Source organism: Equus caballus, chromosome X (genome assembly GCF_041296265.1).
Source record: "Equus caballus isolate H_3958 breed thoroughbred chromosome X, TB-T2T, whole genome shotgun sequence".
Lineage (NCBI taxonomy): Eukaryota > Metazoa > Chordata > Mammalia > Perissodactyla > Equidae > Equus > Equus caballus.
The window spans coordinates 99136179-99258074 of record NC_091715.1 but is presented as its reverse complement, the minus strand read 5'-3'; the positions used below and the strand labels follow the sequence as shown (position 1 = coordinate 99258074).

The window sequence follows — 121896 nt, the reverse complement described above, 5'->3', positions numbered from 1 at the left end:
TTTCAGAGAAGGAATAATGAGAATACATAAGAGACAAGAGGAATAAAAAGATACTCCTATTCAGAAAACTAATCTTTAAAACTGTACATTTGAATTACCTGTGTAAATGATGTTTATCTGATAGCTGTAATGTAAAATATAAGGTTTTAAGAAAATAAGTAGGAGGTGCTTTTAAATTGTATGATAGGCACTTAGCCAAAGGTAATTGAAGGGATTCTAGAAAAGGTATTAGAAAATGAAAATAGTAAGGTCATTATGTGAATAAGAGATAAGATATATTCTGAGTGAAATGGTTGATATCTTTTTACTGGTTCCTAAGACAGGGAATAGTAATGTCCCAAGACATTATCCAGGGGCTCAACTTAATTTCTCTGTTCTATGACAATGTAATACTGGGATGGCTTAAACATTTGGTTTTTTATTTAATTTAATTAATCAAACCTTGAGTCACTACTAAGTAGTTAGCTTCAGAGACCAGCTATGACCAGCGAGCTCAACAGGGATTGGCTGAGCACCAAATGAGCTCATCAATTGAGCATTGTGTCCTAGGGTATTCAGGAGAGTATAAAAGGGGGTGCAGGAGCCCTGCCAACTAGCTCTTCAGTAGTTTCTGAACATGTAGACAGCAGGACATAGACAGGTAAGTAGAGAAGAAAGCAGGTACCGTAGTAATTGACTAAGGGTCTGAGTTAATGTGACTGGTTAGAGTATGAGCACTGACGTTAGAGAAAGAGGTGTGTGCGTGGTGGGTGCGGGGGTGGGGGGTGAGGACGCTCTCATTGAGTTGGGGTTGAACTGAACCTTAAGGAGGGGCCAGGAATTTTGAGTGAGGGTGGAGAGTGGGAAGGGAGTAGGGAACAGATCTTGTTTATTGGGAAGATAATCATACTGGCCTATTGTGGAACAGAACATTCATGTTGGAAAAGCAGTAGGAAATAAGTTGGTATCATATTTGCTGGGGGAAGTACAGTTTAAATGCTAAAGAAAAACATTTAAACCTGATCTTGAAGGGTATAGGAAGTTAATAGGGAAGGGACAGAAATCCCTACGAAATAGTGAATGTAGAACAAGCAGTAGTGATACTTAAGGAAAGTATTTTCCTTTTTTTCTGCATTTTCAGCATCGAACGTGTGTTTTCATGCTCAGAAAGAGAGAGAAATTAAGGGGTTGAACCAGACAAAGTATTGAACTCTCTACCTTGCCACTCTGGGATGGGCAAGGTTACTTCCTAGATCTACTTCCTAAATGGAGTGAAGGGAAAAGTAAAACTCAACAAAAACCCCCAAGTACAAGGCAGAACTGGGGAAATTGAGGTTCTTGTGCTTTAGGGGGTCCGAAGAGCTCTTGCTTGTGGCTAACTGTCTGAGTACCCCAGTCTTTGCTCAGGTTATTCCCAGGGGAGAGAGACAGCTGTTTGTACAATGGCAGTCACGTCTCATCACGGAGTGGGCCCCATTTCTGATGAGGGAAACAGAATTTGGCAGGGCTTAGTCCTAAGCAAGTTACTGAGCCTCTCTGAACCTGTTTCCTCGTCTGTAAAATGTGGGTGGTAGTAGTCTCGACCTCACAATAAGGGCTTTTGTGATGTATGCATGAGGTAACATGTCTAGTGCTTAGCAACAGTCGTTGGTAAATAGTCAATACTCAATCTTACAGGCATTATTAATACTTTAAAGAATAAATTTATCTTATTACCTAGAGAATTACTTCTTACATTGCTGTAGATGGGATTAGGTGCCCCTTTCGTCTGGGTTTGGACCCAGACCCAGGCCTAAATTTGAACTAAACTGAAGTTCTGGGTTTGGTGGCATGGCAAGGGGGTAAGGGAGGTGGAGCAGGGTGGGAGCAGTGGTGCAAGGTGTTGTGGCCATAGGAATATTAAATTCCATGTCAGCTTCTGGTTTAATTTGGCACTGAATGCTGTTCGAACAAAGCAGCGTTGTGAGTGGCAGAGGAAGGGAGAGGAGGAAAATCAACACATTCTTGGAAATAAGATGTAGCTTTTGCTTTGACTACTTTTTTACCTTCAGCCACAGAAATATTTATTTGCTTTCAGGCTCACAATGAAAGTCCCTTACAGGGTATGGTAGAAACCTAAGCTTCAGAGGAAACTTCCATTTACAGATGACAAGGAGTTAACAAGACTTCCCTTGATACTTGCTTGTTTTTAATCCTAGAACCCCTAAGATAGTGTTACTGAGCCTAGGGAGAAAGCTTTGCATATACTTAGAGCCCTCCTCAGCCTCATTTCCTGTATCTATGGCATATGTGGTACATGAAAAGTTGATGTCTGCTATATTTCCTGACGGCCTTGCCTCAGTGTTTATAGGTGTATAGATGTCTCATTTACCCATTCACTCTATGTATTTATGTGTTAGGCTTTTCTAGTTTTAGGATGAAATTTTAGTATAAAGCCTGGCAGTGCAATAATTCATTCCCTAGTAGTTGCTTCTCTTGGACCTCAGACACCTGGCATGATGCTATAGGAGCTGGTCCTAGGTCAATATTTGAAGCACAGGGAAGCTCTGTGTGACCAAGTCAATGGAACTTTCCTGTTTTCTGGTTCTGTGGTATATGTTTAAAGCACGATTTCAAGCAAAAATGTTTGGGCATCCACCTCTCCTTCACTATGCAGGACTTTTTCAACAGCAGTACAGTAAATGCCCCTTTGTGATGTTAAGCTTGTGTCAGTGATGATGTGATGGGTTGGAGGGGGAGCTGATATTGTCCTATAATCCCATCCCTCTAGAAATAACACACACTCGACACTCAGTGTCCGCCCTCAAAGAACTTACGCTTTAGTTGAGAAACCAGATCTTAATACATACTCTGTGCTGTAACAATATAGACCAAACTGTTCACGATACACAACATGGAAACATGGAGCTACCTACATACATGATTTAATAGGAAAAAATACACTTCCATACTTTAAATGCCATCTATAATTTACTAGGAATGTCCAATTATAAACTCTCCTTAGAAAACACTGTCTTGGGTTCTAGGAGGATATAAGCAGCTGGGAGAATTTCCTGGGGATGGGCAGATACCCCTCACAACCAAATACCATATGCAGCTTGTATAGCAGAGGAGGGGGTTGGAAAGCACAGTAATCTCTAGCTTTGGCTTTGCTATTAGCTGTGTGATCTTAGATTTCAGCCTTTGTGATCAGCTGGTTCTTGATCTGAAGAACCAGGGGGCTGGAATATACAGTGCCTTTCAGTTTTAACATTTAAAAGGGGGTCACATTTGCCTGGCATTCTCCGTAGCACCTTCCCTTTCAAAAAGTTTGTAGCTAACTGAACTTAATTTCAGCCTTTATTATTTTGAAACACTTTTCCTCAACTTTCCAGTTACTTAGAGGATAAGGGAGGAGCAGGATGATTGAGGTTTGCAAACTCCTATAGGGAAATTCTAAAATTCATTATCAACCTTTCATACTTGGAATTCTTTCAACAAGTGATTATTTCCCACAATCCATTCATTCTTATACCCCCTCCTCGCCATAGAAAACAATGTTCAAAAACTGAAAATCACAAAACAAGTTGAAAAAAAATCAGCCTAATTCCACCACTCAGGTAAATTTCACTTTTCAGTTTTTGTTTAAAAACATGTAACTGTACGTATCGTTTTGCAATCTGCTTTGTTTCTCTTTGCAAGTATATTTCTTGTGCGTCTTTGCCATGTAATAAAATAGTCTTAGTTCACTTTTAACCTCTTTTCATTCCTTTCCTTCTCTCTAGGGTACCAGGGGCCGGAGTGGCCGAATCTCACAGCGCTGCTGGCGCTGCTGGTGATAGAAACAATATGATAAAGTAATAAGGGAGGGGGAGGGGTGGGGGGGCAGGAAAGATTCTTTGAGAGAAAACATGAAAAAAGCTCCACTTGAAGATCTAAGAAATTTCCGACACTAGAACCTTTGTATATAGTTTTCGGTAACCCTCGGCAGGGGGCGCTCGGAAATTGTCGTCACTTTCCGGACGGCCTCCCAGACTTTACCCTCTAGAAAATTGTCCAGTGTTTCCGGCTCTTCTCAGTTGTATCCGCTCGTAAGTTTTCGGCAGTTTCCGGGGAGACGCGGGGCCTCCACGTCTCGCTCGCTCGGTTCCGATCGCCTGGTGCGGCGGGGCAGGGTCTGGGCTAGTCATGGCGTCCCCGTCTCGGAGGCTGCAGACTAAACCAGTCATCACTTGTTTCAAGAGCGTCCTTTTGATCTACACTTTCATCTTCTGGGTGAGAGATGGAGGCCCCCAGGGGCGGGAAGGGATCCCAGGCTGTAGTGAGGGGGTGTGACCCTGAGCCGGGGGAGCTCAGGTCGGGGTTGGGGAGGGAGGCACAGCTGGGTTTTGGGCGGCCGTCGCTGCTGGGACCCCGGCGCTGGCGACAAGTTGCTGGGGCCCGAGCTCGAGCTCGAGCTCAGGCGTTTCGCGCCGCCGGGGTCCGGGTGTTGTACGACGGCAGCCGATAGGCTGAGCTGGGACCCAGATGTGCCTAGCGTTCGAATTCGATGCGGGAGGCGAGGAAGGGAGTTAACCCCCCTGAGCACGCGGGGTGTCCCCAGACGTTGGAGAGGCGAAGCTTGCCGGCCCCTCTGAGGCCTCGCTTGCATAATAGTCTCTTTCTTTTCACTGCTTCATACGAGAGGAGTATTTCTCAGGTAAGTATGGTAGTGGCTCCACTCCCGCCAATCTGTCCTAGGGCTTGCTTTTGTGTACCATTGCCTTTGTACCCTGTGCTCATTCTCAGAACTGGCGGGGGGGGGGGGGGGGGGGGGGGGGGGGGCGAGTTTCTGCAACTCATAGAAATACTTTTTTTCCCCTCCAGGAAGGTTTTCTTCCTAAGGCGCGAGTAAACAGTTAAGGAAGTTTTGATCCTAGGGCAAATATGCCATGGGCTTGTGTTTACACAAAAAACAGATGCAATTTAAGAACTTTGTTAAGATGCCTTCTCTGGCTGTCCCCGAGTTTTGCCCTGGCTCCCTGGGCTACCTAGTGATCCAGCGTGTGGCCTTATCGAGGCTTGTCCTTGTGTGCGGATCCCCTTCCTACCCTCCTTCTACTGCCCTCCCTTGTCTGCCTATCCCAGCCACAGCTCTGTGGCCACAGACTGTTCAATCAGTTCTCACATCTACTGTTTCTTAAATGCTTAGTGGTTTGTGGTTTGAATGTGCTGCTGTATACAGCGTGTAACTTTCTCTTCTGATTTTCCACATAGATCACTGGTGTTATCCTTCTTGCCGTTGGCATTTGGGGCAAGGTGAGCCTGGAGAATTATTTTTCCCTTTTAAATGAGAAGGCCACCAATGTCCCCTTCGTGCTCGTTGGCACTGGCACTGTCATTATTCTTTTGGGCACCTTTGGCTGTTTTGCTACCTGCCGAGCTTCTGCATGGATGCTAAAACTGGTGAGTTATTGTTTTCCTTGGAATTGATTCTTGGTTTTTGAAAAGCCTTATATGTTGTAGGCTTTGTTCTTGGAACCGGCCGTGGCCCTTTACGATTTTTCCTGTGCCATATGAAAACTTACCAAGTAACAGTTCAGCTGCCAATTCCCACTTCTGTTGTGTTTTCCCTGCCCTTTTCAATAAAAACATGCTGAACTGATTGAGCAGACCATTTTTTTCTTTGACTCCCTTTGCAGCTGTGATGTATCTTATTTATGCTGACATGGACTTTCTTTTTATCCCGCAGTATGCAATGTTTCTGACTCTCATTTTTTTGGTTGAACTGGTCGCTGCCATCGTAGGATTTGTTTTCAGACATGAGGTAAGTCTGAGTTTGGGAACTTTAATATGTTAAAATTTAGACTGTAAGAGATAAAAATGGATTAATTTAAGTAACAGAGTTAAAGACAACTTTTACTAGTTTAAAAATCACTTGATAGCTGTGTTTAAGGCTTACTTTTCAACCTGTAGCTGACAATAATGGCTTTCTGCTAAAAATTCTAGCCTACTTTTAATATAAAAGAAAGTTTAGAAAATTGTAAAGACTGACAAGCAACAGAAGAAAATTAAAGGTACCTGTAATTGTATGTATTTCCGGTCTTTTCCTGTGTATAAGTACGTGTTAAAGTGGAGATAGTGCAGTGTATAACTTTACTAATAGGAAAATATTTAAAGCACAAAATTGATACCTTCTCCACTTAATGCCATACATTTTGAAAAGATCAGATATACTTAATGCAAATCATCAAAGCCTTACTATTGAGGAAGAAATGAGGGTTCCATCTGGGGTTAGGAAATCAGTAAGTAGTGAAGGCTCCTCAATGAGAGTGTTTTAAAAGTGGAAGTGCAGTCTCCTAAAGTCAGGTTTTGTAGCTTAAAAATTCCAGAGACATCAAATTCCTACTCAGTTTAAAGTGGGGGAATAGCAGTAGACAGCTGCCACTCGAATAAATACATGTTCCCATGACACCCTGAACTTGTAGTGGGTGTCATCTTTTACTGTAATGTTTTGCTTAGTAGTCCCCTCAGCTAAACTACATCCCTCTGAGGACAAGACTGGACCATAGAAGTTAATTACCATACATGTTGCTGCTGTCAAAGATTAGGACCATTGGTTAGAAGTGGGAATTTCTTCTTTGACCTAGAAACCAAAAGAATCTAGGATCTTTGTTTACCGGCATTGTGTTTCTTTGCTGTAGATAAAGAACAGCTTTAAGAATAATTATGAGAAAGCTTTAAAACAATATAATGCTACGGGAGATTATAGAAGCGATGCAGTAGACAAGATTCAAAATACGGTAAGTGGTCATAGGTGGTGGCTTCTTAAGAGGGGAACACATTCCCTGTCACCTCAGAGAAGAGGATAGGGCCCTGGCTACTAGATGTTGTCCACTTGTATTATATTCTCATTATAATCTTAGATTAGGAGAAAATGGAGATATGTCCCTGGAAAGAAGTGTGGGATGATGCTAGGTGACATATTTCCATTTTCTCGATTAGGATGTACACCTCTTCTCTTCACTCCCCACTTACATCATGGACCAAGTACTGTTAGTACCGACTATAGCAGGAAAGTAAGGCCAGTCCAAAAATGTCACACTTGGTATTGGAAACAAGTGCTAATCTCTTGAATTATAGTGCCAATTGAGGACGGACACTTTAAAATATTAGGATAGAGATCATTGAGTATAATGAGTGTTCTTCTGAGCACAAATTGTAATCTAAGATGGTAAGTTAAATGTTTGACTACAAAGTTGTAATATGAACTATAAATGCTTTTGTTGGTTTTTTTCCAGTTGCACTGTTGTGGTGTCACCAACTTTAGAGATTGGGAGGATACTAGTTATTACTCAGAAAAAGGATTTCCCAAGAGCTGCTGTAAACTCGAAGATTGCTCTCCTCAGAGAGATGCAGATAAAGTCAACAATGAAGTAAGGGGCCTTTGGAATTTATTTGAAAATATTAACTGAATACAGAATGCGCTTAATTTTTAATTTTTACTCACAATACACATAATCCTCAATAGGCAGGGCAGGTGTTATTCTCATTGAATAAATGAGGAGACTGAATCTCAGAAACTTTGTGACTTGAGTTCGTACAACTAGCGGGTAACACCTTTAAAAGCGTAGTCCGAAAGGTGGAACTTCTGTTCCTCAAACTTCTGTTGAGAGCATCGTGCTTCAGAGGAGACAGGATTTGTTATATGAAAGAGCACATTTTAATAAAATGACAGTCAAAGGCTGTGGTAGCCCAAGCTCGTCTTTCTGCAGAGATGTATGATCAAAGTGTTTATTATTGCTTGTGCTGTGCTTAGATGTTTTTTCCCTCCCATTAGGGTTGTTTTATAAAGGTGATGACCATTATAGAGTCAGAAATGGGAGTCGTTGCAGGAATTTCCTTTGGAGTTGCTTGCTTCCAGGTACGTCCTTGTAGTTAGGAAGTGTTTCATCCCTCCTGTAGGTGTCAGCCAGAAGATTTCCACTTTGAAGGCCTCAGGTTTTTGCCTCAGGGACCTGGATAGCGAGGGCATTTTCAGAGAAGTCACATTTTCACCAAACCCTCAGCTGCTCATCACAGTGTAGAAATAGTTTTGTATATGAAACACATGTAGTCAATCGTTTGTGATTGGGTCTTTATTTAGCTTTCTTTCATTTGGGAGGAGGGGATATTTTGCTATTTTCATTCCAATTTTTTGACGACTGCGGAGTTTAAATTTTTATTTCCATCATCCCTGCTCTTTTTGCTATGGCCAATAATGCCTTGAAACTACAAAAAGCAGGGCTTAGAATTAACTCCTAGCACTACATGTCTTTTGAAAGCACTTAATGGTGGAAAGGCCTAGTGCCCTCTTAAGTGTGGCACCTTTCCAACGTCATAGTTCATTAATTAAATAAAATGTGAGATAGATGGGAACCTTGTTTTGCTCTACAGTCAGTCAAGATTCCAAAACATTATTAGGATCTTTCTTTCCTGGGCTGCAACTGCCTGATGAGTTGCATGTAAGTTCCAACCTATTAAAATTTAGAGCGTACAACCCCGCAGTCAATATGTGCCTGTTATTTTGGGTAGATGCTGTGTTGTGGGTCACATATTATTTCCTGAGTTGTGCTGCTTCTCACTGTAGCGTGGAAAATTTGTATTGTGGCTCTAAATTTTTTGTAGGGAATGTGGGGTTTTCCTGTATTAAACGTTGTGGAGATAAGACCAAAAGCATCAACATACTTCATTTTGACCTGTGTAATTGATTTTGGAAGTCTAATCTTAATATATTTCTAAAGCAGCAGGCATGGCTATGTCTGAATCTACACTAATAAAATAGCCACTAGCCACCTTTGAAAGGTTCTAATTAGTAAATAAAATAAAAAATTGGGTTACTCTAGCCCCATCTGAAGTTCTCCAAAGCCACATGTGGCTGGTGGCTATTGTGTCGGACAGCACAGGTATTACACAGCATTTCCATTGTGAAATTCAGGGTCACAGTAGCAGTGCAACTTCACTTATATTTTTGGAAGGTGATCCAGGTGCTGCAGAGTATCAGACATAACTGTCTAGAAAAACCTAAGGAAGGAAATTATTAGTGAATTAGAAGTAAAAGGAGATTGTACTTCCATTCTGAGTTCTTTAAGCTCTTGTGTATGTATTTAATTTTGTCTGTATTTTATTTCCAGCTTATTGGAATCTTTCTAGCCTACTGCCTCTCTCGTGCCATAACAAATAACCAGTATGAGATAGTGTAACCATCAGGTCACGGGCTTACTCCTCTCCAACGTTAAGGTACGTTCATTGTGGTCCTCAGGTCTGTCAGTCCTGGTGTTTCCTCCAGCCTGTGTGTGTGAGAGATGGACTGAGTTTGCCAAGAAGGTCTTATCTAGCAGAGCATTCAAATCTTGTTGGTACTGTGTTAGCCCTGCATGGGCAGATCAGGTCTTTAAATACAAGGCATGGCCAAGAAGGACAGAAGAGGTTTTCTGGGTTTACCTACATATCAGCCTAAAGATCCTAAGTGGTCCCCTTTCTAACAAATTTGGACCTAGAATGAGGAGAAATGAAGAAGCCCAATAGTGACCTTACTTGTGAGGTTCCCTGGCAAGTATACTCTGCTCTTGACCAATACTGGCATTTTCCCTAGTCTTTTCCCGAGTTCTCATTGACCATAGTCCTCTGGTGGACTATTCATAGATCCATAAACTCATCTAGCCTAACCAGGAACCAGATTTTGGGGAAACGTGTTTTAATAACTTTAGTATTTGAATGGTAAAACGTGAAAACTGTTGCTGGCTGAATTAATCCCTAGGGCGCCTTTCACGTTTTAATTGAGCCACTGACTGGGAACACATGAAGGTTCTTCATTAGCAGAATAGATTAGAATGTGTGCAAGCAAATGCAGATACTGAAATTTGGGTTACAAGTAAATTAACTTTTTTTTCTTTAATTTTAGGACATTTACATTACCCCCTGTGAACTACAAGATTGCCTGGATGGAAGACTGCCTAACATTACTTACGGATAGATAAAAAAACTACACCAATAGTCTGATTCAATCAAGACATTTGTTCAATATGTTATAAGTCCACCTTCTGTCCCATTCACGTTAGATCATTGAAACCCCTGTATCACTCTCAAACACTGGAAGAGCTAGTAAATTGTAAATTAAGCAATATTGTGTTCCTTTTGACTTTTATTTCTCTCAATGTGGAGCTTTCAAAAGGCGCTGTGAATTTTCTATTTTGATGTAGTGTTATAAAACGGAAAATTGACCCCTCTGAATGTTGATATAGTGTGATAGAAAATTGACCCCAACCAAGATTATCTGGTTTGATTGTATAATTTGCATCAGGAAGTTAAAATGTTTTGATTAGTCTGTTCTCCTGGTAGGCAGAGTCACATTGTGTAGTTTAATTCTAGCCAGGAGTTGGATGGCCTCATCATTGGAGTTGCCAGATGGTGGTGACCGTCTCTGATCTAAGACACTACCAGTGTTCTGTGACACATCGGGTTGCAGCACACTTACATTTCTTTGCCTTCGAATTAAGTTGTTTATACTGATGTTTCTATTTCCTCTATTGTTTGAAAGGTTCTAGTTATTACTTAATGGTGTCGGAATTATTGTATTTTTCTTAGGAATTTAAAGTAACTCATCTTCATTAGCTTTAGCTGGTATTTCCTTACCAGGTTGATATGACTGACTTGTCAATATTATGGTCAACTTTAGTAGTCTTAGTTTTGGTTTGTGTCTGTGATTAATAACTCTAAATCTTTCATACAATAAATATTGTTTTCCTCTAAAATCGTTGTGTTTAAATTAACTTTTAGAAAATCTAGTAGGATGGTTGTTTTCCACTGAGAAAACTAAGCCCCACATTTCTACTTGGAGTACAGTTTTAAATATGAAATGTAAAACTGAGGTCTTGACTCTTTGTGTCATAAAAAAAGAAAAGTCCCTGTTTACAACAACTAGTCCCTATGAAAGGATTACATTCCTAGTTAGGAAATAGCATATTCTTAGCATTCTCCTAGAGGTCAGATTTGCTTGATTGTATAGTTTACGTTAAGAAGATACATAGAGAGGTAACTTGTACCTTCTGGGTAATAAGGAAATTAATGATTAGTTGAAATTAGGAAATCCTTTCTCTGGTTTTGGATTTCTTTCCACATCCATCAGAACCTAGTTTCTGATTGCCACATATCCACACAGTCCTTGAATTTGATGGTAAGGGGGAGTCAATCACAGTCATAAAGTGAACAAACACTAGTTAAATAAGGTTAATAATGGCTTCTGGGTACGTGTTTTAAAATGCTTGGAGTTACTACAGAAAGGATATTCTCCATTAAAACATTTGACGGGCGATTTTTGACATAAGAAGGTAGAGCGAGGAAACAGTTGAAAAACAGTGCCTTTCCAAGTACAGTAAATCAGATTTTTGGCTATTGGAATTAGTGAAGCTGAAGAAGCAAATATTTAAAGGATAGTCGGAGCAATTTTTAAATAGGTACTTTCCCCTAGGATGGCCTAGAAGAGACTTTCAAAGTTTTCCTTAAGTGGTTTCTAAGTTAAAAGTTTTGCCTCATTAAAAAGAAAAAAAAACACCAGAAGATAAGAAAATTAGAAAGAAAAAACACCACACGTCACCCTTAAGGTGAGCTGTTGTATTTATTTTTAAAGTGGGTTTGTTTTAGGTGGCCAGTTACAAAAGGCCCTTATAGCTAAGATGTGTACGTGTGCCTGGACTGCAGACTCCACCTCCACCTTCGATGTGCCAAAGGTGTCCTGTGGGTTGTCTCCCTTCCAGGCACCAGGTTGCATACTGCAAGGAGGCTCAGAACTGCACTTTGAGAAGCAGAGCTCCATGGGTATATTTTCTGAGAGTGTGGAAAGCTTGGCAGCTTTGGCCTATTCCTGTGGGGGTTGAGTTTGTGTTGTAGGCAACAAACTTTTACAGCAATAAATACTGAATACAAGGTATAAATGCCATTTCTGTTTCTCCTCAGAGCTCACACAGGATTTGAGACTTGATGTTTTTCAACCTCCTGTTAGAATCCAGGTTGGGACATTGCCAGTGATGCAGCCAACCAAACCGATTAAATTATGAGAGGCAAAGCGATGTATGCATTTATTTGTGAAACTGAGGAAACTTTGGTTCCTTCGGACTATTCTGTGTAAACTTTTGTTGGTATTTGTAGAAAAAAATCTCACACAAAGTATAAATACCATTTCTGCTTTTCCTCGCAGCGTACATAAGATACATTGAGATTTGATTTTTTTTAAGTTTGTTGTTCTTTGAGGCTGACGCTTTGCTGTGATGTGGTGACCAAAATTTTAATTCAAAAAGGAAAACACAAGGCTAATATTTCAGAAGAGAATGCATAAACTGAAACAGTTACAGAGAAATGAGACTTTCATTTTGAAGTCATTGGTCTAAAACTCTGCCCAGGTTCCTTGTGAGAGAGAAGCCATTATGATCTAATTATGGCTTTTCTATTAGATACCCATACCCCATGGAGCTTAGAGGAGGTAGGCACTTGTAAGAGCACAGAAAATGCTAATGAATTAAGTGAATGAGTGAGTGAATCTAATTATAACGGTTCTTTAATGTTCTGTGTGAAATAAGTTGATAGAAATATCTCATTCCATATAAGCCACTGTTTATATAATAGCAACCACCTGCCCAGTCAGAAACCAGTTAACCTCAGAAACCACTGCTAACTTCCTCCTGGTTAAATCACGTTCTGCTGCTTCTCTTTTTTGAATTCGTTGCTGTACTTGATGCCCCCGAAGTCTTGTTTTGTTTTCTGTTTTGACTTTGTAATATCCTGCTTTTCTTTCCTTTCACTGCTCTTTCTGGTTTACTTTGCTGCTTTAATTTCCTCCTACTTTTCAAGTGCGGCTGCCCCCAAAGGCTTGCATTTAGCTTTCTGCTCCTAGATTATGCTGACCTCAGAGGGATTAAACGGAGGTGATCATCAGGCCTAACTCCTTGCTCTCTGGTTGGACGCTTGAGTTGTGTGTTGGTCCTAGAAGCTTGCTTATGGCCCCCTCCCCCCTCCAACTCCCAAGAGCTCAGCATTCTGAACAGTTAAAAATTCAAAACTTCTATCATGTAGGCCATGGAGAGTAGGCACTCACTCATTTGATGTTGACTGAACTGGCAGCCTTCACCAGCAATAATGCAGTTTATGGGAATTGGAAGAAATGGACCAGTTGCTCTAAGAGTTCATTATCATTGGCTCTAACACATGCATTTATCAGGTGCACATGAATTCTTTGGGTGAGATTGTCATACTTGGTCTGATGGTGTTCTCATTATCACGCCCTCAAAAGTTTTTATGAAAAAAGGAATTGAAGTGGTGACTTGTAAAGACGACTCTCTTCCAACAAGTTTCTCACCACCTTTGCCAGGAAAACATAAGCCTAGCAGCAAAATCCTCAAAGCAAATCAAACTGGCATGGTGCTTGTGTGGATATAGACAATCGATTCACAAATGGGTGCATACAGCGTCTTAGTAGGTGATAGAACTGTTCAAAATCATCGCTGGAAAGGTAGAGTAGCTACGTTATGTACACAGGGCAACACGCCTGGAGTATAGTACAATAGATTTGGAGAGCTGAGGGACAGCATCCACACATTTTCACTCTGGCGTGTACTTCCTTAGCAGGAAAATGGCATATAAGGGAAGGTAGACCCTTTGCACAAAGGGGTTTTTTTCCTACACAGTTTCTTCTCCCCCACAGGGGTGGCAAGAGAACTAATGTTTATTGAGCGCTTACTAATTGCCAGACATTGTGTAAGGTGCTCCAATCAACTACTCTGTGCAGGGAGGTGGTGCTATCCTCGTTTTTCAGAAAAACCACCAAAAAAGCTAAAGATTGTGTTAAATAACTTGCCCAAGGTCACACAGCTAATAAGCAGCAAATCTAGGATTTGAACTTAAATCTGTCTGACTCTGAAGCCCATGCTTCTTTCATTGAATTTTGCTGCATCTTACTAGCAAAAAGGCTCTGGGGATTATGTGACGCTAGTCCACAGCCAGAGAACAAAGTAAGAAAAAAAAAGATTCTCTTCCAAATATCTTTTAATCAGTCTTTATTGAATATGAAATCTTTCCAAAGGAAACCTTCATGAAAAAGAGTATTCTGTTTTCTCACAACATGCTCTTGTAGGGTGTTAGCATACAATAAGTATATATTAAAAACAAACCTGGTTGTTACTCCCCAACGCCACAACATTATTGAACCAAAGAAATGATTACAAAGAGCCCATCACAGTCTAAACATTAACCCCTCCTATTTTCTTTTAACCATTTTATCACACAGTCGAATGCTCCCTAAAGTTTATAAGCTAATACTTCCTATGTTGGTAAAGATACTCCACAACGCTTAGCTGCTTTCATAACGTATTCCCTCATGAATATCTTTAAACATTAAGTGGAAAAAACACCCAACAAAAACAAACCTCTGCCGCACAGGCATACACATATGCTAGAGGCAGAATCACTCTCCCCCTGTAGGCACAAATCCAAACGTGTGCTCTCGTTAACTGGGTTTGTTTGCGCACGTGCACACACATGCAGATAATCTACCCCCCTCAGGACAGCAGCAATTTCCAAGTCCCCCAGCCCCCTTGGTGCGCCCCAGGACATCGAGGGAGTTCAGAGCTGCGCACCACAGCTCAGTGCAGCCTTGAATCCAGCCCAATCACGGTCTGGCTCAAGCAGGAGAGCAAGCAACACAGGCCCTTCTTTCATCGTCTTCCTCAACCCCCACTCCGACCCCCCTTCGCCTCAACCCCATCCCGGGGTTCTGACACTGGCAGAACGAAATGTAACAGAAAATGTATCATGGTAATAATTTGAGAACTTGGCTCGAAGACGTACCCCGAAGAATTTAGAAAATATCAAAAAGTTTAGGGAAAATTAAAAATGTAAAAATCTGACAAATCAAAGCTAACTGATGTTTTGATTTAAAAATAGATGTTTCTTATCTACAAAACGAATACATGAATTATAAAATGCATTAAAAAATTCAGAGTTCAAAGTGGTATAAAGTAATAAATTCGTCTCCCTCTCCGGCCCACCCTCATTCCCACTTCCCAGAGGGAATTACTGATAAAAGTTCCTTGTGATTCCTTCCACATATTGCCATCTACAAGTACATCTGCAATTTTTTTCTCTTCCACAAGTGGAAGCTGTGGTTAAGATCACAAGTTGTGGAACCAGACTGACTGGGTTTGGTTCCCATCTCTACTAATTACTAGTTGAGTGCTCTTCAGCAAGTTACCTAATCTCTCTGTGCCTCAGTTTCCTAATTTATGAAACAAGGACAGATACTATTACCTACTTCCTAGGGCTGTTATGAGGATTAAATGAGTTGCTACGTGCTAAGCATATGGTAGACGCTACGTGCTATATATACGGTAGCTATAACTTCAAAAATAACTGTATTGAGATATATTTTATGTATCATAAAATTCACCCATTGCAAGTGTACAATTCCATGTTTTAATCAGTTTTAGAACATTTTTATCCCCACGATGAGATCTCTCCTGCCCATTTACAGTTAATCCCTGTTCCCACCCCTAACCCTAGGCAACCATTAATCTACTTTCTGTCTCCATAGATTTGCCTTTTCTAGACATTTCATATAAATGGAATCATACAATATGTGGTCTCTTGTGTCTGGCTTCTTTCTTTTCACAAAATATTTTTGAGGTTCATTCATGACATAGCATGTGTCAGTAGTCCATTCCTTTTTATTGCTGAATAGTATTCCATCATATGGATATACCATAATTGTCTATCCACTTGACAGTTGGTGGACATTTAAATTGTTTCCAATTTTTGGCTATTATGAATAACGCTGCTGTGAATATTTCCATGTGAGTCTTTGTGTGGACATGGGTTTTATCATTTCTTTCAAATAGACCTAGGAGTGGAATTGCTGGATTGTATGGTACTTTTATATATAACGCTTTGACAAACTCCCAAACTGCTGCCAAAGTAGCTGTGCCATTCTACATTCCCATCAGCATCCAATGAGAGTTCCCATTTCTGCATATTCTTGTCAACATTTGGTGTTGTCTGTCTGTCTTACACTCATTTAGTGAGCACAAAATGATATCTCACTGTAGTTTTAATTTACATTTCCCTAATGACTGATGACATTAAGCATCTTTTCATCTGCTTACTAGCCATTTGCCAATCTTCTTTGGTGAAAAGTCTGCTCAAGTTTTTTGTCCATTTAAAAAACTGGGTTATTTGTCTTAACTTGTAAGAGTTCTTTACGCATTCTGGATACATGTCATTTATCAGATATGTGTTTTATAAATATTTTCTCCTAGTTTTTTTTGTCTTTTCATTTTCTTAATGGTGTCTTTTGAAGTACAAAAATTTTGAATTTTGATAAGGTCCAATTTGTTTTTTTTTTTTCCTTTTATGGACCATGTTTTTGGTATCATATCCAAGAAAACTTTGCCTAACCTAAGCTCCCATGAATCCTCTTATGCTTTCTTCTAAAAGTGTAAGATGTCTGTAGCTCTTATATTTAAGTCTGAAAAATTTAAAGTCAATTTTTGTGTAAGGTGTGAGGTAAGGGTCTAAGATCATCTTTTCACACGTGCATAGGCAGTCTTCCCAGCACCATTTGTTGAACATCCTTTCCTCGAATGAATTGCCTTGAGATCTCTGTCAAAAAATCAGTTGACTTTAAATATTAGGATTTGTTTCTGAACTCTTAATTCTGTTCCATTGGTCATTATGTCTATCCTTATGCCAGTACCACACTATCTTTCTTGATAACTATAGCTTTACGGTAACTTTCGAAATTGGGAAGTGAGGGTCCTCCAACTTTTTTTTTTTCAAGACTGTTTTAGCTATTCTGGATCCTTGCATTTCCATATAAACTTTGAGATCTCCTCGTCAATTTCTGCAAAAAGGCCTTCTGGAATTTTGTCAGGGATTGCATTGAATCTATAAATCAATTTGGGGAGAATTACTGTCTTAACAATATTGAGTCTTCCAATCCAAGAATATGGAATGGCTGTCCATTTATTTATATCTTCTTTAACTTCCCTGAGTAACGTTTTGTAATTATTAGTGTACAAGTCTTGTGCTTCGTTTATTTCTAAGTATTTTATTCTTTTGATGCTAGTGTAAATGAAATCGCATACTTAGTTTGATTTTTGGACTGTTTGTTTCTTGTATACAGAATGTAGTTGATTTTCTACATTGATCTAGTGTCCTGTGGCCTTGCTGTACTTCTATTTTTCTGTTGTTTTGTTTTGTGGATTCCTTAGGATTTTCTATACACAAGATTATGTCATATGCAAATAGAAATAGTTGTGCTTCTACCTTTCCAGTCTAGATCTTTTGTCACTTTGTTTCTTTTTCTTGCATAACTTCCCTAGCTAGAACCTCCAGTACAATGTTGAACAAAAGTGATGAGAACAGATATTCTTGTCTGATTCCTGATGTTAGGGGAAAGCTTTCAGTATTTTACAATTAAATATGATGTTACCTGTGGGTTTTTTTTTGGTAAATGCTCTTTATCAGGTTAAGGAAATTTCCTTCTATTCCTAGTTTGTTGAATATTTTTATCATGAAAGGGTGTTGAGTTCTGTCAAATGCTTTTTCTGTGTCTATTGAGGTGATCATGTGGTTTTTGTCTTTTCTTTCAATTGAAATGATATTTGACATTGATTGGTTTTTGCACGTGGAACCAACCTTACATTCCTTGGATAAATCCCACTTGGTCATGGTGTATAAATCTTTTTATACACTGCTGGATTCGGTTTGCTGGTATTTTGTTGAGGATTTTTGTGCTTATATTCATAAAGGATATTGGTCTGTAGTTTTCTTGTAATGTCCTTGTCTGATTTGGGTAATACTGGCCTTGTAGTATTAGTTGTGAGGTGTTCCCTCCTATGAGTTTGTGAAAGATTGGTATTAATTCTTCTTCAAATGTTTAAAGAATTAACCAGTGAAGCCATCTGAACCTGGGCTTTTTCTTTGTGGAAAGTTTATTTGATGACAAATTCAATCTCTTTACTTGTTGTAAATCTATTTAGATTTTCTATTTCTTTTTAAGTCAGTTTTGGTAGTTTGTCTTTCTAGGAATTTGTCTATTTCATGTAGATTACCTAATTTGATGCCATACAATTATTCATAGTATTCCTTTATAACACTTTTATTTCTCTAAAGCTGGTAGTGATATCCACCCTTTCATTCCTGGTTTTAGTAATTTGAATTGTCTCTCTTTTTTCTTAGTCAGTCTAATCTTTCTTCTTTTTTTATTATAGGCGCTTGAACGTATCAATTTCCCTTTAAGCACTACTTTAGCTGCATCCCATAAATTTTGACATGTGTGCTTTTATTTTAATTTAGATCAAAGTACTTTCTAGTTCCCTTGGAATTTCTTCTTTGACCCATAAAGTTTTTAGAAGCGTATTGCTTAATTTCCAAATACTTGTTGATTTTCCTAATTTCTTTCTTTTGTTTATTTCTAATTTAACTACATTTTGGTTACAGAACAGACTTTGCATGATTTCACTCCTTTTTAATTTGTTAATACTTGTTTTGTGACCTAGCATAAGTCTATCCTGGACAATATTCCATGTGCACTTGAAAAAATATGTTTTCTACTGCTGTTAGGTACAGTGTTCTGTAGATTTCTGTCAGGCTTATTGGTAGATAATGTTGTTCATATCTTCTCTATCCTTGTTGGTCTTCTGCCTGTCTTTCTACCCATTATTGAAGGTGTGATAGTAAAGTATTGAACTATTATTGTTGCATTGTCTATTTCTCCCTTCAAGTACGTCAGTTTTAGTTTCATGTATTTTGGCGCTCTTTTGTTAAGTGCATGTAAGTTAAAAATTATTATCTCTTCCTGTTAAGTTGACCTTTTTGTCATAATAAAATATCCCTCTTTGATTCTAATAACAATTTTTGTCTTAAAAACTTTTTTGTCTGCTGTTAATATAGTTATTCCAGTCTTTTTTTGGTTACTGTTTGCATATCTTTTTGCATGTTCTATTTGTATATCTTTTTCTATCTTTTTATGTTTAATCTATTTGGGTCTTTGAATCTAAGGTGTGTCTCTTCTAGATAGTAGACAGTTTGTTTTTATTCATTAATTGGAGAGTTTATTTCATTTACATTTAATTTAATTACTGATAAGGAAGTACTGACTTGTGCCATTTTGCTATTTGTTGTCTGTATATCTTTTCATGCATCTGCTTTGTGTCTTTTTAAATAAATAGGTATTTTCTAGTGTATCATTCAAATTACTTTGTTGTTTCTTTTACTATATATCTTTCAAGTTATTTTCTTAGTGGTAGCCCTGAGAATTACAATTACCATCTTAAAACAATCTAGTCCATATTAATACTAACAATTTCAATACTATACAATATCTTTGCTCCAGTATAGCTCTATTCCCTTTCTATTCCTTTGAGCTATTATTGTCATAGAAACTAATTCTTTATACATTTCTAGTCCACCAACATAGTTTCATAAGTCTTTCTTTATGCAGTTTTACTTTAAATAAGGTAGAAGAGGACAAAAATTACAAAAAATACATTTATACTCTTTTATATTTACCTACATAGTTACATTTATTGGTGCTCTTTCTTTCTTTGTGTGGATTTGAGTTACTGCCTAGTCCTTTCATTTCAGACTGAAAGACTGCCACTAGTCTTTCTTGCATGTCAGGTCCACTAGTAAAAAATTCTTTCAATTTTTGTTCATCTGGAAATTTAACAATTTTTCCTTCATTTTTTTTAAAGATTGGCACCTGAGCTAACATCTGATGCCAATCTTCCTTTTCTTCTTCTTCTTCTTCTTCTCCCCAAAGCCACCCAGCACATAGTTGTACATTCATACATCATAGTTGTAGATCCTTCTGGTTGTGCTATGTGGGATGCTGCCTCAGCATGGCCTGATGAGCAGTGCCACGTCTGCACCCAGGATCTGAACTGGTGAAACCCTGGGCCATGGAAGCGGAGCACACAAACTTAATCACTTGGCCATGGGGTGGACCCTCTTTATTTTCGAGGAGTAGTTTTGTCAAATATAGAATTCTTGGTTGACGATATTTTCCTTTCAATGCTTCAAATATGTCATCCCTCTGCATTCTGGCTTCCACGGTTTCTGATGAGAAATCCACTGTTAATCTTACTGAGGATCACTTGTACATGATGAGTCACTTCCCTCTTGCTGCTTTCAAAAATCTTTGTCTTTGACTTTTGACAGTTTGACTGTGATGTGGCTGGGTGTGTATCTCCTTGGGTTTATCTTTCTTGGAGTTTGTTGAATTTCTTGGATTGGATGTGTAGATTAAAGTTTTTCATGAAATTTAGGGAGTTTTTGGCCATTATTTTTTCAAATATTCTTTCTATCCCCTTCTCTACACCCCCTTTCCTTGTTCTGGAACTCCCATTATGTGTATGTTGGTATGCTTGATGTTCCCAAGGTCTGTGAGGCTATGTCCATTTTTCTTCATTGTTTTTACTTTCTGTTACTCAGACTGGATAATCTTAATTGACCTATCTTTGGGTTCTCTGATTCTTTCTACTGTCAGCTCAAATCTGCTGTTGAACACTTCTAGTGAATTTTTCATTTCAGTTATCGTACTTTTCAACTCCAAAATTTCTATTTGAATCTTTTAAAAAAATCTCTCTTTTCATTGATATTTGGTGAGGCACAATTGTCATACTTTTTCTTTAATTCTTTAGACATGATTTCATTTAGTTCTTTGAGCATATTTATAAAGGCTTCTTTGAAATCTTTGTCTAGTAAGTCCAATGTCTGAGCTTCCTTAGGGAGAGCTTCTATTGACTGCTTTTTTCCCCTGTATATGGGTCATATTTTCCTATTTCTTTATGAGTCTTATAATTCTAGTTGAAAACTGGACATTTTTGGTAACATAATTTGGCAACTCTAAATCACATCGTCCCCCTCCCCAGAGTTTATTGTTGTTACTACTTTGTTCTTTAGTTTGTTTTTGTTGTTCTTTTGTTTAGTGACTGTGTTGGACTAATTCTATTGTATTACCTGTAGTGTATGGCCTCTCATGTAAGTCTCTATTCAGTTCAGTAGTTAGATATTGTTTTATCAGATATTTCCTTAAACGTCTTGAATCAATAAGACTTCCATCCTTTGCCTGGGTCGGGGCGCAGTATAGGGATGGGGCTATGTGCTGTTTGGGTCATGCCTTCAACACTTAGGCAGGTATTTTACAACTCTACCTTAGCCTTCACTTCTGGGTTGTGCAGAGCTTTAAGGTCAGCCAGAGATGAGAGATTGATGTCCTCTCAGGTCTTTCCTGGGCATGTACACAGCCCTGCATATACATTCAACCTTCTAGATCTCCAAGAATCTCAGTGTTCTTTCAATGCCACTATAGGATATCTCATTTGCTAGATCTTTCTTTAAGTTTTTGGCTAGACTTTTGCTTGCCCAAACTAGTATAGTCGCCTCAGGCAGCTGTGATGTTAAACCACTGTTGCTGATTGCTTTCAACAAATGCTCTACAGATAAGGCTTTTCTCATGGAGCAAACTCTGAGTTGGGTCAAATAGTGAAAACACCCTATGAATAGAACTTTCCAGGGAGCTGTGAGACAGGTTAAATAGTGACAATGTTCTGGGGAATGGGACTTCTTGAGGAGCTCCAAATCCAGTCTGCTCCCTCCGGTGGTTGTAATGCTGCTGCTGCTGTTGCTGTTTTCTTTACAGCTACTATGGCTGTAAGTCTGCCTTTTTTCAAGGCTACTGTGGAACTGGGGAGAGGGAAATGGGAGTAGGCCAAGTTAAAATGCCATAAAATGTCCTCACAGAGTTTAAACAGTTTTTCTTGATTAAATGCTCCTCAAATTGCTTCAGGCCTTTGGTTAATTCCAATATTTCTGGAAAAAGTTGGTTTTTATAATTTTGCCAGTATTCTTGTTGTTTTTATGGAAGAGTGGATCTACAGAAGTCTTCACTCTGCCAGTCCAGAAGTCCCCCTGGTTAGCTATTATTTTATTTTATAAGCTGCTCCTTGGCTTATCTTTTTCCCCATTTAACAATGCCTCTTAGAGGTTTCTTTTTTTGAGGAGGAGGAGGATTAGCCCTGAGCTAACATCTGCTGCCAATCCTTCTCTTTTGCTGAGGAAGACTGGCCCTGAGCTAACATTCCTGCCCATCTTCCTCCACTTTATATGTGGGACGCCTGCCACAGCATGGCTTGACAAGCGGTGCCATGTCCGCACCCGGGATCTGAACTGGCGAATCCCGGGCCGCCGAAGCAGAATGTGCAAACTTAACAGCTGTGCCACCGGGCCGGCCCCTCTTAGAGATTTTTTTTTTTTCAGGTCATGCAGATCTTCTGTATTGTTCCAGAGTAGGGGTGCAACATAATTTATTTAACCAGGTCCTATCACTGGACCATTTAGTTTTTTCTTCCCCAGCACAATCAATGCAAGAAATACCGTTTTGGATAATCTTATACGTATATTGCATGTATATCTTTAGGTTAAATTCCCAAGCAAGAAATAGCTAGTCAAAGAGTATGTGCAGTTCTCATTTTGATTGATAGTCCCAAATTGCCCTCAAAATAGCTACACTAATTATACTGTCTCTACTACTATATCAAAGTGCCTTCTTCACATATACTTGCCAACACTGAGAATCTTCTTAATTTTTGCTAATTCAATAGTTCAGAAAATGGTGCCTCATTCCATTAATTCATTTATTTAGTTTTTACTTGGTTTTAATGCTGTAAATATGATTAAGAGCCTAGCATAAGGCCGACTAGTTGTTTACCTCACACACACAGTTTGAAAGGTCCTGTAGACCGAGGCTTTGTTATAATAAGCAAGAGGAGAGGAAAAAGCAGTTGCAGACGTAGGAGCATCACGGAGCATGCCTTATTACCAAAATGGTTTTTTCAATAGTTTGCGAAAGCAGTTTGGGGATAAAGGCATCCATCAAAACCTGCTGTTGCTATTGTTTCATGGATTTGGATAACTTCACACTATTAAGACTCATGGTGATTGTTGGAAAAATGGAGTCCGACACCCTGGAATTTGGCATGATGACTCAGGATAGTGAGTGCAGCTGCCTCTTGTAAATTGCCCTGGGGCCCTGGTAAGCTCTAACTGGAAGTTTTTGCTAGAATATTTCAGCTAGCTACTGGTGATCTTTTCCTTTCACAGTTGCAATTAGAAAGAATTGGACATGCTTGGGGCTCACAAATTGTTTGTAGAGAGCATGAGAAGAATAGGATTGTGTTCAGGCTGCTTTAAAAGTATTTTATGAGAGGGGTATAGAGAAGGAAATAGTGGTGTTTAAAGTGAGGTTAAAAAAGACACGGAAAAAAAATCAAAGGTCTGCCACTGAAGACTTGATATACCTAAATGCCAGGTAAAGTTCAGAGAGAGATTTATTATGACAACTATAAAGGAAACATCTTCCTTATCTAGGCTGATGTCTTCAATTACTTTTATTGTCTTTTAGGCACTAGCATGGTTTCCAAAAGCCACGCCAAGTTTGCTTAATACACAGCTTGTCCTTTTCATTCTCCATGCATGGTCATTCCTAGGCTATGGATACTGGGCTACTCAACTCAGGCCAGTATGGAGAGGAACTGAGTGGGGAGCATGCTGAAATGGAGGGTGGAGAGGAAGATGAGCACCATCAACTCCGTGGTGATCTTGGAAAACTTGCTTAATGTCTCAGTTTTCAAATCTCTTAAGTGAGGCAATGAATTAGCAGGGAACACAGAAAGCATTATAAAAGCATTATGGTGGATATTACCGTGATCATATACTATTCAGGGAAATTGAACTTGATCAAGTAAACCTCTGATAAAGGGCTATATTGTAAATCATTTTTTCTCCTCACAATAATTTTGCACGTTTGTGTTTTAGTGAGTAAAGTAAAAATCATATAATCATAAAGAAAAAAAAGCTAGTACGTTTCCTTTTAAATGTAGACAGTTAGTATAACATAGTGGTTAAGTGGATGGGCTTTGGAGCCAGACTGCCTGCCTTCATATCCTGGCTCTGTCGCTTACAGGGTATGTAACCTTGGGCAATGTCTGGGTTTTGTCATCTGTAAAATAATAATAATAATAATTCCTACCTCTTCGATAGCATTAATATTAGGATTAAATTAGTTAATATAAGAAAAGCACATAGTACTGGGCAAGGAGAAGCACTCAATAAATGTTAGCTATTGTTGTAAATATTATGAATTAAAAATACTCTCCTTTGCCCAGACACATAACAGGAGCCAGGAAGACAGGTAGAGGCAGAGGGCTGGTGTGTGAGTGCAAGGAAACCAGAGGCTCTCCTCCAGTTCCTCCGGGGAGATCGTAGTTCTGATGATGGTGTTGCTGACAAAGATGTCAGTAATTATTGTGACCATACTATCAGGATGTTTTGTAAAGAATACATCAATGTTATTCAAAACAGAATATGAGCTACTTGCATCAGAATCACCAGGGGAAGGAAGAATTTATAAACTTCGGATTCCAGAGCTTCATCCCAAACCTGCAGAATCAGACTGTACATTTTTAACAGGCACCCCAGGAGCTTCTGATGCAGACTAAAGTTGGAGAACCACTGGATTGAGCTATACTTAGATATGGTTTGGTCAGAACACAGAAAGCAGCTAGTAACACTGACGGTAATGCCAAATGGTCTTCGTATAGGAATTCATATTCAACTTGGCCCAGGAGCTGCTCTGACTTCTGCTCTCGGGCTAATGAAAAATCTTTTCTTGTAATTTTTGAATTCAGGTGGCAAGCTATCCTATTTCTGGGCATAGTAAATAAAATTTTAATTCCTAGTTCTATAAGGCTTTTGTCAAATAAATTTTTGATGCGGGTTGTAGCTCTTGATTTTACCAGTAGGGAGCACAGTCTGTCTATTGATCTCAGGCTTTGTATAACAGAGAAGTCTGAGATGGTCTTTTCTCTATTTTAGTACGGAAATCTTTTCCTGGGGGTTGGATAATAAGAGACAAGGACCACTTCTGTGTAGGGTAAGCATGTGACCCTCAGGGTTTTTCAAAGATGAGACAGAATGGAACTCTTAAATCTAAAACTTTTATATCTGAAAAATATGGTTTCCTAGACATGCCCCTCTATAAAATGAAATAGAGCCCTTCTTTCATGAGCAACATGCATTCCATTTGAGCTCTTTGGGATTGGGTGTGAAATGCAGAGAAATGTGTAAGATAAATTATGAGCTGTTGAATTATTCTATTTTTGGAAACAACGTGCTTTGGCATGTGGAATTAGACACCTGGAGGGAAGTACGTGAATGCTTGATGAAAGATAAATTGGAATTTTCTGTGGTTTGAGAGGTTTTTTTCTCAGCTCCTACAGACCATTTAATTATAATCTAAAAGAAAACTGGAAGGGCAAGTGTTTTGGGGCTTTGGGGAAAAGCTAAAACACAGATCAGCTTTCGCTCCCCTTCTCCCAACCCCCCAAAGTCAAAGTACTTGAGACCATGATAGTAATACCCTCAAATGAAAACCTTTCTCAGTGTTTTCAGTACAACATTTCATAAACTCAAAGGAATGATTAGTTCATTAATAAAATGTAGACACTAGGAAAACAAGTTTTAGAAAAAAAATTGGACTGAATATCAAGACAAGTAGAATTTCTGTGAAGAAATCTCTCTGTACTTGAAGTAGGTTTCATTCTTAAGATGCCTAAATATAATAATACTAGGTCAAAACACTGGGGAATGTTGGTTAATATTTATTGAATGCCCACCACGAATGTGCTGCAGGGAATCAGTCTGTGATGGTTGGCCTGAAGACTGTGAATAAGTCTCAAACTAATAAATTTTTTTCTTTATTTTTTCTCTGGTGGCCTAAATAGTCATCGTAGTTTCTCTGAATATAAAGGCTTATGCTCCTGGGATTGGTCCATAAATTGGTTACAGCCTTTTATATCTCCAAAGTCATATTCATTGGGATGACAAATGGGATCCATTGATGGTGCAAAAAATAAAGATTTAGAAAAATAAGTGTGGATTATCAGCTGCTTGAAAGAAAAGGGAAATTTCCCCGGGTGGCAGTAAACTAGAACTTGTTTTTTTCTGGCCTTAGATTCTCACATCTGCTCTGTGTATGATGTGTCATGAAATTTACTCTGCTCTACTAGACACATTTTGATTCCCCAAAATACGTCTTCTACAGAAGATGAACTTTCTCTAGTCAATTTAAGTCTGTCAAAGCAAAACTTCTTTGATGAATCATATTTATTTCATAATGATCTCACTCCAAAAACTGATGAGGAATTTTAACAGGAAAACCTGTCTCCATACTTTTCTTCATAATGGTGCTCTATTTTGGTTCCAAAATAAGAGTTATAGTTATTTCAAAGTTTTTTTCTTGTCTCCTTTTTCCAACCAGTTCTAAATCTCCTGGTACCACTCTCCCTACCTTTGCTAGTAAAAATGAAAAACAAAAGCCTTGCAAAAGATAATAGTAAATGGAATTATTTGCTTTGTGATATAGAATCTTTGATATGATCTACAGATTATAGAAATTGCATCCCATTGTATCAACCTAGATGTGTGGAGTTAGTCCTCAGTAAAACTGTGAAGTAAGCAAAATTGATTTCAGCTCTCTCCCCACCCACACCCTTTCAACATGTAGTGCCTTGACTTCGCAGCATCGTGTGGAAGCTTTCCCTTTGCATCCTTTATGTATTTCCCATTAGTGTTTTTGATTTCCTTTACTTATGATCACAGTCTTCACAGAAAAACTTAATCTCTTAAACTGGTTTGTTATCATATGAGAATGGGCCTTTGTTAATGTTTTACCACTTTCCAAGTAATATATTTGCATTTAACAGAGATTTTGAGAGACGGCAACTTAACAGAAAAGGGATGACTTTAATAATAGGGATTCTAGATCTTGTAACAAATTACTAGATGTGGCTGATATTAGCAATCGCCTCCCCCCAGCGTGACTTCTCACTTTCTTCCTCAGTAACAGAATCGTGATTTTGTTTGGTGTGATAATGCGCCTAGAACAAAGACTATTGCCAGCCTCCTTTGAAGCCACGTTTGGCCATGTGGCTAAGTTAAGCCTCATAACATGTAAATGAAATTCTCCCTAAAACTTAGAGGGTGGCCTTTTGTCCTGCCCAGCTTCTTTGTGAGGCCAATGCAGAATGTGAACATGATGGCTAGCACCAGAGCTCGCTCAAATTATGAGATGACCTTGAGGATGGAAGCCACATACTGAGAATGGTAGAGCAGAAAGGTAGTTCGCATGGGTCAGTTGACTCGACCACCTGGACTACCTACTTCTATCTAGTTTAAATCATGTCATTTTGGGATTTTCTGTTATATGCAGCAGAACTTGATTCTAAGGAGACAGAAGACGAATATCTTTGGGAAACCAGGGCTTTGCTGTATCTCTCAGCAAAATTGGTAGGCTAATTCTGAGAAAACTACCACTACTGGCTTTAAGAGAGAAGGTTTTTTTGGTTTTTTTTTTTGAGGAAGATTAGCCCTGAGCTAATATCTGCTGCCAATCCTCCTCTTTTTGCTGAGGAAGACTGGCCCTGAGCTAACATCTGTGCCCATCTTCCTCTAATTTATAAGTGGAATGCCTGCCACAGCATGGCTTGATGAGCAGTGCATAGGTCCATGCCCTGGATCTGAACTGGCAAACCCCAGGCTGCTGAAGTGGAGTACTCAAACTTAACCACCATGCCACTGGGCCAGTCCCTAAGAGAGAAGTTTTTCATCTTCGAGAATGTATGGAGAATTCTTGCTTTCCTGAATTCTTCTGAAAAAATTCTGTCTCATACTTTCTAAATTGTTTAAAGGGCATAGATCTTATCATGCCAAATATATCATAAATGACTAGACAACAAAGAGGATAACCTATTTTCTATCTGCCATGCCACAGAGTCTAGCAGAGTGGAATGCTGGGTTCTTCATATCTTGTTGATCATATTAGTGTAACAGTTACCCTAGATTGACATGCCCTGGTAGAAAGACACTCTCAAAGAGAGAAGTAGTTTGGATGAACAGGAAATGTAAAAGGTCAACCACAAACCATTCTGACTTGAACATGACATGATTTAGCGTAACCAAAACATCAAAAGCTATTATAGGGAACATGGGGGATTTTCATCACAGGGTGCACTAGACAGATACACATGGCTAAAGGGACATTGCTGTGAAGTGGCAACCTCCACCCCAAGGAATGGATTTCAGCAGGCATGGTGAATTTGTGAGTCAGCATGCCACATGGGCCCCTTTGCAAAATAAACAAGCTCAGATCCCTGTGTTATATTTGTAGCTAGTCACATTGCTGTCTTTTTACTCTCTACTTTAGCAACTCAACCATAGCTAGGGACTGTACCCAAAATCCCCTACCTTTGGCAAGTGTCTTGTTCTTGGCTCACTGGTGATTGATATGGGTTTGAGCCTGAATTGTGTTTCAGTAGCCAACATCTCTGTAAGTAAGACCCGCAGAAATACTGCTGTCAGTGGAAAATTCAGAATGCCAAATGATTGCATCAGCAGAGAAGGATAAATATAAATGATATATTCATATCACTGTTAGACAGAGATCAACTCAGCACTATGGAGTTGCTGGGTTTTATTTGTTTGTTTGTTTTGGTTGAGGGATTTATTGTGGCTCGGTCTGTTTCCCTTGGTTCAATCTGCCTCTCTCTTTCTGAGTCTTTTCAGCAAGGACAATAGGCCTGAGTGTCAAAGACGTGAATGGAAGAAAAGATAGGCAAATGGAACCTAAATATCAAAGCAGTAAGTATACAAGTGACTACGCACTCATGAGGCTACAAATGCCGGGATTGACTATTGGCCTAAAGTATCGATGCGGCCCTTGGGTAAGTAGCTTTTGTGCGAATTAATTAAAGATACCAGAGGAGACTTAGGAGCAGGACTCTGCGATGAGACACGAACAACATCTTTTGTGTATACGTTCATACCTGGTTTTTAATATGGAGCCACTTTTCTTTCTCGTTAGGGAACAGCATGTTGTCAGCAAAATTAAGCCCCAGAATGAAATTTCTTAAAAAAGGAAAGCCAAAATGAAATCATTTTTTAAGGGTATAAATAAAATAGATCCACGCATTTCCTGACAGCCTGAATGAGAAGGTCCATATTTATCTCGGTAAGCTTTCAGCGTTAGACTTTAGGAGCCAAAGTGACAGTTTTGGACTCAGCCAGACAGTGAATCTTATATATAAAGACTCAAAATAGATTTCCTTTGCCCCTAGTCCTGCCAAAGAGCCATTTTAGGTGTGCAGGAAGGCGCTGAGCACACTAATGCATAGTGCCCTTATGCTGAGTGGGAGCAATGGATGGCTTCGCCTCACCTGACTTTTCTTGATTGGAATTTAGATCCCCCAAAGAATCTGAAAGGTAATAGGAGAGTTTTTGCGATTTCATTGCAAATATGCTTTTTGCCTTTTTTATATGTAGAATCATTGAAAATTCAGAAGAAAATGCAAAAAGCCTGCTTTTGTATAATGGGAACAGATAATCGAGCTGCGGGCAATCATCGATGCTTTTGATCAATCTGGGATTAGAGGAATTCTTCATACTTTTAGAAACATACTGTGTTAAAAGATAAGGGATACAAGAATGGATTTAAGTAAGATAAGAACTTTCATCCCAAATTTCGACAGAGCTCAAGGCCAACTTTTTGTAATCATATTCTGAAGAGCCTTGTAGCTGTACTCTTTTACATCCTCCTCTTTTTCTCCTGCTTTCTTCCCTCTCTTCTTTCTCATTGCCTTCTATCAAAAAAAAAAAAAAACCCATTTAAAGGCCACTTGCGTGCTTTCAATACTATGCAAATTCTGGACAGTGCAAAATGGGAGAGAGTATGGGCCCTCTTTTAGAACTTGCAAATTAAACTCATATGTAAATGGTACGTGCATTGAGTGATATATTAAGTTATACAGGCACAGAATAAGTAGAGAGGATTTAGATTTCATGTTTAGGTAAGAGCAAAATGGGACTTTCTAATCTCTTCAAATTAGCGAGAGAAATTCTGTAAAGGAGATGGGAAGACTGCACGAATAAAGCATGAGGCTAATGCGCCCGAGACAAGCCAAGGGGGTGGGTAGGGTAGTGGGAGGAGACAAGGGATATCACATGGTGGTTAGGGGTGGTTTGAGGAAGGACTATTTGGATGCAAGTTAGGCTTGGTCCTTGGTGTAGTAAGAAGCTATCATAGACTTTCAGGAAAGGAAATGACATTCATAAAATCTATAAGTGAAAAATAAACTTTGTGTAAAAGCATTTATTCTAGCTTCAGTCTACAGACTGGGAATTTCATGAGGGAGAAGGTTGTAATAGCTGTGCTAAGAAATAACCTGTGGCCTGAATCATAAGCATAACTGAGGCGGCGGGGTTGGGAGGACAAGCTGGAAGTATTTGGAGAGAGATTGGACTGGAGGACAGGGATACAGTAGAATCACTGCAGGGCCTCTGACTCGGGAGTTCAGAGTTATTTTGGTGTCACTCCTTTGTGATGGGGAGGCTGGGCTCAGCGGAGGGTGGTAGAAGGAAGAGAGGCAGCTCTAGCTTCAGTGGGGTTGTTCTGAGGGAAGTACAAGGCACGATGTAAGGAATCTGTACAGGACTCGAATGAGGGGCAAAAATCTACGCCAAGAGAGCAATATCATGCTTTCTTCTTTTCCAACCTGACCTGGGCCTATATGAAGTGACAGAGTAATGTATTCAGGTTTGTTTGTTTGTTTGCTGGTTTTTTCCTAAGCATGAAATGATTTGAATGCTTCTTTAAGCATGTCCTTGTATTTTTTGTGAACTCATATTCTGCCTCATTAAAGGGATCACACTTTCCCAATGCGAAATTATGTGGAGGCTGAGGGATCTCATTTGAACAGGACATGCTTCCAGAATTAAAATAATGTGAGTAGGAACTCTTAGCCCTAAAATGTGACATGGAACCTTCTATACCTCTTGTGTGTGTGTGTGTTCACACATGTATATAGCACGCCATATATAACTGTAGTTGCGGTTGTGTAGTTTCTGCACTTGGGCTCATATGTTTTAGGTGTTTTATTTTTCTTTGGAAATAAGGAATATATTTTCTATTTAATTTGTGTCCCCCACAGAGCATAGTGTATATAGTACCACATAGACTGCATAAAATTGAATGTCTCAGGGATTTAAAATTATTGGTTGATCTTAAAAATGAATAATTTATTAAAAAACAATGATAGAGAACATCATAAAGTCCATACAACTGCAAGTAAATCTCATATCTTTTACATTTTTCTATTTCAACTGTAAATTAATGCCTGTTATGATAACGGAAGTACTCCAAAATTCTCAGATGTCTTCTAAATCATTAATAAAAAAACCATATTTTCAGTGATGTTGCATTGTTAGATACGTTTTATTGTGCTCTCATTCTGTGGAAATTGGTAATCCAAGTATGGCATGTATGCTAATTATCAATTAATGACTGGTTAATCTCAACTCAGCCTTGGGCAAATCCAGTTCTATTTGCTTCCTCAACTGTTAAATGGGGGAAAATGATTCCTGGCCTACAGGCATCTTGGTGAAGATTTTACTCTTTGAGAATACTTCTCTGATGAAAGTGCCAGACAGATATTTCCATGGCACAATAACTTTGAAGTTGAGCAATGAAGGGGCTACCTTCAAGTGAAACTAGAAGGGGTGATAGATTGGTAGAACAGGACTTTTGAAACTAGAACTGGCTGGGACATCAAAGTTAACATTACCCTCGAACCACTTCTTTTCCTCTTCCCTTTGCCCTTTTTCCCTTTCCCAAGCAAAGTATCAGGTGTTTGAAACTAGTCCTCACCCTTCCTTTAAGAAAGTGGCATACTGCTAGTTCTTTGTGGTTTTCTAGGGAAAAAATATCCCATTTGACTTCTCACTTCAGTGATTTCCTAAGATGCCTGTTTCTGCAAATGATATTTATGGGTCCCCTTGTTCCAGACAATTGCCTTGGAAAGTTATGTAGCCAGACACTGATCTAAAGAGAACTCAGACCTGAAGGTTGTGAAGTGTCGAATTTATCCAAAGTTGAGTTTCTGTTCACAGGAGGAGAGCCTGGGACCCTTTTTGCTAGATTAGCTTTCTCCTTTGCTGAGTCTGAGCACTTGGAATATTTTAGTGTTGGCCTGCTGTGACTCACTGCCTGTCCAGCAGCTTAATAGATGCTTAAGCAAATCCACAATATGTCTCCCAGATAATTAAACATTGGGGCTATGCACAAAAGGACAAGATTTTATGCATCCGTTATGGGGACACTTTATCATCAGCCCCTCATTTCCGCTTTCTCAATACAGCACAGTAAAATACGGTATCTGAGAATCCTTATACTTTGCCTTTTCCTACTTCCCAAACCTGATGAAATGCAAGCTTCCATTGTTGTCATCCATGTTAGATGCATGTGCTTCATTTCAGCTGGAGGAAATACTCTCAGCAAACACTTACCCAGTGTGTTCAGCAGCAATCAGGCCATTGAAGATGATGTAGAAGTTTATTAGAACATGAAGAGAGGAATTACCTACAAGTAATTCTGGAGTACTGGCTACCAGGAGCCAAATGCCTTATAGGGAGAAATTCATTGAATAGCATGCATTTATTATATGTTGGCTGCCAGAAATTTAAGCTCTTGTGCTCGAACTTGCTACTAGACCCTCCCCAACATGCGGGCCACCCACCAGTTGCAAGGCATGATGACACGACAGATAACCCGCCCTCCTTGGTAGCAGTATGGATACGGGTAGTAACCTAGTAAAGGTTCACAGACGCGGCGGCAGTAGCGGTTGCCTCGACGGCAGTAAATACAACAATAACCTCTCTCATCCAGCATGGGGTCAAATTCTATTCCATTTTCAGTCTGAAAGAAGAAGAAGCCAGTGTTGGAGGGGGAGGTTCACTAGGTAGAGGTCCACCGAGCAAGGGAGGACTATAAGAACATATGAGTTGGGGACTGGTGAGAAATTAAGTTCCTTAGCCTGATCATGGAGATACATCAATAAAGATCAGGATGATTTTGAATGAGCCTCCTGGGGATTCCAAATTTCTTAAATATTTTTGTTAAAATAATGACCATTCTTCTTTCAATGACTTTGATCTGAGGGGCTGTGAGTTTTGTGAGGGCTCTTTGTTTTTGCTCTAACAAGAGTAATGTGAACAGAACTCACATAGTCATTAATTGGAAGTTCTTCTTCACTTGCTTGTCTGGCGCGACGGGTCTTCTCCACCTTCACTTGAGGGACCACCCACTGCTCGTTTTGTTCAATGCCTTTTTTGTCGTTGGTAGGGAAGTGAAGATCTTCACCATCCTCCTCAAAGTCTTGTAACTCTGAAACTAAGGCAATAAATGTAAAGTTGTGTTGAAACTGCTTTATAAACATTTCTGAAAGATGTGCTTGGGGGAACAGCATTTGGGGATAGATTTTCCTTATGTCTTCTCACTATCATCATCTGGGCATGCATGAACCACTTTTCCAAGCTCCTTCAGCTGACATTTAAGGAGATTTTCCAAAACAAATCTGACTATTCCCATGTACACAGACGTCTTCTTTGCTCGTTTGGCGTCAAACACTTACTGCTTTGCCCTATTAAAATACTAAATTAAAAACTGAGGACGAGGGACTTTTTTGTCTCCCACAATTTTTTCACCCACGGTAGGTGCTCAATAAATAATTTTTGATTGCCTGATCTGGTTTGGTGCTCTCTGTCCTCTTCCCTTTTCCCTTCTCTTTCCTGTCTTAAATCTTTTTTTTAACTTTCTATTTTGAAATAATCTTAGATTTATGGAAGAGCTGCAAAGATAGCACGGAGTTCTTGTATACCCTTCACCCAGTTTCCCCTAATGCTAGTGTCTTACATAACCACGGTCCAACCATCAAAACTAAGAAATAAGCATTGGTACAATACTACTAACTAAGCTACAGAGTTTATTTGTATTTCATCGTTATTTCCAGTAATGTACTTTAGAAAAAGGGTACTGAAGCAGAAGTTCTAGCATCCAATCCAGGGTATCATATTGAATTTAGTTGCCTTTTTGTAAGGTGAAAGATTACCAATAGATGCCTTCATCGGTGGGAATGGTCTCTCTTGGGTAATGTAGTAATCTATGCTGTCCAGAATGAGGGAGGCTAAATTAGATGTTAGCTGGATAGAATAAGACATCCAGGGACCTTTGCTTTCTCTATGGACTAACTGGAAGTTAAGACCTGAAGACTTCTGCTCTGGACCTCTAGCCCTCAATTTTATAGTGATTACTAGAACAGACAAAAGAAATTTGTATTGCAGTGACTGTCCTATCTTCTGGGGAGAATGCCACCATTTGCACAGAGAATCCTTCTTAAGGCAACAGAGTATTGTTTTTGCTCTTCTCTCCTCTGTGCTTGGGTTGGGCACTAGTGGTTTGAGCAATAGTCTGGTATCCTGGCTGCAATGAATATAGATGTGCAAAGAAAGACAGATTAGCTTTTTGCTATCACTAGTCACATTAGGGTGGCGTTACCTTTGCTGGGATATTTAAAAGCCTGTCAGCATTAATTTATCTGATTTATAACTTGGCTGTGAAAAATTCCTTCCTCACTGGCAGTCAGCATATACAGTTTCATCTAAGAAGATATAAGCTGATCATTTGTTTTCCTAGAAATGTACTCTCTGAATGCTGGAAACATTAACCTGTTACTGATTCTGGAAAGAGGAGGAGGAGGCGGAGGAGGAGGCCATACCTGCTATTAGAGTGGGATTGATCCAATACATGGTCACGTTATCACAAATCTCCAGAATTTTGGAATTTTTAAGAAAGTCTCGGTTTTCAATAGGCTTTTCTGCTGGGACCCAAATCACTGATTGTTCAAAGAAAGTTGTGGTAATTTCTTCATTCTGAGAGAAGAAAGTAGTTCAGGGTGGAGACAGGCAGAGAAATTAATACAATGAGATATTAAGCGATGCTGGAAAACACCAACTTTAAAGTCTGAATAACAATTCCAATCCCAGAGGTGCCACTAAACTAGTTCTGTGCCTTGCACACAGTAGGTGCCCTTGGGAGAGTTAACAATTGCTCCCCCTTCTCTGGTCTAACAATGAGGCCGCTCGCTCACTGAAACAGGAGCCTTCTCTGCTACCACTTCCCTTAAAGTCAGGACGGCTCTCCATCATTTTCCGGGCTCCCACTCGGCCAGGCCGGCCAGGCCGTGTATGCTTTAATTTGCGCTTCTGCCACCCTGAGTGATTTACATTTGTTTTCTCTCTTTCAAATGGATGTCGTGAGTGCCTGCCTTGTTTCAGGCTTGCAACTAAGGTGACAAGCAGGATTTGATTTCAAGCTGAAAAAACTCCTATAATCCAAACTGGTGAGATCAATTAAATAGCAACCAGACCTCATATTTTGGTTTTACAAGATTTTCCTGTTAATGGCAGCTAGTTGCAGTAAGATGTCTTTTTTTGTTTTAAAATCAAGTTTCCAGCTTGTGACTTCACTGGCCTTACCACTATTTTACTCCTTTCATTTCAGATGCTTAGAGGTTGTCTCAGAGTGCTTTTTCTTGAGGTAGCCTTTCTTATATGTATTGTCAAGAACGCCGCCTTCTCTTCAGTTTATAATATTGGAAGTAGTTCTCTTGTATACCTTGTTCTTACTCACTTGTCTTGCTCTTAAGGGCTTTTCCTTTTCTCTTTTATTTCTTTCTAGCTTTATGATTTCAGTGTTTTTATTTCTTCTCTGAAATATGGCCTTGTACAGTTTTTCCCCTAGTCATTTAAAACTCTCAAGTCTTAGCTCCTTTGCCCTTGAGTCTGTAAAGACCTAGGGATGCACTGAAAGGGATTCTAAAAAATGAAGTCGGTACGCTGACTAGCTTTGTTAGCAAAATCAGGGCTATTTACATATCTGCTCTGTATGTTTAACATGCACAAACAAACCAGAGATACAATGGTGAGGGAAGTACAGAATTAGAGGGGTTTTGTCATTCAGGACCACAAATTTGTCTCACTAAAAAAAAATCTGTAGCCTAAATATAAAAAGTAGGATTTTGTTGAGGATATAGTAATCTATCATGAGATGTATACTTGTGTTATTTAAAATATTCAGCAAGATTATCTGAAGAATAAATTAGGGTTAAAATGAGACATCATGGGCCTTTGCCTTTATCTTTTTCAGAAAAATAAATCCTGTTGTGTCAGTTCAGACTTTCATTGCTGGCTGGCCCTACTCAAAAGCTTACATTATTTTCTGTAAAAAGCAGTATATGATATTGAATATAGTAGCTTTTTATCCTATTGATTCTCCTTTCATCTTATCCTTGCCTCCAATAATAATTCCTAATATCTTGGAAGTTGTTCTACTCCTCAGATGCATCTAACTTATTCTTTTTTTTTTTTAAATCTCCAAAATTTTTCACTATCATAGACTTTGGGAGGAGAGCATTATCTTCAGGGGGATATTCTTGTATTTCTTGGAAATTCTGGTAACAATGGCCAGCTTCTCTGGCCATGAGGAGACCAGTAGCATGTCTGTGGGAGCCAATGACAGCTCTGAGACTTGGGTAAGGGAAAAGAAAAAGTGCTCCTCACTCCACCTCACCACCCGAAAAATGAGAAAAGGAAAAGAAAGAGATAATGGGTAGATGAGAATTAAGATGGAAAGAGTTGGGTAGGAGAAAAGTGAAAAAGAATGGGAGAGAGAGAGGGAGGAAAGAGAAAGAGGTATTTACAGTATACAGAGAGGCCACTGTGCCATTGCTACAATCTTATTTTAGATTTCCCAGCTAAACACTAAAACAAACAAAACAAGCCAAACAAACATTTGTTTCTTCCTGACGACAGTGTCACAATACAGCCTTAGCTAATGCTCCCCTTCTTCCTCCATTGATAGCAACATGTTGTAATTATAGACAAAATATCAGGGAAAAATTAAGAGGAGCCTCAAGGGCTTTATTTTTTTATTTTTTAATAACGTAGCTAAATTTTATCGAGGACTTAAGAAAGAACTTAAAGTGAATTCATTTATTTGAACTTTGAATCTTGACAACCGTGTTATGTGGTTACTATTATTATTCTCATTTTTGCAGATAAAGAAACAGAAATTCAAAGAGGCAATGCAATTTCCTCAAGAAGAAAAAGTTATTAAGTGATAAAGCCAAGTTTCTAGGTCAAGCTACATAGGATGTTAAGGTCCGTGTTCATAACCACTGAGCCGCACTCCTCTTAGTCAATGTAAACTGTGAGTCTATTCGCCAGTGTGATTTCAGTCATTCTCAAGCTGAAGGGCTTTACTTGAGCTTATGTTTTAGAATGGCTGTGTTTTAGGCACTAATCCTCATCTCTCACTAGGCTTTCAGGGGCCATTCAGCCATTGCACCGGGAGGCTAGGTTACCTCACCCTGGCCTAGTAGCGTGTTTTCAGAGAATTTGTATACCTTGTAATTCTCACCTTCTTTGCTTTTGCCTTTCCCAGTGAGGTTAAATGTGAATTATTCCATGAGCAGCCCAGCATAAAGTGGTAAGGTTAACGAACTGAAATCTTTAATAGGTGAATGTCACAGTGTGACACAAGTGGCAAGGATCCCAGGTGGCCTTGGGACTTTTCTTTTTAGGGCTTTATCTTAGGCAGGATTGATTTTGTTCCCCTGGCTCATCCCTCTTCCTAGAATCTTTGGTTTGGGAGCAAATGTCCATAATGCTAATGGTTACCCAGGTATAAACGTATAATGTTGCACCTAAAAACATGAACTTTAGTTTTTTGAAAGGCCTGAGTTCAAGATCCCAATCTGCTCCTCACTAGCTATGTGAGCTTGAGGAAGTCACTTTTTGGTTCTAAGTCTGAGTTTCCTCATCTGAAAATGGGGATAATAATAGTACCTATCTACAGGGCTGTTGTGAGAGTCAAATGAGAGTCAAGCATTTAATACAATCTCTGGCACATAGTTAGCACTCAATAAATGATGGCTTTTACTACCACTATGATTACTCTTACATACCTCATCTATTTCCTCCTCTGGTTCAGAAAATTCAGGAATCACTTTAATCTGAGTTTTGATGAAGCATTTTTGAAGACCTACAAAGTAGATGCCAGTATATCCCTATAAAAGAGAAAAAAAAATAACAAACTTCCTGAAATAGCCACAATTAATGAGTTCCATGATCTGTCAGGCCCCAGGCTGGCAAAATTTGAATTTGAAGGGAAAGCTTTGTCTTATAAATTAAATGAAAGCTAAAGGCTATTTTTAACTTGACTAGAATGTTCTAATATTTTAGGTGGGAAGCCTTAGGGGGAAAATATTCAACTTACATTTTTAAAGTCATGTACTTCCAATGTTTCATCAGTGCCATTTCCGCTTCTGAATATTTCAGTTCTGGTCACGGGATCAATTTCCATGTAAATCTTCCTCTTCTCTCCGTTGCTGTAGAAAGTGTGCTCCATGTCATATGTCTGGGAGAACAGAGGACAACAAGCTCTAAGATAGTCAGTGTGTCCTTTCATAAGACACTTTAACTGAGTAATATCTGGGGCACTTTCTCTTTCCAGAACCTTTGTAGTGAAGTGCCATCTCAACAGCTTGCCATTGGGAATTCTCTGAGACTCGAGATTAAAGGGAGGTGCTTTTTGGCACTGGAGCTGATATGGGGATCCCTTCAGAGCCAGTATTTTGTATTCAAGCCAAGTTGCTGAACTAATTACTAAGAATTCCAACAGTTTTCTTGGCAGCCTTGACTAAACAGCAAATGATATTTTGCAAACCAGTCTGTAAAGTATTTTCCCCTTGTGTTAAGCAGAGGGATCACCTAAAACCTACACTGCTGCTTTAAGCAAACACTTCCCTTTCCAAGTGCTCAGTGGCCAGCCCCTCACTGCCCAGGAAATCCACCAGGGCTGAGAAAGAGATTTGAACACATTTAGAAAATGCTTAGGTATTGCTGTTTATCTCCTTATCTATCCAGGGCTTTAATATCGCCTCCACAATCTTGGCTGTGTCCTCTTTAGAATCTGAAGACCATTCTCCTTGGGCAATATTACGTAATAGTCTTAACTTGACCTCAATTGCTTCCTTCTGCCCTTTAAACTTCAGGAAACATTTATTGCCTTCCACTAACCTTCTTTTTTATGAACTAACCAACTCCACTCAGCTTATTCCTGAGTTCTGTTTTCCAAACCTGACTCATTTGGCTTCAGGTTCTCCAGATTCTCCTGTATATAGAATTCAAGAACTGGATCAAGTGCCCTGCACTAAGTCATATGGAGTCTCACAAGCAGAGTGCCTTGGAGAGGCTGCTTATCAGGTCATTCCTGAGTGTTTGAAACCAAACCCCAGACTTTCTTTTGCCCTCTAAAAGAGCCAATTCTTCTTCTAAGGACCAAGAGGACCAGTCCCAAAGAGGGTCTCAGTTTAGGAGAAACCCATTACCTATAACCAAGGATATATTTATAGCCAGAAGCAAATAACAAGCTTAAAGGAATTTACTACCTGTCACAAACCAGGCTAGGCCGGATGGTGCCATGTGGAAGTCTATCTTATCTCTGTTGTTTCTTCATACTCATTTTTCCTTACAAAAACAATTTGGTAAATTAAAAAGCCTGAAAAATTAAGTCATCTACACAGCCAACACTACTTTCTAATGACATGGCTCCCAGTGACAGCCTTTAGAGCTTGCACTGGGTTGGACTGTTTTTTTAACGTCTGCTGATGTCTGTGACTGAATGTTGGTTTAACCTGGTCAAATTTTCCCCAACTCAAGTAGAAAAACAAGTTGGAAGAGTTTGTAGAAACAATGTTACTTCAAGCATGAAAAGTTTATATAGTTGCTGAATAGGAAAACAAGAGACAGGGTTAGTGCTTAAGTATTTGTTGAATAAGTTTTTCCCACCAATGGCAAATTTGCATCTTCCTAAAGGGAGATTTTGAGCACTGGCAAGGTCTTTTAAGAGACCATATTTTAAAAGGGGGAAGGAAAACAGTATTTAGAACCTTCCGGCAACTGCAGAGTTAACTCAGGAAGTCTGGCCTGGTTTGTGACAGGTAGCAAATTCTTATAGGCTTGGTATTTGCTTCTAGTTATAAATATGTCCTTAGTTTCAGCTGTGCAGCCAGCTTGAGAAACTTCTACCTATGGCAACAAATTGAGCTCTCAGTTGGCCTGACCTAAGTAGAGAAGAGAGGCATCTACTTCAGATCCAGTCTTGTCAGATCTCCCAACAGGGGGGAATTTCTTTAGAAATACTATCCATTGTTGAGACAAATGTTGACGCCACTAGTCATTGGGGGTAGGGTGGGATGTTTGTTTCATCAGTAGCACCACTGATGGATTATTGCACGGAAAAATGAGGTTAGAGACTAGGGGATGTTGGAACACTGCCTACCTGGGCAAAAGAGAAAATACAGGCTGTATTTTCAATCATTGGTAGAAGACTATGGAACCATACTGGTGACATTTAGAATTTCAGTGTACTTCTGTGGAATGAGTTTTCCTGCACCGTTGGCAATGCACTTCACTTGGACACCTTGCTAGATGAAAACTATTGGAAACTGCCAAGCTCAGCAGATCTTGATTATTTTCAACAGTCCTTCAAAGAGTTGTTTTTTGTGTTTTTTGTGTTTTTTTTTTTTTGTGGGGGAAAAGGGGTCCATTCTGATTGTATTCATTAACCAGCTTGTTGGCTTTTTGTTAGCAATGGTAGTGTGCTAAATAGAATGGGATCAGAATGACTTCATTTATATATGAATCCTTGGTGGGTGTGGGGAGCTATATATTCACTCAGATTGAATTACACTATCAAAGGTGTCCTTTTGGAACAAGCTGTCCTTTGTCTAGGAAGATGATGCTGGTGGCCCACTTTGGACTGTTTAGGGATGGGTCTGAGCAAATCCAGACATACTGTCTCGCCTGGGTCCCTGTGGAGCACATTGCCTGGGTAATGGCTATGCAAGCTTCACTGGCCCATATGAAGACTGAGCTCATGCCTTTGGCCTCAGAAGTACTTTTCTCTCTACTAAGCTCACTGGCTCAGGGGCTGGGGGTCTTTCTGAGATGAAGGAATAAATGGTTTTGTCCTCTCCAGGCCCAAACTAGAACAGAGACAGGATTATTGGCCTGAGAGAGGTGTGAGTGGGTTCCCAGTAGCTCATCTCAGACTGCCCCCAACTCAGCTTTATTCCAGGAAGGAGAGAGCAAGGACATAGTATGACAAGGAGTACACTTGCGCCAAATTGTCAAATAGGGAAAGTTAATCTTTGGTGCTTCTAGCTTCCCTTTTCTGTTCTTTCCACATCCTGTTTACTTTGTACCCTCCTAGCCCTTCCCCCTCTTTCCATCTCCCTCTATCTCGTTGTCTCCTCTCTAGACATCTAGGAATCTCATGTTGCTTTAGGTACCTCATGTCAAAGAAGAAATGAGTCTGACAAATGATTTCACACTAAGTTGTCAGTGATGGGTATTTGTCAAAACAAAATTGAGTGCAATACTTAACTCAAAGAAATGAATTACTAATGGTGGATTTTAAGCACAATGGCACCAGGAATAAGAGATATTTGGGGGGTAATGGCATCTTTCCATCACCACACAAATGGGTTCCTACTCTACCCACAAATAAAGCTGGTCTTAACTACAAGGACCGGAACACTGGAGTGGGACAGGGAAGCCAGTGGAGGGGAATATGACTCACAAGTGAAATGAGGTAGATACATGGTTAAGCCCAGGAAGTGAGAGATGTAAGAAGACCACACTGACAAAACATGGAGGGAACACAAACTTATTTCTCTTCCCTGCCTAGGAAGTCTTTTCTCAGTCCAGTTAAATCCTCTACTCAGGTAGCAAATGAGCCCTAACATCCCCCTTTCACAGTTTGCCCTGTTTTCTTGCCTCAATTTGTGACAATCTCTGAGATCAGAAAAGAAAGCTTTTTATAAAGAATAAAGCTGCCTCAGACCTCAGCGTGATGGATCTGTTTCAGGTGCAAGTAGCTTTAGCCTGTCCTGGAAGGGATTTGAGGACATTTGGCTTAGGTTTGTTTTTTGAATCCCGTGATTAATCTAGCTGCTCTTCTCTCCACCTTCATCCTTTACTGTCTGTTTGTAAGGTACATTCTCCAAAGGTGAAGTACATGCTCGGAATAGCTGGCTAGCAGGTGTGAGGCTGGAAGGAAGGAAAGGGAATGCACTGTACCATATTATTACCGACCTAGCCTGTGGGAATTAAAGGGCCTCTGGGTAGTTCTTTACCCACACAGAGCAGACAGATTGTTTCTTATGCAAAGTTGGACTTCTGCATCTTCAATCACCAGTTCCCAGCCCTGAAAAAAATTGGCATAAGCAGCACAGACATTCTTCCTTTTCAACAAGAAAAAAACCCATTTCTTTCATCTACAGACTCAAGCTGGCTGGGAAGTTTTCCCTTACCCACTACCCCCACCATCCCTTATTCTTAAATGCAGCTGAAGAATAGTGGAAAGGATCCATAGACCAGGTTCTAGTCCTAGCTTCAACTCTGCCACTTACAAGCTGTATGACTTTGGGCAAGTCACCAAATGTCTCTGGAGGCTCAGTTCCCATCTTTATCTCCTACTGCTTGCCAGATGCAATGTTGAATAGTTGACAAAATCAGTTCTGACTTGACTTGATTTGGGCTGACACCTGTCGGGGTGACCATTGGACTGCTACTACCCGTTGATCACCTGGATGGCTTTCCTCCTACAGCCCCAGTCCCACTCTCAGCCACTGAAGGACTGCTCCCTTTGAAGACCCAGGCTTTTCTTACTAGTGCCACGTAAGTTGCTCAGCAAATGCTGCCTTAGGAGAATGAAGGGACTGAATAAGAATGTGCTCATAGTAGCCAGAGTCCTGCTCTACATATTTGGTGCTGCCCTTGAGTCGCCCAGAGTAAGAGCTGGCCCTGTGAGAGTTGCTGGACAAGGTTGGACTTCACTCCTGCAATGGTTTGGGAGAAAATAAAATGAAAAGAAGTCTTCTTTTTTAAAATGCCGGCGTGGCACCATCTGTTGAAGCTGAGTCTCCCTGCTAACGAGATTCCAGCTATAACTACAACTTTTTCCTTGAGGGTATGAATGCTTCTCCAGACCCACGTTTCATCCACCAAAATGCTGTGTAGGAAAGCCCAGAGAACTTGGGAAGGAGAGTTGTACCCTGTGTGCCCAGTAGAGGAGCGAAGAAAGTTGGTCTCTGACCAATGCTAGCATTAGAGAAATAAGCACAGGAAAGCTGGATCCAGGCTTAGCAGGAAAGTGGTATTTCTGAACAAAGGATTTTTAATCTAGATTGATATTGGGCTCACAATTCTGAGGGAGCCTGCTTTAATGGTCATCTGCAGTTGATGTGCAAGGAGGGGGCAAAAGGACACCCACCTATCCCTCCCACTTCTCATCTCATACTGGTAGCATGTAGAAGTTGAGGGGACATGTCCAGGAATCTGTTGATTGCTGTGTGAGCCTTAGGACTTACAGTTTCTAAACAGCCCTAAAGTCACCAGGCGGTTCCTACATATGGCAGGAAGGGCAGCATTTCATTTATTTATTATTTTTTCTTCTGCCTCATTCTACAAAGGATTGGAGGGGATAGGCTCCAAGCTCTGTGCTACATCTATAAATTGTTGGTTAAGGGCTGGGAATTTTTGGAATTGTTTTCTCTATGTTAGATTAATTAGCTGGGGAATTGGCTCTAATTGTTTCAAGTTAGATGTGTAATACAGGGAGCTTTAAGCAAGAATGTTTCTCTAGGGAATCTGCTTCAAAGATCCCCGGGCAGTCACTGCCTGGAAGTGGAGCCTCATTGTGATATTCTCTGAAAATCTCTGGGACTGAATAGGTTCCCTCTGCTTGGTTAAGAAAGCTGCACACAGAGCTTGATGGACTGGCTTTCATTTAGCTCAAGTGCGTCCTGTATGTGGCTGTGGGTTAGGGGGATTGTAGCCTGCAAAGGAGTGCAGAAGGTCACCCAGAGTTAGTTCTCCTTATTTCACTTTATTTTGATTCCTTTCTCTTTCTGAGATGTGTGCATGTGTGTGTATATGTGCGCTCGTGCCTGAGGTGTGTGAGGAGGAATCAAGCCTGACTTGCTTCTTTGGGATCAAGAATCTGGATCTTTTGTGCATACCAAGGTGGGAGGTAATGAAAGGAGTGGGGAGGACTTACCGGCATGGAACTGTCAACACCAGATGTGGGATGTTAAATAAACACTGTTTATTACAAACAGATGTTGAAAAACAAAATCAAAAAGAGGAGGTGTGGTGGAGGCTAGAGGAGCAAACACTAAGAGCTCGGAGGAAACTGAAGGACAGCACACAAACCCCTGCCATCCATAAGCACAGCGGCCTCAATTGTCCTCTCCACCAAGGGACCCCAGTCCCCACAGGTCCCACAGGCTTATAAAGGAAAGTCCGGAAGAGCCCGGGGTTTACTCTGCTAACTGTGGTTTCTTGCTAGGCCATACTCTTAAGGGGAGAGTCTTTAATTTGTGCAAGATGCCTGGATCCTTTTCCTCTGAAAATCTTCCTAGACTAATCTGACTACTCTTCTCTTCCCAGGATTGATAAGTCAGCTCTGAGGCAGGCTTACTGGCAGTCTCAGCCATTGGAAACACAGAGGGTCTCTTGGGCACTTTGTCTGGGAAGTGAAGGTAGTAGTAGACTGAATGAAGCATCCACATCTCCTGCTGGTTCTTTAGTTCGCAATGGACCCAGCCTGGTCTTGTGGTGAAGGCCAAGACTTAGATATCAAAGACAATAAGTTGCAACTCCCCATTGGAATGGAGAGCAAACAACCTTTGTTCATGGTGGAACAGCTTGCCACAGGAGACAGTATTGTTTTTTACTGGATTACTTCATAATAACTTTGTTCATTTCTGAGAATCCCTTTGCTGAAAATTACATCCCAAGATGGATTACTTCACAAGGGATGTGATTCTTGATAAACTTTATTTGGTAGCATACCCCACCTATTCTGTGCCTGCACTGACTAGGTTTTACTTTTGGTTTGAGACATCACAGGATTGCTTCTTATAATCCATTAAAAAGAGAACTGGAGTGAGAAGCAAAGATGACATAATATGGAAGCAGAGGGGACCATGAGCGCTATTAGTGAGCTTGGCATCTTGCAAGATAAAAGCAAGGCCCCCACCTAGTCATTTATAGTTGCACTGAGGCAAATAGCATTGTAAGTTCAGAAAAACACATAAACCCTTTCAGAATAGTATTTGCTGTACCATTGGCTACAATAAAACAAGACAGGCCATCTGGCCCCATGTTTAAGCAGGCATGTATGAGTGGTCAAAAGGGCTAGCTAACTACCACACTCAGTTAAGTACATTATGGTCATGGAGAACAAAAGGGTTTATTGTACTCGTCTGTAACTGTCAAGAGAATCCAAGATTCAATTTTCAGGGCAGCATACCACCTTGGGAATTAGTTAAGTGGTAGCAGAATCGGATTGGAATTCATTTTGGCACTCATTTATTTACTGTTTCCTTCCTGATCTCAATTGCTTTGCCCACCTTGCTAGCCCAAATATAAGTGGCTTCTCTAGAAAGACATGTGAACAGTAAGTAGTTCAGAATCAGGGAGCAGTGAGAGAGATTGAGAGAGAGAGAGAAGGGACTAACTATAGGCATTGGGTGATGCCTGAAATCCTTTCTGGAACAAGATATAAATAAAAAGGCAAACAAAGTCAGCTGGTTTGCTCTTCATTCTCCCTGCTACTTAAGCTTGATAAGGTAGCTTCTGGGACTAAATGAAAGTGCATATGGCAGCAAAGCTTACGAACCCAAGGGTGGATATGGCTTACTTTTCTGTTTTCTTCTGGACACTTATCCAGTTGATTTTCTATTTTCTCACCCTCCGCCTCTCCTTTCTCATCCATCCGTATTCTTTCCTCTGCACCTATTGCTCCTTTGGCTCCTAATGGCCCACATCAACCCATTTTCTTCTTGTCTCCCATCCTCTCTCCTGGATTTGTGCCTTTCCCTTCCTACATCCGTTATAAAATAGAAATAAGCATTTCATGACAACAAATTAATAAAAATAGTAACAACAACAACATCCCACATGCAGGGAGGAAAATGTGGCAAAGCCAGAAAGCCGTCTTCATACCCTGTAACCTGTGCATTTATTAATTCTCTTTCAAATGGCAATTGTTAGCATGAAGAGACTATGATTTTCTTTGGGTCATCTCTAAACTTGCACATTGCATGTGAGCCCGGGAGTAACAATAACACCAGAGTACACTAATACCAGCTACAATGGCCAAGCAAGCTTCACCAAATTACCCTAATATCAGAAGCTTTCTGATACCTGTGATAATGACTTGGAGTCACTTGTTTCTACCTTGTGGTATTACTATCTCAGTGGAACAGAGACAATTGTGGCTGGTGAAGAGCTAAAAAGCTCTAGTTTTTGTTTTTTTAAGTCATAAATAAATGTGAACTCAGGTATGAGGAGTGCTCTTTCTGAAAAGGAGTTTGCTGCCTGTCCTCGCAGCAGATGCATTAAGTCAGAAACATAATCCCCGAAAATCCTTTGCTGCCATTTCTGGTGGTTTCTTCTTATGTGGTGGTATAATTACTTTTCCATCAGTTTCTGCCCAAATAATTGAAAGAAAGACGGAAAGTATTTTTTCTTACAGTAAAAATTTTGCTTCTAGGAGGACTTTTAACTCCTTAAAGCCAAGCATTATATAAGAATGGGTAATTCTACATCCTATCCTTACCAACCGAAATACAGAAAACACATTTTTTCCCTTTCCAAAATAATTAGGGAAATAAAAAAGAGCAAAATCTTGATTCAGGTTTTCATATCATCAGAAAATAAACACAAAACAGACTTAATGATTTTCATTTTCAGAGTAATATACAAGTCAATCACTAATTAAATTCAATCAAACTCAAAACAGAAGTATTGGATAATAATGTGCATTTACTTACTTTTTTGGGTGTCTCCGGCCAGAAGTGCTTGCCTCCCCAAAACAGGACAATTAGAGTTAGGGCCAGGATACCAAACACCAATCCACAAATTTTAAGTGATTTACATATCTTCTTGGATTTAAAAGCTTCTGCCTAAGCAAAGAACAGAGAGAATAAAACAATACGCAAAAGCCCTTAGAATAGCAAGCCACAATTCAAAGTCACCTTTGATTTTACTTTCTAATGTTCATATTGCAATACGATAAATCTGTGAAACTGCTTCTGCTCAAAAAAGGAAAAAAATATGAATCAACTTACATTTAAAATGTGACAGTCCTCACAGTTCTCTGGAGGATTCTTTGCCATGGTCTTTCAGCACACAGTACTCTTTCCCTGCTTTGAGAGGACTGAGAGACCACTGCTGAGGTGGAGTTGCAAGTGAGTCGGCTAACAGATGCCAGAGGAGAAGCTGAATTTATATGGCTCAAATATGTCATACCAGAGCCTGAGGGAGCCCAGGGGGCTCCTGTGCTGCGATTTGTTACATAGATATACCCATATATGTATATAACTTCTGTGCACAGAATTCCATCCAGAATGGCAAAGACAGAAGGTTATAATGAAAACTATTGTCCTGGGGGTTGGTTTGGGAGGGGACCAAGCCTAGGACACATTGAAATGATTTTTCGTTATGAACTTAAAATATCAGTGGCAATACATGCTGCACACTCAAGAAATAAGCAAACAAAACAAAAAATGGAATGAAGTCCTAATTTCAATTCCATTTGATTTAACAAATATTTATTGCAGGGATATTAAATGTCAGGTACCGTGCTTTGTGTTGGAGATTCAGAAATGAATAAGGTATTGCTCTTCCACGGTGCCAAAGCTCTTTGAGGATGGAGATCAGTATGTACTCAACTAATTATAATTAAAAACAGGGTTAAAATGGTTAATTATATGTTTTCTCTCTCCCTTCATCTTCTCTCTTTATTTTCGTTTCCTAGGTTCTGTTCCTCAGTCTGTTCTTTAATGTCGATATTCCTTAGATTCTATCCTTGATGATCTTCTCACTCTATATACACTTAGATGATTTCATCCACTCATAAAATTAATTAAAATATCACCTACATATCAATGATTTCCAAATCTGGGTCCATAACCCCGATTTATCTCTTGAATTTCAAAGCCATTTGAATATCTCTACCTGGATATACCTCAGGAATCTCAAACTCAACATGTCCACATCAGATTCTTCTTTCAATACCTCCTTCCTCCAACCTACTTTCATTCCCATATTCCTTATCTTGGTTGCTGCTGGCTATACTGGTTTTTTAGAACCTCCATAACAATGTGGCTTAAACAACAGAAATTTATATTCTTACAGCTCTGGATGCTAGAAGTCCAAGATCAAAGTGTCAGCGGAGTTGGTTTCTTCCGAGGCCTCTTGCCTTACCTTGTAGATGGCCATCTTCATGTTCACCTGGCTTTCTCTCTCTATGCATGTCTATGTCCTAATCTCCTCTTCTCATAAGGACACTGGTCATATTGTATTAGGGCTCATCAAGACAAACCTTGTTTTTCCTTAATTATCTCTTTAAACGCTCCATCTCCAAATACAGTTATATTCTAAGATAATGGGTATTAGGGCTTCAACATATGAATGAGGGGGGCACACTTTAGTCCATAACAGTGGAACCATCACCCATCCAGGCTCCAAAGCCAGAAACCTGAGGTTTGTCATAGGCTCCCCTCTCACATTTACTTTATCCAATCAGTCACCAGATCTTATCGATTCTAAATTCTTACATCTTTCAAAGTTATTCTTTCTTCTCTATGTTGACTGCTAAAGTCTTAGTTTAGGTTGTCATCTTCTCTGGCAAGTCTCAAATCCATATCTCTAACCCAGGCTACTCTCTTAGGGTTCCAGACCCATGTATCCATCTAACCTGCCAGACGCCTTCACTTGGATATCCCACAGGCACCTCAGATGCCGTGTGTTCTAAACTGAATGAATTATCTCACCTTCCAAACATACTCTTCTTTCTGTATTATCTCTCTCACTAAATGACACAATGATCAGTTTCTAGAATAGGAGTCTCCCAATGATCCTTAATTTCTTCCTCTCTTGTTCACCTCTATGCCTAATCAATGATTGAGTCTAGTTAATTTTGCCTGTGAATTATCTCCCCAATTCTGTTCTCTCCATCTTCACTTGTCACTGCCTTAGTTGAGGTTCTCATAGGTACTTTTACTGTTGCAGTAGAATTCTAACTCGTTTCCTCCAATCCGTTGCCTTCAAGGTGATCTTTCTAAGACTCAGATCTGAGGATAATTTCTCCCTGGCTTAAAATCCTTTTGTGTCTATTCATTGCCCATAAAATCAAAGTTACTTTGGGTGACATCAAAGAAACTTCGTGGTCTGTACCCTGCCTATCTCTCCAGCCTTGATTTTGGACAATTTCCTCCATAGAAATGGAGCCAACTGGGGGTCTCAGAGCTCCATGGGCAGAGCCATGGAGCATAAATATGTGACTTCATCCACATTCTAATGCCTCGACAGAAACACATTTTCTAATTATTGCAGACATGATCATACATGAATTAATTTACGAAATATAAGTCATAGTTCTATTTGTTTTTACAATTCTTTGGCCAAGCTTTAAAAAAAAAAGAATGTCATGAGAATAGTCTCATGGAGAAACCTGTGTTTACTGTGTTAGATGGTTCCCCTCAACAATGTTACTCACACTATGCCTCTTATGCCTTCTTTACATTTTACACTTTATTGATACTGAGCATCCTCTTCTTTTGCACACCATAGGGCATTTGCACATGCTATAGTCTTTGCTTGGATTTCCCTTCCTCCCCTTTTCTACCTGGAAAACTCCCATTTAGCTTTCAAAATGCTGCCTAGATATTACTAGCTCCTGAAATCCTTCCCTGGTCTCATCTCTACTACTTCATTAAGTTCATCATCTTTTCCCTTGTTCTATTTTTGTATTTTGCTCAGACTTCAAATGTTGCATTTATTACACTGTATCATAATTGTTTTTTATGTGTTTTTCTCCTGAACTGACTTTGAGATCCTTTAAAACATGCCTTATTTTTTAAAAGAATTGAATTAAAATAGAAGTCAAAGCAATATGCTGTGGAAGCATAGAGGGAAGAGTGATTAATTATGATCCAGGAGAGCAGGGAAAATGGCACAAAACACATGAACTTTCATTAGATTGTTCATTTATTAGCGTTATTTATTCAGTGTCCTCTATGTGGCATGCACTGTAATAGGGCCTGCATATATATTTAGTAGTGGACAAGACAATCACAGTCCTTGGCACTACAGATCTCAGAGTCTAGTTGGGGAGATGGAAGTTAAACTAAAAGGGAAAAAAATCCTGTAAATAAATTTAAAAATATAAATTATGAAACATGCTAAGAAGGAAAAATTCAGGGTGCTATGAAAACACCTAATTTGGATTGCAGGGGTCAGGGAAGTCTATGCTGAAGAAATATCCCTTAAGCTCAGACCCGAATAATGAGCAGGAGTTAGCCAGTGAATACTGGGGAAAAGATGATTTCAGGCAGAAGGAACAGCACATGTAAAACTCTGAAGCAGAAAAGAGGTTGTGTGTGAAGAGTAAAAGGAAAGTCAATGTCGATGTAATAGAGCCAATGAGGAGGAAAGTTGCTCGAGATAAGGCCAAAGGGGTAAGCAGGGACCTTATCAGGCAAGATTGTATCTATTAGGACTGATTTTGGCTGCATTAACAGAAATCAAGTTATGGTGGTTTAACAAAATGAGGGGTTTACTTTTCTGACATAATGGAGCTTCAATGTCAGCAGTCCAGGGCTCATGCAAGTTCCACAACCCAAGCTTCCATCTTTTTGTTCTGTGATCCTTTGAGTGTGGCTTCCAACTTCATGCTTCCGAGATGACTGTTCCATGTCTGGGCAGGAAAAAGGAGAGAATGCAGAGGGCAAACGACATGTGGCAGTTGAGTCTGTCTTTTTCCATCAGGAAAGTAATAGTTGTCCTGGAAGCCTGATCTTGTAAGTTTCTGCTTATCTTATCGGCCAGAACTGGGTTGAATGGCCAACCTTAACTGTAGTGGAGGCTGGGGAGGTTTTCTTTTCCACTCAGCCTATTAGTACTCCTAACAAAATCCTGGTTTTGTTATAGAAGGGGGAAACATGTTGAGTAGGCAACTTACAGTTTGTGTCACAAGGGCCATGGTAAGGGGTTTGAAGTTTATTCTAGAACAATGGGAATTCATTGAAGGGTTTTAAGCAAGGGAGATCCATAATTCCTTTTATATTTACAAATATCTCTCTGGCTGCTGTGAGAAGAATGAATTATAAGCGAGCAAGAATTTTAAATGGTTGACCAGTTAGGAAGTAATTGCAAGAGATGATGGTGGCTTGGACTAAGGAAGTGGTAGTGGGGATGGAGAGAAGGAGATTTGGGATATTTTACAGGTAGCATGTACTTGGTGACAATTTGGATAGACAGGGTGAGAGCAAGGAAGGAATAAACCATGATTCATGCATTTCTAGTTTGTACATTCGGGTGGAGAGTGGTGCCATTCACCGGGAATAGGAAGCATGAAGAAGGACCAGTTTAGGGTAACGAGTATGGTTTTGGACATGTTGCATTTGAGGTGTGTATGAAGCATACAAGAAGAGATGTCTAGTTGGCAGTTGGGCGTATGTGTCTGGAGCTCGGAAGACAGTCCCTGGAGTAGAAATATAGATTTGTGGGAAACACAGATTTGTGGATGGTATTCAAAGCTATGGGAGTTGACGACATGGTCTAGAGAAAGAGTGCAGAACAGAAAGAGAAAATGGCTCAAGACTGAACCCTGGGGAATCTTCACAGTTTTTATTTAAAAACATACTTTTAGAATGGCTTTCACATTTTTATTAAAAAAGATACATAATCATTATAAAATAAGCAAGCAATATAGAAAATTGCAAACAAGAGCGAAAAAAATCTTTCCAAATCTGCACCAACTAGGAATAACCATTATTGTGCCTCAGTTGCCTAATCTGAATAAAAGAGGATAAAAATAGCACTTATTTATAAGATTGTTGTATTAATTTAACGAGATAATCCATTTAAAGTGCTTACTCTGCTACCTGGCAGATAATAAATCCTTCATAAACATTAGCTGCTAAGATCAATGAACATTACCCTGGGTATCACTTTTGTTATATAGGATTAATAAATGGATAGATAGAAAAATTTTGATAGAAATAGTATACTTGCTATTTTTTAAAGTATGAACGTTTTCAAAATGCTTGAATTGAACAAAAGGAAAATAAATCAAAGTGAAAGTAAGGGAATTGATAAACTTCAGATAAATGTTTCTTCCCCCTCAAGAAATAGTAGACTCTGAAAGACTATTTTAAAGTTAAACTCAAAGATTTGAAATATATAAAGAGGTTGTAGTCATTATATTTTTATATCCATGTTTCAATTTTTGATAGTGTGGACTGATTCCCTGGGTAGTTGGTTAAGAGCATGGGTTCTGGAAATAGCCTGCTTGGGTTCAAACAAGTTCTGCCACTTACTAGCTACAAGGTGGGCAAATTATTTAATTCTATGTGCCTCAGTTTCCTTATTTTTAGAATGAGGACTAAAGAGTGCCTACTTCATTGGGCTGTTGTGAGAAATAAAAGAGTTAATACATATAAAAGACTTGGCACAGTGCCTGGTACACAATAAACTATTGTTATCAGTATGAGGATATGGGATATCACTATGAAACATGACAAAATGAGCCCCCTTGCATTTCCCCTCCCATCTCCTGATTTTTGTTGACTATATTATTATTTTTACCTTCTTATAGTTTATAACATTTACACTCTGCTCTCCACCTAGAATTCTCCAAGTTGTTTGGTCTTGGTTCTGTTTAAATGAATTCAAAGCTTACCACTAGTCCTTTTATCACAGCTCTTTTATTCCTGAGTTCTTTGTTTTGATATATCTCTTGGTTGCCTAGATTTTATTTTCTATTAGTTTTTTAAAAAGAGGCACTTGTAAGTGTTGCATTTCTTGAACTTTTGCATACTTGAGAATAGCATTCAAAAAATAGCATGCTTGTCTGTTGAAGGACAAAACGATACGATATGAAATTCTTGGGTCACTTCTTTGGTTCCGTCAGGAGTTTGTCGATATTGCTCCACAGTCTTTTGGCGTTGTGGGTTATACTGGTCCTTTAACTGTGGCCTCTCCATTCATTCTTTGGCTGGCTGGATTTCACTGTAGAAATTCCAGCATTAGAAGTCAGATGACGGAGGAGGAGGAGCTGCCAAATGAAATTGAAATAGAGTGGCCAGGAAAATGGGAGGAAAACACTGAGGTGTCACAAAAGCCAGAAGAAGCATGTGTTTGACAAAGAAAGCAGCAGTGAACTCTGTCAAAAGCTTCAGCAAGGTCGAAAGGCTGTGAAAACTAGGATTTGGGTGGGGGAAAATGTGGAGGAGCGTTCTGGGCTGCAAGAAGGACATGAGCAAAGTCATAAATGTGTATGTGTTTGGGGTGTGGGAGTGGCGAGTAGTCCATTGTGGACGGAATATGGATTGCACGGGAGGCATGAAGTTATGACAGATCAAGTTACCCAGATCTCTTTTTCTCATGGGCTGCCTTGTTTTTTCCTGCTGCCTCTCTATCTAGCTCTTCATCTGGATTAAAGAAAAAAATATCTCTGGGTTATCTTTCTTTGGCTCCATCCTTAAATTTCTTCCATATTTCTCTATTTTTTCTTTCAAATAAAAGAAATTGGATTTTCAGTAATGTTCTATCCATAAAACAATTAATAAATTCAATAAATATCGAATATTGATTGGGAATACTGCAGTACATAAAGCAGTGTAAGGAGGAGACGTGTAAACCAGTGATCACAGCCCAGTGTGTGGCGAGTGCTATCTGAGAGCAGTACAGGGTGCTTGGGAACACAGAGGGGGCCACTGAACCCAGCTTTGCAAGTCTATTGCGGGGGGGAGTGAGGGAGGGGTATTCAGGGCAGGCTTCCAGGAGAAGGTAATGAAGAAATTGAGAATTGCAAGATGAATAGCCAGGCAAAGATGTCGGCAGAGACAGCGTTCCAAGCAGAGGGAAATCATGGACAAAATCTGGAAAATGTGGAAAACAATAAAATGTTTGAACAAGTGAAAGAATTTTAGTGTGGAAGGAATGCTTAAACTTTTTTTCAACACAAGAGAAGTACATCCTCACTGGCAAATATCTATCAAAAGTAGGAAGTAATATAATCAAAGTTTTTCCCCACCTCTGTAAATCCTCCGTGTTAACCACTGTTAACAATTTAATAAGTATTATTTCACATGCTTTACTATTCAAGTGAAAATACATACTCACATATACATGTATGTGTGTATGTATATAGTATTAATAGTTTTTAAAATATATGATCCTACAAAGCATTCATATGTTTTTCTGCTACTTGATCTTGCCATTAGAAATATATCGTAGACATCTTTCCTTAACAACACAAGAACTCATTCTTTTTTAAAAAAATATTTAATTGAGGTCATGTTGGTTTATAACATTGTGTAAATTTCAGGTGTACATTATTATATTTCAGCCTCTGTACAGAAGAACTCATTCTTTACAGCTGAATAACATTCCACATGTATTGGAATGTACTGTAATTTATTTAACTGGTTACCTATTGATGGACATTTAGGACACTTTTAGTTCTTTGTGATTATAAAAAATGCTGCAATGAGTCCACTAGTACATTATAAATATCTTTGTCCACTTCTACAGGCATTTCTGCAGGATAGACTCTTAGTAGAGTGTATTAGTTTCCTAGGGCTACCATAAGTAACCACAAACTTCATCTTAAAACAACAGAAATTTATCCTCTCACAGGTCTTCCTTGCCTTTTCCTAGCTTCTCATGGCCCTGAGCAATCCTTGGCATTCTTTGGCTTGTAGCTGCATCACTGCAATCTCTGTCTTCACATGGCCTTCTTCCCTCTTGTGTGGATTTGTGTCTCTCCAAATCTTGCTCTCCTTATAAGGATGGCAGTCATTAGATTTAGGCTGAAAAAATCATTTTCATTGTAGTCCTGTTAGTATTTCTTCTGTGAATTGCTTATTAATATCCCTGGACTAATTCTGCTGTTTTTGTAAATTTGATCTTTTTATTGAGATATAATTCACGCACCATAAAAATGCACCATTTAAAATTGCACAATTCAATGGTGTTTAGTATATTCAAGAGTTGTGCAACTATCATCACTATCTAATTCCAGAACATCTTCATCACCCCCAAAAGAAACCGTATGTCAATTACAAAGCACTTCTCTCTTCTCCCCTTTCTCTCAGCCCCTGACAACCATTAATCTACTTTTTGTCTCTATGGATTTGCCTATTCTGGACACTTCATATAAATGGATTGTATGCTTTGTGACCTTTTATGTTTGACTTATTTTATTTAGCATAATGTTTTCAGGGTTCATCTATGTCGCAGCACATATCAGCATTTCATTCTTCTTTATTGCCTAACAATACTCCTCTGCATGAACAGACTACATTTTGTTTAATCATTCATCAGTAAATGGACATCTGGTTTGTTTTCACTTTTTGGTTATTATGAACAATGTAGCTATGAACATTCATGTAGAAGGGTTTTGTGTGAACATACATTTTTAAATTCTCTTGGGTATATACCTAGGAGTAGAATTGCTGGGTCATCTGGTAACTCTATGTTTAACTTCTTGAGGAACTACCAAACCGTTTTCCACAGTGGCTGCACCACTTACGTTCCCATCAGCAATGCATGAGGGTTCCAATTTCTCCACATACTTGCCAAGAATTGCTATTGTACTTATTTTTCATTACAGCCATCCTAGTGGGTGTAAAGTAGTATTTCATTGTGGTTTTGATTTGAATTTCCCTAATGACTAATGATGTTGAGCATTTTTTCATGTGCTTATTAGCGATTTGTAGATCCTTTTTAATATCTATTCAAATCCTTTTTCCATTTTTTAATGCTTTTTTTTTTGATGAGGAAGATTGGCCCTGAGCTAACATCTATTGCCAGTCTTCCTCTTTTTTTTCTCCCCAAAGCCACAGTGCATAGTTGTATATCCTAGTTGTAAGTCCTTCTAGTTATTCCATGTGGGATGCTACAACAGCATGGCTTGAGTGGTGTGTAGGTCCACACCCAGGATCTGAAAGGGCTGCCAAAGAAGAGCATGCGAACTTAACCACTATGCCACCCGACCAGTTCCCTCATTTTTAAATTGGGTTGTTTGTCTTTTTAATATTGAGTTGTAAGAGATTTTCTTATATATTCTGGATACAAATCCCTTGTTAGGCATATGATTTACATGTATTTTCTCTCACTCTACCAGAGGCCTTATTTCTTGATAATGTCCTTGATACACAAAAGTTTTAATCTTGATGAATTTCAACTTATATATTTTTTCTTTTGTTGCTTGCACTTTTGGTGTCATATCTAAGACTCCATTGCCAAATCCAAGGTCATGAAGATTTATCCCTATGTTTTCTCCCAAGAGTTTTATAGTTTTACCTTTTACGTTTAGGTCTTTGACCCACCTTGAGTTAGTTTTTACACAAAGTGTGAGGTAGGGATCCAAATTCATTCTTTTGCACATAGATATCCAGTTTTCACAGCACTGCTTGTTGAGAAGACTGTCCTTTCTAAGTGAATGGTCTTGGCATCCTTGTCAAAAATCAATTGACCAGGAAGGTTTGGGTTTTTTTCTGGACTTTCAATTCTATTCCATTAGTCTATATGTCTGTTCTTATGCCAGTATCATGTCGTTTTGATTACTGTAGCTTTGGAGTAAGTATTTAAAGGAGAAAGTGTGACTCCTCCAATTTTGTTTGTTTTCGAGATTGTTTTGGCTATTATGGGTCCCTTACAGATTTTAGATTTTACAGATCTGTATGGGTTCCATACAGATTTTAGGATCATCCTTTCAATTTCTGCAAAAGAAGCAGTTGGAACTTTGATGGGGATTTCTTTGAATCTGTAGATTGATGTTGAGAGTATTGCATTCTTAACAATATTAAGTCTTCCAATTCATGAACATAGGATGATGTCTTTTCATTAATTTAGGTCTTCTTTAATGTCTTTCAGTTACTTTTTCTAGTTTCCAGTGTACAGGTCTTGCACTTCTTTGGTTAAATTTATTCCTAAGATTTTATTCTTTTTGATGATATTGTAAATGGAATTGTTTTCTTAATTTCATTTTTGGGTCATTCATTGCTAGTGTATAGAAATACAATTGGTTTTGCATATTGATCATGTATCCTGAAAGCTTGCTGAACTTGTTTATTAGCTCCAATAATTTTTTTAGTGGATTCTTTATTTTTTCACTATAGGATCATGTCATCTGCAAATAGAGAAAGCTTTAATTCTTCCTTTCCAATTATGATGCCTTTTATTTCTTTCTTTGCCTAATTTTCCTGGCTAGATCTTCCAGTAGATCTATTGGGTTTTGCAAATTTAGTTTTGGACATGCTAAATTAGAGGTTCTTGGGCATTATTCAAGTGGAGAAGTCAAGTAGATGATTGACTATTCAGGTCAGGAGAGAGATCTGGTCTGGAGATTCAAATTTAGTAGATGTTAACATAGAGATGTTAGTTGAAGTTCCTTGAAGAGATGACCTTGCCCAATAAGAGAGTTTGGAATAAGAAGAGGGCCTAGAAGAGAGATCGATATCTCATGAAGAATGGGGATAGGAAGAAGAGATCACAAAGGAAACTGAGTAGTCACTACCAGACGATTAAGAGTTAAGTCTTGAGAATATGGTGCCATGAAAGTCAAGGGAAGAAAGAGTTGCAAAAAAGTGGGAGTGGTCATTAGTTTGAGAGATATGAAATGTATCAAATGCTGCTGAAAAGTTCAGTAAAATGCTATCTGGGGCAGCTTAAAGCATGTTAAAATACTCAAGGAACAAAACTAGTAAGGTGATGCTCAAGGAACAAAGCCAATAAAGATGATAGTGAAGATACTAAAGACTGAGGGGATAATCAGCAGTCTATATTTATTTCAGCCAGTAAATATTATCTTTGGGTTTGGATTATACCTGAGTTTTCTGTGTATTGCTTGTGGCTTTTGGATGTAGTGGAAAACTTACTAGGGAACTCTTTGCTTGGCAGACCTTGTTCTAAAAGGGCCATATATGAGCAGGTTCCTGGTAGAAGAGGCCTGATCTACTCTTTCTACCCCAGAGTTTCTTATAGTATGCTCTGATTTGCGTTAGTATCACCAGCATACTTTTAAAGATAGAGATTGGTTGGTGTAACTACAAACCTACTCAATCACAATCCCAGGAGTGGTACTCAGGAATCTTCACTTTTTTTCCAATTATTTTAGTGAGGTCAAAATGGTTTATAACATTGTGTAATTTCAGGTGGTATATTATTAGTTAACAGTTTTTGTATAGATTGCATTGTGCTTTCCACCAATAGTCTAATTTTATTTCAATTATTTTACTGATGTCATAATGGTTTATAATATTTCATAATTTCAGGTGTACATTATTATTTATCAGTTTCTGTACAGACTGCAGCGTGGTCTCCACCAATAGTCTAATTTTTATCTGTCTCCATATATCCATGCCCCTTTACTACTTTCACCTCCCCACAACCCTCTTCCCCTCTGGTAATCACTAATCCGTTCTCTTTATCCATGTGTTTATCATCCACATATGAGTGAAATCATAAGTTGTTGGTCTTTCTCTGTCTGGTTTATTTTGCTTAACATAATACCCTCAAGGTCCATCCATGTTGTTGAAAATGGGATGATTTTGTCTTTTTTATGGCTGAGTAGTGTTCCATTGTATAAATATACCACATCTTCTTTATCCAATCATCAGTTGACAGGCACTTGAGCTGGTTCCACATCTTGGCTATTGTGAATCATGCTGCAATGAACATAAGGGTCATAAATCTCCTTGAATTGTTGATTTCAAGTTGTTTGGATAAATACCCAGTGGGATAGCTGCATCTTATGGTATTTCTATTTTTAATTTTTTGAGAAATCTCCATACTATTTTCTATGGTGGGAGCACCAGTTTGTATTCCCACCAGCAGTGTATGAGAGTTCCTTTTTCTCCACATCCTCTCTAACATTTTTGTCTTGGTAATTATGGCCATTCTGACAGGTGTAAGGTGATATCTCATTCTAGTTTTGATTTGCATTTCCCTAATAATTAGTGATGTTGAACATCTTTTCATGCGCCTGTTGGCCATGTGTATAGCTTCTTTGGAAAAATGTCTGTTCATATCCTCTGCCTATTTTTTTGATCGAGTTGTTTTTTTTTCTGTTGTTGAGTTGTATGAGTTCTTTACATAGTTTTGAAATTGACCCCTTGTCAGATACATGATTTTCAAATATTTTCTCCCAGTTGATGGGTTGTCTTTTCATTTTGATCATGGTTTCCTTCACCTTGCAGAAGCTTTTTAGTCTGACACAGTCCCATTTGTTTACTTTTTCTTTTGTTTCCCATGCCTGAGTAGACATGGTGTTCAAAAAGATGCTGCTAAGACCGATGTCAAAGAGTGTACTGCTTATATTTTCTCCTAGGAATTTTATGATTTCAGGTCTTACATTCAAGTCTTTAATTCATTTTAATTTGCATCCTTGATCATTTCTTGTAACAGAAGTCTAGTGGCAATGAACTCCCTCAGCTTTTGTTTATCTGAGAAAGCTTTCATTTCTCCAACATATCTGAAAGATAGTTTCACTGGGTAGAGTATTCATGGCTGAAAGATTTTGTCTTTCAGTATTTTGAATGTATTATTCCATTCTCTCCTTGCCTGTAAGGTTTCTGCTGAGAAATCCACTGAAAGCCTGATAGGGGTTCCTTTGTAGGTTATTTTCTTCTGCCTTGCTGCCATTAGTATTTTTTCTTTGTCATTGATTTTTGCCACTTTTACTATTATATGCCTTGGAGAAGGTCTTTTTGCATCAATGTAATTAGGAGTTCAATTGGCTTCATTTACTTGTAACTCCAGTTTTTTCCCCAGGTTTGGGAAGTTCTTTGCTATTATTTCTTTTAACAAGCACTCTGCTCCTTTCTCCCTCTCTTCTCCCTCTGGAATACTCATAATCCTTATGTTGCATTTCCCAATTGAGTTGGATATTTCTCAAAGAATTTCTTCATTTTCTTTAAGCCTTAGTTCTCTCTCCTCCTCTACCTGAAGCATTTTTATACTTCTATCCTCTAAATCACTAATTCTGTCCTCTGTAATGTCAGCTCTGTTTTGTTCTTCATCTCCAGAATTTCTATTTGTTTTTTTTTTTTTGGAGTTTCAATTTCTTTGGTGACATATTCCTTCTGTTCATTAATTTTATTCCTGAGTTCATTAAACTGTCTTTCTGAATTTTCTTGTAACTCATTGAGTTTCTTTATGACAACTATTTTGAATTCTCTCTCATTTAGAATGTAAATTTCTGTGACTTCAGGATGGGTTTCTGGAGACCTGTCATTTTTATTCTGCTCTTAAGTATTACTGTATATTTTCATGGTGTTTCCTGAACTTATCCTTTGCCAAGGCATTTGTCATAGTATCAGGTCACAGATTCCACCTGCCACCTCTAGGGGTGCAGGAGCTGTGTTTTCTGAACACAGCATGGCTGTTCAAGTTGTGCCAATAGGGGTCGTCATCTGTGTTTGCCCACTGGCCACAGATGCTTGACAGGTCACACATGCATATGCAGGCAGTCTGATGTGGAACTGCTGCCTTGGTCAGGAACTGGCCATGCTGGTACACTACGCAGGAGGGAAGGGGTGATTTCTTTTTTGCATGTGAGCCTGCTCTGTGCTCATGGGAAGTCTTCCTGGGCTGCTGCACTTGATTGGGGCATACACACAGTGACTGATCCATGTCACTTGGTGTGGAGCCTTCTCATGGGCTGGGCTGCAACTCTGAAAGTGAAAGCATTCATGTGCAGGCTTGCCTGCCCCAAGCCTCCTCTCACAGTTGCAAGGCTGCTGTGTGAGGACCCATGACGTAAATTAATGCCAGTGGGGAGGGGGAGGGGATCCTCTCACCTCCTTCCACTGCTTCACAGGGATCCAGTACCCTCAACTTCAGATCTATGGTTATGTGGATCTCTCAGATGCCCTATTGTGCTTTGTAAAAAATCCTCTGTTGGTTTATGATTGCTCATTTGATTGTAACTTAGAGGGGAGAGACTAGGGGAACAACTCACTCTGCCATGATGCTCTGTAATCTGCATTTTAAAAATTTCCCTCAGTTAATTCTTCTACATACCTAAATTTGAGAAGCATGGTTCTGGAAGAATCACTTTCTAAAAGTTAATTAAGCTGACTCATGTACTCCAATGTAACAGAGAACAGATCTATCCCAAAGAGACACTGATTATAGCAACATGAGTTTATTTGGCTACTTTTGTGTACATGGGTGCCCAGCCTAATAGAATGTTTGCCAAGTGTCAAATATTCTGTTATGTTACCAATGATGTCATTGGTGTTGGGCTGAAACAATGGCGCCCATCCTCTGTAGGTTACTGAATGATGCTAAGGTCTTTCATTGCTCAGATTCTGTCTTTCTATATTCTTCACCTCTCAAGGTTAAGACTCCTTGCTTTCAGCTCATCCTATATCCGCTTTGATCAGTAACTACATCAACCTACAAAAAAAGACAGCTTAAGCATGGAAATTGACCATCAAGTCCAAGTCTTCAGGTTCTCTGTAAAGTGACTGATCTATATCAAATGATATCTAAATCCATTCTTAGATTGCGAACAGCATCTTATACTTTTCAACTTCATGCCTCTTTGGATTATTCTTTGTGCGTTCTCTCCTGTCCTGACCAACCAGTTAGTCTCTTTTCTTACTTCCTTATTGATTTCATGTATTTATTCACAGAGGGTGTTTTCTTTTATTGACCATAGCATCAAGGAAAGTTGGGACTGAAATGACCTTAGGAATTTTCAGCGCCAACCCTTATTTTTACAGATAGGAAAACTGAAGGCCAGAGTTATGAAAAATAACTTGCCCAAACTAACACAACTAGTTAGTGACTCAGCTAGGACCAGCACCTGGATCTCCTGAATCCCTTTCTAGGGCTCTTCCCACTATAGTAGGGCTAGTTATCCCCAGAGAAGAAAAAATAATAATTTTCATATGTTCTTCAAGTAGGACCAAGTCTGGGATGTAAAAGGAAGAATTGAAGGAAAATAGTGAGTTTCTTTTTAAGCTCAGTCTGTTAAAAAGATTTAACTTTCAACTAGTATATTAGTTTTCATTCCCCTCCTTTCTCTGCCAGAAACAATAAAATGACTGCTGTGGCACCGAGACCAAGGCAAGGTATTATACTTAAATCTGAGTTTAAATGATTTACTATTGAGTGGGAAGACTGTCTGGTGTACTGGGTTTACCAGGCTATTTCTGAATGCCACGGACCAGCCATGTGACCCTCATCAAATCACAACAAGGCTCCGTCCCTCAGTTTCTTCATTTTACAGGGAGGACTCTACTCCAAATGCTTAGGCAGAGACCAATAAGAAAGCAGTGGCTTGAAAACAAAAAGAAGTTACTTGTATTCAATGGTTATCACTTCTGGGTAACTTAGTGACTGCCTTTTACAAAGGGTAAGATTGAGGCCTAAAAAGGTGAATGGACTCCTCACTGCCTCATACTGTGGCTTGATTAATATTCACTTTTGAAAAATTAAAGAAAAATCTCCAAGATGAATAGAATGTCATATTGTAAAATGGGAGAAAAATCTGGAGTAAGAGAAGATGTTTTTCTTCCTACTGATCTTTTTTCTTTCTAAATAAGCCTTTTGGATATTACCAAAAGAGTCATTAGAAGTGAGCATGAAAGAGACAGACAGGAAAAGAAGGAGATCGTTCAAAGAGAATTTGACAAAAGAGCAATGACTATAGGGAGAAAAAACCTCAGAGAGACGTGGTAAAGTCAAGCGATTTGGGTGAAAAGAACATGTGGTGCTGTGCAGTAGTAGGTGCCAAGGAGGATAGGTGGAAAATAGCAGGTGCCTGGCCAAAGAGCATTTTAAATTTTTTTTTTTACTGAGAACAGTAGGAGATAAACGAGCAGTCTCCAAGGTGCTCTGGAAAATCAATCACAAACATCATCTAGAAGCAGCTGACTTAATTCATTCTATTTCTATTACAATAAATCTGACTGGCATATAAAATTCGTGTGCCTGGAAATGCTAGCCTGAAAAATTACTTTTGGTCCCTTGCTTGAATTTTTATGTGAATAAAGAAAACTAGGAAACCACCAAAAAACACAGAGAACCCAACTATTTCCTTCTCTGGAGAATATTTCAAGGCCCAGATCCAGCCTAGTGTGTGGTTAGTAATTTACTACTGTATATAAAATAATTTGTAAATTTTGGTTATCCAAAATGAGGACGCTGCCTTTTATGTATTAACATACAGAAGTTCCACCAGGATAGGTACTTGGAGTTTTTTTTTCTCATACTGGAGGTGGTTTTGTATTGACCCATCTGTACTTTCTAACCCTGTCTCCCTCATGTTCAATGCTAAGAAGCTGGCCAGGCAACAGAATAAATTAAGTGGTCTACTCAGAGGTTGGGCCCTTGACTGGGGCTTCATTAGCACTTTGGCTCAGCCAACTGATTCTAATGAAAGCTCCGCTAAGTAGCTACGATGGATTGCTAAGCCTTAAATTAGAGCTACTGAAAAAGAACAATATCTTTCATAATATAAGCTTACTACAGATCAACTCCCACTGATGATAAGCAAATCAATTCAGAGTGGTCAGTCTCTTTTTTGTGCATTTTGCTAGATACTTGGTGAGCTCACCAAGTACTCTAGGAACATGTATCCTTCAATTCTGAAAAATGTTCATGCACTATTTATTTGATAATTTCATCCTCTTCGTTTTCTCTCTTTATAAACTCCAATTAGGTGAATATTAGACCCCTGAATTGAACCTAGAATTTTATCTTTTCTATCCCATTTTTTATATATTTACCTTTTGATTTTTCTTTTTAAAAAACATACATACTCTAATTTTTAGAGCAGTTTTAGGTTCACAGAAAAAGTGAGTGGAAGGTACAGTGATTACCCACATACCTCCTGCCCTCACATACACACAGCCTCCCCAACTCTCAAAATCCCACATCAGAGTGGTACATTTGTTACAATTGATGAACCTGCATGAACACATCATAATCACCCAAAGTCCATAGTTTACATTATCGTTCATGCTTATTGTAGTACATACTATGGGTTTGGACAAATGTGTAGTGACATATCCACCATTATAGTATCATATAGAGTAGTTTCACTGCCCTAAAAATTCTCTCTATTGCACCTATTCACTTCACCCTCCCTGCTAAACTCTGGTAACCACTGATCTTTTAATGTCTCCACAGTTTTGCCTTTTCCAGAATGTCAGGTAGTTGGAATCGTATAATATGTAGCATTTTCAGATTGGCCTCTTTCACTTAATAATATGTATTTAAGATTCCTCCATGTCTTTTCATGGCTTAATGGCTTGTTTCTGTTTAGTGCTGAATACTATTTCATTGTCTGGTTGGACCACAGTGTACTTATACATTCATCTATTGATGGACATCTTAATTTCGTCTAAGTTTTGGCAGTTATAGATAAAGCTGCTATAAACATCCATGTGCAGGTTTTTGTGTGAAAATAAGTTTTCACTTCCTTTGGGTAAATACCAAGGAGTGTGATTGGTAGATCATATGGTAAGAATATGTTTAGTTTTGTAAGAAACTGCCAAACTGTCTTTCAAAGTGGCTGTAATCATTTTGCATTCCCATCAGCAATGAATGAGAGTTCTTGTTGCTCCACATCCTAGTTAGCATTTGGTGTTATCAGTGTTCTGGATTTTGGCCATTCTAATAGATGTGTAGTGGTTTCTCATTGTTGTTTTAATTTGCATTTTCCTGATGACATTTGGTGTAGAACATCTTTTCATATGCTTCTTTGCCATTTGTGTATCTTCTTTGGTGAGGTATCTCCCAAGGTCTTTGGTCCATTTTTAATGGTGGTGTTTGTTTTCTTATTGTTGAATTTTAAGAGTTCTTTACGTATTTTGGATAACAGTCTTTTATCAGATATGTCTTTTGCAAATATTTTCTCCCAGTCTGTGGTTTATCTTCTCATTCTCGTGATAGTATCTTTTGCAGGGCAGAAGTTTTTCATTTTAATGAATTCCAGCTTATCAATAGTTCCTTTCATGAATTGTACCTTTGGGGCTGTACCTAAAAAGGCATCACCATACCCAAGGACATCTGGATTTCTTCATATGTTATCTTCTAAGAGTTCTATAATTTTATATTTTACATTTAGTTCCATGATCCATTTTGAGTTAATTTTTGTGGAGCATGTAAGGTCTGTGTCTAGATTCACTTTATTTGTATGTGGACGTTTAGCTATTCCAGCACCATTTGTTGAAGAGAAGATCTTTGCTTCATTGTATTGCCTTTGCTCTTTTGTCAAAGATCAGTTGACTATCATTATATGGGTCTATTTATGGGCTCTCTATTCTATTCCACTGATCTATTGTCTATTCTTTCACCAATAACACACTATCTTGATTACTGTAGCTTTATAGTAAGTCTTGAAGTTGGATAGAGTCAGCATTCCAACTTTGTTCTTCTCCTTCAATATTGTGTTGACCATTCTGGGTCTTTTGCCTCTCTGTATAAACTTTAGAATCAGTTTGTCAATATGCACAGAATAATGTCCTGGAATTTTAATTGGGGTTGCATTGAATCTATAGATCCATTTGGGAAGAACTGATATCTTGAAAATTTTGAATCTTCCTATCCATAAACATGGAATATCTCTCCATTTATTTAGCTCTTCTAAGTATTTCATTTTTTGAATGCCACTACAAATGGTATTATGTTTTTAATTTCAAATTCCACTTGTTCATTGATGATATATAGGAAAGTGATTGACTTTTGTATATTAACCTTGCATCTTGCATCTTTGCTATGATTGCTTTTTAATTCCAGGGTTTTTTTGGTAATTTTTTGGGGTTTGCTACATAGATCATCTGTCAGCAATGACAGTTTTAGTCCTTCCTTCCCAATCAGTATACATTTTATATCCTTTTCTTGTCTTAATTTGTTAACTAGAACTTCCAGTACAATGTTGAAAAGGAGTGGTGAAAGAAGACATCCTTGCGCTGTTCCTGATCTTAGCAGAAAAGCTTCTAGTTTCTAACCATTAAATATGTTGGCTGTAGGTTTCTTGATGATGTTCTTGATCGAGTTACCCTTTATTTCTAGTTTGCTGAGAGTTTTTTTTATCGTGAATGGCTGTTGGATTTTGTCGAATGCTTTTTCTTCATCTATTGATATGATTTGATTTTTCTTTTTTATCATGTTGATGGGATGGATTACATTAATTGATTTTTGAATGTTGAATCAGCCTTGCACACCTGGAATAAATCTCACTTGGCTGTTTTGTAAAATGCTTTTTATATGTTGTTGGACTCAGTTTGCTAATATTTTGTTGAGGATTTTTGCATCTATGTTCATGAGAGATATTGACCTGTAGTTTTCTTTTCTTGTAATTTCTTTGTCTGGTATTTGTATTATGGTGTTACTGGCCTTATTAGGCTAAGAAGTATTTCTTCTGCTTCTATCTTCTGGAAGAGATTGTAGAGAATTGGTATAATTTCTTTCTTTAATGTTTGTTAGAATTCACCAGTGAACTCCTTTGGGCCTGGTGTTCTCTGGTTCGAAAGGTTATTAATTATTGATTAAATTTCTTTAATAGATATATGGCTATTCAAATCAGCTATTTATTTTTGTTTCACTTGTGGCTATTTTGCTTTTTAAAAGGGAGATTTCCTATATTTTATCTTCCAATGTTTTGATTAAATTTCTTATTTGGACTTTTTAAATTTTAAAAGTATCTTCTTATTCTTTATTCTTTTCCCATAGAATCCTGCTCTTGCTCTATGGATGCAATAATTTCATAATTCTGTGGGGATGTTAATTGTAGCTTTCAAAAAGACTCTTTTTTAATGGAAGAGAATCAATTGGCAAACTCTCTTTCTCTCTCTCTCCATCCACACACACGTATATAGAGTGAGAAAGAGAGAGAATGAGAATTCAGTAGAATGGTAGAATATAAAGTTAACTTACAGGAAACAATCAATATCTTTACTATGTACAGGGAATCCATTAGAAGATATAATAGAATAGAAGACTCTTGTTGCAACAGCAACCAAAAAGGTAAAACATTTAGCAAAAATGCGCAAAACATATGAGGAAAACAGTAGTGAAAGACAAAAGTATATCTGAACAAATGGAAAGACATGCTTTAGTCATGGACGGGCAAGATTCATGTTGTAAAGATATTAATTCTAAGTTAATTTGTAAATTTATTGCAGTCCCAATAAAATGTCAATTTTAAAAAAAATACAATTCTAAAGTTCATATGGAAAGCAAAAATAACTTGGAATCTTTGAAAAAGAAAAAGAAAATATTATAGTATATTATAAAGCTCCAAAAGTTAAAGAATGTGGTATTGGTGAATGAATAGAGAGCCAGATGGAACAGAAATAGACCCAAAAAGATATAGAAATTTAGTATAGGGCATCTCAAACCAATGTGATAAAGATGGAGCTTTTAATAAATAGTGCTGGAAAAAAGTAGAGTTGGATTCATAGCTCATGCCATATACTAGGTTAAACTTCAAGTGGATCAGTGATTTAAATTTAAAGAGAAATTAAACAACAAAAGTACTAGAAGAAAACATGAGTGAATTCTTTTGTAATTTTGGAATGGGAGAAGACCTTTTTAACTATGACTCAAAATTCAGAAAGCATTAAGAAAAAGATTGACTAATTTGACTACATTAAAAAAAGAGAAAACATCATGGCAAGAAACATCGTAAGCATAGTAAAAAATAAGACAAACTGAGAAAATATTTGCAATTCATACCACAGAAAAAGAACTACTCTCTTGTGTAAATTGAGAAACAACGACCAACAACTCTATAAAAAATTTGGCATAGGACATGAACAGTTATTTCAAAGAAATGCAAAGATCCCTTAAAAATATAAAAAGATGCTCAACTTCATTCTCAATTGGAGAAATCCAAATTAAAACTTTTCTGAAATACCAATTCTTACCAGCTTGGCAACAATCCGAGAGTTTGACAATATAGTCTGTTGATGAGGTTTTTGGGGAAAAGAGCACAACTCCCACAGAGGGGAATCTGGGACTATATACCATAATTACAGATCTATTTTCCCCTTGACCTAACAATCTCATTTTTGGGAATCTACCTTATAGACATCCTATAGATACATATATTAAAAATTATATAGGTACAATGACATGGATTTAAAGTGAACCCTTTCTGGCACATGGAAAAAGGCCAAAAACTAAACTACAATAAAAGCAGAGATCATCATGTACCAATATTGAGAGATTTATAGGATACCTTTTTAGTAAAAAAACATTTAAGGTGAAAACCAGTATATAGTATACTATCTTTTGTGACATAAGCTGGGGAAAATAAAATATATACATATGTTTCCTTATGTTTACCTAAAGAAATATTAAAAAGACACACAAGTAGCTAATAAATGATTTCCTATAGGAGACTGAGGGTGGGAAAGAGGTGGATAGAGACAAGGGTGGGAGTCAGACCTCTCAGAGTACCCCTATTTACATTGTTTTGGCCTTTGAACCATGTAAATATATTATTTGTTGAAAAATAATAATAGAGATGAGTAATCTTTTACCTGCTTTGTCTCTAATTCCTCCTGTTTCCTTGTATTGTTTGCTTGTTTGGTCTTTTGGCCTGCTGGTATTATTGAGTGATCTCCAAATGACAGAATCTGAAGGATGTATTCTATAGGCTTTCCATCTCTCAAGAGAAAAATTCATCTTCTTAGGAGCCAGATGCTTGGTTGCTGGCATTCTGGAAGCAGAGGAGAGGGGACAGGCATTGAGGAGTTCTGCGTGTAGCTTGCAGACTTTCATTTCATCCACCAATTTGCAGCTCCACATCCACTCCTGACTTCTAGGTCTGCATTGGTTCAATTTCTCCATAGAATGAATCTTTGGTGATGGGCATAATTGCCTGGAATCTCAGGTGCTGGTTCAACCACTTCATATACAGACTTTCAACTAATTATTCTGTATTAACTCCATGCCTCACCCTAGTTTTAGGAGCTGTTTGGAATCTACAAGATCTGGTCCTGTAAAAGTTCTTCAGGGTGAATCAGTTCTCTTCTTCCACCTCCTCCCCCTCCTTTTTATTGTGGCAAATGTATATAACATAAAATTTACCATTTTAACCATTTGTAGGGGTACAATTTAGTGGCTTTTAAAGTGCATTCACGTTGTTGTGTATCCATCACCACCATCCATCTCCAGAACTTTTTCATCTTCCCCAAATGAAACTCCATATCCATTAAATAATAACTCCCTATTCCCCCTCCCTTAGCCTCTGGCAACCACCATTCTACTTTCTGTCTGTATGAATTTAACTACTCTAAGTTCCTCAATATAAGTGGAATAATACAATATTACCTTTTGATGTCTGGCTTATTTCACTTAATATAATCTCTTCAAGTTTCATCCATATTGTAGCATGTGCCAGAGTGTCTTTTCTTTTTAAGACTGAATGATATTGCATTCTATGTATAGAGCACATTTTGTTTATCCATTTTTCAGTTGATGGACACTTGGGTTGTTTCCATCTTTCGGCTATTGTGAATAATGCTGCTATAAACATTGGTATATGAATATCTGTTCCAGTCCCTGCTTTCAGTTATTTTGGGTATATTCCCAGTAGTGGAATTGCTGGATCTTGTGGTAATTGTATGTTTAAGTTTTTGAGGAACTGCCATACTGTTTTCCACAGCAGCTGCATGTTTACATTCTTACCAACACCACACAAGGGTTCCAATTTCTCCACATCCTTGCCAACATTTTTCATTTTCTGTTTTTTTTTTTTGATAATAACCATCTTAAAGGGTATGGAGTGGCATCTTGTGGTTTTGACTTGCATTTCTCTAATAATTAGTGATGTTAATCTTCTTTTTTGTGCTTGTTGGTTCTTTGTATACCATCTTTGGAGAAATGTCTATTCAAATCCATTGTTCATTTTTTAATTGGGTAGGTTTTCTTTGCTGTTGTTGAGTTGTAGGAGTTCTTTATATATTTGGGATATAAATTCCTTATCAGGGGCCGGCTCCGTGGCTGAGTGGTTAAGTTCGTGCGCCCGGCTGTGGTGGCCCAGGGTTTGGATCCTGGGTGCGGACATGGCACCGCTCATCAGGCCACGTTGAGGCAGTGCCCCACATCCCACAACTAGAAGGACCTGCAACTAAGATATACAACTGTGTACGGGGGGGTTGGGGAGATAAAAGCAGAGAAAAAAAAAGATTGGCAACAGTTATTAGCCCAGGTGCCAATCCTTAAAAAGAAAAAAAAAATTCCTTATCAGATATATGATTTGTAAATATTTTTCTCCCATTCTGTGGGTTGCCTTTTTATTCTGTTGATAGTGTCCTCTGATGCACAGAAATTTTAAATTTTGTTAAAGTCCAATTTATCTATTTTTTCTTTTGTTGCCTGTGACTGTGGTGTCATATACAAGAAATCATTGTCAAATCCAATTTCATGAAGATTTTCCTCTGTTTTTTCCTAAGACTTTTATAGTTTTAGCTCCTATGTTTAGGTCTTTGGTCTATTTTGAGTTAATTTTTATGTATGGTGTAATGTAAGGGTACAATTTCATTCTTTTGCATGTGTATATCCAGTTTTCCCAGGACCATTTGTTGAAAAGACTGACTTTTCCACACTGAATGATCTTGGTACCTTTGTACCAAGCTTTCAGGTAAAAAGGGTAAGAATAGGGCGGGGGTTGGTGGGTATGGTGTTCATAAAATAGAGAAAGATGCAGTGACACCCAAAGCGGGGAAGGTGGGGAATGAAAAAACATGTCCTTAATTATTTTTAACTATTTGTTCCTGGAGAGTTTTAAGTGTGTCTGAAGAGTTGTGACCTGTTCCACAATTATGATGTGAAAGGGCCTATCCCATTACTAATGTGAGACTCTGTTGTCCTGCTCAACTCACGCTTGGCCACTGGATGTCATCTTTTCAAGGTGCCTAAAATTTGTGCCTGCTACTTTTATGTCAGCACATTTCTTCCTAAACTGGGGTCAATTGTGAACCACTGTTGTAACTTTTGCTATATATGCCTACCATTTACACACAGGAGATGTATCATGATAAACAGTGGAAAAATAAAAGCTTTGATTGAGATTTTAGTTCAAAAATGAAACAAACAATTATGAAGGGAGGTTTATCTTACATTTAACTCAATTCAGGTTTGAATTCAACTACTTTCTAATTCTTAAAACAAAGAGTGAATCATTGCTTTTGGGGGTATAATTTTCTGACAAACTTACGTGCTAGTGTGATTACAATACCCTTCACGTCACTTTTGACTTTCATTAGAGGGTCATTTTTGCAAAAATGTTTGAGAGCTGCATCATTTTTTCCAAGGACCTCTCTTAAGCTTTTATTATTCAAATAATTCTCTTTTGAAATGTCAGTGCTATCATCATCCTTGTCCATTTTCTCTTCAATTGTTAACTGATCTAACTTTGCCAGGTCATCATTTGCCAATGACTTTGTGAGTTATTTGAGCAGTTTGCCAACATCTTTTATCTACTTCATACTTCTACATCTTTTGAAAATTTTCAATTTCACTTTGCAAATTTGCACTGTGCATTGGTAGATATTTACAGGAAAGAAAGACCATTGCTACAGTGGCCAAGGGATAGACAGTAGCATTAGTCAAGGAGGGATGTTTAAGTGGGGACTAATTTTCTTACAGTTACTTCATTGATGAATATTTTTTGTGTAATGCCAACTTTTGCTCCCTGCAGGAACTTACCATGTAGACTCTGATAATGAACACTTGGATAATAAGAACGTCTCTGTATGTCCCAATAAATTCCATCTTTATTTTGTTAGGAATCTTTTACCGTAGGCAACAGTCAGTGATTTCAGTGATTTATTCTTTAGCGTCCTAGTGGTAGTGATGACATTTTTAAACTAGTAGAAAGCAATATTGTAGGTTTTAATAATCTATGAAAAACAAAACTTGTAATATCAGTGAACCAGATTGACCAAAAGATTTAGCTTAAACTGAATCAAACCATGTTCCCCCTCAGAGCCGTTTCAAAATGGGCTTATATTGATTGATTAATAAAGAAAAGACACTCCGGAAAACACTGCAAGGTAGTTATATCAGCCTGACAATGTGTCAAGAATGGTGAAGGGTCTGAGACATTACTCTACCTGCATGCAAGTTTCATGAAACTCTTGGGTCAGAGACAAAGGACTTCATTACTCATTGCACAGCAGTCAGCATGAGCTTCATGTTCACGTCAGGTCTCCTTGCCACGCCCACGCCCCCTTCCCACAGGTTGATGCTGAGGGGGCTGGGTGGAAGCTGTGTAAACAGTGGGTTTGCATCACCACTGAGGAACTTTGCACTTAGGGAACTCAAATCTTTTATAGTGGGCTGCACACTAACCTGTTCAGCCTTTACTCTAGAGAGAAACATTATCTTTATTATACTGGAAGTTTTAACCACCTCCTCTTCACTCCATTGGTGAGGAATGAATTCCCACCCTGGGGTTATGAGGATGGCCAAACACATGACACCCAATACTGTGCAGATGAGATTCACGGCAGTTTATTAGTCACATATATCCACAGCCCACGGGGGGAGGACACTGCATGCCTTGCAGGGCACGCGGGGTTGCACACAGGAACAAAGTTAACAACCAGGGGCAGTGGGAGGCAAGACTTGTAGCATCAAGAGAGTGAGATGCCTCCTGGTTCCTGTGGGAAGATGTGATTGGCTTGTTGGAATAACTCTGCAGGATGGCAGGGAACTGAAACCCACCTCTCAGCGATAAGCAGGAACTGGGCCTTGTCCTCCTGATAAGGAGGGTTGTTTGACTAGGGGACCTTATCTACAAGAGCAAAGTGGGAGGAAAACTTACACTATACTGGTCAATAAACAAATCTGCCCCTTACCCCAGAGGGGGGACACTATCTCTGTCTTTCATGGTATTTGTTATATAAACATCCTTGGCAACATAGTCAGTGTCTCTGCTGGCAAGACATCCAGAAAGCTGAGAGACCTACGGATAATTGTCTCCTAATACAATGCTGATAGAATGGAAGAACAAGCACATTTTGATTATGATAATAATAAGACTATAAAATTATGATAGTAATAAGTTTAAGTAAAAATTTATCTGATCAGAGTCAATAATTTCGACAGTTCCTCATATGGTGGATGAGGTCAAATTATACAAATGGACCTTTTCAGTTGCTTAAAAAGCTGGAGGAGAATTACAGGGAAAGGCATGTCCAAATCTCTATATTCTGAATATGTGACCATCAACAGGTGTCTTTAATCACTCCATGTGTGATACAGTAATCCTAACTTTCTAGTTAGATGAGTGAAATCTTAACACTAAGAAAAAACAAGAATAAGAAAAACAAATCAGAAACAGAATCAGAATGGATTTAAGAAATATCTCTTTTCTGTTTTGTTTGTTGTTTTTTTTTTGAGGAAGATTAGCTCTGAGCTAACTTCTGATGCAAATCTTCCTCTTTTTTTGCTGAGGGGGATTTGCCCTGAGCTAACATCCGTGTCCATCTTCCTCCACTTTATATGTTGGACGCCTGCCACAGCATGGGTTCATAAGCGGCACACATGTCCACAACTGGGATCCAAACAGGTGAACCCTGGTTGCCAAAGCAGAGTGTGCGTACTTAACCACTATGCAACTGGGCTGGCCAATAAACATCCCTTTTCAAAAATATCTTCTCAATGAGGCAAGACAACCCAACATCATAACCCTTGTAAAATTTCCATTCCTAGTTCAAATGCTACCTCTTTTAAGAAGTCTTTTTCATTTCCCCATCTAAGATTTCCTCATCTTATGTAAATTAAGAGGATTTTGTTCATGACATTTATTATAGCAGCTGTCATAGTCCCTTGCACTATAATAGCTTCTTATATACTTTACCAGATATGGTTTCTGCCTTCAAGAAGCTTACAATCTGGTCAGAATATTTTCATTTCCAAATGGATTTTTTTCTTCACTTTTTAATTGATTTTTATTTTTTATTTCATTTTTGAGTCTCTCATAGTTCTCTATAGGAAATAGGTGCTCATAAATTCTTGTTGAATATAATTGGACAAAATGAATGAAAATAATAATACCGTATATGTCTATATTATATACCCTACATGTAGCACTTTTAAAACTTGTTAAAGCTCTGTTGTATCAAGAATTTAATTTGATGCTCAGAGCATCCTTGTAAATAAAGGAGGGCTAGCTTTGTTAACCTTATTTGACAGATGAGAAAGCTGAGGCACAGAGAAGATAACTGACTTGCTCCAAGTAACACACCTTGTTGGGAATCTAAATCGATACAGATTTTATGTAAAGTAATTTCAACACATATATATCCTTCCTTTCTGTCTGTCGATCTCTATCATCATCTTACAAATATTCTTACTTTTGACTGAGTGAGTCCACTGATAGGAATCTACACTAAGAAAATAATATGAAATAGAGGAGTTTTTGTGGAAGGATGCTCATCACAACGTTACTTACAATATTGAAAATGCAGAATCAGCTTAAAATGCCCAAGAGGGAAGTAGTTAAATACATATGGTACAGCCTTACAATAGAATATTTTATTTTTAATAATTTGATCTATTTATTTTCAGATTATTTTTCTCTTCATATGTATATATGTTTAAAAATAGTAACTCAGTGTTGTTCTGGCATAGGATAAAGATATAGATCAATGGAATAGAATTGCGAGTCCAGAAATACACCCTAATATTTACAATCAATTGATTTTTGACAAAGGCGTCGTGACAATTCACTGGGTAAAGAATAGTCTTTTCCACAAATAATGCTGAGACAGCTGGATATCCACAGACAAAAGAATGAATTTGGACTCCCTACATTACACCATACACAAAAATTAACTCATAATGGATCAATAGACCTAAATATAAGAATTAAAAGTACAAAACTCTTACAAGAAGCCACAGGAGTAAATCTTCATGACTTTCATTTAGGCAGTATTTTCTTAAATATGACACCAAGAGCACCAGCCATAAAAGAAAAAGCAACCCACACACTGGAAGAAAATATTTGCAAAGTTGTATATATAACAAGGAACTTGTATCCAGAACATAAAAAGAACTCTTAAAACTCAATGATAAAAAAGATAAACAATGCAATTTTTAAAAAAATGGGCAAAGAACTTCAATATATATTTCTCAAAAGAAGATATACAAATGACTAATAAGCACATGAAAAGATGCTCAACATCATTAGTCGTGAAAGAAATGCAAATCAGAACCCAAAGTGACACCATTTAATACACAGTAGAATGGCTATAATAAAAAAGACAGATAACAACAAGTATTGGTGAGGATGTAGGGAAATTGAAACTCTCATACATTGCTGGTAAGTATGGAGAATGGTGCAGCCTCTATGGAAAACAGTTTGACAGCTTCTCAAAAAGTTAAACATAGTTTAACCATAGGATCTAGCAATTCCACTCCCAATTATCTACTCAAGAGAAATGAAAACACATGTCCACACAAAAACTTGCACATGACTATTCATAGCAGCATAATTCACAATAGGCAAGAAATGGAAAGAAGCCAAATGCCTATCAACTGATGACTGGATAAACAAAAGGTAGTATATCCATGCAATGGAATATTATTCAGTCATAAAAGGGATAAATTACTGATGATGAAAATGTTCTAAAGTTAGAATTTGGTGATGGTTTTACAATTCTTTAAATATACCAAAACCCAAGGAATTGTACTCTTTAAATGGGTGAATTTTATGGTATGTGAATTATATCTCATTAAAGGTGTTAAAATAACATCATACAATGCATGTTTTCTACAAATGACTGTATTCAATTATCAATTTATTGTTAATATATTTCGTGCTAATGAATATATTTCTATAACATTTTAAAATCTTTATTCCTTACTAATTATAGAAGTAATGCATGTTCATTGCAAAAGAAATCTCAAAGAATATTGAAATGTCTAACATAGAATATCAAAGTTTTCACATAATCTTATTTCCCTAGAATTCTATTAATACTTAATACAATATATTTAATGGCTGCTTAGTATTCTATGGTACTGCTGTATCATAATTTACCAAGTTAATTCCACATTATTTTTTACTTAGAAATAAATTGGAAACAATCTCTAATAAATCCCCCCGTTATGAACATCTTTGTGAGTACGTTGTAGTGTAATTACCCAATTATACTGTTAGAATAAATTCCTGCAAGTGTATTTGCTGGTTAAAGTGTATGTATATTTTTAAGGTTTTACGATTATATACTGCTATATTTTATCCAAAAAAATTATAGTACTATGTACTCTAATCAGAAGTGCTTGTGGAGTATCTGTTCTCCCTTATCTTTTCCAACCTTGGTTATTATTATTTTTTTAAACATCTTAACTAGTTTAGTAGGTGCAAATGGTGTCATTTTAATTTAAAATTATTTTTGATTGCTAGTTGAATACTTTTTTCATGAATTTTTGGCCATTTGTAGTCCTTTATGAATTGTCTGCTTAAGCCCTTTGCCATTTTTAAAATGGAAGTGCTATCTTTTTCTTCAAGACTATATTCAATAGAATAATATACAGTCAATAAAATGTTTTATGAAGAATTTTTAACGCATATTTTCAATGTTAATTGAAAAAAAACCAGGAAAGAATGTTTCATTTATCCTACCAGCTCAATTATAAAATACGTTATGCACTGTGAAATACTAAAAAGAAAAGTAATCATCTCTAGATGGTAGGTTTAGATACTTTTTATTTTCTTTAAACTTCATATTTTCCCTGTTTTCTATGGTGAGCTTATATTACTTTTATAATTAAGTGAAATGTTTTTCTTTTTTCTTTCAAAGCAGAGAGCTAGTTTGTGGCAGAAGCAGGATGAGACTCTTCATTGCCTTCCCCACCTCTGTGTTATGCATCTAGAAAGGTGTGGTCGGAGGTGGAAGGGGAGCCAAGGGAAGGAAGGGCAGCAAAGGGTTTCAAGAACAGTGTTGTAGGAGGGTAATCTTATTTTTAGGAGATGCATGCCGAAGAACTTAGGGTTCAAGTGCAATGATATCTGCAACTTGGGAAAGGTATGCTGAAGTATTTAGAGTGTCCTGATGTCTGGAGAGAGAAAGGGGAGAAGGGAGAGGGAGGGTGAGGAATGGAGGCGGAAGAAGGGATGGAGGAAGTGTGGCGAAATGTTAACTGGTGAAGCTAAGAGAAGGGTATGTGGTTGCTCATCGTAGTATTCTTTCAATTTTCGTAGGTTTGGAAATTTTCAAAATAAAGAAGTTGGGAAAATTGTGAGAACAAAAGGAGGGGATAATCACCTTGTAAATATTTCAAGGAAATGAATTAGGACTATCCCTGAGAAGAGGCAGTTGTGTCTAGGAATCGGGAGACCACTGGAGATCTTAAATAATGTTTCAGAAGGGCCAGGTGGGAAGGGAGCAAAGTCAGATTGCAAAGCGTTGGCAAACGAGTGGGAGGTGAGGCAGTGGGGTCAATGGTGTGGACCGCAATTCTGAGAATTTGAGAAATGGGGAAAAGAGAGATGAGAAACTGGCTTGAGAAGCAATAGGATTTTGGAAACTTTTTATATTGTTATTAATTTTCACGGTATTATGGATTCCTATGTATAGGAAATTAATATTTGACATTCTATCTCTCCTCCACACATATGTGGTTCGTGATGTATAAAATGAAGAACTAGGGAACCAATAAAAAGAAGTGAAAGAATAATATGCACAATGCTACCATCTAGAGTATCCTCTGAAAATTACACCCCATGTTTGACTTGCTGAGAGACTAGTTTAGGGCTCTGGCTTCTTGTGCGTGTCTGTCGCTTTGTGTAAACCATGTAGGAAGGTGAATAACATTCTCAGTGCAGCCCAGTGTTTGGGGACTGATATTTTGATCTCTGAGTGAAACATTTAAAATTTCCGTGAAGCCCTAAAATTTGATTTCAAACTAGGAGGGGCATTTTGGCAATACTTTACCTCAGTGGTGCTTTGGAAATGGAATTGAAACATTTAGAAGGAGAAGAGGAGGTCAAAGATAACCCTAAGTACAAGAATTAATGGGGTTATTGTGTTTAGCTGGGAGAAAGGTGAAAATACATTTGAAGTTTCTTTTTTGCTTCGGAGAGCTTCATCAATCTTTTCAGCTAATCTGAAGCCAAATGTCGCTGGATAATGGTGAAGGTGCACATATGGGAATGCACTCTCGGGGAACGGGTAGACAGAGTAATTTAGGGTAGTCAGGAGCTGGCTCTTGATGGGAGTGTAGGATTTCAACAGTCAAAGATGGGGGTGGACAACAAAACTTCCAGGCAGTGGGAACATTAAGAACAAAGGCAGGAAAGCACAAGGCATGTTTGGAGAACAGTGATGTCAGGTATGGCTAGAGCATGAAATGCATTAGGGAAAAGAGTGGGAGAGAAAGTGGGAAAGGTGGATTGACACCTATATGCCTCTCTTCTCTTCTCCCAGCCGGAGGATTCATTCTTGAGAACGAGGGATTGGGGGGAGCTTGTCTTTTTTCCTCTCTAAGGGCCTAACACTTGCCTGGGTACACAGTAGGGACTTAATAGATTTTGGTCAATTAGACCATTAGCTAATACCAGTGTGCACTTACATCTCATAAGAGTTTGGCCATCAACTAGTCACGAGGGTAGATGCTGGCATTTAGTTACAAGAGGCATGATTCTGATGTTTGAAATAAGGCAAGTCCAACTCGCAGCTAACATCCAGAGCAGCTCTTTTCAGACTTTAATATGAATCACCTGCGGATTTTGTTAACATGCAGATTCTGATTCCATACGGCTGGCTGGGGTGGGACCTATGAGCCTGCATTTCTGATAACCTCCCAAGTGACGCCTATGTTGCTGGTCTGGGGACCAAACATTGAGTAGCAAGGATTTAAAGATCCCCCCACTCCCTACTCCTTGACCTTTGCAGACTCCAGACTCCTAAATGATTGGGCACAACTAAGGGTTCATCACTTAGTATAGCTGATGGAAAAGCTCAAATTTAAAGTATCTTGTGAAGATTTCCTGCCACTGGAATTGTTGAGGTACATTTGGACTGATGGCATCCAATCCATGCCATCTTTTAAAATTTTTCTTAGATGAGTTTGGTTCTACCTGGTTGGACTCAGAGTGTAATCTAGTCTGCTTTTTAAAAAGATGCGCCTTTACTCTCCAAATATAGACTTATCTATTGACTGAACATCCCTTCTGTTTAAATTCCATGCCTGTTTCCTTCTTAATAATCACAAGCCTGTGTTTCTCAGGCTAATAGCTCATGCAAGGGACGGTCAAAGTCTAGTCACTGCTATTCTGGAAATGATTATTGCTATATGAAGAAATATGGCTGTAACAACATAAGTTGTGCTTCTTCTGGGTGCTTATTATTTTTATTTCATTATTTTCCTCATCCTTTGAGTAGGCTAAGCTTTATAAGTTTAATATCGATTCCTATCATTGTGAGGATCAGGATTGGTAGAAATAGTCTCCACGATGAAAATGAAAGTGGTGGTAAATTGTTGCATACATTAATTGGCTTCTGGTTAATTACCCAATGCCACCTGGCCACATTTTAGCTGTGCAACAGGGAGAAAGGCCAAGGGTGCTGACTCAGTGCACAATTATAATCTTATCAGGAAAGATGCCAGTCTTTAGGGTAAGATCAGAGGTTGTTTTTTTCCCCCAAAATATATTTGTGGGAAACATAGGCCTAAGGATGAGATATGCACACAGTCTGTAGTCTGGAGGCAAAGAGAGGCTACCTACTTGACCCTCTGCCTGAACCCGTGCCTTTTCTCTTCTCTCAATGTTTGGGACACCCATCTGCTCAGATTCTTAGAACGATTTTGGACCGCATCTGCCTAACTTTAGCCTCTTGGAATAGCAAGACCTGTTCAGTAACCTCTGACCACCTGGGGGTCCTCTTTCATGTGTAGCAGAGGGAAGAGGTTTTCCGCTGATATACACACATATGTAAAATCAAGACCACAAGAAGAAATGAGGGAATTTTGCTTTTGCACGTAAATCAATTTTTCTTTCAGGGGCTAGAGCAATTCTCCTGCTTTCTTTTCCACCTAGAGGCTGTGGGCTGCCCTAATCCCTAGCATGGCAACCTAAAAACACCAGTTTTCTGTGAGGAGGGACTGGGCTCTTCACCAGAAGCTTGCTGCTCTGTATCCTAGAGCGCTTTCTCTGTATGCTCCAGCCTAGAGGAGGTCAAATACAACAATGGCCTTCTGATTCCTGCCTATTTTTCAAAAGCAATTCTATTAGACTTAAGTGAGGCTTCCAAGTGAACATCAACCTTCCTTCCTTCCTCTTTCCCTTCCTTCCTTTTTTCTTTCTTTGCTTCCAGATATACATGTTTAAAAATTACAAAGAGCTACATGTTAAAAAAAAATCAAATATTACAGAAGTGAAGGTTCACCACCCCGCTCCTTTTTTTGATCACCACAGTAAGTTTAGTTAACATCCATCAACTCACATAGTTACAATTCTTTTTCTTGTGATGAGAACTTTTAAGATCTAATCTCTTAGTAACTTTCAAACACACAATGCAGTATTGTTACCTATAGTCACCACGCTGTACATTACACCCCCAGGACTTGTTTATCTTTAAACTGAAAGTTTGTACCTTTTGTACCTTCACCCATTCCCCTGACCCCTCATTCCCCTCATATGGCAGCCACCAGTCTGTTCCGTTTAATCCCACACTCTCGAGGTAATAATTGTTAACAGATTGGTATAAATTCAGACTTTTAATATGCATATATAAATATATACATTCAGATATATAAATTACTTTGGTTTATAAAAATTGAATGATATTTTATATACTTTTCTATATTTTTTCATTTATCAGTATATCATGGATACTTTCCCACGTATTACATATAGATTTCCCTCATTGCATGACTCCATAGCACCCCTTTGTCATAATCTATTTAACCATTCCCCCATTAACAGAAATTTCATTTATTCTAGTTTTTTTCTATGTGAATTATGCTACAACAAATATGCTTGTATAACACAAGCTTTTTTTCTTTAGTATAAATTACTAGAAATGGAAATCCTGGGTCAAAATGTCTACACATTTAAATGTGACTTGACATTGTCAAATTTTCTTTTTAAAAGGCTGTACCAATTTACACTCCCGCCACCTGTTTAAAGGTATAAGAGGGCCTGTTTTCTAGAACCCTTGTGAATACTGGGTATTTCGATCCTTTAATTTTTTTACCAGTTTGAAAAATGGTATTTTGGTGTTGTTTTAAGGTGTGTTTCTTTCATAGTTGGCACGGCTGAGCGTCTTTCCACATGTTGATGGCCATTTATGTTTTTTCTCTTGAAGGACCTACTTCCACCAGGAATTGCAGAGAGCAAATAAGCCACCTTTCATGACAGAGCTCTGGTAATGAGAAAGGTGTGTCACATGCGCTTACACAGAAAAATCAAAAGACAAGTGTATCTCTTTTGTAGAAGTACAAATATGCTTCTTTAAATGATAAAGGCTGAAAGGAAAGTAGAATGTGTCACTCTGTAAAGGATACACAGACAGGCTTCACAGTATATTTCAGAGACACTAAGGTAGTCAGACAGAGGAGAACATGGAAGGATAAGACTGCTGCGGATGCTGGCAGTCTAATTCTAAACTATCCATCTATTTGTTCCTTATTCGACAGATATTCAACAAATATTTTGAGCACCTACAATGTGATAATTATTGGGTATCCAGCGGTGAACAAGTCTCTGAAGTAAGACTGCCTGGGTTTGAGTTTTGGCTTCATCTCTTACAGCTGTGTGATCTGGTGCAAGTTGCTTAATGTCCTTGTGCTGCCGTTTCCTCATCTGTAAAATGAGTATAGTAAGAGTATGTACCTCATAAGGATGTAGAGAGGATTAAAAGAGATAACGCAAGTAAAGTTCTATGCACAGAGTAAGCACCTAACAAGAGTTATATTTGCAATTCCTAACAAATGAGTTGCTGTCTTCCTCCCCAGAATTAACTCTGGAGAAACTATAGAAGCCAAAGGGAAACAGATTCCAGGAACAACAACAGGAACAGCAACACTGTGAGAACCCCGTGGGGATACTGAAAGCTGCCTTGAACTGGTATGTGTAGAAGGTGCGTAGTTGTAGCTTGGTGCAGGGGCTGGCCAGAGGCACCCGTGATAGGATAGGGCAGAAGAAACCTTTTAGAGCTCTACTCCTTCCTCTCCCCTGTGCACCCTCAGTGTAACTACTGCCTTCCTCACTCATCGCAGAAATCAGCTGCAGTAGCTCAAACTGCCCATGTCAGCGGGTTCACCAGTAGATGGGCAGTTCAAAAGTCATGCTATGGTGAGGAGTTGATGAGCATAGGGATGGACTAACCAGCTGCCCTCTGGCATTCATTCCTCCACCTCTCACCCTCCAAACTCTTAGATCTTATGGAGTGCAACTCAAGGTGACTGACCAGAGAGGTTGCCTTATGAGGTGCCAGGATATAGGAGTAACAGTAGTTCTTTGGTGTCTGGGGCTCTCCCCTAGGACTACACTAGGGCCTGGCCTCTGGCCCCTCCTTGATATACATTATTAGATGCAGTAACTGATACTCTCAGGAAAGAAGAATTAACATACCTAGACTTCTGAGAAGGATGGATGACTACTAAAAAAAAGGGAACAAATTGGGAAACATGTACCATCCAATGAAGAATTATTGGAACAGATAGGCTAATAATTTAAAATATGCAAGGTAAATATATTTAAAGAGTTAAGGTAATAAATTAGCAATATAAGTAAAATAATATAATTTTAAAAGAATCAAATGGGAAATATTAGCCATAAAACATATATATGCTTACATATTTACCGTTTCTGACACTATTCCTTTGTGTAGACCTCAGTTTCCATCTCATATCATTTTACTTCATACTGAAAAACTTCCTGTATCATTTCTTTTTAAATACATTTTTATTTTATAATAGATTCAGATTTACCAAAAAATTGCAAAGATAGTACAGAGAATTTCCATATATCCTGCACTCAGTTTCCTCTATTGTTAGCATCTCACATTAGTATGGTACATTTGTCACAACTGATAAACCAGTATTGATATGTTATTATTAACTAAAGTCCATACTTTATTTTGATTTCTTTAGTTGTTACCTACTGCCTCTTTTCATTCCCAGCAATCTATCCAAGATACCACATTACATTTAGTTATCATGTCTCTTTAGGTTCCTCTTGACTGTGGCAGTTTCTTAGACTTTCTTTGTTTTTGATGCTCTTGACAGTTTTGAGGAGTACTGATTGGGTATTTTGTAGATTGTCCCCCAATTGGATTTGTGTCATGTTTTTTTTTTTTTCTTCTCATGATTAGATTGGTTATACGTTCTCGGGAGGAAGACTACAGAGGTAAAGTGCCCTTCTCATCACATCATATCATGGTTACATGCTATCTGCATGATTTATCACTGATGATGGTGACCTTGATCATCTGGCTGAGGTAGTGTTTGTCAGGTTTCTCCACTATGAAGTTACTCTTTTCCCCATTTTCTGTCCTGAACTCTTTGGAAGGAAGTTGTCATGTGCAGTCCACATTTCAGGAGTAGGGAATTATGCTCCACATCCTTGAGGGGAGACTATCTCCATAAATTATTTGGAATTCTTTTAAATGGGTGGTTTGTATATTTTCCTCCATTTATTTGTTTACCAAATCATTTATTTATACCAGTATGGACTTATGGATATTTATTTTATACTTTGGGCTATAATCCAATACTACGTTATTTATTTTCTTTTTCAAATGGTTCCAACTTTGGCTGTTAGGAGCTCTTTCAACTGACTGCTGTATTCCTTTGACATGGCCCCCATCACTTTGTTTTAGCACTCCCTTACTTTCTGGTACTGCAAAGTGCTCTAGGCTCATCTTATATATTACCAGCTCCAGCTCTAGAGTCAGCCATTTTTCCAAGAAGCCTGGTTGCTTTTATTGCAGAGTGGTATTAGAAACCAATATATTTTGTTTTGGCAGGCAGCTAAGTCACGTCCAGATCAACTTCAACCTTTCAAGGCTTGTTAATAAAATTTGTTATGGTAGGTCTAGAATAGCCTTTACTGTAGGGCTAGGTTAGCCCTACTACTAAGGTGTGTGATCATTTTGGGCTGTCTACTTAAATTCCTGCATATTCAACATTTCTCCACTCTGGCTGGTTGGAACTTAAATGCTTCCTAGCCCTGGATGAGCTGTGGGAATTATTCAGCTTATAGTTCCCCAGCAGTTGTTCTTTGCCTATCCTCATTGGAATTTCACTCTATGTAGGCACAGCTCAGTGTGTATCAATGACCCAAGGGAACCCATATGCCAATTTCTAGAGTTCTTTCTTTGAATAACTCTCTCCTCTCTGGTGCTCTGCTCCACTAATTATAGCTGCATCAGCCTCTCTGAACTCTGATCTCTATCTCCTCATATCATCAAGATCACTGTGCTATGCTTGGGCCTTTCATCCCTGTGCTGCTGTCCAGAAATTGCCTCCAGGCAGCAATCTGGGGCAATCGCAGAGATTATCTTATTTGTTTTTCTTCTTTTAAAGATCACAGTCCTCCACTACCTGTTGTGTACTGTCTGAAAACAATTGTTTCAAATATTTTGTCCAGTTTTATAGTTATTTATGGTAGGAGAGTAAGTCCAGTGTCAGTTACTTTGTCATGGATGGAAGTGGAAATTCTAGTCATTAAAAATATAATAGTTGAAATAAAGAATAAAAATGATAGAATCAGTAGCAGGATGACTGTAGCTAAAGAATAAATTAGTGAGTTAAAGATAAAATTGAGGAACTTTCCAAGAAGGCAGCAGGGAGTGTTAAGGAGATAGAAAATATGAAAGAAAAGCTAAGGGATATGAAAGATGGAAATAAAAGTTCCAACAGCAAATAAAAGGAGTTCAAGAAATAGAGAAAAATCAAAAATGGAGAGAAGTGACTGCTTTAAGAAATAATGGAGATAAATTTTCTGGAATTGAAAAATAGTGAAAGATTTCATGTTGAAAAGAATCACTGAATGCAAAACAGGAGAGGGAAGGAAAACCTCTTCTAGATACTCTATAGTGAACATTAAGAGCATCAAAGAGAAAATTTCAAAAGCATCCTGAAAGAACAACCATATACCTACAAAGGAACAGTAGTCAGGTTAACCTCAGACTTCTCAGTAGCAACATTAGACGTAAGAAGGAAACAGAGTGTCTGTGGGGAGATGGATAGGAGAGCTTCACAGAGAAAAAGCCTGGGAGGGAGGGGAAGCCAGAGGAAGAACTGAATTGATAATTGATCAAAAGCCTCCATAGTCATAGTTTAATGACCCAAAAGGTCTTGTGCTTATCTTTCAGGGCAGAAAATTAGGCATGATTTTCCTCCACTGGATAATCTTTCTCCTTTGGAGTTGGAAAGAATAATTCCTTCTTGCATTTGTATTAGATTTTATACATTTCAAATTGCTTTACTTTTCATTACCACATTTGAACTTTTGTGGAACAGGAAGCTCAAGTGTTATTGTGTCCAAGTGGTGTTGTTTGCTCTATTGTACAAACAAGAAGGCTGAGAACCATTAAGGTCACGCCATTGATTGGTGAAAGAGTCGGACCTAAAACCTTAAGTCTCTAACTCCCACATTTCTGCTGTTTCTTTAGCACAGTGAGGGAGCGTGAAAGCTCAGGTGAGCTGGGTGGATTGCGAAATGATTTGCCAAATGGACATTGCTTGGAAAGGCCTTTTGGCTATGGGTGAACACCCTCAAGTAGAAAAGTAACTGTGCAACCCATGAGAAAGCTGTTCTGCTGTATTTGGCTTATGCACCGTTGATTGTGCTCAGCTCTGAGATATGATCCAATAATGAAAAAAAAATCTCTTCTCCCACTTGGAGTTCTAGTTAGTTATTTATGTGGATAAGGTTTTATTGGGATAATTATTGTAAATGTGGCACACATGAAGAGTGGCTCCAATTGCATTTTTAGAGCATAAATGTATGATAATGAATTTCATGGCAAGTCACACAAATCTCCTTGTCCTGAAAGCTCCCAGCAGGAGAGACATTACTGTCTGTCAGAGGAATGACAGAGAGGAAGAAACCCCTTCTCTAATTTTTCCTTCTCTAAATATGAAGTGTCTCTTTCCCATGGAGCTCATAAAGGCCGTTTATGTTGTCAGGTATGCATGAGCATTCTTTTTACCAACTACTCTAAGGTTCTAAAAGCTCCAGTGAAGGAACAAAAAGAGCGTCATAATTCTAAGAAACTGGCTGAACACTACAGTCCCAACACTTCCTAATTAGAATGGAATGGACTCATGAATACAGCAGCGTTTCAGTCCTGTGGCTAGTCTCCTCTTTTGCAGGGTAATGAGCTTCAGAGAACCTGCTCTATCAACGTAGAATGTGATCTCCTGCTTTGTGACTATGCTTTAATTTGTTTCTCCATTTGGAAGATGTACTCTGTGAGAATCCAGAAACTCCTGTCTCCACTACACACACAGACACACACACGCACGCACACACTCTCTCTGGAAGAATATTCATGTTATGAAAGCACAAGCTCTTGCGAGGTCCATGGAAAACATATAGAAATAAGGATGGATGGGATCTGAACTACATTATGCCATTTCAGAGTCACATGGATCAGAATTGTGAACAAAACAAACACAAAGCCTGATCTGATAGTGAAGTCTAAAATGTAGCTCCAATGTAAAAGACGATTGGAGTGGGCCAGAGAGAATGAACCATATGTACAGGTGAATCTGAAAATCTTTTAGGAACTGCTAATTTATATGTTAATACCCTTTGCAATTTTATGATTTGAATTTTTTTCTGCTTTACACTTGAAGCAGTGTTTTTTAAATTTCAGTCAGGACCCTTTGGGTATATAATTTATTATTGGATTCAAAAGAAAATGTAAAACTCTTACGGATTCTGGCTGGCACCAGCTGCGTTTGGCATCTTCCTTTTTAGACCCCATAGTTGCTTACTTGAGTTACAGGCTGGATCGCCTTTGGTAAGATGATGTAGTTGGCAAAGTTGGTTTCTGGAGCTCCCAGATCCCTTACTCTGTCTGCTTTTGTCTTTGTGTTGTATGCTCTCCCGCCTCCCCAACCCCCCAGCCTCACCCTCCTCCTCCCTTCAGGCTTCCAGCAATGCCTATTCTCTTTCTTCTTTCCTATTAAAATCCGCTCTGAGGAGTCACTCTAATATCGGTCATTTATGACTCAGTATGGATTTAAATCAACTTCTTTCCCTCTCTCAGGGAGCATCCCTCTGAGTTTTATCTTCAGTTATGGAATTAAAGACTTTGTCCCTTATTAAAGGAATTTCAGGCATCAGCAAGCTTGTGAGAAAGGTAGATTTTTGGCTAAGTGGACCTTAATGGCATCTCAGAAATTGACAGATGATTGTACCACCCCCAGGGCTTAACACAGTGGCTGGCACACCCAGGAGCAGTTCAGTGAGGATTTGTTAATTGGATAGGTGGTTATCTACTCCTCCTACCCATAAGGCTTTGGCTGTTAGGCTTTTTCTTTGGCTTTTCAATGTCTCCCAGATGGATACTGTGGGGCTTAACCACATTGTGCATCCTGATGTTACACTGGAGTCTGATAATGAAAACGGCTGCAATATTTGAGAAGATTGAATCTTGAAGGATAATTCAATGAGCAGTCACAGGACAGAATCAGAAAGTTAAACAGACATATATGAATCTTCCAGAATTGAAAACTGTCGAAATTGCTGGAAGATTAGATCATATTAGTCATTTGCTGTAAACCTGTTCCAGCTGTACCTTCAAAGAAGAGTTTATTTCCTGACTGTCAGTCAACTGTGGCCTGATTAGAGGGAGCAGGATCTGAGGAGGTCGGAGTCTGTGCTCTGGAGTCATTTCTGATGAGTTTTTCTTTTGCCTAAAACACAGCAGGAAAAGTGAATGCAAGGTGGAGAAAAGATTTACATTTTTTTCCCTTATTGCTCCCGTGAAGCTTATATTTCCATTTAAAATCTTTTCATGGAAAGCTCTTGGAAAAATTGACCCTAAAGCAAGCATTATTTGGAGAGTTTGGGATGTGGCTTTCTGACAAGGTGTAGGTTTGAATGTGATTAGCAGACAAGCCCTGTGCTGGGCCTCTTGGCTTCTGCTGGCCGGTGTTCGTCTGCACACCACCCGGCCTTCCCTGCTCTGCCGCTGCTAGAAATGTCCCTGCTACTGTTCTGATGTTCTGCAGTATATTCTCGAACCCTCCTTCATTGTCATCTGGGAGTGGCCCACCCTTTATGAACATAAATCAATCATTGTAATTTTCCCCAAGAAATCCTGCGATGAGGAAGTGGTGGTTGAGCTCAGATGAGAATGATTCTGCTCTAATATCCAAGCCTATCTGATTGGTATAAGGACAACTTCTACCTGCTTTGGGGAGGAAATGGAAAGAAAAATACAGGTTCTTTGCTCTCCTCTTGACAAAGGTACTTACTTTTACTGCTAGGCAACTTTTCATCCCCACCTCTCACACTCCCATTCCTAAGAAACCCAAAGTTGCTCTCTTTTTTTGGCCTCATATTGTTTTTCAATAGGTTAAAGTTACAACTGTTAATAAGCAAGGGCTTTTGCTCCAGGGCTGTCAAACTAACCTTTTTCAAGTCTGCAAAATTTGTTTAGCAATTAAAATAAAAGAGATATGAAATCTCATATATTCATGTAAGTGACTCTTCCTTTCATGTTTTTGCCTGGCTATAACTTGAGATGGTTTCTAACCACAAGCTTTTCATTAAGTAGAAAATGTAATTATTCTCTTTGAGAGGAAGGGCCAGACACTCCCAGTGACCTGTCTAAAGAATCTCTTTGACTAATGACAGCTTCTCTCAAATTAGAGCAAGAATTGTACTGATTCTTAACAATGTGGGGGCAGGACAATAAAATCAGGAAAATTTTAAGAGTAGCATCACTGCCCTAGTAAGTAGTTTTCTGCAGTGAAAGCTTTAAGCACTTTATTAAAGGCATATTTGGAAATATGAAAACCGTTGCATTCTAGACTCAATAAAGCAAAATGATAATGGTGAACAATCTTAAGGATCTTTCAGTAAGAGGGAGGCTTTCTGGAATGTCTAAGAAGTTTGCAGCATCATTTGAAATAAAATTGTATTTAAGGTAGTTCAGAGTCTCATTTCGCCGAACTTCAAACAAGTATCCAAGTAATTAATACAACTTTCTTTAACCAGGACCCGTAATTAACCAAATCTTCTTCTGAATTTTATTTTTACAGAGAGAGGTATATCAAAAGATAACCATGTTCTAGTTTTTTTTTTTTTACAGCATTTCTAGTGTATTGTGAGTTTGTTATGGGTTAAACACAATCTCTTAAGCTTTTTACAACCATATTACTAGTCTGGGCTGATGCCATCAATGGTTGGAAAAATGACTCCAAGACCCAGCAATATCTTCAATCTTCAAATATTAAATTTTGCTCACTAATGTAACTTACTATACTATGCTCACTAAGGCAGGAAATTGGACTCATAGGATTTCCAGCCATAAATTTTGAAAAATAATAGGGTTTTCAGGTTAACCCCCAGTTACCCAGAGAAAAAACAGCCACAATATTCTATTCTCAGACCCAATGAAGAAAGGATTGGCCATGCTGATGTGTCGTTATGTTGAAAGTAGTAAAAAATGATTGCCTATGGTTTGGAAATAGTTTTGTTTTATAGTAAATTTGTGGTACTAGAAATTGATCTGGGATGTTTGCTGTTATTCACTATATACAACAACAGTGAGTGGCTTAACATGGTAGGTGCTTTAAAATATTTTTGTCTAAATAGAAGAATCAACATGTGCCCTGTATATTTTTAAGATATTAAACCAATTTTTGTTGCCAATTGCTCCTGATAATCTGTTTCCTTGTCCTATACTCCTCCAACTCTTTGAATTAATTGAACTTATTGCTTCAGGGGAAGATGGATATGACCTGGAACAAATGTATCATTGCTCGGCTCTGAGTTTCAAACTGTAATTTTTTGGGTGCTTTGTGAGATAATAGTTTCAAGAGCCAGGCTTTGATGAGGGTAAAGATTCACTTTACGTACTAAGAGCAAAATCTGGTGGTTTGAAAGTAGTACTTCGCCACCAACCATTATGTAGAGAAGATGGAGAATACTAACATAAGGGAAGTTTCTGCTGTTCAGGAAGCCAAAAGCTGTTTTGGTGCTCAGAGGAGCTTGGAGAAGTTTGGGCAGGAATGTGCTTAGGCTTCATATGCTGATCCCACACTTTGGGCCACAAAAGGGACTGGTATCGCCCTTCCTGTTTATAACTCTTGGAGGGGATCACATAGTGCCCTATGTCAACGCAGTGTAGCCACAGTTGAGTAGAAAGGCTCCATGGCACGATAAAGCAAAGAGAGGGCAGAGGATAGTGTACCTGGTTCTGAAGGGCTGTAAAGGAGATCTTAAGTTCTCACATGTCCTGATGGGGGATACAAGAGTGAAGGAAGGACAGGTGGATCAGAAGAAACCTGGGGTCAAGAACAGGAGAGAGCTGAGTGCAGGAACCTTGCCATTAGAATAATGGCCAGTTCATGGTCATTAGCGGTGCCTCCCAGCATGATTCCCCAAAGGCCAGGTGGCCCTGAGACACTATGCAGTGGACACTTGTGCAAGTCTCACAATGATCAGGCATGGTTAGGAACAGCTCAGCAGACGTCGGAAAGAATCTAGAGACCAACATGCAACACAGAGGTCTCTTCTCCAGTGCTATGAAGCTACGTAAGCTTTCCTCTGCACCCCAATATCAGCTTGAGGAAAGAGAAGAGAAGATATTTTGAGAAAATAGAGGTAGCCCTAATAGGAAGTTTGAAGTTGGAATTGGTTGAATATTAACCCGAAAGATACTGGGGGAATTAGGACTCCAGAGCAATATGAAGTCAGATATAGAACGTTAAGTTGCTGCTTTTTGTAACTGTCATTGTGTAAATGTGTACTTCTCTACCAGATGCATCCCCCAAAACCTTATAGACTAAGGCAAAGCTCATCTGACTTTGCATCTGAGCACTGTCTTCCTTTTTATTTATTTTTCCAAGTCTTCCATTAGATTTATTTTGTTTATTTTTTCCAGCTTTATTGAGGTATAATTGACAAATAAAAATTGTCTACATTTGTGGTATACAATGTGATAATTAGATATATGTATACATTGTGAAATGATTACCACAATCAAGCTAATTAACACATCCACCACCTCACATAGTTACCTTTTTTTTTTTTTGGTGAGAAACTTAAGGTCTACTCTCTTAGCAAATTTCAAGTATACAGTACAATATTGCTAACCATGCTGTATATATATATATAGTCATCATGCTTTCCATTAGATCCCCAGAACTTACTCATCTTATAACTGAAAGTTTGTACCCTTTGACCAACATCACCCCATTTCCAACATCGCCCAGTCTCTGGGAACCATCATTCTTCCATGTGCTTCTGTGAGTTGAAAAGTCTTCTTCTTTATATATTTATTCTGGGAAAAGTATGAAGGGGAGTGAGATGATAAGAGAGAAGTTCTCTATTAAAATGCAGAATCCTCTGGAAGTAATTACACCTTAAAATTGTATCAGTTAATACTAAATTATTAGTTAACAAAATAGTTGTCCACTACCACTAGGGGTTTATAGGAAAGTGTGTATGGTGGGGGGGGATAATAAAGACTGGACACTTTGGAGAAGGTAGTTAAGGCGGAATTAAGAGGTAGATATAGGTTTCTTTGTATTTCTCAGGTTGCTTGGATAATGTTTGTCCCACGGTTTTATCCCTTTTCTTAACCTGCTGGGACACAAGAGAGGACTGCTCTGTATTTTTGGTTGTCAAGGTGATACTATGAGTTAGTTTAGAGCACAGGGTTTGGAATCAGACAAGCCTGAGTTCAAATACTAGCTGTGTGACCTTGCACAAGCGGCCTAACCCATTTTAGCTCCAGTTTTCTCATCTGGAAAATGAAGGAAATGATAGCATGGCAAAGATTTGTTGTGGGGAATAAATGCAAGCTGAAAACTTCCAAGAATAATATCTGAAATGTGATTGGTGCTTCATAGGTGTTTGTTCCCTTTCCCTTGTCAGACTGTGCTGAACATCTTCCCTTTGCCTCTCCAGATCCACTCCCCACCCTTTTCTATCCTACTCTGTGTTCTGAAAGACTGATCTCTATAGACTTCATCACTGGGCTTCCTTGTTCTCTGGCTTCCCAGTGCGGTAGGCCAATGGAGAGCACTAGTAGGAGATGAGAGGGAGGAAAGTGAAGTTGGGATATTTATTCCCCCAGCTTCCTCCCTGCAGGATGCCATCAGGTTGATCAGGTGTCTCAAGGGAAGGTCACAGCTCTGATCAGGAAGCCCTCTCCATGGAACCATCTCTCTCTTCTGCTAGGGGCAGCTCCCTCCCATTGCCCTTTCAAGTCTGAGGCGATCATCCTTTCTCATCTCTCTCCCAGTACTTCATTATCTCTTCTTATGGCTTACCATACTTTTGTAAATAGTCCGTTTATTAAACTTTCCTAAAATTACCCAATTTGAGTGTACCTGCCTGTTTCTTGCTGGGACCCTGATTGATACATTCTCTTACTGTTTCTAAGTATCTATAACAAATAAAAGGAAGACACATGCACTCAGTCTCTCTGTAAAGGCCGGAATTAGCTGCCCCAATCCTTTCTGTGAGATGCTGAGTGCTAACAAGGGGATAGTTTGGTCTAGTGAAAAGAACACCAGACTCAGGGTCAGAAGTCTTGGGGCTTTGCTCTGGTTCTGCCATTATCTCTCTGTGAGCTTGGTCAAGTGACACAACTCCTCTGTGTTCTCAATTCTTCTTCTGTAAAAAGAAGGGATTGAATTAGATGACTTCCACAGTACCTTCTAGTGCTTACTCCACAATTTCTAAGATTTTTCCTGGTAGAGTTGTAGCAGACATTCCTTCGATGTTAACTCACTTAGCTTCTATACAGGAAAGGAGATCGATGCATCTCCCAATCTTTCTTAAGAAAGAAAGAGAAGCAGAAGCAGAAGCAGAAGAAGAAAGAACAAACTCTTTTTTTGTTAAAACATTTTATTCAATGTGGGTTTGTTTTTGTTTTTTGTCTTTTTATTGAAGTATAATTTACATACAATATTATATTAGCTTCAGATGTACAACATAGTGATTCAATATATTTTTTGTGTATGTGAGGAAGATTGGCCCTGAGCTAACATCTGTGCCAATCTTCCTCTATTTTATGTGGGACGCCGCCACAGTGTGGCTTGATGAGTGGTGCTATATCCGTACTCGGGATCTGAACCTGTGAATCCTGGGCCTCCGAAGTGGAGCACACGAACTTAATGGCCTTGCCATGGGGCCGGCCAGAAATTTGATGTTTTTATATGTTACAAAATGATCACTATAATAAGTCTAATTACCATCTGTTACCATACAAAGTTATTACAATATTATTGACTGTATTTCCTATACTGCACGTTACTTCCCTGTGGCTTATTTATTTCATAACTGGAAGTTTGTACCTCTTATTCCGCTTCACCTATTTCACCCATTCCCCCCAACAACCACCACTTTGTTCTCTGTATCTATGAGTCTGTTTCTGTTTTGTTTTGTTTGTTTCTTCATTTTGTTTTTTAGATTCCACATATAAGTGAAATCATACAGTACTGGTCTTTCTCCATCTGACTTATTTCATGTAACATAATACCCTCTACTTCCATCCATGTTGTTGCAAATAGCAAGATTTCATTCTTTTTTATGGCTAATATTCCATTGTACAAATACCACATCTTCTTTATCCATTCATCTATCACTGGGCATCTAGGTTGCTTCAGTATCTTGGCTGACTATTGTAAAAGATGTTGCAATGAAGATAGGGGTGCATATATCTTTTTGAATCAGTGTTTTTGTTTTCTCCAGATATATTCCCAGAAGTGAAATTGCTGGATTGTATGGTAGTTCTGTTTTTAATTTTTTGAGGAACCTCCATGCTGTTTTCCACAGTGGCTGCACCAATTTACATTCCCACCAACAGTGCACAAAGGTTCTCTTTTCTTCATATCCTTGCCAACACTTGCTATTTGTTCTTTTTGATAATAGCCTTTCTAACAGGTGTGAGGTGGTATCTCAGTGTGCTTTTGATTTGCATTTCCCTGATGATTAGTGATGTTGAGCATCTTTTCATGTATCATCCATACATCTTCTGTGGAAAAATGTCTATTGAGGTCTTTTTCCCATTTTTTAATCAGATTTTTTTCCAATATTGAGTTGTATGAGTTCTTTATATATTTAGGATGTTAACCTCTTATCAGATACATTATTTGCAAATATCTTCCCCCATTCAATAGGTTGCCTTTTCGTTTTATTGATGGTTTCCTTTGCTGTGCAAAAGCTTTTTAGTTTGATGTAGTACTGTTTGTTTATTTCTGCTTTTATTGCCCTTGCCTGAGGGGACAGATCCAAAAAAGTATTGCTAAGACCCATGTCAAAGAGTTTACTGCTTATGTTTTCTTCTAAGAGTTTTATGGTTTTGGGTCTTACATTTAAGTCTTTAATCCATTTTGAGTATTTTTGTATATGGTGTAAGAAAGTGGTCCAGTTTCATTGTCTTGAAGAATAAACTCTCAAAGATGATAAGTGAAGCTTTTAAACCTTCTGATCAATCTCTCTGCCCTCAGATTGGCAGATTAGGACTCTTGACATCTGAATGATTTATTATGACTTAAAGTCTACACTTACAGCACTTCAGCTTGATTTCTTCACAACAGGAGGCAGTAGAAGGAGACAGATGACAGGCAGGAAGCAATAGCCCAGTCACTGAAGAAATGGGAGCTTTAATGGTGATTCTTCCTTGTGGCCTTGGCAGGCATCAGAATTTTTTGTTGTTATAATTGTTTGGTTTGGGTAGTTTGGGAGAGTAGGGAGAGTAGAGAGGGAGAGGAATATTTACACACACCTGGATGAAAAGAACAATCAAGGTATATGGAGAGGAATATAATAGCAAGAGGTGGTTTGGGAAGAAAGAGTGAGGCAGTGCATTCAGATCTACCGTGTTCTAGCCCACTATGTTGTGGGCTTTATATACGTTGTAACACTTAATCCTCACAAGAACATATGTGAGGCAGAGATTATGATAATTTTAAAGAAGAGGAAATGGGCTCAGAGAGGCTGAGAAACTCGTCCAAGATCACCTAGCTTTATTAGTAAGGGGGAAAGCCAGCATTTGAACCTAGGTTTAGCTGGTTTCAGAGTCCGTAGTTTCCAGAGACTACTAAAGAGTGATGCCATGAATTACATCTGTGATTTCAGGGCATACAGATAGTTTAAAACCATTCACTCATTCAAAAAATATCTATTGTGGGGCTGGCCCAGTGATGTAAGTGGTTAAGTTTGCGTGCCCCACTTCAGTGGCCCAGGGTTCGCAGGTTCGCATCCTGGGCACAGACCTAGCACTGCTCCTCAAGCCACACTGTGGTGGTGTCCCACATGAAATAGAGGAAGATTGGCACAGATGTTAGCTCAGTGACAATCTTTCCCAAGAAAAAAGAGGAAGATTAGCAACAGATGTTAGCTCAAGGCCACTCTTCCTCACACACACAAAAACAAAATATCTATTATGTACTACAATGTGCCAAGCAATGTTCTATATACTGGGATACAGTGGTGAACAAGTCAGATGGAATCCCTGTGCTTACCTCCTAGTGAGGGAGATAATCAGCAAGTAAACAAGTAAGAAAATGTGGCCTTCTGGCAGACATAAGTGTTTTGAAGAAAATAAAATAGGGAGAAGTTAATTGGGAGGTGGACACAGGTGGTTTCTCTGAGAAAGTGACATTGAAGCTGAGTCGAGAATGACTCAGGCACTGGCCTGCAAAGATCAGGAAAAACGGCCATTTCAGACAGAGGTAGAGCAAGCAATAGGAAGGAAGCCAGTGCAACTGGGGAGGGAGAGAGGGAGAGAGAGAAAACAAGCAGATCATGTAGTTCCCTGAAGGTTGTGATGCAGTGTTTGGCTTTTATTCTAAGGATTATGGTGAGCCCCTAGTGCTCTCAACTACTTTCTCCACTCGTGTCTTAATGGAAAGATTTTTCTGAGAATAAACTTGATGATTTAGAATCCCAAATGTAAATCTTAGCTGCCTCTGAGATGAATGGAGTTTAAATAATCAATATCCTTCATGACAAAAGCACTTACTAACTGCCAATTTGTACATGGCACAAGGTTCCAGTGCAGCAGGTGCCAGCCCATCTGGGCCTGTGCGTGTGTGTGTGAGTGTAAGTGTGTAGAGGTCAAGGTAGGGGTGTGTGTGAGTGTGTGTAAGTGTGTAGAGGTGGAAGTAGAGGTGGTATGCATGACAGCAAGATCTAGAAGGTCAAAGAGGTGGGTGAGACTACCCAGAAACCCCAGCAGTCCTCAGCCTATCTCCTCTCCAGCTTAGGAAACCTTGACCACTTTTCCTTGGTGCTTGAGGCTATTTCCTGGAGTCACTCCTGAACAAACTGCAGCTTCCAATGAAAATGAAGGGAAGAGATTTGCATGGCTTTGAATCTTGCACTAGCAATTCTAGTGAATGCACAGGATATATTTACATGATGCTGGAAGCATTTACATGATGCTCCAATTGCATAGCTTGTGGGGAGGAGATTGTTTATTCAAATGAAGATTGAGAGGGCTAATTTGCCTTCCTAATTCAATCCAAGACTGTGTGATGGTAGGACATGTAAATAATTTGCTCAGTGATGGGAGATTTTATCTTGCTATTAAAAGAATAGAAGACAATAAGAGGGGACAGTGCCTGCAGAGGGGCATGAGAGAGCTCTGCATATGGTGGTTATTGATCTGAGTGCTGATTACAAGGGTGTGTTCAGTTTGTGAAAATTCAGTAAGCCATACACTTATGATTTGTGCACTTTTATGTATATGTTATACCTCAACAAAATTCTGCAAAATGTGAAGTAAATGAAATGCAGCCCTGAAGGCATTTTCAAGATAACAAAGCCAGGATAGTTAATAAGCACTGGAGTAGGAGTTTGGAGACTTAGGTTCAGTTTAAGCTCTTCCACGAACTCACATGTGTGAGCATTAATAATGCAAAGGTTTGAGGTGGCCCGAGAAATGACATCCTTTCTCTTCTTCTTTTAGTTCCGAGCTGATTGAGAGAAACAAAGAAGTAAAGCAGATAGAGATCAAAAGAGCTCTATTTCTGATGGAAGGGCTAGAGAAAGTGGCTTAGGTGTGTTTGCCAAGTGGGCTTCTTAATCTTGAACTTCAGAATTAGGCAGAGATACCCACCTAGACTCAAGAAATGCAAGAAAACTGTAGGTCTTGCCCACAACGGGGACTTTATGGCGGTGAGTAGAACAGAGCTCATTCCCTCTAAAAGAAGATAGAACCCTACTGGCTACACACAGCCTATTCCTGCTTCCAAATCTACCAATCAGAATGCTCTTCTCCTGAGGAGGGGGAAATGAGAGGCTGAAGAGAGGTCAACAGTGTTATGCTAACTGATGTTTCTCTACTTGGGAACATGAAGCCAAGAGAAAGGGTGTCTCCAGCCTTCCTCAGCTAACAACAAAAACAACTTCAGCCATGATGATGCTAGCAACTGCCATTTACTGGGCACTTATCATGGTGAGGAACAGGGCTAAATGTTTACCTCTTTGTGTTTTGACATATATTAACTAATTTCATCCTCACAATAACCCCAGGAAATAGGTACCACTGTTACCTCCATTTTATAGATAGAGTAACCTACCTGAGGTCACATAGCTAGGAAATGGTGGAGCCAGGACTCATAGACTCAAAAGCCACACCCTTAGAGGCGGCTGTAGCACAGTGAAGAGTGGAGACTCTAGCATTGGGCTGCGCAGTTTCAACGTCAGTACCACTTACTAGTTGTGTGGCCTTGGGCGAGTTACTAAACTGCTCATTAGTTTCCATATCAGTAAAATGGAGATGTCATTTCCGTTCTCTGGGACTCGATTTCCTTATCCGTGAAATATGTAGAGCAGATTAGCACAGTGGTTCTCAAAGTGTGATCCCTGTACCAGAAGCATCAGCATCATCAGGGAACTTGTTAAAAATGATAATTGTACTGAATGAGAAACTCTAGCATGGGGCCCAGAAGTTTGTGTTTAATGAGTCCTCTGGGTGATTCTGATGCACACTGAAGCTTAAGATCCACTGATCTAGATAATCTCAAAATTGTCTTCTAACTCTACCATTCTGACCTCTAACCTCAGTGTTTCCTGTTACCCTTTCTTTCTGTTGGTGTCCACCCACTAGAGGAGACATTGCTTCACCCTCAGGAAGCTCCCACTGTCAGACTGGTGGTGGTGGTATTAGGGGAGCATAGAGCTGCCTTGAGCAATACCCTTTCTGATGGGGCAACCACACTGTTTCAGTGCCTTGGGAAGGTCTAGAAGTAGGGCTTTAGTTAGGTCTGCCTCTCTACTCCAGATTGTGCTCGTGACCTGAGAGGGGATAGAGATGAAAGCTGGGCCCCTCAGCCTGAGGTGGGGGTTGGTATGGACTGCAGCTGCTGGCAAGAGTGGCTGCACTAGAGATGTGGCCCAAGGTTCGGACCCCTACAGGATTAGACTGTGGAACATAGTTAGCAGCCTGTGCTTCAAGCACTTCTCCCGACTTTCCTGGCCTTTTTCTTACTGCCTCTGCTCCTCCCCCCAGCCCCTAGATGGCCTGAGCATTCTGACTTCCCATGTCAGTGAGACAGGATTTGTCAGAGCAGAGCCAGGACCTCGGAAGAAACAGCACATTAGGGCTGCAATTTGGAGCAGTTAAGGGACACCTTAAAACATGCCTTTGTATTATATGGCAGCGGATAAAGCCCTCATTAACACCTCAACACAGCTAAGGGATAACATTCAGCAAATGCGTGAAAGGACTTTTACCAGCTGTAGAAATAGAGGATATTATTATTATGAAGAGTAGTGAATTAGACCCTTGGGCAAACCATAGATTTCCAATAAGACCAATACAGGGGTTTACAGATGTCTATATAGCGTGCATTGAGGGGTGTCATTTAACATCTTAGCACAGATTAATTTGTCAGATAACTAGCTGTTACCTTGGCAATTCATGCAAGGCCCTGACAGCATGGGACATGGGATAGGAAAATTTTGCCTGGATGCTGAGGGTGAGGGCAGAAGGCCGAGAGGAACTTCAGGGATTAAGTGATATACCATGTGCAAAGTACCTAGCACTGTACCTGGCACAGAGAAAGTGCTTGATAAAAAAAAAATTAAGGTAGGAGTGTTTGGAAAAATTGGGAACATGGGGTACCGGTTAGGGAGAGCAGTTTGGAAGAAAGCGGGAGCACTGAGCGAGTGGTGGCCTGCGGAATGATGGAAAGGAGGGTGAAAGAGAAAGGAGTGCAAAGGGGTGAGGGAAGCAGGACAATTTGGCCGGCTTGCTGAGGAGTGTAAGGGCTGTTCAAAGGCCCTTGGCATCCTCATGCTGAAAGGCCTAGGAAGGCAATGAAAAAAGGACTGGTCTGTTTTGCAGTTAAGGAGATTATTTTCAATCTTTTTCATTTTACTCTAAGCAGCCTTCGAAATGTCTATGCCACACAGGCATCATGTAGGTCAGTAACTTGTTGGCATGAGAAATTACACTCTTTTCTCTGGACCCTCCAGAGAGTAACAATATATTGCAGCAAAATCAAGAGAATTAACATGAATCATGTAACTTCCTTTTCTAGTGTGTGCGAGGAAGATTGTTGCTGAGCTGACATTTGTCCCCAGCTTCCTCTATTTATGTGGGATGCCACCAACTGCATGGCTTGACAAGTGGTTCTGGGTCCGTGCCCGGGATCCAAACCTGTGAACCCCGGGCTGCTGCCAAAGTGGAACATGCAAACTTAACCACTACGCCACTGGGCCAGCCCATTGTAACTTCCTTTTTTAAAACTGTGCTTAGCTGTATTAAAGAAACGACATTCAGGCCAATGCTTCCTTTAGGTTAAACAAAACACTGGTTGAAAGTGGATCAGGACTCTGTCACTAAGTGTGTGACTTTGGGAATTTACATGCCCATTCCAGGTGTACCTTTCTTCCCTAGAGAGCAGATGGCTTCTAAGACCCTGTTTTGGATCTCCAAGTCTTTGGTGCTTGGTTAGCTTGCATGCTTCCTCCTTCCTCCCCACCATGGCTCACAGTTCCTTTGGCTGCTTTCAGAAGGCGAGGGAATGCTGTAAAGTTTGCATACAGACTGTAGTCATGAATGCATAAAAAGCAAGGCAGGCCCCAAACACCAGTTATGATCATCATCAAACCCTGCCACATCCCAGAGAAACAGAACAAGGACTCCAGGAAGGAATTATGTCCTGATTCCAGATACCAAAGTGTCACATTGCGTTGGCCAATTCCTGCAGATGTTGTCAAGCACGAGGCATCATGAGACATTAAAAATTCTCGGTGTGAGCTTAGAGTGCCAAACATCAGGTTTGCCTCTCTTCAGAGTTACAAACTGGGCCACAGGCTGGTGCCTTCCTTTTTCCCTTAACTCTCTGATGTGTGCTGAAGCCAAGGGCAGGGATCCTTGGCCCACTGGCAGTCTTTCATCTGGCCCATTCGCAGAGCTCTTCCAGAAATGTCTCTACAAAGGTTACACCCATAATGCAGCAGCTTGTTCTTCTCAGCAGGCTGCCTGCATGGCAAGTGTGATTTAAAGGAACTCTTTAAATAATTGCTGGGACTTTGTCTGGGAAACTACATAAAGCTGGTTTAATTGGGAGTGCATACTTTGTGGAGTTTTAAATTCATTTCATATTTGTTCTGCTTCCACCTCTCTTCATCTTTTCTTCACCAGCCCCAACTGTTTTAATTCAGCAGCAGTTTGCCTCCCTTGGGATCCTGGTTTCCTCTCTGGCTCTCTCTGTCTCCTCCTCCCTCTCTGGGAAGCCACCTTCCTAGCTGGAAGGCACTTGGACAGAGACCAGTGTGTAGGGATATGCTTCTTCGTGCCCTGCCTTTCCTCCATGCCCACCAGCCCATCCAGAGCGTCTACTGCTTCTGCCTCTTATTTCAACCTCATTTTATATATCTTTGGGATTCTAGGAGCATCACTGGAATCACATGATATATGTGAAAAGCATTTTAGCTTAAAGAAAGAACAGGGTTCACAGTGTCAGGTTTCTGAGTAAATTGTGATTGGGCTGATGACCCTGAAATAGGCTGGCAGGAAAAGAGCTTTTGAATGTGTTTTCCTCTACCTAGAGTGCCATTCCTAGCCTTCTAAACCTAGCTGACCACTATATCTACTATTTCTGCAAAGCTCAGCTCAAACATCTTTACCCCTTCTGGGAAGCTTTCAATGAATCCTGCTTTATTGGTCTTGTCCCTCCTCTTATGGACCTCTAACAACAGCTAACATTTATTGAGCACTTCTTATGTGCCAGGTACTTTAGAAGTACTAACTCATTTAATCCTCACAGTCATTTAGTAAGATAGGCACTCTATTATAATTCCCGTTTTACAGATAAAGAAACTGAGGCATCGGTTAAGGCACAGGTTAAGCAACTTTCCAAAAGTAACAAAGTTAGGAAGTGGCAGAGCTGGAAATCAAACCCAGATATTCAGGTTCCGAAGCCCATACGCTACTCCCTCTCCTTTCCCCAGGAGAGCTAATGTAGCATTTACCACCACTGTGTGACTATCCAGTTACCTACCTGTATCTGCAACTAGATTGAAAACTCTGAGTAGGGCCGGGTGGTATCTTATTCATTTCTGTATCCCCAGGATCTGGCACAGTGTTTGGTGCAAAATAGGTGTTCAATAACTGTTGAATGAATGAATGAATGTTGCTGAAGTAGAAAGTACTAGGTGTTTAGAATCGTAAGACTTGGATTTGTATCCTGGCTCTGCCCAGCTGTGATCCTTGTAAAGCTACATAATTTTTTGAGCCTCAGTTTCTTCTTTTGTGCAGTGAGAATAAAAGATATTTCAAAGTCTTATCCTGAAGATTAAATAATGTGATGTTTTGAAAGCACCTAGAACAATAAAGGTGTTCATATGTGGTTTCATTCATTCATCAATCCTTCCACTCATTCATCCAGCAAATAATTATTGAACACCTGATATGTGCCAGGCATTACAGTATTTGTTGGGTATCCACAGTGAACAAAACAGAGTTCCCACCTTGTGGAGTTACATTCTAGTGGGACAGGGGAACAAAATAAATGAATAAACAAGTTAAAAATAAATATATAACATTTGTAAAGTAAATAAATAGAGAGTAACTGGAGGGCTGCTTTGTTTAGAAAGAATGGCCAAGAAAGGCCTCTGAGTAGTGCAGCCGACATTGAAGCTTAAAGGATGAGGAGGAGCTGGCCCCATGAAAAGCCGGGGGGCAGCCGTTCCAGGAAGAAGGAATAGTCAAAATAAGGGCCTTGAGTTTAGAAAGAGATAAAAGTGTTCAAAGAAGAGAAAAGGGGGCAAGATGTCAGGTGCTTAGTGAGTGAGGAGCAGAGGGGTAGGAAATGAGGTTGGAGGGACAGGCAGAGACCAGATTATTAAGGGTCTTGTAGTCCCTGTTGTTATAAAAAAAATTCTACTGAGTAAATATTAAGATCCAATTGGCTTTATTAAACTATTCATGAATCAGGCAGCGTCCCATCTAGCAAGTAGAGAGAGACACTGAGGAGTTATACAAAATGGAAGGTTTTCATAGGGAGAAGGGTGTAGGCAAGGAAGGTATTTGCAAGAGAAAAGAAAGGGTTGTTTGGGGCCAGGACATCTTCTCTTTGGGGGAAGGGACTGACAAGGGTCTTATCACACAGATTGCCTCTTCCTGTGCGGGATGGAGAGGGGCCAAGTGACAGATTACCTCATTGGTACTGTCCAAAAAACTCCAGACTGGCTGATTAAGATTACATTTCTGGGGAAAGTCAAAACTGCAATTAAGTTAGGTATTAATCTAGGTTTGGTATTATGGACTTTAGCACCAGTGACGCCATTTTGGGCCTGTGGTTTTCTCTTTAATACTTAAGGTTTTTGGATTAATCTAAAAGCAATAGAAAGCTATAATTAGGTTGTAAGTGAAGGAGTGGCATAGTGTAATTTATATTTTTAATAAGCCATTTTGGCTATTGTGTGGTATATGGATTTTAAGGGGGCAAGAATAGAAGAAGGGAAGCCAGTTAGCAGCCCATTGAAGTAGTCTAGGTGAGAAGTTCCAGTAGCTGGGACTAGGGTGGTAGCAGTGGAAATGGAGAGAAATGGTCATACTTGAGGTATCTTTTTGAGGTAGAATCATCATAATGGGCTAATGGATTGGATATTGGGGATGATGAAAATGGAGGAGTCAAGGACTTCGAGATTGAACAACTAGGTGGATGGTGGTATGTTCATTGAAATAGGGGTGTCTGAGAAAGGAGCAGGCTTCAGAGGAAGAACAAGAGTTACGTTTATGACATGTTGTTATGGACTGAATATTTGCATGCTTTCAAATTCATATGTTGAAGCACTAACCCCCAATATGATGGCATTTGGTGGTGGGCCTTTGAAAGGCGATTAAGGTTAGCTGAGATCATGAAGGTGGGGCCTAAGAACAGGAAGAGAGACCAGAGTTCCCTTCGTGTCATGGTGTCATGTGAGAACACAGTGAGAAGACAGCCATCTGCAAGCTGGGAAGAAGCCCCTTGCCAGGAAATGAATCTGCTGACACCTTCACCTCGAACTTCCCAACTTGTGGATTTCATCAGAACTCTGAGAAATAAATGTTGTTTAAGTCACCCAATCTATGGTATTATGTTGTAGCAGCCTGACCTAATATATATGTTAAATTTGAAATGCCTATTAGATGTCAGAGGAGATTTCAAATGACAGTTAGATTTATGAGTTTGGATGTCATGGGAGAGGTAAGACTTGGGGTATGTCAATTTAGGAGTCATTTGTCTATGGGTGTATTTAAGATTATGAGAGTGGACAAGATTACTGAAGGAAGACTACAGATAGAGAAGAGAATAATAATAACGATAATAGTAAATGTGAGAATAATAATAATAATAACAAACATGTATATAGTGTTTAGTCACCCTAGTTGTCTAGTGGTTAAGATTCAGCGGTGAACACTGCTGCCCGGGTTGTTTCCCGGTCAGGGAACCACACCACCCATCTTTCCGTTGTCATAATGTAGTGGCTGTGTGTTGCTGTGATGCTACAAGCTATGCCACTGGTATTTCAAATACCTGCAGGGTAACCCATGGTGAATAGGTTTCAGCAGAGCTTCCAGACTAAGGCAGACTAGGAAGAAGGACCTGGCCACTCACTTCCAAAGAAATTAGCCATGAAAACCCTATGAATAGCAGCGGGGCATTGTCTGATACAGCACTGGAAGAGAGGATGGCGCAAAAAGACTAGGCAGGGTTCTTCTCTGCTGTACACAGGGTTACTAGGGGTCAGAATTGACTCGATGGCACTAACAACAACAAAAAATATAGTGCTTATTATATGCTAGGTACTGCTCTAAGTGCTTTATATATATTAACTCATTTAACCTTTATAACAACACCATGAAGTAGGTGCTACTATTATGCCTACTTTACAGATGAAGAATCTGTGGCACTGATAAATTAGGCAAATTGCCCAATTTCATACTAAGTAAGTACCAGATAGGATTTAGAACCAGGAAGTTTCACTTCTGAGTCCATTCTCTTAACTACTATGCTATTACTGCTTCTGAAGAGAAGAGAACCAGAATTCAGCCCCGGGGCTCTATAACCTTTAGAGGGTAGGAAGAGGAGGACCCAATGAAGGAGACTGATGAGGAGTAACTAGAAGAGTGTGGTGTCATGGATGCAAAGAGAGTAAAGATTATCAGTAAATGAGGAAGTGTTTAACCATGCTGAATATATTTGAGCAGTTAAGTAAGGATAGAGAGGTTTCCGTTGGATTCATCAAAATGGAGTTCACTGGTGCCCTGACAAGAGCAGTTCCTACCTTATTAGTATTTACCATTTTCTGAAAGAGTCCCATCTTCAGTCAATATCTTCTTTTGTTAACCTTGATGATACCCCATCTACAACTAGGTATGTGCAATCAGATCATTTCATTTCCTATGGTGTGTATTCTGAGTAGCATTTTATATTTGGACTTTTATCCCACTGTCTTATTTTGGGCTGTCTTGGTCTAGTTTCCTTGATTTTTTTGTTTTATTTCTTCTGCAGATATTTCCCTATGTCATCATAGGAGTTAAATAAGAGGCTCTCTCCTTAGTCCCACTGCTCCCACTTGCTCAGCTGGTTGACTCAGAGTAGAAAAGGGGACAAGATTCCTGGCTGTTCCTGAATGGCAAACTCAAGAGCTACATCCCCAGGGAATTCTGATGTACAGCACTCCTTCCATACTGTTCCTGCGCTTGAGTAATCGACGGAGGGTGTCTGAAGGCTAAATCTGCCTCCAGCAAGGGTAATGATTCCTGCTAGGCAGTTTAGAGTAAGGACAGGTCACATGACTAGTGACTTTAATTAACCCCTCTACAAGTTCTAGTCTAGATCCCTTATTTAGGGCACAGTGGTACTTAGATAGGGTGTGATTCATTTCTGCCAGTGTGTCTGAACACATCTGAATACATCAACAGGAAACATTTCCAGATGGAGTCCTCTTGAACAGTGCTGCCTGGGGAGGATGAGCAATGCCACACCTCACCCTCAATAAGACAAAGCACTTGGAAAGGGAGCTTCCTCTTGCACTCTGATGAGGAAAAACAATGCCCTGGATAGGATGTCATAAGCCCGTGATTTCTCCCTCAAGCTCAGGAGAGCAGATGGTAGGAGCACAGCAGGGTATTGACAAATACTTATCACCACTTTGCACTAACTTTCTCAAAACATGTCAACATTGGCCTTCACTGGAGATCTCAGTCAAGGCATTGCTTTAAAGGAGAGCACTCATGGAGCCGAGTTTCTCAGTGAGCTGAATCAGTTCCTCACTTCCATTTGCCATTCCACATGGATTTGGAGCTCTTAGGGGTCAAGAAGTCAAGGCCCTTGGCTTCACCTCACAAAAAAGTGTCTTCTTCTTGTACAGATGGTTCACGCTAAATAACTACTCCAAAACATTTGGAGTATTTAATTGTCTCTGTACTTTGACTGTTTAATTTACTTTGTACTTCTTTGATCCTTCAGAATCATGGAAAACCCAGAGCATAGATAGAGGAAGGGTCAACATTGATGTTGAAGACAGCAGAGTAAAGGAAGGAGTTACAGGAGAGCCTGTGATGCTGGAATAGTAAAACTGACCTGCAGCCTGGTGGGAGGGTAAAGAGCCTGGGGAGGGAGAGATCTTGAAGGCAACTAGAGAAAGGGAAATTGGAATGGTGAGAGGAGATGTAGGGCAAAAGTACCTTCTAGCAATAGAGATGAGGCAGAGAGAAAATGACCTGTGACATGATGAAGGCCCACATGAGTAAGAACAAGTAAGACACTCACTCTCTGCCACTATCCCACCTATGGATCTAGAAATGGGCAAGGAGAGATCCTCTGTACTTTTATTCCTCCCAGAACTAAAAGCAGAGGAGTGCATGAAGGAAACAGAGAGGAAGGCGGAGGGGCCTTGTCATTAGATCAGAAATAGAAACATCTGAAACTTTCCACTGGAAAAACTTGGCAGGATCAGACCCCCGCGGGACCTTCAAGGAATCTGAATTTAACTCTTATTGGCCTGCATAGTGCATGGGTGTGGTGTGCTTGGAAGAGCTTGCAGTCCCGGGAGAGAAACGTGACCATGAAAAGTTTCTTTCCTATGTGGGAGTTGACGATGGAATATTTTTTTGTGTGTGTAAACTACTTCAGACTCGCTGGAAACTTGTGATCACAGTGAAACCTGTCTCCAGGTCTGCTCCTCACCTCTACCAAGTCCCACCCTGTCAATGATGACTTTACCTTCTTTTGAGTTTCCAGGGAGAATATCTTTTTAATGCCAAGTAATCATTTTTTATGAGTTTCTGCCTGGAATTTAAGTTTAGAGTTAGATTCTTTACAATAACGACAGTTCATTGGCCAAAGTTAGACCCAACTAATAACCAACGGATTAGCCAATGTAACAGTTTCAGACTGATGAACACAAGGGGTAATCGACCATGATTTTCCAGCACTCCATCAGTTGGTCTGAGTCTCACCCAAAAGGAAGTAGGAGATGAAATACTGCTGGAATGACTTGTCTGGGCTCTGGGGGCTTTGTGCCTGCAGAATTAGTTCAAGCCTCAAAATTTACTCTAAACAGAAAAGTAGAAGCCCAAGGGGTAGGATCTCAGGGGTCACATTCCTAAAAATATATCACTTTTCCCATCTACTGGCAGATGACTAAAATAATTTTAGAATGTGACAGAGCCTTTCATTCCATAATCCTTCTTTGACTCTCCCAGTCTTCCTAACAGGGGCCATGGCCAAAGTTACACAGAAGTGTTAGATCCTTTTTGAGGGCAGATTTTCTTAGTGGAAAGGAAGGATAGAGCACAAGAGTATTGCCTGCTTGAAAGTGGGAGTGGTGGGCATTAGAGGGTGAGAAAGGAAAGACTGGAAATGTGAAGGCCAAATTACTGACTTTATAGTTCTGCTAAGGATGACTAGCACTTTTCAAGTAGGAATTTTAGGAAAACTCACCCCAAGGCGATGGCAAGACTGTCCTTCAAGCAGCTAATGCTCTCAGCTATTTGACATGTCAGCACTGTGCTTTTGGGATGTAGTAGAAGGACTGCAGATACTTTGCATGCAAGTTAGAGCATTTCTGACTCGGCAGTTCTTTCGACCTTCCCTGCAAGCTTGATGAACCCTAGAATATTTTTCTTCTTTCAAAAATGTCAATTTCTGATGAGCCTGCTTTGATCAGAAGTTCCTTTTTCCAAATTATTGTATTACTTCAAATAATCCATAGATTCTTCCAAGAAAACAATCTGTTTGGAGTAAGTTCTCTTGTGCAGAGTGGAGGCATTGCTACCCAAAAACATTTTCTAATTAAGGAGACACCTTTGCCTTTCCTTTGAGGGGGAAAAAGATTACAGCAAAGGACTCTTGATCTCCAGCTCCAGGGTCTAGCACGTGGTGGGTCTTGGGGTGCCATCCATCTGAGCTCCTCCTCAGCCTTGGCGGAGAGGATTGACTACTGCACCTGGGCGGTGTCCTTGCTCTGCAGCAGAACAGCAGTCACACAATGAAGACGCAGGCCTGAAAGATGTCTGAACTTTCTCCTTCTTGATCACGTAAACACCACAGACACCGCCATTATCATCTTTCTAGCCTCTATCATATAAAAAGGTTTTGTCGATTTTCTTTTCAGCTGAGCTGCAATGGACCAATAAGGGGAGGTAGAGGAGTAGCAGATGGCTGGTCAGAGTTCAAATGGGTGCAGGGGAAAATCGGGGTGTGTTTGCAGCATTTTTCCACTGTGTGGAGTGCTTGTGTGGAGGAACGTATGCTGAAAGGAGTGAGACTTTTGTGCTCCTTTCCAAGTAAAACACTCTCAGTCAGGCACCCAGCTAATAGGCTTTAAGCCAGCATCGCAGGAGGATATGCCAATGCCAAAAGCCCATCACCAGCTCCCAGAGGACCCCCAGCAATCCTGCGTCATCTCTTTTCTTAACTTGTAAACAGCTCTGAACCGTTAGCTGAACTGTAGTAGCAACAAGAAAAGGAGCTGGAGGCACACAGCCAAGGAGAGTATTAGGTTAAATACACGCCATCACCAGCAGTTCTTCTTCCTGTCCTTCCACTAACCCTTCCTCTAATCCAGTGCAATGATTGGGTCAACAATAAACTGAGTCGAGGAATGCACTCAAAACCGTCTAGATTGTAGCCCATGAGGTAGGTGACCCAGGATAATCTCACGCACAGCTGAGGCTCAAATCGCAATGATTAGTTTAGTAAGCACTAGGAAGTGAAAATATTTGGGGATGAGGTGCTAGGTTAAAAATTACGTGTCATGTTTTTATTGGAATAAAACAAGAATATGATTACACTGAAGGAAAAGTTTTAAAACAAACAAATCATCCACAAGCTCTCTAACACAGCAGCTAGTTTCACTGTTGCATTTCCCTTTTTAGTCTGCATCCAAATGCTTACACGTTTTTTTTTTTTTAGGAAGATTAGCCCTGAGCTAACTACTGCCAATCCTCCTCTTTTTGCTGAGGAAGACTGGCCCTGAGCTAACATCTGTGCCCATCTTTCTCTACTTTATATGTGGGACACCTGCCACAGCATGGCTTGCCAAGCGGTGCCATGTCTGCACCCAGGATCTGAACTGACAAACCCCGGGCCGCCGAATTGGAACGTGCACACCTAACCAGGCCACCGGGCCGGCCCCTAAATGCTTACACATTTTTAATTTATTATTTTTTGTTTATTTTTTAATAAAAATTGCATGTATTTAAGGTGTTACAACATGATGATTTGCTATACATATACACAGTGAAATGATTACAGTCAGACATTAATATGTCATCTCCTCACATAGTTACCATTTTTTTCTTTCTTTTTTTAAAGATTTTATTTTTTCCTTTTTCTCCCCAAAGCCCCCCGGTACATAGTTGTGTATTCTTCGTTGTGGGTTCCTCTAGCTGTGGCATGTGGGACGCTGCCTCAGCGTGGTCTGACGAGCAGTGCCATGTCCGCGCCCAGGATTCGAACCGACGAAACACTGGGCCGCCTGCAGCGGAGCGTGCGAACGTAACCACTCGGCCACGGGGCCAGCCCCAACCATTTTTTTCTTTTGTGATGAGAGCACATGAAATCTACTCTCTTAGCAAATTTCCAGTATTAAATAAATACAGTATCATTAACTATAGTCATCATGCAGTACATTCAATCTCTAGACTTATTCATCCTCCATAACTGCAACTTACATACTCATTTTTTTTACATGGTTGCAACCCAGATGAACATAGATTTCGTATTCTGCTCTTTCGTCATAACATCATGTGCTAAACATTTTCAACATCTCCACCTAATCTTCAGTCTTTTACAAGTTTTCATTTGATTCTTTGTGATTATAAGAGTAATGCATGATGATTGTAGGAAATTTGGGAAGTACAGCAGAGAATAAACAAGGAAAAGAGCATCTTCAATTTCACTATCAAAAGGCAACTACTAAAAACATATTGTCCTATTTCCTTCTAGTCTTTTTACAATCAATATATTTTTCGTTGCATAATTGAGATTATACTGTATATATATATATATATCCTGCTTTGTTTTATTAACATTATGTAACAGGCATTTTCCTATGCCCTCATGAGTTATTATAAACATACTTTATGAGGATTGCATCATTTCCAATTGTTTAAGAGTTCCCTAATGTTAGATTGTTTTGCTATTTCCCTAATGTCAATAATGCTGCAATGAGCATTGTATTTGTTAGGATAAAGCCAACTGCTATACCAAATAGGCTGCCTAACATGTAATAGGTCAAATCACAGAGAGATTTGTTCCAAGCAATGGAATGAATTCTGAGTCAGGTCATGGTTCTACCTAATGCAATCATTCAGGAATGCAAATATCTTCTGTCCTTTTTCATTCTATCAGCCCTCCTGAAAACTATGTCACTTGAACATCCATGCTCAGACTCACAGGAAAAGGAAATACAGCAAGGTGGAGGTTTGCTTACCTCTTAAGAGCCCTGGCCCAGAAGCAGCACATACTTCTGGTTGTGTTTCTTAGTCATACAGCCACACACATGCAAGTGAAACTTGAAAATGTAGCATAGCTGGGCAACCGTGTGCCTGGCATATTTATTACTATGGAGGAAGGAGAAAAGAGATTTTGGAAGATAGCAGTCTCTGCTACAAACATATTTGTGCACAAATACTTATTTGCATTTCAGTATTTTTCCTTAGGATATATTCTTAGAAAGAGGGACTAAATACTATTCCTTTTAAACTACAACTACTTCACTCTTGCTCTCTCATTTTTAATTCATCTCTTAACCAATGGGAATATCCTAGTTTGTTTCAAGAAAGATCCATGAGTGATGTGTTTCCTGAGCCCTTGCATATTTCAGCATTCCTTTGCATTTTCACATATGAAAGGCAACTTCCCTAAATATAGAATTCTTGGGTTATAAATTTTTCCTCTTAACACTTCATAGCTATGGGCCCATAGTCTTTCAGCATTCATTCACTCAAAATATTTAAAAATTTTGTTCAGTTTTATTGTGATATAATTGACATATAACATTGTATAAGGTATACAACATGATGACTTGATATATGTATATATTGTGAAATGATTACCACAAGTTTACTTAGCATCCTTCACCTCACATAGTTACACAGATTTTTTTCCTTGTGATGAGAATTTTGAAGATCTACTCTCTTAGCAACTTTCAAATATACAATGTAGTATTAACTATAGTCACCATGCTGTATTACATCTCCAGAACTTAGTTATCTTATAACTGGGAAGTTTGTACCTTTTGACTGCCTTCACTCATTTCCCCCACCCCCATTCCCTGCCTATGGCAACCACAGATCTGATCTCTGTTTCTGTGAGTTTGGTTTTTTAGATTCCACATAAAAGTGAAATCATATGGTATTTGTCTTTCTCTGACTTATTTCACTCAGCATAATGCCCTCAAGGTCCATCTGTGTTGTTGCCAATGGCGGATTTTTTTTCTTTTTTATGGCTGAATAGTATTCCATTGCATAATTCAAAATATTTATTGAGCACCTATGTATGTCAAAGATTGCTATAGATGTTGGGAATAGAGTTGTGAACAAAACAGATAAAAGCCTTTACTCTCACAGAGGGACTAGTGGATCTTGCTGGGTTTTCTCTGTCTGCTCCCAGAGCTGAGCCATTCTCATTCTCCTCTGGGTCTCAAAAGACTGACCTCCTTTGGACTGCTTTTCTCAGCTCCCTTGTTGACTAGTTACCTTTTTTTTCTTCAATGGGAGGCACTGGCAGGAGGATAGAGAAGCTGGGGCATCTCTTATATGTTCCCTTCCTGCTTCTGCACCTCATCTCTAATAATAGCTGCATCCCTCTAGAAATACAGATCCTTCCAGGAGGCCTCTCTTCTACAGTTCCACTTTCCTCATTGAAATAATCTGAAGCTGCTTCTGCCCTTTTCCATGATCCCGCCGTGGGTATAACGATCAGCGTCACAGCAGGAAACAGATGGAATATTCAAATGGTTTAACTATGGATAGTTTAATGATAAGACTACAGAATTATGGGCAGGATTAAGGAACACACAAAGGATGGTGAGACACCCAAGTGTAGCAACAGCAGGAAGCTGCTACTCCTGGTAAGCCTGGAAGCACAAGAGAACCAGGTAGGAACTAGAGAGAGGGGCTACCAGATAGGTGCTGTCATCATAGGTAGAAAACCAAAAACATTACCCAAGCCAAAGCCTACCTGGGAAGAAGAGAGAGTAGGAGGGGAGTAAGTACCCTGACCTCACTCTTCTTTTACCCTCAAATGTCCTGCCATTTCCTCCCATTTTCCAAACCCAATTGGAACCTAGAAATCAAGGATGTTCGGGTGACGCAGTCTGTATAGGTCATCCTCTCAGGGCACTGCTGGCAAGGCAGGAGATGAATCTCAGGGGACAAATGGAGACTATCAAGCGAAATGGGTTAATATTTGCCTTTAGTGTTGCAGTTCAGGCTGAGATTTGTTCCTTTGAAATTAACCCATTTTTCTGGTTTGATGCTTATGGGATTTCTTTTTCCTTGAAATTAAAACTTTTTCCAAGGTTTTGCTAAATTTTGAAGTGAGTGTCTCTCAAATGCAGCAAGCTTCTTCAATATTTGACCTGATTTTTTGTTTTTAAGTTCAACCTCATGGGCAGTTAGATGGGCATATCCAGATGTGGAGAATTTTAAAGAGTACTTTGTAGAATTAGGGCATGAACTCAAGGCTATGGCCAGAGATCAGAAAGCTGGATAGTCTGTGGTAGCAGAATGTCTCTCTTGTGTCGGTATAGCCATAGCAATTGGGAACATTTTGAACACTTAAGGGCCGAAGACTTTGGTAACTGCTTTGTATGTATTGGCTTATTTAGTGCTCACAAAACCCTCACGGACTAGACATTATTATTTTTGTAGAGTTATATAGGGTTGCTTTGAGAATTAAAGGAGTGCCTGATATGTAGTAAGCATTAAAAAATTATTGTTATTAATGCTGTATGACTGGGATGGGTCAGAATAAGCCAACGTGGGAGTGGAATTGAAGTCTTTAGCATTTGGAATATTGCTGCAACAGCAGAGAACCAGACATATCCCTCTTTTTTTCCTAAGGAAGTTGACTACTGGAATAGCTTGGAAGGAAAAATTGGACATAATTTACTGGGATCCTTCTAGTTTAGAACAATTGCTACCTTGTCTGATGTCATGGGGATCCCTTGGATGGATAAAGTATGACTCAGGCATTTCAGCTCTTGGTTCAGGAAACACATTTCTCGAGTTTGACCCAAAGAACTACTTGGGCTGGGGACTTATTTAAAGAAAGAATTTGATATGAAGAAGTTATCCAAATAAAGAGTGATGACACGGATGTCAATCTCACTCATAAATACAGATAAAACATCTCAAATGAAATATTAACAAATTAAATGCAGCAGTGTACTAAAATAAGAAAGCATCATTACTGGGGAGATTTTACTCTGGGAAGGCAAGATTAGCTCAACATCGTATTCTCTATGAGTGTTATTTGCAACATTAACATATTAAAGGAGAAAAAATATGATAATTACAGTAGGTGCTAAAAAAGCTTTAGCTAAAATTCAATACTCATTCTAGATTTAAAAAAATAACTCAGACTATGGAGAGAAGAAAATTTCCTTAATTTTCTTAAAGGGTTTCTACCGGAAATATGTAGTACATATGATACTTGATGAAGAAATATTAGACACATTCTCATTAAAGTCAGGAGAAGCCAGAGATGCTTGTTTTCACCTCTACTATTTAATATTATTCTGGAGAACCTAGCCAATACAATTTGAAGAAACAGAGGAGGAGAAGAGAAAAGAAAGATAATTAGTGAGTACTAATATTAGAAAGAATGAAACAAACTATCATTAATTGCTGATAATAAGATCATATATCTAAAAAAATCCATGAAAATCAACTGGCAAACTATTAGAACTAATAAGAGAGTTTAGCACAGTAGCTAAATAGAATATCAATATACAAACATCAATATCTTTCCAGTAAAAAACAATTAGAAAATGTCATTCGTAGATGGTCTAATTCACATTAGCAACAACACTATAAAATAACTCAGAATAAACCAAATAAAAAATGTAATAATTTTACATGCCAATATCTTTTAAAAGTTACTGAATAACATAATAGCATTTAAATAAATGGAGGAGAATGCCATTGGATTGGAAGACTCAGAATTTTAAAGATATAAATACTCTCCAAATTAATCTATAAATTCAATGCAATTCAAATCAAGTTTCAAAAGGACACTACAAGAAACTTGATGAAAATTCTTTTGGAAAAGAAAATGGACAGGAATTACCAAAGACGTTGAAAAAGAAGAAAAATGAGTGATGAAATCTCCCTACTTGATATCAAAATATTGTATAAATTTATAATAATCAAAACATTGTAGATATAGTTCAGGAATACAATAACAGACTAAACAAATAGAATTCCAAAATAGACCCATTTTAAAAAATTGGAATTTAGTATGTGATAAATGCGACATTTAAAATCAGTGGAACATAACGGAGTCTTTTTTTGTTAAAGAAACGTAAAATTTTTTAATGAGACCACTGAATGTGGATTGTAGAGCAGATTACAATATTATATCGATGTTAAATTGTCTGATTGTAATAAATATATCTAGTTGTTATTTTGTAATAGAATGCTGTTTTCCATAGGAGATATAGTCAGACATGAAGTGTTATATCTACTACAAATTGCCTGTGTGTAGAGGTATTGTGGCAAAATTCTGACGACTGATGAATCTAGATGAAGCATATTTACTTTATTATTCTATACCATGCTTGCAATACTTTTATAGGCTTGAAATATTCAAAATAAAAAGTTGGGGAAAAATAAAAACTTCTAGTAGTTATACACTTTCATGTGATTCCAGACCTGAGATTTTTATTAATTTGAGACGATTTCTTGTTTTAAGAAATTTTTTTCTTTTTTATTGAGGTGACATTGGCTTATACATTATATAACTTTCAGTTGTACATCATTATATTTCGACTTATGTGTAGACTACATGGTGTTCACCACCCAAAGTCTAGTTGCCATCCATCATTGTATAAATATGCCCCCTCTTTTCTTTTTGCTGAGGAAGATCAGCCCTGAGCTAACATCTGTGCCAATCTTCCTCCACTTTATATGTAGGTCATCACCACAGCATGGTTGATGAGTGGTGTAGGTCTGCACCCAGGATCCAAACCCACAAACCCAGGCCGCCAAAGTGGAGCCTGCCAAACCCAAGTGCCACCCCATGGGGCCAGCCTTTGTATGCCCTTTTTTTTTTACCCCTTTGGTCCTCCTCCCTCCCCACTTATCCTCCGGTAACCACCAATCTAGTCTCTCTCTATGTGTGTGTCGTTGTTGTTGTTTTATCTTCCACATATGAGTGAAATCATACGATATTTGATTTTCTCCCTCTGACTTATTTTGCTTAGCATAATACCCTCAAAGTTCATTCATGTTGTCACAAATGGCAAGATTTCATCTTTTTATATATATCTATACCACATCTTCTTTATCCATTCACCCATTGATGGCCACTTAGGTTGTTTCTAAGTCTTGTCTATTGTGAATAATGCTGCAATGAACTTGGGGGTGCATGTATCTTTTTGAATATATTTTTGCGTTCTTTGGGTAAATACCCAGAAGTAGGATAGCTGAATCATATGGTAGTTCTCTGTTTTTATTTTTTGAGGAATCTCCATACTGTTTTCCATAGTGGCTGCACCAGTTTTCATTCCCACCAGCAGCGTATGAGGGTTCCCTTTTCTCCACATTCTCTCCAACACTTATTTCTTGTCTTTTTAATAATACCGTTCTGACAGGCATGAGGTGATATCTCATTGTGGTGTTGATTTGCATTTCCCTAATAGTTAGTGATGCTGAGCATCTTTTCATGTGCCTGTTGGCCATCTGTATACCTTCTTTGCAAAAATATCTGTTCAGGTCTTTTTCTCATTTTTTAATTGTTTTGTTTGTTTCTTTGTTGTTGAGATGTATGAGTTCTTTATATATTTTGGATATTTATTTATTTATTTAATTTTTTCCCCTCCATTAAAAAAATTCTTTTTTGCGGTAACATTGGATTATAACATTATATAGCTTTCAGATGTGCATCGTAATATATTTCAAATTCTGTGTAGATTACATCATATTCATCACCAGAAAACTAATTATAGTCCATCGCCACACATGTGAGCCTAATCACCCCTTTTGCCCTCCCCCCCTCCTCCCTTCCCCTATGGTAACCACCAATCCAATCTCTGTTGCTATGTGTTTGTTTGTTATTGTTTTTATCTTCTACTTATGAGTGAGATCATGTGGTATTTGACTTTCTCCCTCTGACTTATTTCACTTAGCATAACACCCTCAAGGTCTATCCATGTTGTCACAAATGGCCGGATTTCATCATTTCTTATGGCTGAGTAGTATTCCATTGTGTAGATATACCACATCTTCTTTATCCATTTGTCCCTTGATGGGCACCTAGGTTGCTTCCAAGTCTTGGCTTTTGTGAATAATGCTGCAATGAACATAGGGGTGCATGTATCTTTATGCATTTGTGTTTTCAAGTTCTTTGGATAAATACCCAGCAGTGGAATAGCTGGATCATATGGTAGATCTGTTCTTAATTTTCTGAGGATATTCCATACTGCTTTCCATAGTGGCTGCACCTGTTTGTACTCCTGCCAGCAGTGTATGAGGGTTCCCTTCTCTCTACATCCTCTACAAAACTTGTTGTTTCCTGTATCGTTAATTATAGCCATTCTGACCAGAGTGAGGTGATATCTCATGGTAGTTTTGATTTGCATTTCCCTGATAGCCAATTATGTTGAACATCTTTTGATATGCCTGTTGGCTATCTGTATATCTTCTTTGGAGAAATCTCTGTTCAGCTCTTTTGCCCATTTTTTAATTGGGTTGTTGGTTTTTTTGTTGTTGAGATATATGAGTTCTTTGTATATTTTGGATATTAACCCCTTATCTGATACATGGTTTGCAAGTATCTTCTCCCAATTGTTAGGTTGTTTTTTCCTTTTGTTGATGGTTTCCTTTGCAGTGCAGAAGCTTTTTAGTTTGATGTAGTCCAATTTGTTCATTTTTTTCTTTTGTTTCCTTTGCCCCGTCAGACGTGGTGCTTGAAAATACGCTTCTAAGACCTATGTCAAGGAACGTACTGCCTATGTTTTCTTCTAGAAGTTTTATGGTTTCGGGTCTTACATTCAAGTCTTTAATCCATTTTGAGTTGATTTTTGTGCATGGTGTAAGATAATGGTCTACTTTCATTCTTTTGCATGTGACTGTCCAGTTTTCCCAACACCATTTATTGAAGAGACTTGCCTTTCTCCATTGTATACTCTTGGCTCCCTTGCTGAATAATAGCTGTCCATAAGTGTGTGGGTTTATTTCTGGGCTCTTGATTGTGTTCCATTGGTCTCTGTGTCTGTTTCTGTGCCAGTACCATGCTGTTTTGGTTACTATGCCTTTGTAGTATATTTTGAAATCAGGGAGTGTGATACCTCCCGCTTTGTGCTTTTTTCTCAGGAATCCTTTGGCTATTCAGGGTCTCTGGTTATTGCATATAAATTTTAGAATTCTTTGTTCTATTTCTGTGAAAAAATGTTGTTGGAACTTTGATAGGGATTGCGTTGAATCTATAGATTGCTTTGGAAGTATGGACATGTTAACTATGTTAATTCTTCCAGTCCAAGAGCACAGAATATATTTCCATTTCTTTGTGTCTTCTTCCATTTCTTTCAAGAATGTTTTATAGTTTTCAGTGTACAGATCTTTTCCCTCTTTGGTTAAGTTGATTCCTAGGTATTTTACTCTTTTTGTTGCAATTGTAAATGGGATTGCATTCTTAATATTTCTTTTTGCTGCTTCATTGTTAGTGTATAAAATCACAACCTATTTTTGTATATTGATTTTGTATCCTGTCACTTGACTGTATTCATTTATTATTTCTAAAAGTTTAGTGGATTCTTTAGGGTTTTCTGTATATAAAATCATGTCATCTGCAAAGAGTGACAGTTTCACTTCTTCTTTTCCAATATGGATCCCTTTTATTTCTTTTTCTTACCTAATTGCTCTGTCCAACCTGCATTACTATGTTGAATAAGAGCAGCAAGAGTGGGCACCCTTGTCTTGTTCCTGTTCTCAGGGGAATGGCTTTCAGTTTTTCTCCATTGAGAATGATATTAGCTGTGGGTTTGTCATATATGGTCTTTATTAGATTGAGTCACTTCCTTCTATAACCCATTTTATTTAGAGTTTTTGTCATGTGAGTTCTTTATATATTTTGGATATTAACCCCTTATCAGATATATGATTTGTAAATATATTCTCCAAATGGTTAGGTTGTCTTTTTGTTTTGTTGATCATTTCCTTTGCTGTGCAGAAGTTTTTTAGTTTGATGTAATCCCATTTGTTTCTTTTTTCTTTTTTTCCCTTGCCTGAGGAGACAACAAAAGGCTTAGTACTCTTAAGTAAAAGATTTTGGGGGGCAAAAAGTAATAATTTAATATGATTAGTTTTCTATGATAACCTGAATTCCAGATGGATTGAATAAATGAGCATAAAATATCTATATACGTCTTAGACCAAAACACAAAAGAACAAGGCGTTCATAAGGAATATACCAAAGTAAACCTAGAAGCCACAATGGAAAATACTGACAAATTCAACAACATAAAATAAAAAGGGAAAAAAATGAAAAACAAACTAAAACACTCCACCTCTGATCATTTGAACAACAACAAAAACTCACCGAAAGCTAGGTCTCAAACTGGTGGCCAAAACATGTAAGATACTTTGTCCTGCACAGAGTTTTAAGCACTTTTTTGGAATGTTAATACCCTTAGGTGGACATTATTGCCTTGTTCCTTACTGTTTCACACCTGGTGAGCATCATACAATTACATTATCTTCCCCGCCCTTGTAATTGTTTGAGTTTATGATCCGTGAAACAAAATGAGTAGAGAAAAAATAGACTGGAAAAAATATTTACAACATATGTAAAAGACAAATGATCAAAATCCATAATATACCAACTGCTCTACAAATCGATAAGAAAGTGACAAACAACTCATTAGAAAAACGAGCAAAGCTAATGAATAGGCAATTCATTGAAGAAATACTAATGGCCAATAAGCATATGAAAAGATGCTGTTTCTCACTAATAATCAGGAGAATGAAAAATGAAACAAAAATCCGATATTTTTTGCCCATTATGTTGGCAAAAAAATGTAAAAGGATTGATAATATGTAGTGTTAATTAGGGTTTGGGAAACTGATACTCTCACACACTATTGGTGGGAATGTAGACCCATATGGCCATTCTGTTGGGTAATTTGGCACTGTTATATCAAATTTTCAAATGCAAATATACTTTTATGCAGCAAATACACTTATAAAAATGCTTGCACATCTGCACAAGGAGACTTATACAAAGATGTTTATAGTTTTAAAAGATTGTAAACAACCTAATGGTCCACCTGTAGTGGAAAGATTAAATAAATTATCGTATCTCCTTGCTGTGAAATACTACTCTGCAGCTGTAAACAAAATGATATAGACCTATCTGTACTGACATAGAGAGCTCTCCAAGGCATATTTTTAGATGAAAAAAAATAGGTAGCATAAAAATGTACAGAGTATGATCTAATTTTTCTAAAAAAATACTGCAAATTCTATGCATGTATTTGCTCACATATAGGAAAAAAATTCTAGAAGGATATACACAAAACTGTGAGTGTTTGGGTTATCTCTGTGGAGTGGTATAGAGCGGAGAGTGATGGTGAAGAGAGGCTTTCATTTTTACTTTATACACTTTGTGGTTGACATTTTGAATGTTTTTATTGAGACACAATTAGTTGACATTTTGTGATGAGAATGTATTCATGTATTACTTGAGTAGTTTAAAAAATTTTTTAACGAGAGTAAAGGTAAGGGAATGGATTTGAAAGCTTTTCATATTCCTTCCCATTGGGAGATGAGGAAGTGCAGATGGGAGAGAAAGGAAGTATAGGAAGTGAGAGTAAGGCAAGGTGAGATAATTCTAAATACTCTAGTACCATATATTTTTTATAAAGCCAGTGATACTTCAATTCAGAAGTTTGTTTAGGATCTTGTATGAGTCAGAGTTCAATCAGGAGGGCAGTTTTATGGTATAAGGAATTTATGATAAGAATTAGATCTCTTACAACTGGGAGAAGAACATATTGTGGGAGGGAAATAAAGGTCTGAAAAGAGGAGCTCAAAGATCACCAGAAAGGTCACTAATCAGTTCCGGAGCAGGTGCAAGAGTTGAAACTTCCGGGGAAATCTGAAAGCCGGGCATGTCATGCTGTGAGAGTTGTGCTGAGAAGGGGGATGATGTAGAAGACTGTGGAAGCTTTTGCCTTTGTATGGTTATACTGCCTCTGCGAGGTTGAAGTGAAGCATCTGGTGGTGAGCCTGCAGCAGGAAAGAAAAGGTGGAGATGGAGCAGGAAAACATGAGAACAAATTGGAACCTACCCACACCTCTGTTTCTGTTTCTCACTGCTTCTAACCAAAGATGACATTTGTAGTGTAATGGCCGCTGCTTTACTTCTGCCTCCAAAATCTCGCACAGCATCACTTTTGGCTAACTCTAAGCAAACAACATCCAGGGAAGAGGATTTTGGGAAATGTAGTTCCCAGTGTACCCAAGTTGACAAGAGAAGAAACAGATCCTATTCAATAATCACTAAAAGACAATAGGGACCTTACACAAGCTGAAAGATATGACTATGTATTTAACCTGAAGTTGAATTGGAAAGAAGTGTCTTCATTTTGCAGCCCACTTTGAACTGGGCCACGTTACATGCCCTTTTGTTTTTCCTTTGTGAATATCTAGGCTGCAGAGTTGTTTCCAGAGGTCACGGATTAGCAAGAAGTGATCCAAACTGGTAATTCATTCATGTCATTCAGTCAGTGAATATTTATTGGAGTGCTACTACATGATTAGTACTGTGCTGGTGCTGAGGATAGAGAGTGAGCAAAACTAGACATGGTCTCTGCCCTTGTATAGTTCCCATTTGTGTGGCTGAATCATAAACACGTGGGTGTACAGTTACAAGCAGATGTAAAAATTGTGAATTTTGTAAATGCCGTGAATGAATACGTTATAATGGGGTATGGGGGAGATCTGAGCTGTCAAGGAAAATTTGAGCTATGATTGAAGGATAAGTAAGAGTTAACTAGGTCATAGACAATTCTGGTGGTCACAGTGGGAAATAAATTACAGGGTGTATGTAATTTTCCATGCAAGATTGAAGGTGTGGATCTTCACTGAACAGAGGCTGAGAATGAGGAGAAAGTGGGAGTTTGTGATGGCTGATAATTGCAGCTCAGTGGGGGATTATACTCAATGGGTCTCTAGGCTGCCCATTAGCTTGGCAGCTAGTTTGGTTGGGTTGGTGATTGGGCTTTTTGGATGAAGAGTTAGCTGGGTGTGAGGGCGTCCTACCTACAGTTCCATGGGAACTCAGAATGTCTCCTTCTTCTGTGATTGGAGGTTGAGAGGTAGGTCCAAGCTCAACCTCTCCTGCCATTTCAAGCAGATCAAGAAGTTTTGGTGGGTATGGCACGTAGCTGCCTCCCTGGTGGAG

At 39.0% G+C, this 121896-nt stretch overlaps 2 protein-coding genes across 5 annotated transcripts; one reads left to right on the top strand and one right to left on the bottom strand.

The window, feature by feature from the left end:
- The first annotated feature begins 526 nt into the window (after positions 1 to 526).
- TSPAN6 (tetraspanin 6) lies at positions 527 to 10730 on the top strand. 3 transcript variants are annotated; one of them, XM_001492337.7, is made up of 9 exons: positions 527 to 640; positions 3744 to 4233; positions 5215 to 5403; positions 5690 to 5764; positions 6642 to 6740; positions 7239 to 7373; positions 7778 to 7861; positions 9111 to 9216; positions 9881 to 10730. In XM_001492337.7, the coding sequence occupies exons 2-8, from the start codon at positions 4147 to 4149 to the stop codon at positions 9177 to 9179; spliced, it is 738 nt and encodes a 245-aa protein (XP_001492387.1). In that variant the 5' UTR covers positions 527 to 640; positions 3744 to 4146; the 3' UTR covers positions 9180 to 9216; positions 9881 to 10730. The 3 variants fall into 3 exon arrangements, with proteins under 3 accessions (XP_001492387.1, XP_005614386.1, XP_070114147.1); XM_005614329.4 differs by having other exon boundaries at positions 549 to 640; positions 3744 to 4049; XM_070258046.1 differs by having other exon boundaries at positions 598 to 640; positions 3744 to 4657.
- A 20400-nt stretch (positions 10731 to 31130) lies between these two features.
- TNMD (tenomodulin) lies at positions 31131 to 47276 on the bottom strand. 2 transcript variants are annotated; one of them, NM_001081822.1, is given in 7 exon segments: positions 32451 to 32830; positions 33138 to 33304; positions 34689 to 34842; positions 37938 to 38039; positions 38249 to 38389; positions 46881 to 47012; positions 47178 to 47276. In NM_001081822.1, coding segments are annotated over 7 exon segments (954 nt in total). In that variant the 5' UTR covers positions 47226 to 47276; the 3' UTR covers positions 32451 to 32620.
- Positions 47277 to 121896: the final 74620 nt, after the last annotated feature.

What these genes read in the sequence shown, in the direction of transcription:
- TSPAN6 (XM_070258046.1), top strand. Translation starts at nt 4,508, where the DNA reads ATGCGGGAGGCGAGGAAGGGAGTTAACCCCCCTGAGCACGCGGGGTGT. An exon ending in TAGACAAGATTCAAAATACG is followed by an intron (nt 6,741 to 7,238) that starts GTAAGTGGTCAT and finishes GTTTTTTTCCAG; the next exon opens with TTGCACTGTTGTGGTGTCAC. An exon ending in TTGGAGTTGCTTGCTTCCAG is followed by an intron (nt 7,862 to 9,110) that starts GTACGTCCTTGT and finishes TTTTATTTCCAG; the next exon opens with CTTATTGGAATCTTTCTAGC.
- TNMD (XM_070256569.1), bottom strand. Translation starts at nt 38,380, where the DNA reads ATGGAGCACACTTTCTACAGCAACGGAGAGAAGAGGAAGATTTACATG. An exon ending in AAGTACATGACTTTAAAAAT is followed by an intron (nt 38,040 to 38,248) that starts GTAAGTTGAATA and finishes TCTCTTTTATAG; the next exon opens with GGATATACTGGCATCTACTT. An exon ending in CAGAGGAGGAAATAGATGAG is followed by an intron (nt 34,843 to 37,937) that starts GTATGTAAGAGT and finishes TTCTTCTCTCAG; the next exon opens with AATGAAGAAATTACCACAAC.